The sequence below is a fragment of the Sander lucioperca genome, chromosome 12, assembly GCF_008315115.2.
Source record: "Sander lucioperca isolate FBNREF2018 chromosome 12, SLUC_FBN_1.2, whole genome shotgun sequence".
Lineage (NCBI taxonomy): Eukaryota > Metazoa > Chordata > Actinopteri > Perciformes > Percidae > Sander > Sander lucioperca.
In genome coordinates, this window is record NC_050184.1 from 15,229,873 (window position 1) to 15,373,230 (window position 143,358).

General features: G+C 41.2%; 7 protein-coding genes and 1 long non-coding RNA gene across 20 annotated transcripts; 2 read left to right on the forward strand and 6 right to left on the reverse strand.

Moving 5' to 3' along the window:
• The first annotated feature begins 6,217 nt into the window (after positions 1-6,217).
• tns2a (tensin 2a) lies at positions 6,218-73,344 on the forward strand. Of its 9 annotated transcripts, none has more exons than XM_031286375.2 (28): positions 6,218-6,965; positions 27,043-27,148; positions 28,179-28,216; positions 48,603-48,641; positions 49,072-49,113; positions 50,174-50,223; positions 52,110-52,293; positions 53,041-53,091; positions 53,196-53,318; positions 55,609-55,673; positions 56,157-56,240; positions 56,883-56,995; positions 58,546-58,606; positions 59,033-59,108; positions 59,487-59,616; positions 61,862-61,927; positions 62,084-62,200; positions 62,393-63,970; positions 64,234-64,399; positions 64,729-65,978; positions 66,486-66,617; positions 66,804-66,899; positions 67,042-67,119; positions 67,332-67,409; positions 67,511-67,679; positions 69,610-69,678; positions 69,995-70,024; positions 72,480-73,344. In XM_031286375.2, exons 1-28 carry the CDS (start codon positions 6,837-6,839, stop codon positions 72,616-72,618), a joined length of 5,259 nt encoding a protein of 1,752 aa, XP_031142235.1. In that variant the 5' UTR covers positions 6,218-6,836; the 3' UTR covers positions 72,619-73,344. The 9 variants fall into 9 exon arrangements, with proteins under 9 accessions (XP_031142235.1, XP_031142238.1, XP_031142236.1 ...); XM_031286378.2 differs by having other exon boundaries at positions 62,396-63,970; XM_031286376.2 differs by having other exon boundaries at positions 49,075-49,113.
• Positions 73,345-77,185: 3,841 nt separating this feature from the next.
• Positions 77,186-89,174, reverse strand: tmem106c (transmembrane protein 106C). 2 transcript variants are annotated; one of them, XM_036008195.1, is made up of 8 exons: positions 88,993-89,174; positions 88,398-88,659; positions 87,516-87,579; positions 86,734-86,893; positions 82,139-82,279; positions 81,287-81,336; positions 80,820-80,873; positions 77,186-78,757 (listed from the first exon to the last, which is right to left on the reverse strand). In XM_036008195.1, exons 2-8 carry the CDS (start codon positions 88,609-88,611, stop codon positions 78,622-78,624), a joined length of 819 nt encoding a protein of 272 aa, XP_035864088.1. In that variant the 5' UTR covers positions 88,612-88,659; positions 88,993-89,174; the 3' UTR covers positions 77,186-78,621. The 2 variants fall into 2 exon arrangements, with proteins under 2 accessions (XP_035864088.1, XP_031142249.1); XM_031286389.2 differs by having other exon boundaries at positions 88,398-88,671; positions 88,997-89,170.
• Positions 89,175-91,160: 1,986 nt separating this feature from the next.
• On the reverse strand, positions 91,161-93,112 carry LOC116040763 (PTB domain-containing engulfment adapter protein 1-like). Its single transcript, XM_031286390.2, has 7 exons — positions 93,017-93,112; positions 92,854-92,936; positions 92,529-92,600; positions 92,174-92,272; positions 91,911-92,048; positions 91,669-91,773; positions 91,161-91,441 (listed from the first exon to the last, which is right to left on the reverse strand). The coding sequence occupies exons 2-7, from the start codon at positions 92,899-92,901 to the stop codon at positions 91,379-91,381; spliced, it is 525 nt and encodes a 174-aa protein (XP_031142250.1). The 5' UTR covers positions 92,902-92,936; positions 93,017-93,112; the 3' UTR covers positions 91,161-91,378.
• Positions 93,113-94,663: 1,551 nt separating this feature from the next.
• Positions 94,664-106,102, reverse strand: sars1 (seryl-tRNA synthetase 1). Of its 2 annotated transcripts, XM_036008194.1 has the most exons (12): positions 105,866-106,102; positions 104,743-104,813; positions 104,499-104,579; positions 104,175-104,333; positions 102,632-102,775; positions 101,097-101,252; positions 100,342-100,563; positions 99,263-99,392; positions 97,853-98,010; positions 96,581-96,710; positions 95,319-95,530; positions 94,664-95,207 (listed from the first exon to the last, which is right to left on the reverse strand). In XM_036008194.1, exons 1-11 carry the CDS (start codon positions 105,999-106,001, stop codon positions 95,367-95,369), a joined length of 1,551 nt encoding a protein of 516 aa, XP_035864087.1. In that variant the 5' UTR covers positions 106,002-106,102; the 3' UTR covers positions 94,664-95,207; positions 95,319-95,366. The 2 variants fall into 2 exon arrangements, with proteins under 2 accessions (XP_035864087.1, XP_031142247.1); XM_031286387.2 differs by having other exon boundaries at positions 94,664-95,530.
• Positions 106,103-106,827: 725 nt separating this feature from the next.
• Positions 106,828-116,709, forward strand: LOC116040764. Its single transcript, XR_004102753.2, has 3 exons — positions 106,828-107,018; positions 114,166-114,170; positions 116,677-116,709. It is a non-coding gene; the product is annotated as an uncharacterized LOC116040764 (long non-coding RNA).
• On the reverse strand, positions 109,091-123,760 carry si:ch211-207e14.4 (interleukin-17 receptor D). Of its 3 annotated transcripts, none has more exons than XM_031286384.2 (12): positions 123,333-123,760; positions 119,087-119,171; positions 116,404-116,562; positions 115,855-115,973; positions 113,962-114,085; positions 113,166-113,204; positions 112,894-113,039; positions 112,652-112,726; positions 111,857-111,923; positions 111,079-111,225; positions 110,720-110,913; positions 109,091-109,637 (listed from the first exon to the last, which is right to left on the reverse strand). In XM_031286384.2, exons 1-12 carry the CDS (start codon positions 123,453-123,455, stop codon positions 109,092-109,094), a joined length of 1,824 nt encoding a protein of 607 aa, XP_031142244.1. In that variant the 5' UTR covers positions 123,456-123,760; the 3' UTR covers position 109,091. The 3 variants fall into 3 exon arrangements, with proteins under 3 accessions (XP_031142244.1, XP_031142245.1, XP_035864086.1); XM_031286385.2 differs by having other exon boundaries at positions 110,720-110,892; positions 111,079-111,240; XM_036008193.1 differs by having other exon boundaries at positions 110,720-110,892; positions 123,333-123,759.
• A 130-nt stretch (positions 123,761-123,890) lies between these two features.
• Positions 123,891-138,214, reverse strand: fam50a (family with sequence similarity 50 member A). Its single transcript, XM_031286388.1, has 13 exons — positions 137,935-138,214; positions 137,191-137,275; positions 136,847-136,946; positions 134,090-134,220; positions 133,783-133,856; positions 130,819-130,885; positions 130,531-130,592; positions 130,238-130,314; positions 130,014-130,068; positions 128,444-128,492; positions 128,199-128,269; positions 126,850-126,960; positions 123,891-124,172 (listed from the first exon to the last, which is right to left on the reverse strand). Exons 1-13 carry the CDS (start codon positions 138,043-138,045, stop codon positions 124,164-124,166), a joined length of 1,002 nt encoding a protein of 333 aa, XP_031142248.1. The 5' UTR covers positions 138,046-138,214; the 3' UTR covers positions 123,891-124,163.
• An 812-nt stretch (positions 138,215-139,026) lies between these two features.
• On the reverse strand, positions 139,027-142,804 carry zgc:158296 (uncharacterized protein LOC791212 homolog). The gene is made up of 4 exons (XM_031286120.2): positions 141,882-142,804; positions 141,051-141,286; positions 140,508-140,695; positions 139,027-139,299 (listed from the first exon to the last, which is right to left on the reverse strand). The coding sequence occupies exons 2-4, from the start codon at positions 141,279-141,281 to the stop codon at positions 139,116-139,118; spliced, it is 603 nt and encodes a 200-aa protein (XP_031141980.2). The 5' UTR covers positions 141,282-141,286; positions 141,882-142,804; the 3' UTR covers positions 139,027-139,115.
• Between the last annotated feature and the right edge of the window lie 554 nt (positions 142,805-143,358).

Below are 143,358 nucleotides of genomic sequence, written 5' to 3' on the forward strand. Positions count from 1 at the left end.
ATGATTGGGCCCGATTTCCGATCACGTGATCGGATCTGGACATCCCTACAGCTTACCACACCCTCTGTCCTTAGATCCTCACTTTGCATTAGGAAAAACTTCCAAATTAAACCCCTTCAACAGGGAAAAGTGGAAGAAACCTCAATAAGAGCAAACTAAGGAGGGAAGCTCTCCGTGGATGGACAGACATGCAATAGATACCGTGTGTAAAGAAAAGCCAACATTATGAAATTACAGTAGGCTATAGGCAATCCAACAGACAAAAAAATATACAGAGAATGTAAACCTATATGAAGAAAATAGATCCAGGAGGATGTCAAGCAGGTGTCACCAAACAGCCTGAGCCACGTCACCTCCTCACCACTATGCAAACCTGGAAAAAAAGACTAGGCTACACAAACACACAAGAAGCAAAACCCATTCTATAGTCTCAGTCTTAGTACAAACATCCCTCTTTGTGTTTCCTTGTTGAGCTGCAGTGGAGGGACATTGACACAAAGACGAAACTTTGTAGTAGCTCTTAGTTAAAATAAGAAGTTCAAATATTACAATGATATAATATTGCAGGGAATGTCCCAACAGCATTTAAACCAGACAACACAGTCTTGGTGAAATGGAAAGAGACCAGAGCAGAATGGCTTAGAAACAATAAGTGAGATTTGCTTTATCTGAAGTGTATTTAAAACTGTATTTCTCGGTTTTACAAGAGAAAAGAATTCCAGGGTGACAACTAAGTGGTTGGCTTGACAAATGGACGTCTGGTTAACCGCCCCATCTCCATTTAAGAGCAGTGCACAGCCGCTTACCTGAGCTGTTTTATTGGATATTTGGCTGGAGTGCATTTAGATGTTAATTTTACCCAACAACATATTGTCCAGTATTCCCTGAAAGTCCATAATGCTCAAGAGTAGGAATTTTCATTGCCAGCTATGGGAATTTAAAAATGAAACCCTCTAAATCAGATCATGAGGCTCTTTTACAGTGATCTGGGTTAACCAAAATGGATGTGAGGAATGCATTACTTCCTCATCCACTGTAGGAACTGAAGGAAAGGGTCTACCACATAGTTCAGTCATCTTGTGCTGTAGCTTGTTGAATGTTACCCTTCAAAAATGTAGTAAAACCACAGTTGACTGTGTAGTATAGTAGGCTTTTTAGTTCATACAGGCATGTGGTTCCATTTTAATCATAGCGAGATATTCAGTTGTGAAGTTGCCTCACACCAGTGTGACAGCAGAGTGTCAAATCCTGGACAAATCCTTGTTTGGGTGATTGAAAGCTCTTGTTATTTCACTGTCTAGCTGCCTGCACTCAGATTTTCCCAGCCTCTCCTCTCTGTTTCCCATGTTGTGGCCACAATCCCCCGGGACTTCCTGTCTAATTCACATCAGGATATCACAGAGACAGTCAATCATGATTTGTTACTCAAAAGTTGTGTTTTGATGTAGATTGCTGCATAATCGGCCACATACACACCTTCTCGTCAACATCTCGGAGGAATGGAGATTGCTGTGGATTTTTGCGCTTAGATTATTTTGTGATGAAAAGATAATGTCCATTGTGATGAATTATCTTTACCAAGGGAACCTTGAAGTAAAAGTTGATTCTTATACCATACAGACATGAATGGAAACCAGTGAAAAATAGTGAAATGCAAAAATCTAAAAGACCACACACGCCTTGGAAAATGTTTAAAAGTATGCCTGTAGCAAATGTACTAAAAAATGAACAGATAAGACTCGCACTAGGTCGGATGTCTATTGGTTACTGTACTGACACGAGTGCCATTTGTTCCTCCCTGGGTAACCAGTTTGCGTGAGGCAAAGCAGTGCCAGCAGTGTTTTTCAGATGGTGAAACAGGTGTGCTGTGTGAACACTGGAAGTTAGGTTGATGAAAGGCCATTGGGAAAGTCTTTTGCACTGGTCAAGCAACTTGTTTCAACAGAGAATGAAGCCTTTTGATCTCAACTGGAAGTTTTTTTAACAAGGCAGTAACCTCCTGCCACCTACAGAATACTACCATAGTACTGTTACCTGCTGTAGACGTTACAGTGCACATTTAATATTTACTGTAAAGGCAGTTTTTACTCGGCTTCCTATGTTCTCTGAGACAGGAGAATGTAGTAGTGAACACTATTTTCTGTCTGTAGGATCATCCCAGGGGTTTGGCTATGACACATTCGTAGCCTAGCTTAACTTTTATTTCAGTTTCCTCCCATATTTTCCATGATGACTAAGCTAGAAGCCTTTCAGACGGAGACACTCTGTTTCCGGCTTTTGTATTCACTGTGTGCTCTCTGTGTCAAATCTGACGTCAATCTCAAAGATGAAGAGAAATGTTCCCAGCCTTTCTGCAAATGAGCAAAAAAAAAAAAGTACCATCCTAATGATACACAATATAGGATATACAATCCTAGTCCATATGAAATGCAAAGGTCTACGTACACCACAATCATTTGTTTAGCCCTTATTTTTGCATCAATTTTATTTGTTAATTTGAGTTTTGTAGCCTCATTTCACAGCTGGCATGGTTTATTTTTCTCTAATTATTACGGACCCTGTATTGTTTTGTTCCTGTGCCACAGAGGGCAACGCAGGTGTGACATTTGACTTGATCCCATAGGTTTTTATTGTTTTCAGTCATGGCCTGTGCTGATTCTTTCACATTTAGTCCCACATGCATTCAAATCTTAGGATTTAGCTTCTACTGTTACCATTTTCTTAATGTCATCAAATCCCATGACATGACTAAAACCAGCAATGCTGTATATGCAATATAGTCCTTCTCAACACTTTCTGACCTCCATACCCTGTGACAAATGTATAATGTTATTTACCTTACTCACAGGAGGAAACCGGCATTTGTTGAAAAACTGAATGACACTTAATGACACAAGCGTTATGTCATAAACGTTTATGACTTGTTTATAATGTTTATGACACGTTCATGACAGTGTCATGTCACTCTTATGTAGATACCTTCAAGTAAATTGTTACCCAAACTTGAGATTCCGAACTTTGTCCAGTGGTGCAGCAAACATTTCCTATAGAGATGGTATTCAACCCCAAATTCATCGGAGACCATTCACCAGTGATTATCAATGACCATAACATAGCCCAGGTTGACTCTTACAAGTACCTGGGCATACACATCAACAACAAACTGACATGTGTTCAGGTAGAAAATGTCTGCAGTAGACAGCAACCCACACTCCAGGCTGTCTTTGACAAAACTATTCTCAGACAGGCCTAGAAGATCATTTCAGACCCCACCCATGTCCTCCACCATGAGAACCAACTTCTCTCCTCAGGCAGACGCTTCAGAGTCCCCCAGTGCAGGCTGAACCGCTTTAAGAACTCCTTTGTCCCCCTGTCCATCAAAGTCCTAAATGGCAAGCCAGCCAGAGCCTAACCCTTGAAATGCAGGTTTTATCTGTATTTGTTTATCATGCTTCTATTTTGATGAGGCTGCTTACCCTTACTGCACATATTATGTATACTATTGTACAACGGGCAGTGTGCAATTTGTTGGCTGTTGACAGTCCGTGTACGTACTATGTTATGTTGTATTTCCTAAACAGCAGATACTGAATGTGTATGTGTCCAAGACCAAATTTCTTTCAGGACAATAAAGTAAATCCTATCTTAAAATATATCAGGCTTTGGATACTCAGTTCATTGTTAGTTTTGCTCTTTCGTGGGATTTGTTGGCAATAAGAAGAATATCACCCACCTCCTTTACATGTTAAAGGGTCCATATCATGCTCATTTTCAGGTTCATACTTATATTTGGGGTTTCTACAAGAACATGTTTGCATTCTCTAAAGTTCAAAAAACACATTATTTGTCTCATACTGTCTGTCTGTCTGTCTGAATATAACTGTCGTCACCATCTGTCTGAAACGCTCAGTTTTAGTACCTTTCTGCTCCGATTGGTCAGTGTTTCTGGGTTTTCCACATCTGCGCTCTCTGAGTCTCATTGCAGCTGGGGAATGACTGTAACGGTACGGTAGCTACACTTTCTACCTCTACTTAGCATAGTTGTGACATCACAACCGTACGGAAGGCACAGTTTCTGAAGATGGGCTGTTTGTATTTCTCTGTGGATTAAGCATGTTGGTACTTTCACAGTATTTACTGTATATGGCACCTCAACCTGCTTTATAATTGAAAAAAGACATGGAAATCTCACTCTTTACAATTTGGGACCTTTAAATCTGCATTAAGTTACTGTTGCCCACTGGGGGGCAGAAACACTCAAAAACAAACACAACTCTCATATATTATCAGTATAGCAAGTGTCTGTATGTGACATTGCAAAAGTCATCCTGTCCTTTCGATCCTGTGGGTCTCATGCTTGGTGAGCCGTGAGCTTAACCAGCGCACACACCCTTGGAATGGATGTCGTCGGTCTGTGGCCTAACAACTATGTTATTGCTGTGCACATATAACACAAACCCTGAAGTTATGGTGCAGTTCAAGACTGACCCACAAAAACAAATGCTTGGACACAGCAAAGGGGCCAAAATAGAGGGTGATAGTGGGTTGTTTAGCGTGAGGGGATGTTAATGTGTGCACACGTCTATTTTCCGAGAAAGTGCCACTGAAGATGATGGAAGACTTGAGAATCTGTCAGTCAAAGATGCTCTGATATGGAGGAAGGCTTGGGTAGCGTCATCCCTGACATCATCACAACTGTGTCTATTTCTGTACTCCTTTGTTTCTTCAGATTACAATCTCTTCTCTTTCTCTCTGGTTCTCCATATTTGGACTTTATCTTGTCTCTCCATACTCTTCTCTAAGATGGTATCCTTTCTCTCCCTCCTTCTCTAAATCTCCTAGAAATCTGTCATTAATCTCCACTGATCCAGACTGAAATTGATTTATGCCAAGACTCCTCACATGTGCCAAGTATATGCTGCAACAGAAGGTAGCAGCATCTTTGCTGAAAAAGACTCACTATTAGAGATCATAATTGTGCTTTAACTTTCGATAGACCTTTTAGTTTTAGTACCAGACATGAGAAACATATTTTCTATCTTTCTTTCTTTTGGCTTTGAAATAATCAGCAGGTAATGACTCAGTATGCACACCACCTCCTGTCTTTCTTCATATTTTCCAGATGCAAAAGCAGGATTTTGGCAGGACCTGAGTTGATTAAGAAGGAGTTAATTTCACGGTATGTAAAACCAAGGGGGGGGGGTGCTTGTTGTAAACACTGTCTGCAGCCTGAGCTCATGTCTGGGACCTTGCCTGAAAGATTCATGGAGGGGAGAGGCAAAGGAAAAGGAGGGGCTGGGGTCAACTGCAAGGGGGCTTAAGATAAACAGGACTGGGAGAGAGGGTGAGTGGGAGGAGGGAGGGATGGATGGATCGATGGATGGATCGATGGATGGATCGATGGATGGTAGGGTATAGGAAGGGAGGAAAGGAAGGACACCTGGAAGGCTTGTCATGGGGCAAAATGCCTGCAACAACAAGAGCGCCTCGCCACTGGCTTCTGTCTGAGAGAGAAAATAGAAAAACGAGGCACAGAAAGAAAGAAGAATAAAACAAATGAGAAGAAAGGGGGAATTTAGAGAGTAAATACAAAGAAGGGGGGCCGTTTGGAGGCACATCAAGAATTTGCCTTTTAAGGGGTGCAGTCTCACTCTTCCAAGCCTTGTGAGCTCTCGCGTAGCAGCCAAAACACTCAGGGAGAAGAAATAAACAACACCAAAGAGACCGTAAGGAAAAGAAACGTGAGCAATGCTAATGTTTTTCACACTTTAGCAATATTAAAAATGCACAGGGCCTCTTTGTGCTTGAAATTCCCTTGATTATCCAGGCAGAAATCATCAAAACAATGACAAGCATGCATCTGACATTCCTTCATACAACTTCTCACATCCTTAGTTATATAGGTATGAATTCTGTGGTGAAAGAGACCTTGTTTCACGATTGCAACAAACAGGCTTTTGCATCGTAAACAAGGGAAGGCTCAGTCCAACGGAGGCTCAGTCCACTCTGAATCACTGCTCTGCCCGGCATCCTAACAGCTGCCCTCACTGTTTGGGTTTCTTGGTTGTTTTCTAGACAATACCAACAATGTGTTGCCCGAGCAAGGAGAGACTGCCTGTATCTGGGAGCAGGAAACCGCTGAGGAGGAGAGATGGGGTCAGAACAGAGAGGTAATTGTATATGTAAGAGTGAGGCAACCTTAGTAGAGAGGTAGAAGCAGGAGGGTAGGGAGAGAGAAGGAAGGGAGAGAGAGACATGTTCTTGGGATGGGACGACTGGGGAAGAGGGAGAGAAGCAACGAGAGGAGAGAAAAGGGTGAAGACAGAAAGAAGAAATAAAGGAGAGCTTCAAGGGATCCTCGAGCCTTGGCATTTGAGTCGAGGGTCATGTGTAGTGAGTGTGTTCAACTGACCAAAAAAAACAGAGAGAAAAAGTAAAGCAGGGAACCTAAGTGTGCGTAAGGAAGGTTGGGTGTTTGTAAGTAAAAGTGTGTGTGAAACAAAGAAGAGTAGTGAGAGGGGGTGGAGGCAGAAAAATGGGGGAGTCCACATGCGACTGCAGCAGGCTGAGTTGGAGAGAGAGGTGTTTTTAAAGTGCGTATAGAAAAGGAGGGACGGCAGCAAGAGCATGCAGAGTGTATCCTTCCATCCGTCCCTGTAGCAGGGCTGAACGAGAGCCAGGAAAAAGGGGACGGGCCTCCCGGTCCTTTCCAGCTGACAAAAACAGCTGCCCAGGAGCCCGGGGCTGGAGCCTGTTTAAAGGACAGAGAGGGAGAGAGGACAGAAGGAGAGAGAGGAGGAGAAGAGAGGTCCAAAGTCCAGGACCCGTCCACCTATATGGGTTGCGTCCTGAGTTCGGACTGGTGTGGGGAGGAAGAGGTGCAATCTGTGCCGGTGGTCAGACACTCGTCTCTGAAGAGAAGGAGTCTGGAGAGGAGGGAGAGTGGCAGGATGAGGCTGACAAAGGTCAGTGTGTGCATGCAGTGTTCACGTGAGTGATAGATAAACAAATAATTGGGCATGCATATGTTTATATGCATCCATGACGAGTGCCTGTGTTTGTAGTCAGGGTATTGGGCATGTCAAAGGATGAAATGTCTTGGCTAAGTGAGTTATTTATTGATCAAAGGTACATTATAGGGAAAATATATGTAGGATGTCATCATATCCACAGTAATGTACAATGACATATGTCAGAAGGAAACCAACATTTCTTATATATATATTATAGACATGGTGTATTCTTTTATGGAGCCCATATATTATATATTTATGTTGTATTACTTCTATTGTAATAGCTTCAATAAAGGGGAACTGCACAGATTTTACACATCGTAGTCTGTTTACAGGTGTTCTGCATGTTGCATATGTGGAAAATTGTTGGCTCTCGAGGGAGCTGTGTGAAATAAACTTGCCTCATGTGATGTCACTTGAGTCAGTGTTGGATGGGTCTGAAGACTACAAGTAAGGCATAACACACCCGAATCTCTGACCGAACTGTCGGCAAAAAAGTTAAATTGTGGTTAATGTACAGTAGGAGCCCTACATTATGTGTGGAATAAAAAAAGACGATATCTCTGGTTCTGCTGCATTGATTTTGATACCTTTTTTTAGAAAACTGTCCATTGTGAGTCAAACAATTTTATAGAAGTGAAGTGTGTTTAATCAGTGGAGTGTGTTTGCAAGTTGGTGCATTGGAGTCAATCCAATTATGTATAATAATTGTTTTTGGTTTTTAGTGAGAAAAATATTTTATTTTAATTGCTACTTGGAGATGATCGAGCAGATCTTCAAGAATACATGTTTGAGTGTTGGTGGTGTCTACATTTTGAATTTCCCAGCCATAGATCTTTAATTCTGTTGCCTTCACACAGAAGTAATAATGCTTTAGCAGCGCCATGTTTTGGACAACACACCCATTGTAAACAGATAAGCAGAGCTAGTGTAAGGGCAAGAGTATTTTCAATTGTCTCTTTTTAATTTTGCTTGAAACAAAAGGATGCCTTGCATGTTTATGAGACCAACATTAATTAGGAATCAGTAATAAAGTCAGTGGTCATGTTATACTTTTGATAGCTGATGGGAAATTATCTCCCCTGATGCCTTCAGGTCAAAGGTCAGTGTTGGTTAATATCAGTGCCATGTGTGATAGTAAAGTGCGAGGAAATAACTACACATCCCATGCTTCTTTCATTTGAGTGAATTTCAATGTGATATTAGTGGACATGTGTAAGAGATCTGAAGTTTGAAGAAATGGTTGTTTATATTCTTACAAGGAGCGTGTGTATGTGTTTTGTTTGGCCTTCATTGAAAATGTGATGTAGATGAGGATGGCATCTCCGAGCTGAGGTCACATCTGTGCCGACACAATGGAACTGTTGTGACGGCCTCAGCACTGCTGAGGAATTACCATCATGTCAACAGAGCCAGGCTAGCTGGCTGGAGTGATCTTAAGTTGCTATCAGCTATCAAGAGCACATTTTTACCTCTGTCCACCAGTTTGTATCACATTGGATTGCATACAGACATGAGTCTCTGTTGCTTTGGTATCCAGATGTGTGAATTATCTAAGTTTGTGTGCGTGCATTTTTCTAAATGTGCATGCATTCCATCTTCCATCTGGACTTGTTTCACATGTGTGTTTGTATGCGTGCATGCATGCTTGGTTGCACCACAGTCCCAGTGGCTCCATATTACATGCTTAGCAGCGTGGGAATGTGGAGCCCTCTGGACGACGTCATCCTGCAGTGACCGACGCCACTACAGGGGTGTGGGAACCGGCTGGATCCCACTTATTATCCTAGAGGAGGAGATGTTGTCTCATCTATTCATGGTCATTTTTCATTAACTTGTTTTTCACTTTTTTTGGTTGCTTTCCATGGAGTGAGAGTGAGTGCGAGGTGTGAAAAGATGCAACTATTAGTGAAAATCTGACCAGGATGTGACTTGGCTTTAATGTCTTTGTATCCTGGTATACTCATTGCCAAGTACTTACTGGAAAAACTTGGCAACAGAAAATGATGTTCCACATGCTGCACATTACATAATTTGCTTATGTTATGTCAGGAACATGGGAAAGGGATATTTTTTTAATCATTTGACTATTTGCAGTTTGCAGGGTAGGGTCAAAACACATCCTTCAGTGTCATTAATGTTTTGTGGGCACTGGTGTTATTTTACAAATGATGTATTTTTCATTTTTCACTCCATGAATAATTAAAAATGTTAATTATTTGATTACCCATAGCGTTTTATGATTTCATATACTCATTCTGTGCGCTGACAATAAGCCTGTTGCTTTACTGTCCAATGGTTCTTGGACAGCTGTTAAAGGAGAGTAGCTGAGCATCAACAAACAATGTTCTAAAAATGGATTCTTGAAATAAACAGTTTCTGGTGTACAGACACAATAGTTCATATGGCACTCTTAAAAAAAAAAATAAGCACCAAGCCAACCAAGCCACAGCAATTCACGTGGGACAAATCTAAGTAGGCGAGCATTAGACAGAAGTAGTAAAATTACCACCTCAAGGTTATGGCCTTTTCATAAAATGATTTTTCTGAGATATCTTATTGTGTGTGATGATCACAAACAGATCATTGAAAGTTTCAAGTCTTAATGTATTGGCAGTCATCCTAATAAACATGTATTTAATTCACCTACTGTGCAGGCAGAGCCAAGGGTTCAAATCTGAGATTAATTAATGGAATCACTTGGCAGCTGAAGTTTAATATGAACCGTATTCTCACACAGCCCTTACTGCAGGATCGTTTAGCCACGCTAGCAGTAGATCAACAACTTTGATCCAGAATGAAATATCGACTATTGTATGGATTGCCATGAGATTCAGTGCATATATCCATGGTGCCCATGCGTTGTATGACTTTGGTGATTATCTGACTTTTCCTCTAGTGCAACCATGAAGTTGACATTTTGGGTTTTGACTGAAATGTCTATTAGACGTATTGTCATGACATTTGGTGCAGACATTCATATCCCCCTCAGGTTGAATTGTAATAACTCTGGTGAATTGTCATTTGTCCAATACCTTGGTTTTATGACCAAAAACTAATAGCATCCCCTTCAGCCTCATTTGTACTTTGTGTTTAGGGCTAACTAGCAAATGTCACTTCTAATGCCCTTGTTCTATGCCTGTGTGTAGATGGTCGAGGTTAGGCATTGATCTCGAATCGTTAGGGTCATGAGGATAGCCCATTAGTCAGGGGATAGGTTAAAGGCTGATATTTTTTTTTTTTCGATTTGGCTGTAGACTCTGTTATATGTTGATCTATTTTTCTTTAATGTAACACTGCTTTGTTCCTTACTCTACAAGTGTTATGGCTTCTAAGAATTCCAAGCTTACTGCTAGTTATTTATATTGTTAGCGTTCCAGAAATAAAAGTCCATTCTTTCAACCCACTGTTTGTCACCCCTGAAGTAACATTTGTAATCCTACTAGATCTGCTGTTGTTGACTTTAGAAATACATAGAGGCCTGGCGTTGTGACAGGGGTTTTATATGTTTTTATATGTTTGTCTAGCTTCCCTGTAATTTCTCAAGAGCACCAAAAGTTTAGATTGGCCATGACCAATACTGAGGCCTTGAGCCACAGGCATCCACTACAAACACACCCAACACAGGAAGGAACACTGACCGGTTAGGGTTAAATATAGACCCCCCCCCCCCAACATCCAGAATGAAACAAAGTATAATAGAATAGAAACAGAAGTAATTCTCACACTCCTTGACGTCAGAAAACAAGATGAATTCCAATGTAAACTTAAGACTCGAGGGGTGGCTGACTAGATTCCTAGGCTTAAAAACAATGAGCCGTCCCAAACTCTGAGCAGGATTTGAGCAATGCTTGTTGTTGTGGGCACGCAGATGAAAGCTGATCAAGGGAAAAGGGGAAGACATAAACCATTTCCTCCCTCAGTAAGTTTGCAAAAAAACAACAACAACAAAAACCAGCACCGCCCTTAAAAGAAACACCTCACGGAAAACTATGCACAAAATATTTTCTTTTTTTACACCCAAAAATGTTGAGCTTGACATTTGCCCAAGTTTTGAAAAATGTCTTTGGGTCTGAGAAGCGTTGGCTGACAGAAAGGATTTTTATTGAACTCATTGGCACAATAAATGTGAACATGTGCTCCACAGTGTCATCAGTATCTCTATGTCTCACCCACTGCTTTCTCGCTCTTTAGCTCCTCTAACAGCTGCACCTTATCAGTCGTTGGCGTAGTGCTGTCTTACACAATCCTTCGTCAGGCTACACAGTCCCCTTTTCGAGCCTCCTTCTCCCCTCATTTCCTCTTGGCCTGGGTTCCCACTCTGTCCCCCTCTTTCTCATTTACCTCCAAGCGTGATCCAAGTCCTTCCACTTCCTCAAGACTAAAAATTCTCAGTTCTAGACGGACTAGAAAAAACCCCACCTTGCAATACTTCATGGAGTGTTTACCAAAATCAAGCACCTTGCATTCATGCTGGATTCAGGATTCATTCCATGTGTGTTCAAAAGCGTCCGGACCCTCCCCCACTTTACTCACCGACTTAACCCCTCATTCCAATCCTAAGCACCAGCTTCCTGTCTCTCATGGTCCCTCTGTAGTTTTTTTAGTCTGGCATGTGGCCTCCCCACTCCTCTTGTTACCTTTTTCACGTTTACCACTTTGTTCACTGCTTCTTAATCCATGCTCACCCCCACACACACACACACACACACACACACACACACCCCCGCCACGCCCCCTCTTCAACACCCTCATCTTTTCCCCTCACCCTGGCACAATCCAAAAGATAGGGAGCCAAAAATTCCACAAATAAGACCCCCCAAATCTATCAGCCCTGCTTTTTTTCTGTCATGAGCCGGAAATTCTTGTATTATGAGCGAAAGGAATGGACTGCATTACTGCACTTTTGGGGATTACTGACGAACAGTCTGGTTTCACACTGATTGGCAGGGATATACTGTACCTGCACGTCAATCTAACACACATGGAAGTGACTAAGAGATTGAAGGAGCAGACAGAAATAATGCTCTGTGCATTAGAAGTCTGAGACTGGGGAATATTATGGGCTAACAATTTAAGACAGCATGAACCTCAATGCATTCATGTGCATATATATTGATTATAATCACGACCATAAGCATGTACAGCTAGTTTGGCAAGGAATCTTAAGATTTACATCACCATGTTTGACGCAATAAGTGTTTTCCTTGTTTCTATTATAGTGATCAGCTAAGCCTGGCTTTGCCTTTGAAAATTTTAAACGCAAAGATGCTTTATCCATGTTTTAGTCTAATTTAAAACACTGTATCCACACTGCACCTGTGATGCCTTTCTCTTATTTCACCACTAGGTGCTGCTACTAACACACTAGTCACTACTCAGCAGCTGTGGCAATGCAGATGTTAATCAAGGCACATCTGTGTGTGTGTGTGTGTGTGTGTGTGGGTGGGGCACACTGACCACACGGAGCCCAAGATGACATGGGGACTTTTGAACAGTGATTCCTACCCAAAGTATTTGTACACCCAGATGATACTTCTGCAGTTACCATGGGGTACGGACAGATTGTGGAGTAGGTCAGGTGGGTCAGGTTTATTTGGAGAGAAATAAAGTAAAAGTATTATCATGTCATCAAAAATGTAAAAGCTATATATTTGTGTTAAAGGGTAAAAATAATAATGAATTAAAATTGCTGAGATGCTGATCCAGTAACATTCTGGCTATGATAGTCAGCAAGAGAACCAGAGAAGCTAAAAATAATGGATACAGGTCTGAAACATCCGCCCTTTGCCACTCTGAGTGGTGGCAGGCAGTACAGATACAATAGTTGACTGAACCTTCTGAAAAAAAAGAGACCAAGCCTTAAAATATATATTGTAACAATATCCACTTTTATATACTTAATGATATTCAACTCAATTCAATTTTATTTATAGTGTCAAGTCATAACAGGTGTTATCTCAGGACAGTTCTACGCCACACTTGATAATTTACAAAGACTGTGGTGAGGAAAAACTTCCTTTTAACACCCAGTTTAAAATGAATATGAATATGTTTTGAAAATGAACACATGCAGAACAGCACAGGGGGTGAGGATGAGGAGGTACTTGGGCTGAGGGGTACGCCAGACAAAAAAGAGCTGAGAACCACTAAGCTAGAGAGTCCTGACTAAAATACTTTTTGTTCAGACTACATTAAGTTCCTGAGCTATTTGTTGACATAAACATGTCTGTTACACATGTGATAATGCTTATGTGTACTGTAGGAGGAGGGGAGGAGGCCCAGAGCCACCTCGTGCACATGGGGCCCATAATTAAAACATGTGTGTGTGTGTGTGTGTGTGTGTGTGTGTGTGTGTGTGTGTGTGTGTGTGTGTGTGTGTGAGTGTGTGTGTGCGTGTGTGCGTGTGTGTGTGTGTGTGTGTGTGTTTGTGTGCTACATAGTGACATGTTTGTTTGTTTACATGCTAAGGTTTCAAACGCCTCTTAGATTTTTTTTGACAAAGTCACACCCAGATCCACCTACCATACCATCATTTTGACCCTGTTGTGAAGGATATAGGGCTGATTCTGTGGTTGTTTAATTACAGTTATTTACATTTTTTATTTTAAACTACTTAAGCGACCATACTATTGCACAGCCACATCATCAATATATTTAGGAATACACTGTGAATATGTGTGATATATGTGATAAAACAAATACCACGAGGAGGGATGATAGGGTAAAGTACATTCTGGATTTATCACCTCAATCACAGGGATTTTATAGTGTTTAATTCAGCCAATCCAGATCCAGTTTCCTTACGCTCCCCTCCAGGAACCGGCCTATCAGGGGAGGAAATTCCAGTTATAGTACTCCACACATGAGTGTAACTCCACCCCGCAGCCCCTGTACGGAGGGTGGACCGGAGTAAAGAAAACAAGTTATCTCAGTGGCAGGCCATGTTACTGATGGTCTTCCTGAGAATGAGGGGCAGCTTTTAACCCAGGGAATATGATTAGCGGGAAAATGAACAAGGTAAGATCACAAGTCTCAAGTCTATAAGCCTCGAGAGAAAATGTATAGTTTCTGGTTGTGTTTGTCTAGGATCCAGTGATTGGTCGTCCAGTTAAAGTTACTTAGCAGTCAGTATTTGCAGCCTGTATGAAGGATTTTGGATGGATGCGTTGTGATGCTGAGTTTTCATATGCTGGCTGCGCACTTTGTGAAATTGACTTCTTGTCTTCTGTGGAGACGCCATAACGTTAAAATCATGTTCAGTTTTGCCTGTATTCAGATGTTTGCTCAGGTAGCCTACTAGTTATGTTAAGTAAAGTTATACACAAAAGCCTAACAGATATGTTCTGGAGGTGGCTTAAGAGAAAAATAGGCTCGGTACTGTGCTGTTCAATGGGAGATGTAATGTAACGTATAGCCGTATGTTTAGTTAACGTTACACTACATTTTCTTTGATAACCCCACAATTCGGCCTAGGCTACTTTTAATTATCGTGATTTCACTATAGTAGGTTAGTTATGAGAAACATGGAGACTCAAAGAAACGTGTTCTCTGTCCGTCGCACCTCATTAAACTGACATAAAGTGTTCTGAATAGAGTCATTTGATGCATTAGGCGGCCTACACCTTCCCCACTGTTACTGCGTCAGCACCACTCAGTTATTGTTAATGTCGCAAATTCATGTCGGGGCATGTTTCTCCAGAGCGCGCAGATGATAGGTGACAGGTTGGTTTGGTTTTACGTTAAAATGCATACAATTGCAGTTAGAAAACGTATGTATAAATTAAAGCAGCCAATGCAAAATCAGTAAAATGTGTGGATGAGTTTGATGGTTTCTCCACTATGTATCTCCAGTTACACTCTCAGTGAATTCCCAGCTCTAGACCTAAATGCAAATAGTCAAAAGCCAAGGGTAAGAGCTGGAAAGCTGTCCTTTACCTACTTCTCTTACACATCACTCATAAATTGACCATTTTGTAGAGCTGCAAAGATTAATCAATTAGTTGTCAACTATTTAATCAGTTTGAGTCATGTTTTTTTTTTTTTTTTTTTAAAGAAAAGTAAAAATTCTCTGATTTCAGCTTCTTAAATGTAAATATGTTCTGGTTTATTTACTCCTCTTTGGCAGTAAACTGAATATATGGTATTTGAGTTGTAGACAAAACAAGCTTCTTGGGCTTTGGGAAACATTGATCGACATTTTGCACCATTTTTCTTTAGACCATTTTTTTTTTTAGACCAAACAGATTAATCGACAATGAAAATGATCATTAGTTGCAGCCCTGCGCTGGAGACATAAAGTTCCTGATGCAATATAAAATGTGCCCAAATAGTTGCGTGACAGTGCAATTTGGTCAAAAACTAGTGTCTCAGACTGATCTCATGAAGTGGCGTATGTATGACACGTCAATTTGTATGCCATTATTGGCGTGTTATCAAGACGCATACTCGCTTTTTAGCGTGTTAATCAACGCCGTTTGGCCTCCATTGACTTACATTACCTTGCGATTGCGTGTGAATTGACGCCGTCACACAGGACTTTAACCCAGGAGAGCGGGGATTGCGTCCCGCGTGTCACGTTTCCTTTGTGTCCCGCATGTGACGTTTCCTTTCCACGTTTGTTCTTTTTCTAAACCCAACCCGGGTGTGACGTTTCCTGTAACCAACAGTAGCCTTGCGATAACGCGCCACGTGGCTTTAGAAAGTGCCGTGTATGTTTACGCTGTGACGTTGCAGACTGCCGTCCACTGTATACAACGTAGACATACACGCGGATAGCTCAAAATACGTACAGATAACACGCCACTTGGTTTTAGGAAAGTGGCGTGTATGTTTACGCGAAGTCATGATGTCATGTTGAGTGCCTTGTTAAAGAAAAGTAGGCTTGAGTAACACACAATTTGTTGCTTCCAGCCTCCTCAGATTGGGATGATAGACTGTGTGTGTGTGTGTGTGTGTGTGTGTGTGTGTGTGTGTGTGTGTGTGTGTGTGAGATGTACAATTTTCCTAAGGGCACATCAAGCGCACAAGTTGACTAAAAGGATGCTGTGAACCAAAATCTGTCATGTGTGTGAATGATCACGCTTGGTGTAGTAATCCTACCGTAGGTGTGTGTGTGTGTATGTATGGATGCCTACACTGATTAATGGCTGTTGCGTGGTTCATGCATCCGACAATTAGTGTTGGCTCCGTATCACCATCCCTTGTCAGAGTTCCTATCCTGCTTTGTGGCATGAGGAAAACAGCTACGCATTAACAACAAGATAACATTGTCCAACCTCTCCAACCTTTCCTTTACTGATAACAGTGTGGTCATTAAGCATTTTTTTCTCCTATGTGAACCATATGTAATGTAGATAGGCGGTGGTCAGCCGGCATTTTGATCAGATTGGAAAGGGTGATGTGATTTCAAAACTCAGTTTTTCTGGGAAAACCTGGGCAACAACAAACTATGTTGCCTTTGAGCAAGGCACTAAGGCACTCCACCGGAGATGCTCAGTAACCAGCAGTACAATACTGTTGTTGTACTCTGTGTACAGTAGGTATTCTATATTTGTAATTATTGGGTGTAACTGAGAAGTTTGATGGTCCAGAAAGGGTCCATGATGGCTGTGTTTACTTGGGACGCCCCCTGTTCCCTGCCTCAAGCCAAGAGGCGAATACAGAGCCTGGTTCACATTCCCTTGTGCCAGATGCAGTTACACTGAAATCTACAGTAGCACCCATTCACTCTCACCTGGAAAATCCAGGCAGCAGTAAAACAGAATGGATGCAAATGATTTGCATCTAGTCCAGCAGGAGCAGCGACAGGTTTCCTTGAAACGGACCGTCTGCGAGTCATGTGTCTGAGGCTGCAATGCGATCGGATCTGGTCCTAACTAACATGTCTAACCATCACTTAGTCATCACCCTTGGAAGATGTCATCCACTAACGTACTGAGGCCATGTCACAGTAAACTTTTGAGGCAAAGCAGATGGTGCATTCTGCCAGTAAATATCAACAACTGCAGCAGGGGGTGTTGATGGTGCTGCTGGAGCATTAAGGTCATTCTGTGTGTGTGTGTGTGTGTGTGTGTGTGTGTGTGTGTGTGTGTGTGTGTGTGTGTGTGTGTGTGTGTTAGCAGCAGTCCCACTGAGTCCCAGTGAACGGAAGTGTATCATGGCCGGTACGCTGACCTCACCTCGGGAACAGGCAGTCTCTGTTCCCTCCACTGCCTGTCCCACCCTTCTGACACACACGTGCACACTCACATACGAATGAATTGACACACATTTATTAACACACATGCTGGCCTTGATGCCAACAAATGATGCAGGAACCCAGATAAGCCCAGACCCATGTAAGACACTTTCAAAGGTGGGTGGGATTTAAGTACACAAGAAGTCTCAAACCCAACGATGAATGGCGTGTGTGTGTGTGTGTGTGTGTGTGTGTGTGTGTGTGTGTGTGTGTGTTGTAGTGCATAAAACATTGTGTAATAAGCAGACATTACAAACTGTTGGCTTGTTGTACATTTCTGATGGATACTAAACGTTCCTGTCACAAAAAAAGGAGACTCCGGGTATTTCCATTGAAACTGAGGGTCAAGTCTCTAAAGTCTTTTAAGGACCTATGAGTTAGACTTGTAGAATTGTGTGATTGTCAATGGGAAAACCTGCTTTGCACTTACATCATTTGGACACGAGATGCGATATTACCTGGCAAACAGTTCACATTTATTCATTATAGAGCCGGAACAATTAGCATTGATTTATTGATTAGTCTACTGACATAAAAGGAATCAGCATCTCTTTTGATAATTGATCAAACATCAAACATGTCAAACATTCACTGGCTCCAGCTACTTAATTGTGCTGCTTTTCTTTGTCTTATGTGACAGTAAAGTATATATCTTTAAAGTTACTTTGTACTTTGAGAGCAACAAAAAGCCAGAGTCAAATTCCCTGTATGTGTTTACACTTGGCCATTAAAACTGATTCTGGACTGTTGTACATCTCTTAAATAAACTGCGCAAAATCATTGTCCCATTAGCAAATGAGCTAACAAGAGGAGAGCTCGTTCCCATCCAATAACTTTTGTTGAATGAAATGATCTCCGGTCCTGAGAGCAAATACCAGGGGGGAGTAATCAGCCCAGTATAGCGAAAATAGAAAGAAACCCAGAGAGCCTTTGTGTCTGACTAGCGCTACCATGTTACCGGTAGCCCCTACGTCACCAAGCTTTTAGAACAACATATTTCAAGAAGATGTGCCAATGAACTTTGCTTTGCACTTTCTGGTGTGACCCCATCTTTAGACAGTGAAGGAAAATAAGGATGGGAGTTTTTCCACTATTTCCTGCATTGATTAAAGGGGACCTCCACTGATTTAACACATCAAAGTCTGTTTACAGCTTTGATGTTGAGTACTACAGCATGTTAAAAAAAAGTTGTACAGTGTATATGTACTGTATGCCTTTTGTGACTCAAGAGGGAGCTGCGTAAAGTCTGATAAATGTCCCCAAGTGATGTCACTTGAGTCAGTGTAGGATGGGTCTGAAGACTTCAAGTTTGAAAACGAGAAACATCTGGGTGTGTGGAGTTACAAAGAAGAATCCTTGGATAATACACTCGGATCTCCGACCGAACCGTTGCTAGGCGATTTGAATTGTGGGTAATGTAGGCGCCAGGTTTTGAGAAGAAAGAAGAATACATGGAATAAAAAAAGATGATATCTCTGGTTCTGCTGCATCGCTTTAGTAATTGTCCATCATCACTCCGACAATGTTATAGTACTATAGAGTAGAGCTGTAATCGGGCCGGATTACGGGCTTGCAACCCGGAGTGAAAGCCCCGGTCCAGCCCGAGCCCGTTTAAAATTATAGAAATTAAGACCGAACACTAAAATCCAATTTTGCAGGTTGGTGTATTGGTGTCAACCCAGTTGTGTATAATAATCGTTTTTGTAACTTATTCGTTATCAGTGGGGACGCCAGTCATGTCAGGGATGAAATAAGAAAAAAAAAATTAAAATGTTTTTATTTCATGCAGTTTGGCCAGGTGGTTATCAGAGACAATCAAATTCAAGCAATTGAAAATGTATCAATCAAATGGTCAGACTTTTGGTTGTGCAGAACGGACACTAACCCAAAGCGACTGTGTTCGGCTTGAAAAATGCCCTAAAGATCGGAAGACAATGTTCCATTATGAGTCACAATCACTTCTTATAAGTTCTTATAATGACAAAATCCGTAGGAAGAGTTTCCCCTCCGAGGCTTCTTCCAATGTGTGCCCTCACTGACCATCTGCAGCTGAAGCTGAGGTCACAGTGTCCAGGCCTGCAGTCAGTAATGTAGCACTCCCACACAATGCCCATCATTGTCTAAATATCAAGACTATTTTTGGAGAGAAAGAAGAGGAAAGGAGCAAGAGAGTTTCCAGGGGTGTGTGTGTGTGTGTGTGTGTGTGTGTGTGTGTGTGTGTGTGTGTGTGTGTGTGAGTGTGAGTGTGCGCGCACAAATGGTTTCTGTGTATTTGTTTTGACATTTGTATGCATAAATATCTGCCTGTGTGTGCATCTGTTGTATAAGTGTCCAACCCCTCCCTGGTTGAATCCAGCTACTGTTCTCTGACGGCTGGCAGACGTGCAGCGAGGAATGGGAGGGATTTCTGGTTAGAAAGCATTTCTTTGACTCCAGAAACCTCTGGTTCCTTTTTCTGCCAGATAGCTAAAAATATTAGAAAAAGGACCTTCTTGTGCGTAGCAGATGTTGTAGGTGGGGTCTATCCTGACATAAGTGGGGGACACGGGGACGGGAAGAGGAAAGGGGAAGGCTGTCAGTTTCCACTGACCTGTCTGCAGGGCTACACGTCTGCACGTGAGTGAGTGTTTGTGTGCAGCTTGTGTGTGTGTAGAGTTTTTCTTCCTGAGGTAGCTGTTTACAACTTGTGTCACTTCTGTAGAAATGTGGGCAGGTCCCAGCTGGTGGAGGCTTTGTAAGTCAGAGGGGCACATGTACTGTACATGGGTTTGCCCTGGAGCTCAACGATTAATCACTTTCAAATCGAAATCGCAATTTGAAAGAGTGTGATTAGCTAATCGTAAATACCGCGATTAATCGAATGTGAGTATTCAGTTGAATGTTTGGTGTGACATTTGGTTTAACATTTTTTATTCCTCTTTTCATTATTATATTTACTGTTTTTTTCATAAGAGAAATGCTGGAATAATGTTACATACCACAGATTGTTTACAGAAATGTCCTATTTTCAGTGGATTTTTCATTCATGATGTGATAAATGTTCTGCGTTTGACTGTTCAATGTTCCATGCTTATTAAAAGAAAAACACTTATCGCCGGCAGTTCACATCTATGTTCTCATCCTTGCATAAGAATATAGAGCAGTTTTGATGGTGTCTTATGACATGTTTTTTTGTTACACAGTGAATATTGAACATTAGCTATACTTTTTGTTTACAGTGTTTCCTCTAGAATTTTTTTCAGCAGCGGCAGGGGGTGGGGGGTGTTGAACGTCAAAAAATAACGTTACCTGAAAACAGCGTGTAGTTTCTTTTTAGCATCTCACATCACACTTTCAGTCACTATGACCACTACTAAGGTCAGAAACATAAAATGAACCAAAATATGAACGATAACGTCGCTGTCGACGGGCTTATCTGCTAATGTTAGCTATCGACCGTTAGCTTGTAACCATCCAGCAAATAGACGGTACTGTAGGGTGCCATTACCTGAAACCGGTGATTTAATGTCACCGTACATTTTACACACAGTTTAACAACAAAACAAAACGCTGAGTCAACATTACTAGCTACGTTTTTCATGTTGGTTTTGAGCGGTATGCACCCCCACTAACCTAGAAAACGGTTTTAAAACAGTAACGTTAATACAGTGTGTCGGAGGAATACAGCGTCTCCTGCAGCGGGGAGTCAAAGGCAGAGGGACTGAAGCGTTCGCTAACGTTAGCTTCTTGTCTCATCTGGGGTCTGATAAACAGTAAATTCATCAAAATCAGTGTCCACAACACTATTTCCCAATAAACTGTAGCTGTCATATTTCATGGGACCCGCGTGAGTGCGGATTTCATGTCGTGGCTTTCGTCGCCGTTTGTCACTTTGCCTAAGATTGCCTAAGCCCTGTTGTTTATTTGGTTGCCATGACTTCGCGAGTTATGACGTCCTGTCACTGTTCCAGTTGCTCACCCTAAAGGGGAGAGAGAGCCAAGGGGGTAGGCTTCTCCTCGGACCGCGAACCTCCTATGGCGCCATTTTGATGCTAACAAGCCATCAACTCCCGTTAGCATTCCATTGACTGCCATTAATTTTGGCGCCACTTTGACAGTGAATAACTTTACATCTGAAGCGTTTAAAGACTCTATTTGTCCATTGTTTTTTTCTAAAGAAACACGACAATGTATAAAAGGCTCCATTACCTTGTATCTCACGTTATGGCTCTGTAGCAGGCGTTTTTGTAAAAATAGGCTAACGCTTGTGTCATAACCACGTGATTTACTGTCGCGCAGTAGAGGAATAACCATATAGTACAGGAGAAGCTTGCAGGTAGTTTCGTCTCACATTAGCTGTTTAAGTGTAATTACTAATGTTAACTAGCATTTTAGTTAGCAATAATTAGCCTGTGCCTATGTTATCTCCTTACATAAACCTACGCTGTCCGTCTCTGCAAGATTGGGAATGATTGAGATTTCTCTTGGCACAGCTACCAGAAGACTTACAACTTTCAGACAGGTTGCTCACGTCACATTTATGTTGTCTCTCTCAGTTGGAGGCTGCGCAGTAACGCTCAGCCATCACCGGAAAAGTGCTTCTAACGGCCTTCACTGGTCTCCGTCCAGAGCAACGGGATCTGTTGGTCCATTCTTATATACTGTCTATGGAGAGAGCGGATGACAGTTCGCTTGAGTTCAGTAGAGCAGACGGCTCTGCAGAGTCGTGTAATTACGACTATTTCATAAACAGCTGAAGGAGCGGCGGTGCGCGGTGTACATAGCGGAAACCCTGTTGTGCGTCTGCCCTATTTCTGATACCGTGGCGGCAGAAATTTTACCATGGTGGGCCACCACGGTAAAATCAACATAGAGGAAACACTGGTTTAAAATCGCAATTCGAATTGTAATCTCAATATCTGGCAAAAAAACTTGCAATTCGATTTTTTCCCCCAAATCGTTGTGCCCTAGTTTGCCCATCACTATTTTTCGGTGACGGCAGATGGATCCAGTTTGGTTAACCTGTGTGGTTGTGTGTTTGTGCATCTACAGTATTAGTGAATCAATCGATTTGTGTAGGGCTGTGCATTTAATCAAAGTTTTAATCGTGATTACGATTTTTGCTCCTAATGTTTACAAAAACAGATTTTGCACATTACGTTTTGCAAGTAAACTCTTATTTGGTCTTGTGCTCTGAATGAAAAAAAAAGAAAATTCAAACGGTAAAAGTATTAAGGGAAATTTGACAGTTCAAGGTGTTTTCACTGTTGATTTGTTTAACTGTTTCACTGCTTTTTTTAAGTTCAATAACTGCAACATCTTTCCAAAAGACAATGAGTAATTGTGTTAAATAATTGTGTTTCAAAATTGACCAAAAATAATCGTGATTATGATTTTTTTTTTTTCATAATCGAGCAGCCCAAATTTGTTCATTTCCTGCTAAATAGATTAAAAAAAAGTTCTGTTTTTCAGCTTATTCCTCTCAGGCAGCAGAAATTATCTAACCAGTCTCTTTATTAGCTCACTCAATAGCAAATAACACATGTTTTACCAGGGGATGATGTTTTTTATCCATTACAGTGGTGACGATAATTACTATCCTGGGGACCGGGCTCAGCATTTCAGGTTGTTTTCAGGGCTTATACACTCGGGCTCTTCCAGTTGTTTTCTGCTTCCTCTGTTGTCATCCTCCTCAAAGTTGTAAACCTCCTTCCCTGAGGTTTCCTTTGCTGGACTCCCAAGTTGAGCAGAGTTGTTTTCAATAGATTTGGCCACTTTGCTTTTCTTAATTAAGGTAATCATGCATTAGTACTTGTGGAAGTTACCTCATGATACAGGACCAATGCCCTGTAATTGTTCTGTAGGCCAGTGATTCTCAAAGTGGAGTCCGTGGCAGCTGCAGATTCCCTTCTTCAGAACGCTTCTGAACTAACTTACTAACTATGTACTTTGTGTCGTAGGTATCAAGGCTTGAAACTACAAAAATATTTTGCGCCAGAAAGTTGTTACCTAGTGCAGCAAATAGTGAATCTGCCAGTCTTAACACTCAACCATGTAGATTAAATATATGCTGTTGACTCTCATTCCAAAGTCCATTTGCTTTTGGCCATATCACATCTTTGCCCAGTTGTCATGGAATGGTGTTTAAGGATTTCTCATCCATGTTGGCTTAAAGTGCTCATATTATGCTCATTTTCAGGTTCATAATTGTATTTAGAGGTTATATAGTAAGAGGTTTATATGATTTAATTTTCAAAAAACACCATATTTTTGTTGTACTGCACATTGCTGCATCTCCTCTTTTCACCCTGTGTGTTGAGCTCTCTGTTTTAGCTACAGAGTGAGACATCACACTTCTGTTCCATCTTTGTTGGGAGTCGCACATGTGCAGTAGCTAGGTAAGACTACTAGCCAGTCAGAAGCAGGTATCAGGGCGTGTCACGCTAGCAGCTAGGCGAGCATTATATCGTGTGTTAGAAAGTGACCTACGTTTGTCATGGAAGTAAAGGCTGAACTAAGATAGAGCTGTTTGGAGCAGTTTGTGAACAGTGTTTTCTGTTGGAGATGGTAAGTCCCTTTGGGGTGGACTTTGGGCTTTTTCACTTTGTAAACCTATAACGTGCACAAAAAAGATATATAAAACGATAAAGGAAAGGGAAAAAGCCAAAAAAGCATAATATGAGCACTTTACAAGTTTGTCCTACTAAATGGATACACTGTTTCCAAGGTAAAGAATGAACTTTGAACCTCAACAAGCTAAAAAAAAAATACATTTTCAAAAACTAAAATAATGTTCTGCCTAAACAGTGAATATTTTGCACTTGTGCACTAAGTGCATTTGTACTTAAATTTTAATATTTTACATCCTGTATTTGTTTATACAGCATACTTTCTCTGGATATGGCTGTTGCAGAGATCAAACCTGCAGCCTTTTGGAAAAATCTGTGCTTACACTAACCACTTGGCTAACATATCACGTTGCCTTTGACACAGAAAAGCAGCACTCCAATTGTAATTTTTTTGTAACACAATTATTTCTTTCAGCATGCCTTTGTTGGATAGCCAAATAGAGAAGGGACAGGAAATGAGGGGAGAAAGAGAGATGGGGGCTGTCATGCAACAAAGACCCCCGGCCAGACGTTGCGGTTCATGGTCAGCGCCTTAACCCCCGGGGCCACCAGGGCACCGCAGCACACCAACTGTTGTTGTTGCAGTTACATGAACTATAAAGTGGTTTCAACAGTGAAGCTTTACCATCCAGTCCCCCTCACATGAACCAGAGTATAGCAGCTTATATTGGTGTCAATATGAGACCTTTCACAGTATTCAGTAGCGGAGTGGTGTATCACTATCTGACCATAATGGTCTGTGGTTGGACTATATAGTGGTCTTGATTGTGTCTGAAACAGGAGGAATGCTGCCAACCTCTCATCTATGTGTTTATCTCTCAGCCCACATCACCACTGGGGTTTAGCTGACAGTAACTGGTTGCTTTTTTAAACTCACCGTGGGCCCCGTGTGTATACTCATGCATGCCCATACACACTAGGCATAAATGTCAAGACGGCGCTAATGAGCAAGGCATACGTGAGGTAGTTCTCTCTGAGGACAAAAGACACACGGGCGAGTCCAACAATGTTTGACAACACTCCTAATCAAAAAGCTACGTTACAAAATTTCATTTTAGACATTTATTTACTATTTTATTCATGTATTACGCTACGTTTGTGAACCCAAGACTTTTGTAAACTCATTTCAAGCACCAAAGTAATTGAGTGTAGGTTTGTTTTCACAAGAGATTTGAGAAATTTCAAAAAGCGAACATCAACTTCTCACCTTTAGGGTCAAATTATCTCATTATACATTGCCCTGGAACACAATTGGGCATCACTGTACTGAAGGCTGAGTTTGTTCTGAACATTTTGTTATGAATCACATTGGTATCAGGTTATATGCAAATACCCTTAAAAGGAGAATTTAAGAAGATATGTAAAAGTGCCCTTAGACCTCAGAGGGTTAAATTGGTCATGAGGCCAAGCAGCATTGGTTATGTTTAGGGTTCAGGAAAGGAAGGAGTAGCAAATCAAGGATTCATCAAAACAGGATTAAGATGAGAAAACATGACACTTTAATGTCCGTGTGAAACTTTAAAGTCCGTGTGGAGGTTTGTTGTTTTTACAGCAAGACAAGTATAGACGAGACTAGGCATACTGAGTCAAATAGAAATGAATGAAAACATAAGAAATATACAACTTCCAAAAGTAACGACTACGCAGTTTTAGAGAGGTTCGTCAATCTCCTGACCGCACCATATTACATAACAGCCCACCACCAGCCCCTTAGCCACCCACCCGGTCCGCCTCCACCATCCAGGGCACTGCGGTCGGAGTACACTTGTACTAGAACAGGCCAACAGCCGCTTCACACGGCTGGCAGAGGGTGATGCCAGGCAGGCAGCTGTCCAAACACAGTCCAGTCCCTAGAACAGAATCAGAGCAGCACGATAATGAAAACAAGTGTGTAAACATCACCCTTTCTTTGTTACCAAGGAGGAAAAGCACACACAGACTAGAGGAGAACAAAAAAACCTTTATGTGTGTGTCAGGTTAATTAACCAACGCTATGGAAACATGCACACTGAGAAGCCTTTGCAGCATGATCACTTTCTCACATATCGCTGTGTTCTCATGGTGATGATGTCGATGCTTTGTTTGCTCTCAGATGAGTGAACAGAGAAACACTTTCTGCTACAAATCCTACTCTTTTGACTGGATACCTGCCAGTTTCCAGAATATGTGTGCTGCCGATCAGCATGACATTGCACATACTGTTTGTTCAAATGCCCCCCCCCCTCACCTTACCACACACACGCTTATTTTCCTTCTCCCGTTATGTATCCATGCAAGAAGACATTGTAAGCAGCAATCCCCATACTTAGCCCTGGGTTGTTAGTGTTCTCATGTTCAAAGCCTCCACAGAGTCACGTCAGGCCCAGTCATCTGTGGATGTGATCCCATGTTGGGAAACAAAGAGGCACTGGGCGGGAATGGCTACCACACACACGCACGCACACACACACACACACACACACACACACACACACACACACACACACACACACACATTGGTGAAAGAAAAGTGGTTGATTTCTTTTACTTTCGTTTTTCCTCCTTACTCTCTTTTTAAGAATTAGACCATGGCATTTGCTCTTTTTCCTCCTTCCCATACCTTGACACACACACACACACACACACACACACACACACACACAGGATTATAGTGTGGTATGGGCGGGAACCACTAGGATTATTACTGGAAAAGAGTTACACAACCAGAACAGAAGTTCAAGAGGTAAAGAGAGTAGAGAATGGATGTAGTCATAGTTGTGCACATACATACTATACTAAGCACCCTGATCCGTCACACACACACACACACACACACACACACATACACACACACACACACACACACACACACACACACACACACACACACACATGCACAGGTTAAAACTGACAGTTATAAGCTCCTGTCATTATTACACTCCACTAACTCACAAGCCATCACTTTGTTTTCTTAAAAAGAAATTGTGAAAAGAGTTGGGGAAGTCCAATTTCTTTGGGCGTCTTGTTTATATCCTGTCAGATGGAAGTGCATAGAGGGTTAACCAAATCATACTCTCCCTCAAACAAGGATTCGTGCATTGTTTCTGAGAGTAGGCAGCTCCACAGACTGCGTAAGCCAAGTCTGGTCCTGTATCAAGTTTCTAAGTGTGAATCTCATTTTCCCTTGTTTGTGTGAATGCAGGGGGGGAAGGGAGAGCCCCACGTCTTCAAGGAAAAGACCTTTAAGAAGAAGCGGCAGTGCAGCGTGTGCCGTCAGAACATCGACAACGTTGGCTCCTTCTGCAGAGGTACATGTTGCAAGCACGTGTTGTCGTTGTTGTATTTGCAGTTTGGTCATTCACGACTAAGTGACTCTAAAGAACCGAGCAAACATGGTAACCAATGTCATGATAGGTTAGAATGGCAGCAGGATGTAGGATGTGTCACGTATGAATGAATAAACGGCAGCACACACCAGCTGTGTCACGTAGTGTAGTGTCATTTGATCCCTGAAGCATACGCTGGACGCGCCATTCAGACAAAAGAAGTACGGGTGCCAAATCTGGGGAGCGATTGTGACAAAAATAACTGCTTTTCTCAAATCTTATGGGAGTGTGCCTATGTTCCCACAGCCCTATGTTCCCACATTTCAAAAAAAAATTTTTTTCACTGAAAATTAGGCCCTATGTTCCCACATTTCTAAGATTTTTTTTCAAAATTAGGCCCTTTGTTCCCACAGCAACATAGGGCTGTGGAACCATTGGGCTGTAGGAACATAGCGCTCACCCCAACTTATCACGTGTCGCAAATATGACAGTTGCATATCCTGATGCATCTACATAGAGTGCTGCAGGATTGAGTCCTAAAGCTAGAAAATGCATTCTAGCATTTTTTGCACTTCCGGTTCCCTCGTATCAAAGTCAGTGGGTTTTTTGAATGGGTTTTTGGTTTGATGCTTGAAATAAGGTATGTGGTTAAAATCCCATTGGTTTTTTGTTGAGGGAACCAGGGCAGTGCTAACTTCCAGGTTGGCCTACAAAAATACTTCACCCTGCGACTAACTATTGTAAGCCCAAATGCAAATCTCGGTATGTGCTTCCCTTCAGGATGTAAGCCATACAGTAGGGTGCAGAGATTACGTGTGACATGTGAACATGAATATAGCAGGAGGATATCAATGCAACATGCAATAAAATCAAACAGAGATGAAAGTTCCGTAGACAAATATTACTTTACTACTTTGTTTACCTTATTACTTTATATGTAGACTAAACTTGTACTATATACTCATTTTGACGTCTTTCTTTTCTTTCCTCCCTCCTTTCTCATTCCTCTTAGTATGCAAGACAGCCACCCACAGGAAGTGTGAGGCCAAGGTAAGAATCCACTTTTACAGTTTCCACTTCTGAGCATCAGCCTCAAAACAAAAAAGAAGAATCAGTCGTGACACAGTCATGGGAAGTATAGAAAGTGCTATAATCAGCTGGGACAGAGGATATTATTTCTTCATTATCCACTGAACAGTTGATTACCATCCACCATAAAGGTGTATTTTCTGTTTATGTGCATTTTCAGTTTGCGCATAAAAAACATTGGAAGTGGGAACAGCGCTGGAAATTAAAAAAAAAAGTTTTTATGCCTAGCTGAGGTTAAAAAGTTGATGTATCGATATTAACAATGCAATGAAAAGTGCAATGGAAACAGGAAACATTCATTCGCATAATGCCTTTTTTCTGTAAATTAGTTCAAATTTGCGCTACATTTAAAACCTGACTACTGTCAAGCTCCAGCAAATAAAATGGATTCACATGGATTCGTTAAGTTAGTGACCCGAGGCATGTCTCATTAAACAAGGTCAAAACACCCAAATCATAAATGTGATAAAGGAAACTGTGAACCCCTTGGAGTTATGTGAACATAATGATGCCTAATGTAACATTAAGTAGACTGTGGTAACTATGGGAAGGACGCATTTATGGTTTTGTCTTCAGAAGAACGGCATAAATATGAGAAAACTAAAACATAACTGTGAAAGATAATGCTACGTGTAAGACATAAAAGGCTTACATTATATAAATAAGCATAGGTGGTTTATATATGTCATATTTGTTGATTGAGTTGAATGTTTCCCATTCCAGTAAATCTTGACATAATACATCATTTCATTAAATCAGTTCAAATTGATACTCAGTAAATCAATCAGTATTGATCACTTTAGTAATATGAACTATTTGAAGTTGACAGTGTGAACACAACCTGCTCTGTAGCTTATTAAATGTGCAGTCATCACCAGCCATTACCATGACCATAATTTAAGGTCTTACCCAGTAGCTGACCCACTAATCTTGCTTACTGGGTCAGATCTTTGTTCGTATATTAATGTTACTGCACTGGACTATAGGAATAACATGTAAATCCTTATCGAAGCTGTTTAGAAGATTATGTTATGCCAGTGAGGTGTGAAAAGACGCATGACAGTGGCTCTGTGAGGGCAGAAGTCTCGAGATCTCTGCTAATGTGAATGCCGCTCAGTTGCATTCCTCAGAAAGAGCTGCAAGCCTTGCTTGAACCCCACACTGCTGCCTCTGTGAAAGGATCATTGATGGAGAGGATGGTGTAATGAATAGACAGAGGGATGCAGAGGGGGAGAATGCCAGCCATGGCCAAGGTGAAGAAGAGGGGAGAGGCTGAGGCAGGGAGCCTTGGCAGGCGAAAGAGAGAAAGCCAAGGGCAAAGGCATGTGGCAAAGACGAGCCTCATTCCTCTCTTCCATCCTCTGGTCTTTTATCTGCGGAGAGGAGAGCCCTGAGGATGCGTTCCGAAATGAAAGGATGGCTTTGAAATAGCACATTCAAAGGGAGAATCCGGCACCTTTACTGTGGATGTCAAATCAAAGTACTGATGGTATATGTAGTCCATTGAAGGATTCCCCAGTGTGTCTATATTGACTGAGAAAGCGAGTTCTTCTGCTCGCAGAGCCCTGGCAGCTGTGCCTACATGTACCATAATGCGTTGCGCGAGCAGCGACTTCACTAAGCTCTGTTAGCTTCTTAGTAAACAAAATAAACTCACAAAATGTCAAGAAAGGAAATACTCTTTGTACAGAAAAATACAGCTGTACACCTTCTGAGTTGAAGTTTGTCTCTGAACCAGGATGAGATTAATTACCTTGTTAACTCATCATAAAACACACTTCATTCAAACGACAATGTCGAGATTAATCCTTAATTTACGTAGTAAAATGTGAAAATATGCCATCTCCACACCTCTTATATTCCCCCGGGGTTTCTTGTTGGCGGCTCTAACTTCTTCTTCGTAGGCAGACAAAAGCTGCCCCAAAATCACCCTGCTAGCTTTGGTTGTCTTATCTTTGGGATCCTGACGGTCTCCCGCACACCTCTGTCCAAGTAAACATGCAATAATGCATTCAGCCCTGTGAAAAATGTCATCTGCGACAGTAATCAGCCATAACATAGTAAAAAATGCCCATGCTGACATTCATTACACAGTGCAGCAGAATTATTCCGTTTCTGTCTGTATCAAAAGGCAATTTGAGCAAAGGCGCCACCAGTCGATGTTTGCTCTTGGCAGCTCATGTTCTCCGGCTCTCTGCCCCATCCATATAGTCCCTCCTGCAGCTGCACCCTCTTTTGGCCTCTCTCTGGCTGAATATGGATGGCGCTGAATATCTGAGACAGCCAAAACAATAAAAATAAAATGTACACTGTAACTAATGCCCGTCTATAACAGCTAGTTTGCAATACAAGAGAAGAACACAGGAAAGTTTGTGAATGGCATTGCGCCCCCCAGCTACCAAAGCTGAAGTAGCTCTTTCGTTCTCCAGTAGTGCAGATTTTGCATCTGGGCTGGCTGAGCCCTAGAGACAAGGGGAACATTGGAAAGAACTGCAGGCGTTTTTTCACAACATATCCCTTATTCAAATACAGTTAATAATTGCTATTGATGATAGCTTGGCTATTTGAAAATGGCAGGTTTGTGCAGGATGTCCCGTGTCATGCAAGTGATGATTCTCTCTGACCAATCAGTGGTCTGCTGTGTTTTAAACTCCTTCTAGCGTCGGCCCATGTTGCTTTTTTTATCATCTCCCCGGGGTGATAAAAAAAGTACCAGGTACTATCAAGAACTTTTGCTAATGGAAAACCAAAACAGGTCGAGTTGAGTATAGCCGTGGCATACCATGCAGTGTAAATGTGGCATTAGTAAGCAGTAGAGGTGCTGGTAGGTGCATTTTGTAACCTTTGGACGGAGCCAGGCTATCCGTTTACCGAACGGGTAGTCTATATCCCCGACGTTCCACTTCCGGGACTGCTCCGTTGCAGACAGAAATTCCGGAATTTCTCTCATTTAGGCCGGATATCCGTTGCCTTGGGCTTCCTTTGTGTTGGCATTTTAAACTCTGGTCGATTTATGAGGACTATGTTTAACCTCTTCTCAGATCTCTGCAGGGTAAATCCAGACAGCTAGCTAGACTATCTGTCCAATCTGAGTTTTCTGTTGCACGACTAAAACAACTTTTAAACGTACACGTTCCACCTAAACAAGTTCCTTCCCGAGGCTATTTTGCAGTGACACTGGGCCTGCTGCCAGTGCTTATCGCCGCCCATGACGATTGTGATTGGTTTAAATAAATGTCAATAAACCAGAGCACGTTTTTCACCCATCCCAGAAGGTCTGGCAAAGCGAGACTACCAAACGAGAGACAAAAGGGCTGAAGAGAAAATGTTTCTCTGTCCCTCTGTAGACATTTTTATTATTTATTTCAACAGAACATATCATTTTTCACATTATCTCCTTTTTTGAAAGAAACCTAGTGGGCAGATTGTAAAACAGCGAACACACTTTATTTATAGTTCTACAGAAAAATTCAGGTTAAACTGAATTGAAGATTGATTACAGAAAGAAGCAGGATGTTGTTTAATAGCCTTACTGTGACTGTCTGATGTGTTGTTGTTGACGGGTTGTTAGACAGAGATTTCCATCTGTGCTGCCCAGGAAGGGAGAGGTCGGATAAGGCAAGGCGAGGGGGGATCTGGCGGCTGGGTTCATCTCAGCTGTTATCTAACCTCTAACCTGAGGCAAGATGGAGATAGCATGCCAACAATCTGTAATACTGTGAATTCTAAAATGTATGATAACTTTGTGGCGAAATACCGTAAATTAATAGCAGATCCCAGCTGTTTGCCTTCCTAGCTGATTAGCTTTAGCCTTCCTTTAGTCTCACATTGCCAGATCTATCTTCACAGTGCTGTGGAGTAAAGTCTGGCTACACCATAGATACACCAATGGTATTCGCTCTGGGTTGTTTGCATTTCTTTAAACCAATCACACACTTGGGTGGCGCTAAGCTCCGGATGCAACAACGGTGCTTCTGTAAAATGGTCTCTGGAAGGAACTTGCTTTGGTGGAACATTTGCACTGTTCATACAATACCGTGACGTGAGCTATTTAAATAAGCTGGATACATGGTTAAACATAATTTGCTCTTATCACCGCAGTACTTCATCCACAGCAATTCCCGCCAATCGGTCCTGAAACGGCCCAGTTAGATAGTAAATGCCATAAACATATTCTTCTTAAATCTTTACAATCATTCAAATAAAAAAAACAAGCAGGCCTGCCTTATTGCATGGTTCAAATTCCCGTCAAAACCTGCAATTTTCAGAGTGTAACGTTAGCTTGCTAGCTCGTAGGTTGTTCTTATTGTAAAGGGGCAAAACCAGGCTTATTCTGGCAATGTACTTCCGTTGATCCAGACTAGCCTTCCTTCTATAGAGAGTGACCTGTTGTGTGCTAAACAGAAGTTTTTACCTGTGTTACAAGTCTAATTAGTTCATGGTGTTTCCTCACTTGTACCTCACCTCACATTTGGCAGTTATTACCTGTAACCTTGTGCATGTATCAACCACCTCTGCTCTCCTTCTCCTCCACTGCATATTTACTTGTTCGTGTTTACGTGCACTCACACATCTGGAGATCTGCCCTCTGTCATCTGTAAGCCATCCTGTTCTCCTCAGGCTTCTATTTACATCTGGTGTTGCCGTAAGCTGGGTGACAAATCATCTCATTACAGTATAGTAAGTACAGTATCCCGTCACTAGGTCTGCTCCAGTTCTCTGCAAAAAGCTCCCCTCCTAGAGAGAATGAGTGGTGATTATAGGTAGTCTACGTACAGTTCATGTTTTCTTGTTGTTTTCTTGTTCTCTTCTGTCACTATGTTCCCTACTCTTTGCCCACAAGGTCAACAGCCTCCAGCTGACCCATCTCTATTCTATTAAAAAACACTCAGAGACTCTCTCTCTCTCTTTCTCACACACACTAACACACACACACACACACACACACACACACACACACACACACACACACACAAACAGAAGGCCATAAACAGTTTTATTTCAGCATGTTCTCTCAGAGAACAGTTTCTCCTTATCTTTATTCCAAGTGGAAAATCTAGTCCACAGGGAAATAGATGGGGGGGGGGGGGAGAGAGAGAGAGACTGGGGCCCAGGGGCAAAGAGATGGGAACAGTGGGAGGAGGAAGGATTAAAATTTGTGAAATAAAGCCTGTGACAAGTTCACTGGCCTGTCTGACTAATTAGGCAAGAAGAGGCATTTCCGCTGGTTCACTGAATAACTGAAACCCTTGGATTGGCTGGCTGAGAAGTAGACTGAAAGAGTGATGGATATGGACTGGACTGACTGAATGTATATGGGGATTGGCTGATTGTTACCCCTGAATTAGTCTGGCTCAACGAAAGTACATTTCCCGAATAAAGCCTGACATCCGGCGTGAGATCCAGCTAAGTTAAATAGCTCACATTATTGTATTGTGTGAACAGTTAACTTAATTAAATATTTTGTGTGGCGTTTTCTTTTGGGGGATGCAAATGTCCCACCAAAACAAGTTCCTCCCTGAGAATATTCTGCAGAGGCACCGTCGCTGCTATGATTGTGATTGGTTTAAAGAAATGAAAACAACCCATAGCGTTTGTTTCTCCCATCCTAAAATGTATCTGTGGTGTAGCCAGACTTCACAGCGCCATTGAGATAGGTGTGGCAATGCAAGACTTCCCCCTGAGTAGACCCAGTGTGACCACTTTGCTTTGAGTTTTGTTATGAGATCAAAAGCCATCAATTCAAATCAATCAAATGTAATGGCCTTATTTTGTTCAACATCGTCCAATTTGATTTGTTATTAAAGAGCAGCCAAGGGATGACAGGAAATGGGGGAGAGAGGGGGGGGGATGACACGCAGGTCAATTTGAACCCAGGCCAATGCCAAGGACTTAGTCTATATTGTGCGCACGCTCTACCGGGTGAGTTAGAGGCCACCCCCAAACTGATCCTAGTTCAACATTAATAAATTCAAAGATTCAAAAAAGCTTTAATGTGCCAATTTATTTTTTTGCAGACAGTTAGTCCAACACAAATACTGGAGTTATAGTTTGTTTAAAAAACCAACCAGGTCAACCCGTATCGAGTAGTGTTTACTTTGGGGAGACTAAACCTCCCCCTGATGATAGCATCTGGAACTCAACATTTTTAAAGCCTTTTTACATAAATCAAATACTTATGTTGCTGCAGTGCTAATCACACCCTCTTTGGCTTTCCATTTACTTGACTTTTTATTCAACCCTTGTGTTGTCTTCGGGTCAAATTTGACCCGTTGTCTAAATGTCTATATCAGCAATATGGGTTTCTTTTTAACTAATTTTGATTACCCAAAAATAACATGGATCATTCCATACAACGCGCTTCGCAAGTACAACAAAAATCTATACTTTCATTGAATTTTGTGTTTTGTTCAATTATTTTTGCATTTTAATTTTTTTATTTTTCGAAACAGTATCTCGACTGAACGTTGACATATGCCATTCAATATTAGTCTAAAAAAATCATAATTCTGCTTTTTAACTCAAGAATTAGGTATAATTTCCTATAGATAAGGTTTATTGACAATGAATTCCAAAAATGAGTTGGTGTTAGTGGTGTTTATACATGGTATTGAAAAGAAGCGGTAAACGTCAAAAAAAGTGCCAAAAACTTTGAAAAAAGCGCCAAAAGAGACAAAAACGTTGGAAAAAGTGATTTTCAGTTTTGACCCGGGAGGACGATGCATGGTCGAATGGAAGACAACACAAGGATTAAGGTTTGCGCTGGCAAAGCAAAACTGATAACAACAGCAACAAAACCAAGGATTTAACAAACATTGACCTGAAAAATTAAATACAATCTAATAACAGGATGAAGTGCAGGTGGAGAGATGGGCGTAGAAGCTCAGGTGAGGGAATGAGGTGATTAGGCAGGAGAACATGCAGAGAACTGATTGGCTGGGGAAAAGTCAGGGAGCGGAGAAGATCTAACGAAGCTGATTCAGAGCAGGCGTGTAGATGGGCAAAGGAGGGAAAGGCAGCACAGAAGGCAAAACACAGCAAACATAAGTCCTTTAAGCACTGAAGCTGTGTCAGACAGGAGTAAAAACAAAGGCAGACTAGCTACTATAGGCAACGTAAAGGCAAAGTCTGCGATTCTAATCCAATATACTTTTTGTCAAATTCACCGAATATCTCCTTACAGTCCGCTTACGGCTCTGTGTCCATGCTCGGACACTTTTTGGCTAACATTCTGTCAGAATATCGGTTTCAATATAAATATGAATGATCTTGTAATGTTTTCAGTTGATTCAGTGGTGTAAAACTTAAATGATAATGTATTACCTTTATAAGGTAATATAATTTTAACCATTTACTTTAGCTTTGTCTGCAAAAAGAAGCTAACACTGGTGAATTATCCGTGCGCTGCCCTTTGCTATACTGGGACACCCCTATCTTCCCACTGTAAAAACTCATCGAGCGCTGCTGGTTTTTCGGGGGTATTACCAGAGATGTTCCGATACCGATACCAGTATCGGTATTGGCTCCGATACTGCCTAAAATGCTGGTATCGGTATCAGGAAGTACTGGAGTTTATGCACCGATCCGATACCACGTAATAAAGCCCTAAAGAAAATCTTTTTTTTTTTCCTCCATTAAAGTAGTTTATTCATGTTCTTTTTCCGTTATAACTGACTGTCAAACTGGATAATAAAAGAAAGTTCTGTGGCATTCATTGTTTGTGTTTGTTCATGTTTCACAAAGAGTTTAACCTGAGCCAGACCGACAACAAAGATAGAAATCATATCACATCCATACAGGGACGGTAGTATACTGCTGTTAAAACATAATAAAATATATGACACACTGGTATTGGATCAGTACTCGATCGTCCAGAACTGGAAACTGCTTCAGACCAGATGTGTCCGGATATGGGCAATAATGGAGTCCAAACATGGACACAGTTTTGTTAGCTGTCCGATCTGTGTGTACGCTGAAAAAAAAAATCCGGTGTTCATACACAGCCCTGGGTCTGGGAAAACAAGTGAAAAAAAACAAACAAAGTGACTTGGACCCAGCCACACAACACTATTCTGTTCGTGCTTGTGCACAGGACAGAGGAAAGGCCATGGTTATATAAAGAGAAAGGCAGTGGTAGCGATAGGGACTGTAAATCTTTGCTTGGGTGTTGAGTTAAAATAAGTCTTTCTCCAGAAATCAGACTCTACCTTTAAATGAGTATCATGCCTGCTAGTCTTTTAAACTCAGTCTGCAACTGAGTCCAGTCTTCACAAAAAGCCTGAGGGCATCTGGACTCTGGAAAAATGGTTGCCTGATAAGCCATCCTACAGATGGTGTATGTTGGCAGAGCAAAGCTGTGTATCACAGTAATTACAATCCCTGCTTCCCCTCTGGGTATCAGGATTCCTCCTTGTCTCTCGTCCTTATCCACTGAACATGTCAAAATATATTTTACATGAGACTAAGCAATGAACTGTTTGCAACTCCTGCTCCGCTTTACAAGAGGAGGCTGTACAATCAAGGACAGATAGATAAAGCGTAAGTGGGGGAGGATGCAGGGATGAGAGGGAGAGCAACATAACCCCTTCTGATGTTTCTCTAACATTACAAGCTTTTCATCAGGACAGTTGTGGTTTAGAGACCTGCTTCCCAGCCCCCATCATTTCTAGTAAAGAAAATGCATTCTAGATGTAAGATGGACTGTACAAGAAAACACTCTGCAAAATACTTTTTCTTTCTCTGTTACTTTTAAAGCCCTGTTCTTTATTTATTGGAGTCATTTAATTCAAGTCCATGGTCCCTTATTTTTGTCTGGCTAACAGAAAGAGAAAAAAGGACATGATGAGGAGATGGAATGATGGAGTAATGGCAAAAAAGAAGTGCACCATAGTTTCCCAGCATGCGGCTCAAACATCACAGCTGACCCAACATCCCCCTCACTCTACACACTTCCTGTCAAATGAAAACCTCTTGGTCAAATCTCTTCCTGGTGGTTGCAGTAAAGGAATATGTCACTCATTGCTGTTAAAACATGTCAGCCACAGCTTAGTGTTTAGCGGTTTTCAATGCCAAGGCTGAAAGACTTACAACATGCAACAAACAAAACAGATTTTAGGTATTGAAATATTCATTCAAACAGTTAACTGTAAGCAACCTTCTGAATAATTGTAAGAGGTGGTGGAAATCATCACAGAAATGTAGTTTGGGGGGAGTTACATCAATAAGTGAGTAATCTTTGGTTAGAATGTTGTGGCCTTGAGCCCAGACCTCTGGTTTCCCTCCTGAAGGCTCTGCACTTCACCAAATACTCATGTAGTCAGTATGAGTCATTCAGGATAACAGGATCCAACTGTATCACTTTAACATTACAGAGCCTATACTGTATGACTGTCTGTCCTGACTAAGGGAGTCACTACTTTATCACAGACAGCTCTGGTAATTGCCGAGATAGGCTGTCGTGTTTTGAGTTAAGCTCTGTGTGTGTGTGTGTGTGTGTGTGTGTGTGTGTGTGTGTGTGTGTGTGTGTGCGTGCGTGCGTGCAGCGAGTGCGGCCTGAGCATGGGAATGGACAAGTGAGTGAGCAATGTTGATGAGAGTTAAAACCATAAGCATGACAGCTAAGTTAGCCAAATTGGGACCCCGCCAGCCAGTTGTGTGTGTGTGTGTGTGTGTGTGTGTGTGTGTGTGTGCAATAATTGGCCAGTGGGTTTGGCCTGTCTTGAATCTAACAGGAAGAGACCGTTTGGATATCTTTGTTACCAGGGATCTTAAATATTGACACCCACTCTGGTGCAGGACATGAGTCAAAGATTTTAGTGATATCCACTGTAACAATTTGTACTGGCTTTTAATCCCTGTCTTCATGTCTTCTTGCCTTGTGTCCCATCTGTCTACATCCAAATTCCCCAGACGATAAAGACAAAAAGTAACAACATAAAGATTTTCACCACAGAGTTGTCCTGTTTGTGAGCTGTGGTGCTCTGCAGAGTGTGATGGGCCCTAAGACAACTGATGATAATGCACAATGGCTGTCTGAATGATGCAAATGCAGTTTTGTGCATATAGTAAACACTATTCAGGCTGAAGAGGAGGGTACGTTGTGCTTCTAGGAAATGCAATGTAAAAAAAAAATGTTTATCAACTGAATGATTGCCAGGTACAGAGTTGAGGTAAGCTCAACCGCAGAAGAAGGGGAGGACTGAAGTTCTGTACATGTTGACTGTTTCACATGAGATTTTTCCATTGTTGATCTCTCCCAATCTCATCCCAACCCATGTCTTCCTGCTTTGTTTATTTACCCACATTTATTTTTGTCCAGCTTAGAGCTTTCAGCCCGTGTTTGGCTAGAGAGGAGGGTAAAGAGGAGTGGATGATAATGCCTTTGTGGTGTGTATGTGCTTCAGTCTTCTACGTGTACCTAAAAAAAACTCTCTGTTCAAGCAACATGTGTGCATTCCTGTTTGTGTTTTCCATCTGCATATCTGTGCATGTGTGTGTAGTCCACATAGTCAAACGTGTTGACATAACAGGGAATTGCATCCAGCTCGGTCATTAAAGCTCCACCACAGGGACCCATGTACCCTGTGATATCTTCGGCCTCCCTCTCAGCTGCTTGGAGTGAAAACCAAACAGCTTGAGACAGAGACCCCTTTATTTCCTTTTGGGGTCAAAAGAAAGTGTGGGAACAAGAGACAAAGAGTGAGAGAGGGGAAACGTGCTGAATAGGGAGAAAAATGAAAGAGAAAAAAAACACAGATAAACACTTTGGTAGCAGGCCTCACATACAGAAAAGCACTAATAGTAATAGTAATAGTGATATGGGACTCCTGAGTCCAGGGGATAGGGGTGTTTCACCCATAGGTGTTGTTTTTGCTTAGCCGTGGCCTTGAAGTCTCCTCATGCTAGGCTGGGTGCTTTCTGGTTTTCTCACGAAGTCCACCTTGTCATGATTAAGAGGCATTAGACATGTGGGGTGCATTTGAAGGATAGTCATAAAGCTAAGCCAGGTAGCTCTCAAACCTGCCATAAAAAGAGTCCTGCAGGTTTGTGCCAAAGAGCGAACACCTGCATTTGTGACTGTCAGACGTACATTGCATTTCTGTAGTTCAGCTATTTCATTGGGGCATGGAATTTACAAAATATGTCATATTTTTGAAACGTCAGCTGCCTTGCTAGACTTGTAGAAACTGTACAGTGGTAGCTACTACAGAAGTCTTCTCCAAGTCTGCATATAACCCACATGACAATTAACTTCCCAAGCTATTTGTCTTTGGTTGACATCCCAGTACAACTGCAGTAAGTAAGTGGGATTTCTATCATCTGCTGAGAGCCAAATTGCTCCCCTAACCCCTCTTAGTATTGCAACACAGAATGTTATACAGAGTGGGCAAGTGCAAAGGTAGTATTTTCCACCCACGTTAACCATAAGGGCTTAAGTCAACAGGTGGATACATGTGGAATTGTCCACAAATAGAGCATGTGATTGCCAACCCCCAGTCCCACTTTAATTTGAAATTAGTTTTTTTAAAACATCCCTGTTACTTATTTTCCTCCGGTTTAGAATGATTATAATTGGTTTAGACAGATTTTAACATACATTCCTTTTACCGTTCACCTGTTTGGAATTTGAACTATGATAGAAAACAGGTGTAAGACATAAACTCTTGACATGATTGAGCAATATTGCCTTGGAGGTAGTATAGGACTCTGTTTTGGTATATACAGTAGTTAGATACATTAACCAGAAGGCCTGCTTGAGAGGGGTGGAAGTAACTGTTTTTACAACATGTCTGATCTTGCTTTGTCCTTTTTTTGTAATCGTATGTGCCTGTACTACTTTGCTAAATCAGTTGTCTGTAGGTGCTTCATTGATGCTGACATACCTGTTGCATTAACATTGTTCAGAGAAGAAATTGCTCTCTGGGGTCTTATTGCTGTAAGAATCACTGTACTCTGTTCACTTCAAGGCCCCCTGCATTCTTCTCTAGCTCGCCAATGATGGTGATGATGAAAGCACACAAGGTCATGGCCAGCATTGGCTTTCACTGCTGATTCGTTGCAGCTTTCATCAATGGTCTCTGATTGGCTCTCCCAAGGGAGCTTAAGGAATGGGGAGACTATTAAGCCTAAGGCTAAACATCAAAGGAAATGCTGCAAGCGTGCTGTGTTCATATGTAACTAATGCCGCTTTTCCACTGCATAGTACGCCTAGACTCCACTCTACTCGCTTTTTTATGGGTTTTCATTAACAAAAGTTGTGGATAGTCCCTGGTACTTTTTTTTTGTACCACCTCTGTTAAAGTGCTCATATTATGCTCATTTTCAGGTTCATAATTGTATTTAGAGGTTATATCAGAATAGGTTTACATGGTTTAATTTTCAAAAAACACCATATTTTTGTTGAACTGCACATTGCTGCAGTTCCTCTTTTCACCCTGTGTGTTGAGCTCTCTGTTTTAGCTACAGAGTGAGACATCTCACTTCTGTCCATCTTTGTTGGGAGTCGCACATGCGCAGTACCTAGGTAAGCACGGCTAGCTAGCTAGTCAGTTGCACAGTATGAGGGCGTGCCACGCTAGCAGCTAGGCGAGCATTATAACATGTGTTACAAAGTGACGCACGTTCGTCACGGAAGTAAAGGCTGGACTACAATAGAGCTGTTTGGAGCAGTTTGTGAACAGCGTTTTCTGTTGGAGATGGTAACTCCCTTTGGGGTGGACTTTAGGCGTTTTCACTATGTAAACCTATAACATACACAAAAAGATATATAAAACAATAAAGGAAAGGGGGGAAAGGCCAAAAAGCATAATATGAGCACTTTAAGGTTCCAAGCGAGCTGAGCCGATACTAGAATGTGGATTAAAAACATTGCAGACCACCAGAGAGAACCATCATTAGCATGTCACTGCACAAACCCACCATTTTTAAATATCCAAGCTATCGTCAATAGCGACCCAAATTTTTTATGTTGCGTTGGTTGTGAATTAGGAGTCCAGCAGAGGCGTAGGTTCGAATCCGACCTGCTGCCCTTTGCTGCGTTTCGTCCCCCATCTCTCTCCCCCTTTCATGTCTATCCACTGTCACTTGTAATAAAGGGGAAAAGCCCCAAAAAATAATCTTAAAAAAAAAAAAAATAGAATAGGATTTGAATCAGCTGGTCGCAATAATGAAAAGCTCACTCTACATTATCCCGCTTATTACACGGCTGCTAATACAGAGGTTACCCGCTGATAATGCCTGTGCTCTCCGGCGGAAGCTAGGTCGCCCCGGTGAGTGAACTAACCATGGAGCTAACTCATGCTCTGTTTGCTCTGTTGCCATTTGCACTGTTAGAAATGCCAGTTTCCTCCACCCTCTCTCTCTCTCTGGGATCCACTGATTCGCATTGATTTTAAAAGATCTTATAAATTTAAAAATGGTCTTCCAGAGTCTGATGATCAGAACTCAGTCCATGGCAAAGGTCTGTTGTACTTAGCAACGGTCTGTTGTACAGAAATAACAGGCCGGAGAATGCTATGATTGACCAATCAGAATTGAGTATTAAAAAAGGCTGTGTAATATTATATATAATATATAATAATAATAATTTTAATTATTAATTTATTTATTTTTTCCTTTATAGTGACATTAGGCGTTCATGTTTCATCATATTCTGTCACATTATTTTTCTACCTTTTCCAACTTAATCATGTCTATTGCTTCAGTAATCCATTCTTTCTGAGTTGGTGTATTTGATGCAATCCAGTTTTTCATGATTACCATCTTTACGACCATACATAGTGAAAGAAATATATATTTTTATTCTTTAAAGATACTCTGGTAAAGTTACGCAAATCTCCTTGTTTACATGATTGTGGTGTGAGTGGAATGTCTTTTTTTAGAGTGGATCATTGCTTTCTTTGTTATGCCAAATTTTATTACAGTCCCACAAAAGATGGAGCTCCTTGTTGAGCACATTCTATATATTTACTATCGTTTCTGATTTTATGTAACTGTGACAGTTGACAATTTTAAATTGCCTTAGTTAGATTCTTGTACAGCGGAAGGGCTGCCTTGAATTTTTCCATATGTCATTCCAGGAAATGCGCAGAATATAAAAATTGAATTTCTGTATTCACACACATATGATAGCCTAGAAATCTAGACACACCCTAGCGGCAGCAAATGTAATTTGCAGCCAGGGTCAGTCTAGCAACTCTCTGTTGGCTTGGGAGCTGGAAAAACCAAATTCTGGTCAGGCCAATCTCATCGTGTATAGAGTTGGTGGGCGGGCTTAACATAAGTAGCAGAGTTGCGACGGTTCCGTGTGAATTCCCTGCTACATGAAAACAAAGAAGATGGCTGCTGCTACTGGTGAACAGCGGTCTTTCGAATCGGCTTTGGCCGTGACTCTGGAAGACTTGGAGTTAAGCACTGAAGTCATTCTCAAAAAAGGAAGATGTGTTCGGAGTTTGGCCGACCGGATACGGCAAAAGTTTAATCTATCAACTAGCGTTGCTCTGGTTAGCTATGAGTGCAGAGGGAATTTGAAAGACAACTCTTTATCCCGCCCCTCGGATTGAGCCCTGCCAATGGTGAGTTCCCAGACCTAACATCTTGATGTGGGTCTGGCTTGTCAGGCTAATACAACGAATCACTCTCAAACTCAGTCGCAGGCTCTCACAAACACACCCGTTTCTCACACTAATAACATACCAAGGCTGCTGCCTCACCCTTATCCCTCTCGGAGCCCATAGCTCTTAAGCCATGCGTTGAGAGTAGGAGAGCTGTGCACTATCCATTAGCTATGCTTCTTCTGGCTTTGATGGATCAAAGAGCATGTAAAGAGCTGGAGGAGCCAGGGTCAGTGCAGCAAAACAACGGACAGAGAAGAAAAGGACAGAAGGCTGGCAGACGGAGATGGAGGGAAGAGGTCAGGGAAAGGGATGGAGGAAGGTGGGGGGGGTGTTGGAGAGGGTTATGGGGGTCACAGCTCTCTGAGCGTCGACAGCTGGACCCACCTGAGAGGAGGCAGTTGTACTTGTGAACATGAAGCTGGGGGAAATGTACAGAGAAAAATGATAGTTCCATAACAGTTGTTGTGTAAGTAATTTGCATGATTGTTTTGGTCATATTGGTCATTTTGTCATGCTGTCAAGTCATGCTACTCTTCTTGAGCTTTTACTTTGCTATTTATTAAGAACATTTTAGGCATGTAACCAGCACCTGAATCCGGAGCATGTTAGAACAAGCTAGTCGTGGGTTTTTGTCTTTTTTTCAAGGATATTTGGTTACTGGGGATCAAACCTGTGACCTTCCAGTTTGAAGACAATTCAAGACCGGGGACCACGAAGACATGAGAACAACAGTGGAGGTTCAAAAGGAAGGTGCAGTAAATGAAAGGATTTCAAGAAAGCTTAGGTAGGAAGACGGAAAGGTGGGAGAAAGACAAACAGGAAGGTGTTTGTTAGGATTCGATTAGAAAAGAAAAGGAAGAGAGGAAAGGAAGTATTGAGATCGAGAGAAGAGGAGAAGGGAGAGGATAAACAAAGGAACAGAGGGTGGTTATGGGAAATTGTAGTGAGAGACTAGAACAAGAAAAAGATGAAAAGAAGAGAGAGATTGAAAAAAAGTACAGAGGAAGAGAGTTAGAGTCAAAAACAAGAAAATGAAAAAGAAATATGACTTAAAGAGGAAAAGTAGTAAAACACAAAATAGAAAGAACAAGTAAAGAGGGACTTGAACAGGGATGAAAAATGGAGGGAATGAGATGAGATGGGTGGAGGTCTATTAGCAGGAAGTTTGTGCCTAAGTGTTGGCCTGGGGAGATGGAATCTGGTGTGGTGTGTTTGTTCTGGCTTAGCGACCGCCCTCAGCAGGCCCCTTCACTGGGCACTGGGAGAGAGAGATGTAGAGGAATACATGGAGGAGAAGAAGAAAAGATTAGAGAGAAAAAGGAATGGGTCAATGAGCAGTGTGAAAGCATCAAACCAGGTAAAGCCTAATTCATGCTAAATTCCAAAATAGAAGCAGTTATGGGTACACAGTCAAAATTGGGTAACTGTAGTCATAACAACTGGAAATTTGAAACAACGTGGACTACTTCCAGGATTGGCTCAGTGAGGAGAAACTGGAACCAGTACAGACTCCAGAAGGTTTTCATTTGTCTTGTTAAAGCCTGAATTGCTTGATTTTTCCAACAATACCACCAGATTTCATTATGAGTTTGGTGGCATGGCTTCCATTGAATGTTCGTACACCAAGCCCTACGAAGTCAGAATGAGACGTTTGCTGACCCGGTGACATACAGTACCTGCCCGAAACCTTCCAGTTTTATGTGGACTTTCCCAATTTACATTGTCCTCTCTTGGTATCCTCCTGGGATAGCAGATTCTGTCTAAATATATATTTCATGTATCATCATAGCTTTATAAGGCCCTAAACTACACATGCCCATTCTGATTGATAAAGTGATGTTCTGAGAGATAGAGGATGGATACCCAACCCGAGCCTGTTGGGACCCGTCGGCCAGACCGGGTTCAGACAGATATTTAGAAATTATGTTCGGGTCGGGCTCGGTCACATCAGCGCGATAAGGCATTGAACATTTTAAATTTAAAACAGCTTATGTAGTGTGATAACGTGCGCTTGTTCCCCCGTGTGCGCTGATGCGCTCATCTGTTGACATTTCCGAATGCCTTCCTACAGTTGCTTAAAAAAGCGGGATTTCCACACAAACAAACGTACATGTGTCATTAGTATGAGAAAAAAATTAGATTTTAACTGTGTCGGGCTCGGGTCGGGCTCGAACATAAATATCTTAATGCCTGTCCGGCTCGGGTCAGGTTCGGTTACTGCTCTGTCGGACGCGGGTGGGGTTCGGACAGAAAAATGCGGCCCGATCCGCGCTCTACTGAGAGACAGGTGAATTCCACATTCCACATCTGCATTCTTTAAGGAGGAATTTCCTTTCGTAAAATTCTGGAAAAAATGCTGGTGTGACTGAGTGTGAACAAACAAACAAACCTACTGATGTGTATTCTTTCATATATGTTAGATTATGTTAAATTATTATCAGTAGAATCAGTAGATCAGCGCCACTGCTCTGATTTGTGGTGCATGTCGGATAAAACAACTTGTTGAAGCTTTACCAGATTCTGCACTCCGCTTTCTCCCTTATTTTGCCACTTAGCTATACTGAAAACTAGGACTAGAGTTCAACGGTGTGGTTCTGGGAGGGAAAATCCCATTCATATTCTGAATCAAGATTTTGATTATTAGCCATAATGTCTTAACCATCCAAGGTGGACTTACCAAGAGCTATGAGATTGTGAAACGGTGGTATACAGTATGCTCCTGTAGAAGCCGCAATTCTGCATGAAGTCAACCTTATTTTAAGAAAAACATGTTTTAAGTACTACGCTACCCACAATCCTAAACGTAACAGCGCCGTCTCTGATTGATAGAGCTCACTGTTACCATTGTAATGATAGTTATGTACACCTTCTTGTACCTTTGCCTATTTTTCCTTTTTTTTGTGCTGAATCACATGTTTTATGGTCACGATTCATAAAATTTAAAAATTATCTTGTTAAAATTCATCTTGTATGGTTGGCTTGGTTCCAGGCTAGCCAGTAGTAAATGAATAAAAATCACCGGAACTACTATCTGTCCCAGTTGCATGAAAGCATTGATGAGGTTTGGAGAAGGCACTTGTGTTTCAGTGCATGCAATAATCTTCAGTATGTAAATACAGTCACACACAAACAAACACAAAGCACATACATTGTAAAAATCCCAGGATCCCACAGGTATTTATGCCAGGAAAGGGTCCTTCGGTAAGACACTCAACACCTATCTGCTCACTTTTGCAAATTGCTCTGCCCAGAAGTGTTGGCTAAATGCCTGATATGCAAAATGAAAGTATACAACAATTGAAAGTTAAGAGGAAAGCAGACAGTAGAGGAGAAAAAGAGGGAAAGAGATATTTGACCAGGACAGGAAGAAGGTAATTGCTTGCTTGCCATGGTAGTTGGAAGTTTAGTTTAGAAGAAAGACAGAATTAGGGTACAGCATGCAAAGGGCACAGAAATCAAGCCCAGCCCTGTCATATCTAAAGAGCCACATTTGTTTCATGGCAGATGAGCTTTATTTGAAGCTGCAGAGTCAAACTCACTGTCTTTTTAAACAGGGTCTTTTAGATGTGCAATCCAAACACAATGCATTGTTTTACATGCTCTGATTAAAGAAAGGGGGGAAAAAAACCCTGAAAAATAGAATGAAACTGATCTGCATCAGCCCGAGGGAACTAAGAGAAATTAGAGCCCGACCCAACTCAAACCTATTTGGTCATGAATTGGGTTCAGGCTGGGAATAAAAAAAAGAACCACAACACAGGATAGGATTTGAGATTCATTTCCCTAAGGAGATGGAAAAAAAACATTAATTCTCAGAGTGAGTCATACAGGAACATTATCCAGTTAGTCATTTGATAGCCGAACCCAAACCTGTTTCCTGCGACTTCTGTCAAACAAGGCAAGTCTCGATTTAGCTTATTATCTGTTCCTCTGACTTCCTGTTGATGTCTGTGGTTACATACGAGCAACAGTGAGACACTGAGCTTGATGCTTAAGAAAAAAGGTAGAAAGATTAACACAAACTGTACAACACACACACACACACACACACACACACACACACACACACACACACACTCACACACCCACACACTGTGGTGACACACCCACAGGTTCAGGGCCTGTGCAACTTCCCTTTTGTGCACAATGAGATATACACAAGCCCTTGCCCTTTTCCTGTATCCAAATAAACAGTCCAAAAAGGGCCATGTAGCGGGAACACTGCTGTGTGTGTGTGTGTGTGTGTGTGTGTGTGTGTGTGTGTGTGTGCGTGTGCGTGTGCGTGTGCGTGTGCGTGTGCGTGCATGCACAAGTGTGTGTCCCTGTGTTGCGTGTGTTACGTAAGCATGACTATGGCCCTTGGCCCCCTTCATTAGGGCTGCTGTTCAGCTCCTGCTTCCTTTGGTCCTAGTTTATTGACCTGTAGGCCCATAACAAACATGGGAGTTGTATGTGTCCCAGTGCTCCTCCAGCTGTGTATTTGGCTTCACATTTGCACATACTTTACATTTTCCAAACATGCTCTCAAACATCAGCTGTGTATTTACGTGGCACTTAAGTGCATCTAAGTAGTTTCACAGACAGTGTTTGTGCTTTATTCATCATCGTGTAGCTCTTAAAAATGTCACCCTGTACATTCCTCCCCCAGTCTGGCCTCAACAAGTTGCACTGCTGAGCTGTCTGACAGTGGTGAAACACTATCTTAATCTTAGATGGGCAGTGTTCCCAGCACTAGTTGACAAATTGAGATACAAGGTGAAATGTCATGATTGTGTTGGCAATACACATTCCTGCGCAACAATACAGAGGCAGTTAATGTTGATTGATGGGCCAAAATTCTGGTGGATATTCTTTAAATCTTAAAATGTTAAAGTTTGACATTTTGGGAAATACCCTCATTAACTTCCTTGCCAAATGTTTAATGAGAGGATTGATACCGCTCCCACGTCTAGCGGTTAGGCTAAATATGGAGTCAGGAGACAGTTAGCTTAGCTCAGCATAAAGACGGGAAGCAGGGGGAACAGCTAGCCCGGCTTTGTCTGAAGGTGAAAAAATATACCTACCAACACATTGTGTCTCCTTTGTTCAACCCGTACAAAAACGAAATGTGAAATTTGACAAGTTTTTACGGGGACATATGTTCTGGAATTTTTTCTTGGCCTGCTAGGCTAGCACTCTAATTACAAGCTAACTTTACAGTGGGGCTGTTAAAAGTCAACGAACAGCGTTTTCCTTTATCCACTATTTTTCTATCTTCAGTGCAGCAGATAGAAAAGTGCTTTCCCTCATTATCTCTGAGACGGTTAGGTGATTATCTGTACAGCATGGCATGCTAGCTTTCTCAATTTTTGTTAGCAAAGAGAACAGCAGCCTAGTTTACTGAGGCTAGCTGTTTACTCCTGGCTCCAGCATTGTATTTAACGGAAAGATAAGAGAGTGCTATCAATCCTCCCTAACTCTCAGCAAGAAAGTGATTAAGTATATTTATCACAATGTTGAACTACTCTATCATACTTTAACATGAACTTAATGTCCAATAGTTAGTCAGACTTTGGTCTTTTATTTGTGGATTTTTCCATCTCTATCTTTTTGTGTGAGAAAGTATTTGCTCTTAATCATCTACCAACTCTGATTCCTTCCCTCTGTTCTGAGGCAAAAATAATGCTTGTTTGTTTTTCCTGTGTGTCAGTGTGAACCTTATATTCACATGTAACTGTCTTTGTGTGTTCCAGGTGACCTCGGCATGCATCCCAGCTCCCTCAAATGATCTGGTAAGCATCCTCCATTTCTTTTCCTCAATAGCATTGTGTTTACAAGACTAGTTTTCCCTCTTCGCCTGGCCTAAGTTGCAAGGTATGGCTTCCCAAAACCACTATATGGTTTCCTCCTGCTGAATTCCTATTGGGGAGCCGAGCCCTTAACCCAGTTTGAGCTCGGTTCATTCCTGGAGCACTGCAGGATTCCAGTCTAGAAGAAAAAAATAGTTGATGTTGCTACAGGAAGTCGTCATGTTGATCCATTAGAGAGTCTGTTTGTTTAATTAACTCTTCTTTCCTTCCTCTGTTTCCCTTCTATCCTCTTTCTTCCTCTCTTTCACCTTCTTTCGACCTCCTCCCTTTGCCCTACATCATCTTACCATCCTTATTTTCACACCCTTCTCTCCTCTCCTTTATCCTGTCGCTGCTCCTTCCTTGCATCCAGCAGCGTAGAGGGGCCGGCCCTTCTCGACACATCCAGAACCTGGTGAGCACACTTTATCCTCCTATTTTCTATACTTGTCCTCCTCACCCCCTTACTTTTTCTCTGCCCCACAATGTCCTCGTTTTCATGCTATTTATCTTGAAAATGACCAAACTTGTCAGGGAAAAGCAGTTTGTGGCGTCATTGAATTTGATTTAGCACATACAGAACAAACCAAAGTAAGAGCAATGCCAGATACACTAAGAGTCTCTGAATGTGCTCAGCAAATGTAATGGCAATCTGCCTGCTAGATGATGAGACATCTTAGAGCTGATATTTTAGTCTAATGGAAATGTTGCATCATTTAGAAAGCATGAATGTGTTCAGTAATTTTCAATCAGCCCATCAGATCTAAAATTCTGAGTATCAAAAGGGAATATCTGACCTGGTGGTGGCGCGATAGAAAAGGTCAGGGGTCACCAAATACATTTGAATTCACTCCCTGGGGACATGAATATCGATCAACAGAGAGTCTGGTGTATTGTTTTCATCAATTCTTCCAAGTCTGATAACAATAAAACTACATATCTGATATTGTAAAAATCTATATTAAATATCATATTCTTGTATCAATGATGCTGCAAATTATGTTCCTTTCCTAAAAATGGCATCAGACAGAAAACCTTTAAAATAATATTACATCGTGGCCGGGTTGGTTCAGTGGGTAGAGCAGGCGCACATACAGTATACTGAGAGGTTTATGCTTCGACGCAGAGGTCCAGGGTTCGAATCCGACTTGTTTCCTGCATGTCTTCCCCCTCTCTCTCACCTAACTGTCCTGTCAAATGAAAGGCAGAAAAGCTCAAAAAAAAAATAATAATAATATTACATGTTCAGCAGACCTACGTTTTACCCAATTTAATTGCTTCAATTATCAGTTGTATCACTCCTCTCTGCTTCCTCCTTGCTTTTTATCAGATTGTAACTTTAGAAAAATACTGATCTTACTTATTGGTTCATTATGTGGGAATTAAATAACAGCAATAAGGCATCTGAGCTTGACTGGACTATGTATTTGGTTTGTGGGATGGCCTCATTAACCAAACGTATCTTTTTTTCACAGGGGTCGACCAAGTCCCTGACCTACACCAAACAGAGAAACACCCTGCCAAGGTAGAAGTCATCTCATTTATTGTGTGAATGCTGATTCAGCATTCAACATTCCATACTATGACTTTTTAATGGCTTTTTTCGACATACTATACTATGACTTTGTTATCACTTTTTTCGACATATTATACTATGACTTTGTTACTTACATCACTCTTTTATCACTTTTTTATCACTTTTTCGACATGCTATACTATGACTTTTTTCGACATACCATACTATGACTTTTTAATGGCTTTTTTCAACATACTATACTATGACTTTGTTATCACTTTTTTCGACATATTATACTATGACTTTGTTACTTACATCACTCTTTTATCACTTTTTTATCACTTTTTCGACATGCTATACTATGACTTTTTTCGACATACCATACTATGACTTTTTTAGACATACATACCATGACTTTTTTTATCACTTTTTTCGACATACCATACTATGACTTTTTTAATGGCTTTTTTTCAGGATACTATGCAATTACTGTTTTCAAAATAAATTCTTTGGTGACACAGTGCCTTAGTGGTTAGCACTGCTCCAACTAGCACAAGCAAGATAGCAAGGCAGACTCTGACCCAGGTTCAACCCTGGCCCTTTTCATGACGCTTTTTATCGACATACAATACTATGACTTTTTTTATTAGGTTTTTTCGACATACCATACTATGCCTTTTTAATGGCTTTTTTTCGACATACTATAATATGACTTTGATATCATTTTTTTCGACATGCTATATTATGACTTTTTTTGATATATTATACTATGACTTTTTTTGATATACTACACTCTGACTTTTTATCACTCTTTTCAATATAATATACCATGACTTTTTTTCAACATACCATACTATGGTGGTTTGCACTGCTCCAACAGGCAAGTAGTCACTGCAGACTCTGACCTAGGTTCGACTCCCAGTCCAGGTTGGCCCTTTTCATGACTCATGACAGTTTCAATCACTGCTCATGCACACACATTCATTCTCTCTTGTGGGGGGAGGGGCTTAGGAGACCATTTTGGCCTTTAGCAGAAAGGGGGGGAGGGACTGAGAAGTTGTCGATGTTCAAATTTTTTGGCTAAGTCCTGGATCTTCCCAATCCTACCTACAGCACCTTTAAAGCCATTCCCACTTTTCCAACTATTCTCACTACTTCACATTCTTACACAAGTATGCCAGCAATCCATTTTAGCTTTAGCAATTTAGCTTTTCAGCATTCACAATAATTTTCTGCAGGAAATGCTTTTTCTAGTTTCTCAAAATACATGTTATGGAAGTGCCTGATTTTCAACAGAATGTAATGTCAATGGGTTTCCACTGCTCTGCACTTTGTTCCAATTATTGTCCTTTCAGTCCTTTATTCCTCCCTCCTTCACTTGCTCCTCAGACCAATGGCCACTTCCTTAATTATTTCAGGAAGATTAAGCGTCAATCGGCCACATCCTTAATTATTTCAGGAAGATTAAGCGTCAATCATGTGGTGGAACAAGTTGGCTTTTGAGCTGGCCTACATGTCACACATAGTATCCAGTTTCTCTCTTTTGCTTTCATCCATTATTTTCTTTTGCTCACTATCCATCCAGCCAGAAGTTTATTCAGACTGAGTGTAAAAGGAGCACACTCATGTTGTGCTGCCACAAACAACGTGTAGTAACGCTCACATTTTGACCCGTGTCTACCTTTCTCTCTCTCTGCATGACCACCTGACTAAATGTGTATTTGTGTTATACTGATGTGTGTACATTGGTTTTTTTTTGAGCTGCTGTAGCTAAGGAATTTCCCTAGTGTGGGATTAATAAAGTCTATCTTATCTTATCTTATCTTATCTGACCCCTGCTCCCTCCTCTCCTCTTTCCCTCCACCCCCTTCATTTTTCATTCTCTGTTCCTCCAGGAGCTTCAGTGTGGACCGTGTGATGGAGAGAGTGATGGAGCGCCACTACGACTTTGACCTGACCTACATCACCGAGAGGATCATCTCCGTTTTCTTCCCCCCAAAGCTGGAGGAGCAGAGATACCGTCTAAACCTAAAGGAGGTGGCTGCCATGCTGAAGTCCAAACACCAGGACAAGTTTCTGGTGAGGAAACAGTGATTACAGAAGCTTTTCGCAACATGTCACATAGTTTGTCTGTGATATATTTTGTTACAGCAGGGAATTTGACCTCCCTCCTTAGAGTATAATATTTCATTCAGATGATGATGCTTGAGAGATCATTGTTTTGACACAGCCACAGGAAGCCACAAAATACAGTTAGCAACCCTCAAATTAGCAGTTGGCTGCGGTGGAATGTAACTAAGTACATTTACTCAGGTACTGTACTTAAGTACAAATTTGAGGTCTTTTCTTTTCCTGCCACTTTCTACTTCTACTCCGCTACATTTCAGAAACAAATATTGTACTTTTAATCTGACAGCTTTAGTTACTAGGTACTTTACAAATTAAAATGTTTGCACACAAAACACATGTAGTTTATAAAATGTGATGTTTTATTATAAATACAACTATCCAACAATATATAGGCCTACAAGTATAGCTGAAATGATTAGCCGACTAAACACTTAAACAGTGGATTGACAGAACAGTTTTCATCGTTTCCAGTTTCTAAAATGTGAGGATTTTTCTGCATTGAGTACTTTTACTTTTAATACTTTAAGTACATTTTCCTGATAATATTTACATCATTTTACCCAAGTAACATTTTCAATGCAGGACCTTGAATTTGAATACTTCTTCCGCCACAGGCAGTTTATTACAGTCACACCCATGATGAACCAACTAAAACGATAACTAGGCTAGAGTGATAAAAAATCTCTTCTGTTTCAGCTCCTGAACCTCTCGGAGAAACGCCACGATGTCACCCGACTGAATACAAAGGTAGAATGTCTCTTCTTGTGATTCTCGTAGCTCTGTGTTGAGAATTCAGTTCACAGCCTTAAGTTTAATCTCCTCGAACCACATGTCTCCATCTCAACCACCAGGTTCATGACTTTGGCTGGCCCGACCTCCACGCCCCACCGCTGGATAAGATCTGTGCCATATGTAAGGCCATGGAGACGTGGCTGACCTCTGACCCCCAGCACGTGGTGGTCCTTCACTGCAAGGTCAGAGTTCAGGAGGCCACCAGGTTTTTTTTCCAGAAGGACATCCCACCGTTTCCCAAGCTCTGAAATGGGCAGATGTGTCGAAATTTAGCAATGAGTAAAGTTTTGCAGCAACATGCATTGAATTGTAAAAAAGTGCTAATTTGCTAGTTTTTACTGACAATAATTTTAAGTGAATGGTGTTAAAAAATGATAAACTATATCATGTCAGTACATGCTATGCTTACATGGAGTCCAGAAAAGGATCACAGTAGAAGTGTAGCACACAGAATATATTGAGCATTTTAAAAAAATATGATTCAAGTTATAATAACTCGAACTAACATTATGTTACACTCAATAACATTACCATTAGCCATGTTGACTGTTGACCAGCACTTCTACTGTTTTCTATCCAGATACTCTATTTAAGTAAGCAATGTCGCATTTTAAAAATACTCTGTTTTAAGAAAAAAAGCATTTTTCTTACAAATGATCGGCAAAGTGTAATTACACTATCACATAATTACACTATATATATATATATATATATATATATATATATATATATATAATTGGTATATTGAGATAGTTTTAAATACTGTTTGCAGTTTTAAATACTGTTTGCAGTATGATAACAATGCATCATATTTTATGATGAATGTAACCGAATACAAGTTGAATATTTCCCTGAAATGGAGAGGAAGAAGGATAAAGTAGTAGTAGTACAAGTACATCAAAATGACACCAAAGTACACCAAATATATTGTACTTAGCTGCATTCCACCACTGCCATATAGCTGGAATAGCTGGTGACATAGTACAGCATGGTGGCCCCAATGGTTAGCACTGTGGCCTCACAGCAAGAAGGTTCTGGGTCCGAATCCAGGTCGTTCCGGGCCTTTCTGTGTGGAGTTTGTGTGTTCTCCCCATGATTGCGTGGGTTTCCTCTGGGTGCTCCGGTCAAAAAATCAAAAAACATGGAGCGGCCTCTGGCTCACCCAGTGGGAGCGTTCGCCCCATGTTGGCTGGGTCCTGCAGCGGCCCGGGTTCGGGTCCGGCCTGTGGCCCTTTGCTGCGTGTCGTCTCCCGTCTCTCTCCGCCTTTCACGTCTATCCACTACCACTATAATAAAGGAAAAAGCCCCAAAAAAAAAATCAAAAAAAAAAAAAAAATCAAAAAACATGTACTAGGTTCTCCAGTCAGTGCCCTTGATCAAGGCACTGGCTCAATAAAGTTGAATCTAATCTAATCTAAAGATCTGGAGTTGGTCCCCGGGTGCTGTAAATGGCTGCCCACTGCTCCCTTGAGGGACGGGTTAAATACAGAGAATTTCGCTACATGTATGTGTATGTGACAATAAAGTACCTTACGATGATAATTAACTAACCACCTCAATGCTTATCATGGATAAATATGAACATGTATGTCAGTTACAATTTCTTTCACTTGCTTACGTTAAATCTGCCTTCATCTCTCTTCATCTCTATTCTTTATTTGTGTTATAAATTCAGTTACATATTGCAGGTAAAATATAACTCGACTAAAACCAAAATTGCTGAGTGTACCATATAATTCACTAAGCCAGAAAATGAACCCTACAATGAATTTCAAACTCTGTCAACTCGATGTTAAACTTCTGTGTTGTTACACATCATTTAGTGATTCATTTTTGTCATTCTTTCAGGAAGCTACTGGGAATTTGAACTTTTCCACTGCTACCAAGCAGTGACCAGCTAACACAGCTTGTCTGGGTGTTTTTTTTATTGGTTTTGGTCAGAAGAATTCAAAACCTAAAACCAGACTACTTCTGTGGTCTGCTGACTTTCCAAAACATTCCAGCTACAGGCAATTCTTTCCCAGCGGCAGATCACGCCAGGGACGGGAATAAACAAAGTTGTTGTCAATGAAGACTCTTACATTGACAGACGCACAGGGCAAAACAAGCTAAAATTTGTGCTCAGTGTTGAGGTGCAGCCTTCGTATTGGTATCTGGAGGGGTTACATTAGGAATGTGAGACTGGAATGTCTTTGGAATGTGTCAGGAAGTACGGAACACCCAGTGTGAAAAAAACCCACCACAGGGAGCTTTTTAATTTGAATTCAAACTGCTTGTCCACATCTTTCTATGCCCCTGGCTTGTCCTCATCCCTTCTCTCTGCCTAGCGGTGTCTCTCCATCAAAAATTAACCCTGCAGTAAAAAAGAATTCACATATTATAAGCTGTGAACATCAGCTGTTTTAGTACAAACCACAGTGTCTGGGGATGAAATCATGACTTTGCCCATGTTGTTCCCTCTCCCTCCTACAGGGCAACAAAGGTAAAACAGGCGTGATTATTGCAGCCTACATGCACTACAGCAAGATCTCCGCAGGGTGAGTGTGTGTGTGTGTGTGTGTGTGTGTCTGTGTGTCTGTGTGTCTGTGTGTGTGTTGGAGACCTCCAAAGCCACAATTTGACATTTTCTTGTTCATCAGAATATCCACACAAAAGAGTATTGAAACGACGTGCACATTGGATTTTAAATTCAACTATTAAGATGTGCATGCCAAATATGTTTAAAAACGTATTGCAACAGTATATCTAAAGGGCTGATGTTTTCTAATTCAAGTATATGCAGCACAAGGATTTCTATTCAGACTTTGTTGATAAGTCGTTTGATAAATTATGCCCAGTGGATTTTGCACAGGAACAGTGGAAACTGTTTTATCCAGTGGCCAATGCCAGCTGTATCCTATCCATGTACTTTCTGGCATCTACTGTAGAGGGTCTGGTGGAAGTCCCATGATGGAAATTGTGTGTGTGTGTGTGTGTGTGTGTGTGTGTGTGTGTGTGTGTTTGTGTTCATTTATGTGCAGGGCGGACCAGGCTCTCAGTACTCTCGCCATGAGGAAGTTCTGTGAAGATAAGGTGTCCTCTTCCCTCCAGCCGTCCCAAAACAGGTAGAGGCCACGGGATGAAATGAGGGGAAATTGGCTGGGGTGAAGGGTGGGGGGAGTGGTTGAAGGTATGCCACCATAGCAGAGGTTATTAAATGCATCCTATTTCAGGGAAAGAGAAAACAGCCTTTAGCTTCAAGCTTTTCATGCATACAACTGCTGGATTTGATTTATCTTTAACCTCAGGTTTAGGCCTTTTTCACATCAGACATTTTAACACAGTAGGTGTAAATAATAAGATTAATTGTGGAAATTTCAGACACACATATACATTTACAGTAATCATACAGTATACTCATATTAAAGGCAGAAAACGTGTTAAGAAAATGACAGTTGTTTTAAGAGTATTCCTGAATTAAGTTGTGATGGATTTTTCTCAACTGATGGGCAGATCGTTTAAGGAAAAGTGAAATGTATTAGACTCAGGAAAATATGTTTTCCTGTCTTTATACCTGCCTGGCTTTCTTTTTTGAAGAAACCACTGTTGGCTGGCTATCTGACAACAGCATCGTCTGCTCTGGGGCTGTTTGCATTTTTCTACTCTCTTTTAAAGATACTCCTTTATGATCGCAAGTCTCCATCTGTTATTGTTATTCCCCATTTTTATCTCCCTTATTGTATATCACAACGCTCGGTCTCTTTCAGGTATATCTATTACTTTGGGGGCCTTCTATCCGGGGCCATCAAGATGAACAGCAGCCCTCTCTTCCTCCACCAAGTTCTCATCCCGTCACTCCCCAACTTCCAGGGTGAAGGAGGTGTGTTTGTTTAGTCTTTTTTGCCAAATCACCAAAGCACAGACATCTGCCTGTTTCTAACGCATGTGTCATTATGGGTACGTCATCTCTACTCCCTTATTCGATCATTCCTTACTCCTCTGTATTTTGATTTTAGATATAGTTACATCATGTGCACTTTAGCCTATTTGTATTTCTACAAATTACTGTATGGGACATTTTAAACACAACCTGTATTATTAAATAATCATTTAACAGAAACAAAATCAATACATTCATGCACAAATAATGAATAAATAAAACATTTACAAACTGTGGTTGGACAAATGTTATAAATATAGCAAAGGCAGTATAAGAAATACGTGTATGTGTAAATGGATTTTATTTGGAAATGTGGTACCAGGAACTGGTAGTAGTAGTAGCAGTAGCAGTAGTAGTAGTAGTAGTAGTAGTAGTAGTAAAAATGAGCCCTTGTTATTACCTCAACTTGTAAATGTAAATGTTAAAAAATAATGTTAAAACCAATGATTTTATATATATATATAACATGACTCCAACTTAAAAGTCAGATTAAAAAGACAGGTCTTTAATTTCCTTTTATAAATACAGAGAGAGCTTGCCCTTCTAATATCCAGAGGCAGTTAGTTCGACATCACATTTTCTGCAAATACAAGCTCCAAGGCATTGAAAGTCACTACAGAGCCATTGTAGCTGACCGACAGCTGATTTTTAATTTTTAAATTTTTTTTAATTTAACCAGATAGGCCTCTGAGAACAGGTTCTCATTTGCAATGGCGACCTGGCCAAGAAAAGCATAAGCGTGCAGGACAACATACAGTTTCACATTCAATACAGTACAGGAATACAGAATACAAAAGGCTACATAGTGCAGCTTAAGTAAGCATTACAAAGCCAGTGCAAAGTAAGGTATAAGTAAGACGATGGATATGCGAAAGTGATATGGTAATAACACAATATACGTGAATAGACAGTCTATAACACTGCCTGGATGTAGTGAAGAGTCAAACAAAACAAAACGAAAACAGTTGGTGCAAATTATGATTTAGTTAGTGATGTTGATCAGTTATAACGCAATATATATGAATAGACAGTCTATATGCATGTTGCCATCATTTTTGCTTCAGATGATGCCTGAGAGGAGAGGACATGTCATTTTCACTCCTTGATTTGTTTTCCCTTGCATCTTTTCCTACATCTCTATCTCTCACGTCTTCAGTAGAAAGGACTGAAAACGTGAAAACCATTAGGTGAACTGACATGAACTCTCTGTCTCTGTTCTCCTGTCTGGTCTGACTACGCAGATAAAATGTACATGTGATGTGATGCTTGTGTTGGCGTGGTGCTCTGACAGGCTTTGCCTACTGAATCATAGCAATGTTGCTGACTGCAGAGCTCTCATAAGTGGTCACATTCACCCTCCACCCGCACAAACAAGTCTGTTTATCTTTCATCTGCTGATCAAGTCCAGAAGGAGTGGGTGGCGGACAGCACATTCCTCTATCTTCGTGTTGATCATGCTCGATATGTCTTTATTCTGTTCTCCTCCTTAGGTTACTACCCCTTCTTGAAGATCTACCAGTCCATGCAGTTGGTCTACACTTCAGGCATATAGTGAGTCTCCCTTGCTGTCATATGGCCAACTGATAGCTATTTGTTGGCTCTGGGGTGTTTTCTTTCATGAGCTGAGGTTTCAACACCGTCAGAGTATTTAAAGAGCTAGGAGTGGGAAGAAATACACAAAGGGCATCTTTCTTCTTCAATTCAGCGTTTAACTCATCTTGTAACGCTATTGTTTACCTCGAGGCTTTTCCAAGTTAATAAATGTGAATAATAGCCACTGACAAGTGAAAACATGATCAAAAAGTGCTAAAATCAATCATTTTAATAGTACCCTGTGACATGATACAAACAAACAAATCTTTCACAGTGTTTCAGATGATCCATGTTGGGTCACATACTGTATCTGCTTGCGTTCCTTGTATTTTGTTGTTTTTATTTAACAGGCTTGTTTGTGTTTGCTGTCCCATTGCACTACAGTAACCTTCAGGGCACTGGAGGCAGGCGCCTGTGTGTGACCATCGAACCGGCACTGCTGCTAAAGGGTGACATCATGGTGAGTTCACATGGGAAGGAAATGACAAACATAGGACCCCCTGATATGGGTGGGGTTGTAATCAGGACCTTAGAACTTTCTTTTTATTACTTTCAAACTTTTTATCTTCAACAGACAAAAGAAATACTTTACAAATAAATAGTACATACAGTATACTCACATATTTACTATTGTCGTATTTCATCTCTGAAATAATACACTTTGGTCTGTTCGCCACTTTGTTAACTAGGAATCATAATTTGTCTGTTTTGTGCAGTCAGTCATTTCGTTGTCACTCGGTTTGGAACACAAAGCCCTTAAATTTACTGCTCAAACCCGTCATTATTCCACATGCGTTTTGAGATGCGTCTCTTCTTCCCTCTTTGCCTCCCTCTGCAGGTCAAATGCTACCACAGGCGAGCCCAGACTGCTGACAGAGACACTGTGTTCAGGTTGCAGTTCCACACCTGCACCATCCACGGATCCCAGCTCTGGTTTGGCAAAGGGGAGTTGGATGAAGCGTGTACTGGTATGTTTATTTAGGTTGTATAGAGCTTCTTTTTTTTTTTTTTTATCCAAACCTATTCCACATTGATACGGCAGCATTTCCTCTTATGGGAAGTCCAGGAGTACAGCATGTATCCTGTGTAGTATGGGGCATGTACAGTGGCTACAATTGTATCAGTGGCACCCACTTCAAGCAGATATAATTAACATTTGTTATATTCACATGACTACTTTTGCATGATAGGGGTCACACAAAGTAAACGCACAGAGAATTATCACCCAACTTCATCTCCCCTCCCCTCTACTGAATTTTATCGAATCATTCAACTGATTGGTTTGGTTTTCCAGCCCACAACTTTGTTTCACTCTAACCCGAGAGTAGCATTTTCCTGCAATAGAGGAAGCTGCCGTTTTCATGTTCGCATTTCTAGGACCCTACTTTTTCGGGTAGATGCTAGAATGTAGTTACTGTAACCCTAACCCTGTCTTTTAACCTAATCCTAACCTTCATAGGTAGCTGCTAACTTTAAGAGTTGACACTTGCGCAGTATGCCAGTTTCGTTCGGTTACTAGAGTCATAGAAATGCGGTCTTAATAATGTGGTCTTAATAATGTGGTCGTAGAAATGCGGTCCTGAAACTGCAGCTTCCTCTATTGCAGAACATAGTATAGTGAACCGCGGCTGGAGGCTTTTCAGAGAAAAGCTCTAAAAACCAATTGTACACGACGTGCCCTGCACCAAACAGCAGACACAGTTAGCGGCTAGCCGGTGTACGGAGCATTTAGCAGATAAAAAGACAAATATTTTTCCCAGAAATTTGTGAAGACCAAAAACAGAAGTAAAATAAGAGTTAATATTGGATTGAATTGAGCATGTGCTTTTTGTATTGCTTAGGAGTTCAACTTTTGATTTATAAAATTAAGATTGTGTTATTTCTTCTTTCAAAAGTTATGCAATCTGTATGTAAAAAAAATAAAATAAAGTGGAGAGTGGATTTTTCCTGGTTCTGCTTCCTTGGATACTCTTAAATTGTCATTCAGGCACAATTTGTTAATTGCTGTAGGATAATCATCACATACAACTAAGTGACATAATCTTTGGAAATGAGCATTGTGGGAATGTGTTCACAGTGGTTTGCTACCTAGCATGGCTTCATAATACTGTGGTTGAATAAATCCCTTAATAGTACTAGCTTAATCCCAATCCTGGACATAATAACAGCTCTCTGGAGGGGAGTATGAGAAGAATGAGTTGTACTGTATGCAGGGAGCGAGTGTCTCTAACTATCCCTCAGAGAGCGTAAAAGAGGCCTAGTGAGCTCTGGTCTGGTCTGTTGCTTAAGTCTGTAATGAATATGCTCATTACCTCATTTCCTTCTTGGTTTCACTTTCTCTGAAATGACAGAATATGTGTAGCTGAGAAGCATGTCTGTGTATGTGGTCGTCAATCCATTACACTAAATGAAGCATTACAATTGTACATAAACACACCATTGTGGGTTCATGCAACTCAAGTCACATATGTGGAAGATATTATTATATTTGATATATTGGTGTAGAAACACTGTTTGATTAGCCTGACAAGCCAGACCCACATCAAGATGTTGGGTCTGGGAACTCACCATTGGCAGGGCTCAATCCGAGGGGCGGGATAAACGGTTGTCTTTCAAATTCCCTCTGCACTCATAGCCAACCAGAGCAACGCTAGTTGATAGATTAAACTTTTGCCGTATCCGGTCGGCCAAACTCCAAACACATCTTCCTTTTTTAAGAATGACTTCAGTGCTTAACTCCAAGTCTTCCAGATGCCAAAGCCGATTCCAAAGACCCCAGTTCGCCAAGTTTTCAAGTAGCAGGGAATTCATGCGGAACTGTTGCAACTCTGCCGTCCTTATATTAAACCCGCCCACCGACTCTATACATGATGTGATTGGCCTGACCCGAATTTGGTTTTTCCAGCTCGCAAGCCAACGGAGAGTTGCTAGACTGACCCTGGCTGCAAATAACATTTGCTGCCGCTAGGGTGCGTATAGATTTCTAGGCTACTGTTTGATTCCTTTCAGGGGGTTCCCCACATCAGTGAAGCACTGTCTTGCTTTCATAAATCTCTGTCTCATGAATAGATTACATTTACATTGGAAGAAGAGAGTTTAAAACTTCCAAATAAATATTTTTTTATGTGAGAAAAAGAGCTATTTGCTATGATTTTTGAGCATTTTGACAAATTGTTCCCGCTTTGTTTTGATTTTCCTTTTTCTTCTCCCCAGATGAGCGTTTTCCATCTGATGCCACAGTTGAGTTTGTCTTCTCCTCTGGACCTGAGAAAATGAAAGGTTGGCTCACTTCAAATTCTACTTCAAATCTGTTTGACCTCAAACATTTAGTTTATATTTTTCAAAGGGGTAAAAGACAAATTGATGTAAATGCTCAATTGTAACAAAAAGCTTGTTCAAAAATCAAAAATGTAAATTAGATACGTCTTTCCTCAGGCCGTGAGTACCAGAAGAACGACCCCGCTGTCACTGTCGACTACAACACTGGTGACCCAGTGGTTCGCTGGGATTCCTATGAGAACTTTAACCAGCAATACCAGGACAGCCTGGAGGGTACCACTCTTTAACTGTTTTCTTCATATCCAATCTCAGCTTGATATGAAGTAATTAATGAGGGATATTTACAAGAAGTTGGCAGAAGTTAGTTAAAAAAAACAGAAATGTAGAAAAGTAGAAATGAAAGGACATCTGCTAAGCCAATGAGTACGTCAGATTGAGAGCTGATCTTGTCTTTTTTTCTTACAGTAGATATTGCCCACACCAGAGGTCCTCTAGATGGCAGTCTCTACGCTCAGATAAAGAAGCGCCGAGGTCCCGGCTCTGGTTCTCTCACCTCAGCCAATGGCAGCAGTTCAGCGACAGGCCTTGAAGAAGATAGGCCAGATAATTTCATCCCCAGAGGTTCTGACTCCGCCCTCTCAGCCCATTCCGTCCATTTGAGCCAATCATCTGTCCATCCTGAGCGCCGGGAAGAGCCCATTCGCCCGTCTCCAACCAGACAGGAAAGAGAGGAGCTTGACCGTCTTCTCGGAGGCATAGAGGGAAACCGGGATGGAGAGCGAGAGACCGCCATCTTGGATGATGGAGATTCTCTGCCCTCTGAGAGAACTGGGACGCTAAGGCTCAGTCGGTCCTGTTCCTGCCGGGATGGTTACCGGTCCCAGCGCTGTGCCGAGCCTGGCTGTGACCGCACCCTCCTCATGCCTAATGGTTACTGCCTTGACAGGGCTCCCGGCACCAATGGGCACCACGGGGCGACCCCTTCTGCCAGCCCCAACACAGCTGCTCCTCCGTCACACATGGATCTGTGCCAGCACTACAGCCACCACTCGCACCAGTCCCTTCCACCTCCAGATCTGGTGTGGGACCGCCAGAGTGGCCCGCCGCACTACCTGCACCGCTCCTGCTCGGAGGCTCCCTCATCTCGACATATCTGCCCATATCCATCACCAGACCTTACTCCCCACTCTCACAACCACCCGCATCACCACCCTCTGTCTGCCGCGGGCCGCCTCTGCTGTCGAGAAGACGACTACGGTCCCTATCACCATCCTCCTCCACCTCACAGCCACCACCATCCCCACCCACACCACCCCAAACCCTCCACCAGCCCTACCTACCATGACATAATGCTAATGGATGGTCTACCACCCCCTGGCTGCCCTTGCAGAGACTGCAGCATCAGGAGAGAAGACTCTGCGGCCTATCACAGCCTGAGGCTGGACCAAGGGGACAGCTTCCCCTGGGACAGAGAGGCGGAACTTCAGCAGAGGGAGGTGGGGCTTCGCAGAGCCAGGGAAGCAGAGGTACCCAGAGGGACTGAGCTCCACTGGGAGAGGGATCCTGGGCTGAGACGAGGCAGAGAGTTGTCTCTCCACTGGGAGAGAGACAGGGAGGCTGAACTGCAGTGGGAGAGGGACAGAGAGGCTGAATATTGGCATCGTAGGGCCACCGTAGCCTCCTATGGCCCACAGGGTCACGATCTTCCAGCCTTCACGTTTGACCCCTTGCCGTCGGGTCACCCGGCTTATCCAGAGGCATCGAGGTCCCATGCTCATTCCCACCTGGACCTGAAGTATAGCAGCAGCAGCAGCGGTTACCAAACGCCGCGTCAGGTGTGCCCCTGCTCGCCTTACCAGCCCTCGCCGTCCGAAAGCAGGGGCTACGCCTCGGGCTACCAGTCTGAGTCCACGTCCCCGCTGCCCCCAGCTTCCTCCATGACAGGGCCCTGCAGCCAAAGCAACGGGCCAACAGAGCATCACCATAACCACCACCATCCCCATCCAGACTCACAGCGGTCATATGGCTCTGACTCACACACGGGTGAGACTTTTAGAAATGTTTTTTCCCTCAACAGTGTGTATAAATGATCCATAATCAACAACAGCAAGCACTGAATCATTTATGCTGAACTAGACAGATGCCTTACACATTACTCACAAATTGTCGCCGACTTAACAACCAAAAAGCAAGCATTTAATTTTAAATAAACACTGGCAGCAAAGGAGATATATTACATCCCATTATGCTGAAAATATTGAGCTTACATTTTTGTAAATGTAATCCATTGTTCCCTTCCTTTTCAGATGGCCTTCGGAGCTCTGGTGAAAGTGTGGGCTGGAGGGATCACATTACCCACGGTTCCTTTAAGAGGGTCCACAGAGACGGCCATGCTGCATGCTCCACGCCATCTGACATGTCTGGACCGTCCACTCCTGTCCACACCAGCAGTCCTCTACGCACACAGGAAAGGTATTCCACGCTTGTTCTTTTACTAAGAGGGACAGTAGTGTCGGTTGGAGTGCCCCTCACTGCCAGGGTAGAAAGAAATATCACGCAGACAGACAGACAGACAGACAGACAGACAGACGATCTGATCGCATTCCAATCACATGGCATTCTGCACATGGCAGTTCCTTATCCAGATGAGATATCCAGATACATATCGCATGTTACAGCAAGAAGAAAATGGGGTTAATGATGACAATAAGACTGAAAAGGGGGGCCGGGGTACAACATTTAGAAATATTTCGCTAGATCAGAAGGTATGTGAAAGTAATACTCATGTCTGTCCGTTTAAGCCCCAGTCCAGTAGGGAGAGACTATGAGATCCGGACCACAGACATCATCGGCAGTGACTACGAGGCTCCCCAGCACCAGGACGGACACTACCGTGCTGATATAATCGCCCAGGAATCCCTGGAAAACCAAAGAAGCAGCACAGAGCCGCCATCCGTGCCGCAGGTGGCCAACGACACGCAATCACACACATCCACACCTGTACAAACAGAACCCCACAACCACTGCACTGCACCAACAGACCCGTCCCCTACTACTCCCCAACAGCAGCACTGTAGCCCAAATACACCGTCAGTTTCGGCAACACAGAACACTTCCGCTGTTGATTCTGCTACACCAACCACATCCAACCAGGGAATCTTTCAGGCTCCATCATCCCCTATCCGTGCTTCATCTGCGCCGGATACACGCTCCCAACCTGGCCCTCTCACTCTCCAGACCCCCCATCCTTCAGAGGCTGCTGCTCTGCCTTCCACTGTGGCACAGGCAGTGCCTCAACCTCAGAGCCAAACCCAAACCCATGCCGGCGGATTGACAAGACCAACCCCAACACATGTCATCGGATCGTCTCCTACCAGGGAACCTCACCCAGAAACGGCAAAACCTATGATCACCCCCACCCCCAACGCCACATCTGCCCCTGCATCTCCCACTCCAGCTTCATCATTATCCCCCCAGCCGGCCTCCGGTAGTATGGAGGGCTCCCCAGTCTCTGATGCCCCAGTTCCTGGCTTCGCCACTTTGGGTAGGAGGCTGATGTTGAGTGGGTCGGACCCCCACCATCCGAACCACATCCAGCAGCACGGATCCCCGCACCACCACTACCCAGGCATGGAACACAGCGCTGCCGGACACACTTCTGCTCTGGACAATAACAAGAAGCCCTGCTACTCCGCTCACACTCCTCAGCTCTATCCATCCTACTCCAATTATTCCACCATCTCCATCCCCCTTCCTCACCCCCAGCCGCCTTTGCCAGAGAAGCGCCACCCGCCCGTCCAGTCAGGGTCACCCAGCGATGGGGTGAGAACTCTGAGGACAGCCGCGGGCCATGTGCCTCCCTCCAGCACCAGCATAGCTCAGCATCAGCTCCATGTCACATTCTCTCCCACCGTGGGGGAAATTGCACCACCTGCAGGCAAAAATGATGGTGTGGCATCTGTGGAGATTGAGAATGCGAATAGTGTCAGTGTGAAGTTTGTCCAGGACAGCTCACGGTTCTGGTACAAGCCTGGCATTTCCAGAGAGCAAGGTAGGTCTGAGAGGGTGAAGCTCTTTTTATTCCTTTCATCAACAACAATCAACAATCTTGTTTAGGGCTGGGTACCGAATTCAATACTTTTTAGGCACCGACCGATTTGCCTCTAACGTATCGAGTATCGAAAAATGCCTTGTTCATTCAATACCCAATTTCAATTCCTAAGGGATACATTTCATCAGAGTCAGTGAGCCAACGAACATGCATCATGCTTCTACCAACATCTAATAATGGTTGTGATTGGCTGTTTAACAATACATGTCGTAGAGGCATGCAGGGAAAACTCTATGTTACACAGAGACGGGGCTCAAATAGAAGGAACTGAAAAATAAATAAAAAAGATTTAGTATCAAAAAAAGTATTGTTTAGGAACCGGCATCAAAGTTGGTATCGGTACTGGTATCGAAAACTTTTGAATGATACCCAGCCCTAATCTTGTTTGCTATGATCAAACCCATTTTAGCGTATACAATTTTCTAACATTTTGGTGTTTGGCTTTAGCAATTGCTGCTCTGAAGGAGAGAGAGGCAGGGACCTTCCTGATCAGAGACAGTAACTCTTTCCAGGGGGCCTATGGCCTGGCCCTGAAGGTGGCTACACCTCCTCCCAATGTCAACAACCACAGCAGCAAGGGTAAAAACAATTATAGTTTACGTCATTTAAATATCTCCTTTTCACATTTTTGTTCCGCCTGTTCAGCAACAGCTGCACAATCTAGCCATTCGGGCTATTTTATGTGCCATTGTACTTATTCAGCAGTTGCTTTGTCCTTGGTAGACAATGATACTTGCATCTTACAGTTAGTCTCTGCTGTTACAGTGAGCGACCCTCTGGAACAGCTGGTCAGACACTTCCTTATAGAAACAGGCCCTCGGGGAGTCAAGATTAAAGGGTGTCAGAATGAGCCCTACTTTGGTACGTTTTCCTGCTCCAGATTACTACAAAATATTTGTAGTACCACGAACAGGGCACCTTTAGGAAAGATCATTATTTTTGATATACATCTTGTTACCTTTAGGGAATGTAAGATATGTTTGTTGTTATCTGTGATCCACAGGGAGTCTGTCTGCATTAGTCTACCAACACTCCATCACGCCCATCTCTTTGCCCTGCGCTCTTAAGATCCCAGAAAAAGGTTGGTACTTCTTATTTGGTTTTAGTTTTCTGTTGCTCTACTAATTGTTTGAGAATTTGAACAGATTGAACAAGTCATGGAATATTCCTTTAAAACATTAAACTCATAGGGTTAGTTATAAGCTCCACGTGTTAGGAGATGAACTTTGAATTATTTTTTACAGGAAATGCACTTTTATCTGATATAACGGATTCTGATTGTATTGATCTTAGATCTGGTAGGAGAGGTGCCGGAGGTTCAACCAGTGAACAACATCAGCACGGCTGCTGACCTGCTGAGACAAGGAGCAGGTGACTTCTCCGTCCTGCCATCTCTTCCTAAAACACAGAGAAACCTCCTGAGGCGTGGTCACAATGCTCAAATCTCTCTATCTGTCCCTCTCCCCCATTAGCCTGTAATGTCCTCTACCTGAACTCAGTGGAAACAGAGTCTCTAACCGGCCCCCAGGCCATCGCCAAGGCAACAGATGCTTCCTTGGGTCGTAACCCGCGCCCTGCTGCCACTGTGGTCCAGTTCAAGGTGACGTCGCAGGGCATCACACTGACCGACAGCCAGCGCAGGTGAGATATTCCCCACGGATTAGTACTTTTTTGTTTCCTCACACACAATTTGTTACTAATGGTGCATTCACGTTCTCCTCGGATGGTCCCATTTCCAGAGTTGGGAAGTCGTTCTTCCGACTTCGGTGTGTTCATGAGGTTTAAAGGTGCGCGACTTTTTTTAACGTCCGTTACATTCAAGCCATTGTCAAATGAGTTGATACAAAGCTAATTAAGCCTCTTAATTTCACAAAACTCGCGCGTAGAAGCTTGAGTGGTGCGCTTTACGTCAGCGCTGCGAAAGTACAACAGCAGTGTTCAGCTTTGGAGATGAAGAGGACATTACAAATTACAAGATAATGACCTCTTCTGAAGACTCCATCATGTTCCTTTAAATCCTCCGTGTCCTCCTTGATTTGACGGGTTAAACGCTAATAGCAACTGCGTGGAATGCCTGATCACCGAAGGCTTGCATCACGTGGATGTGCCGACAGTGTTATTGTCTTTTATTTAGAATTCCGCTGCAAAGAAGATGCATTGTATTTTATTGCTGAGAGCTTTTCTTAACCTTTATTTTACCAGGGAAAAAAATAACATTGAGATTAAAATCTCTTTTACAAGTGAGACAGGTTGTCTCGCTTGCGCGGCTGTAGTTCCAATGAGACAACCTGTAGGGGGACCGAAGAGGAAAAAGTTACATAGTATGCCTTTAAACATGTTGTATTTTCAGTATTTATTTTCAGTTTGAAGCTTTATGTCAGTGGTTTTGGCCCAGCCTTGTTGCTGCACTTGTTAAAGCAGTTACACACCGGGCCGATAATCGGCCGTTGGACAATCTGGCGAGGTCAGTGACTCGAGTCTGTTCGGTGTGTTCCGTGCCGTGGTCCGTTGGAGGAGCTGTCGGCCTTTATTTTCGCCGACCTGACATGCTCAGTCGGAGACAGGGCAGTCGGGAATCACCCGGAAATGGCAAGTAGGATGAGCGTGACTAAGCCTCTCAAAATCTGACGAAAATCTTTTAAACTGACTTTTGTCGATCTGAAATGAAGACAGATTCAGCAACTGCATGGTCTATTTCTCGCTTAAAATGTTTTCAGAAACACGTTTCGGTGAACTATTTTAGTACAATATGAGATCGTAATCTCAATGAGTCGCCAGTAATGGCCATTTGAAAAATCCAAAATCCGGAAGCAGCAGCCAGATCCATGTGACGCGTTCGTCCAATCAGCAGCCGGTTTTCATTTTTTGGGCGACAATACAGATTAGCGCCGCCTGCTGTTATGGAGACGTATTACGTCTCGTTGCTTTGGTTTGTTCCGAGGCACTTTTTTGACCAACTCGGGGAGGATGATCAGTCCAACTGCCTTTTCTGCCAACGGTCGGCTGTCTGGTCTAAAGCCCCTTAGAGATTGCTTTACCTGACTTGTTATCTGTTTTTTTTACTTTATGTGGACAGCAACTAACGATTACAACCTAATACCATACTACAAATTACATGTAAGTGATATGCAATATGTGAATTAATAAAAAAGTTTCTTACATTCAACCCACCATTTACTTTTGTCCGCCATGACGTAAACTCGGCAAGTCGTGTACCAAAAATGTAGCCGAATTTTCCCAGTTGGGAACTCATTTTTCCGATTATTCCAACACCACATGAATGCAGCATATGGCCTCATTCTTCAGTGTAATGACAGTTTTCCTGTAGGGGATCACAATAATTTCATCTAATATGAAAACTTAGTGTCCACTTTTTTGGTCATTAATTGTTGTCAGGGGAAATAAGATTGTCATTTTACACCCACTAGTCATTATCACCATCGACAGTGATGGTCAACACAGTAGCTGCAACTCTAGGGCTAACGCGCTGTGCTTTCATTACATTTTAGCAACGGCACTTAAAAGGTCTCTTCTCTCCTGTCTCGCTCTATTTGTATCTTTCTTCTTCTAGGGTTTTCTTCAGAAGACATTACCCAGTGAACAGCGTAACGTTCAGCAGCATCGACCCTAAGGACAGAAGGTAGGCAATTTAGAGACAGTAAGGATGTAGTTTGAACCATGACTAACCTAAAATCAGCAGGAATCATAGACACATGACCACAATCAGTCATTCATTCATTGCACCCATGGTCATTGACTGCGTTTATCGCTGAGAGCCCTCGCATGAATCTGTTTGTTATGTGAGTGCATTTGTTCATGTGCATGAGAGACCAGTGGTTAGGTTTGCGAGCATGCTGGCTCTGGCTGAGGCTGCAGCTCTGCCTCTGTGTGTGTATGTCTGAGTCTGGTTTCTCTCTCTCTCTCTCTCTCTCTCTCTCTCTCTCTCTTGGCTTTAGGTGGACTAACTCAGACAACACCGCTGTTAAGTAAGTGCTCTGTTTGTGTTTAATGATTGAGAGAATGTAAGATTGTATGCATGTGCGTTGTGTGTATTTTAAAAAGGGTGTGTAGATTCACCCGTGGCTGAGAAGTCAGTGATATTGGAGCCTCTGCATGGCATCAGATTGTGTGTGAGCCTTGGCAAAATCATTCCAGCAAACATGATTTAACAATGAAAATCAAATCTCACATAACCCCATATTACATATTACACATTGTTTTATAGTAGTTAACCATACAGAAGCCCTGAGAGGCAAGTGAGGAAAAAAAGAAGAAGAAAAAGAATTCTACTGATCCATTTTCTAAGTCTGATCTAAATTGTTTTCTCTTCTGTGTTTATGACTTAAGAACAGGTGACAAAAAGGTTTTGCCAGGATAATCTTTTAAATTCCTTTTTAAAAATTGCATCAGTGAATCAAGTGGTAATTGTATTTTTTTGCTAGGATCATTTTTCAAAGTCACTTTCTGTGAAAAAGAGTTTTTGCAGGTGAATAAAATGTGTCAATTGCCAACTACGGCATGTTCTAAATAGGACTAAAGCAGCAGATTAAAATCCATTTCTAGCCAAAAGAAAGACATGACAGTAATGTTACATGACTTGCTAACACACAGTATGTTTACCTTGTGTTTAGAGTGCATGGAGAAATTAAAACTCACCTAGAAAAAAGCATGAATAGGCTTTAGCAAAGCCCGTCTACAGAAAGCCGTTCCACTCCCTATTTAGCCTCATTGTACCGAATTTGGTTGCAGTTCCACCAGAGTTCCACTGGGGGTGATTGCAGGCGAGTGCAAAATGAATGGGACTCTATGGAACTAGACAGCTAAATTTGTCTCTTTCGCCTGATTGCCGTTAAGAAATCTCAGATTTGATTGTAGTTTTTGCAAGTTCAACATGGATTATAGGTCGAAAGTTGAATGAACGAGTACTTATGTCCTTTCGATTTCTTACAGGTTGAGTCGTTGTTGCCCACAACGCGCTAGCATTCTGCTAATGAATGCTAATTGGTCAGTGAAGGACTGATTACGATCGGAGATCCCGCTTGACGGCATCCGAAGCGGAATCAGAATGTCAGAGTAAATATTTCGGCGTGGTCTTTAAAACATTAGCAAACCTCTTTCTAGCACGTGTATTGACAGGGAGAGTCTAACCTGTCAGCTGTGTTGCCGATGCCTCGAGAGAAAAAAGGAAGTGACTCTGAGCTTGCCGTAAAGCAGAATCTCTGGCCGTATATGTGTATGACCGCATTGACGTTTTAAAAGGCTTTTTAGAACAAAAAAGACACCCAGCAGTGTGTATTTTCTTAGCCTCCCCTTTCGAATGCAACATTCAAATTACTAGACAAAAAATTATATCCTGAGAAAAGTGCATTTTGAGGGGTATAGCTCTATAGAGTCCCATTCATTCTGCACTCGCCCGTGAGCGCCCCCTATATGGATCAAGAGTGGAACTGCAACCAGTTCAGAAGCCGGAAGTATCGAGAGAGTGGAACTTCTTCCCTTATTAGAAATTCTTCGGCTTTAATCCTATTTAGAACATGGGGTATTGGTGCACTTCAGCCTCTTGTGGCCGAAAATGCGTATTACAACAAACACAAACATTTCACCTATCACAAGTAAATAAAAAAGAAAAATTATCCTGGGAAACTTTCTTTTCACCTGTTCCACAGATAAACTTAATTTTTAAAACCTTTTTTTCCACCTGTTTTTTAAGTGTTCATATTATGCTTCTTTGCTTTTTCCATTTCCTTTATTATTATTTATCTTTTTTCTACGTTATGCACGTTATAGGTTTACAAAGTGAAAAAGCCCAAAGTCCACCCCACAGAAAACACTGTTCACAAACTGCTCCAAACAGCTCTATTGTAGTCCAGCCTTTACTTCAGAGACAAACGTGGTCACTTTGTAACACACGTTATAATGCTCGCCTAGCTGCTAGCGTGGCATGCCCTCATACTCTGCTTCTGACTGACTGGCTAGTAGTCCTTACCTAGCTACTGTGCATGTGAGACTCCCAACAAAGATGGAATAGAAGTGAGATGTCTCACTCTGTAGCTGAAACAGAGAGCTCAACACACAGGGTGAAAAGAGGAGCTGCAGCAGTGTGTAGTACAACTAAAAATATGGTGTTTTTTGAAAATTAAACCATGTAAACCTATTACTATATAACCTCTAAAAAAACTTGAAAATGAGCATAATATGAGCACTTTAAGTCATAAACACAGGAGAGAAAACAATTTAGATCAGACTTAGAAAATGGATCACCAGAATTTAGTTTTTCTCACTTGCCTTCTCAGGGCTTCCGTACTGTACAGGGCTGTTACAAAGAGATTTACATGACAAACTCTAAATATTTGCAGAATGCCTTCCCTTTCACTTCCTCTCCTACTCAGTAACTTGTTTCCTCACATCCTCCCTCTCCTCCTCAACCCTTCCCCTTCTCAGGGTGTTTGGTTTCGTAGCCAAGAAGCCGGGCAGCTTGGCGGAGAACGTTTGCCACCTGTTTGCCGAGTTGGACCCCGAACAACCTGCCTCTGCCATCGTCAACTTCATCAACAAAGTCATGTTGTCACAGCGCCGATAGAGGGAGACACAGAGAGGAAACCAAAACAAAACAGTGGCATGCAGCATATAGAACTGACAAGGGTTAACTGTACAGTGATGGCCCAGTGCCACGTAACCAATGCTATCTTGGTCCATCAGTTGGCGTAAAGACGTTTTGAAGGCAGTTGAAAATCTTGCAGTTGAACATCCTTTTCCTAAAGGGTCAGTTCACAATATAACACTACATTTACATTTTACAGCATAGTAAAGTATTGTTGGATGAAAAGAAACAAAACACAGTGTTCATACGAAGCCATGATGTATAGTGTAACAACTCCTCCCCAGACAGAGAGGCTTCAGAGGGAACTTGCGCAATCCACAGTGACTTTCCAAAGAACAAAACAATCTTCTCCATCTACCCCGGGGCCTGGGTCATGAGCAATGATTAGTGGGTTGTCCACGTTATCTTTAAATCATAACTCAGGTTTTCTGGCATCATGAAGCTGGCTCACTTTTGACCAGGGTAGATCTCCATGGTAACCCTGCTCCAGAGCAGGTTTAGTTGAGAGGATCAGATCAAAACTTGTCAAACATGGAAGCATCGTGACTCCTACAGGATCCTGACATGGACAACAAGTACTCAGTTTACAATTAAGTGACATGTCGTAAACATCAATAGATCAGTACAGTCGCTTTGCCTACCATGATCATTATGTCAGAGATAGAAGAAACATTTTTTGTGTCCACTCTAGGTTAAAAAAAAACAGGACTTTTAGTAGTTTACAACAACAACAGACTGATAAATGTCAACTATAGACGGATATTCATTGTGCACACCGAAGCTCAGTAAATTATGAACTCAACATTCTGGTGAGATAGATCCTATCAAGCATTAGTTTCTCTTCTTTTAGAGCTTTTCTGCACATACTATCTGTACTTTTAAATAGCACTTATTCACAATGCATTACTCATCATGAGACAAAAGAACACCATCATTTGACTATGTCAAATTAAAGAGTTATCGGTTTAATTTCTGTACTCGTGTATCTAACAATTCCCACACTAGTAATAGCCGTAGCTTCACTTTTAATCTTTGGATGATTTTTTTTTTTTGCGTGTGAATATATTTTATCTTATTAGTGGTGGAAAACCAAATTTCGCAATACTCCGCCCAATTACCATTTGGGTATTTCCATTTCATTTTATGTCATATTAAAAGGCCCTGAAAACACATTTTCTCAATCAGCTTCGGACTGAGTAACGGAGATCACACAGGAACATAAAAGTTTAGGGTATTTCTGTTTTTCTCACCAATTTCGAATTGGGCGACAGTTGGTGGATTATATGGTTGCTGGGAATTAAATCTGACCAAACCACACTCACACATGTAGACCAGAGTTTTAAAATGAGTGTTAAACTCTTAATACAGAATACCTAAAGATGTTTGTTTTTTTTTAAAACTATGACTGCTGCTTTTGTCTTGAATATTTATTGGTACAGAGAAATACTGAATTTGAAGCAAAGTTTCCAGGGGCTTCAAGTCGTTTATCGGTGTTTTAAGCCCCCAACGTCTCCTTCCAGGCAGCGCTGCACTAGGATTAGGCAATGGTTATGGTTATGGTTATGTTTTATGGTTAGGTGCCTTGAAGTCAACGGTCGCAGCGCTGCCTGGAAGGAGACGTTGGGGGCTTAAAACACCATCGAGCCTTCAAGTCCTCAACCCATGGTTCTGATTATGTAACAGCTTCATGATGCCAGTTATCTTTGTGAAACAGGCCCCTCGTTAAATCCAACTTTTCATCATCTGTGTCAGACTGGTTGTCAGTGTAGCAATGGTAGAAATGCTAAAAGCAGCTTTAAAGCTTTAGTGCGTAACTTTTTTGATATTAATGACCGTCCGTGACATTCAAGCCATTGCAGAATGAGTTGATACAAAGGCTTGTGTCATGTGGATGCAACAACAGTGGTGTTGTCATTACTTAGAATTCCTCATGGGGGCGACAGAAACTACGCACTATAGCTTTAAGGACACAGTGCAGACTGTGTGGAGCGGTTACAAAGAGGACCTTTCCTTGCACTGTTTAGGGGCAACAAAGCCCTATAATGTTCAACACTTAAGACATAACTGCCTTTAAAAACAGCAGGTGTTAATATTTTGTTACAAAAAACAGTGACCAAAGCCCTGACGATGTAATTTAGTTTCTATATCTAGAGATGTTTTCGGGTATTCATATATGTACAGCATATTTACAGCCACTCTTGCATTCAACCCTACAACACCTTTATAAGTGTAACACATTTAATCATCATCGACAATCCTGGTTGTTGTTTGTCTCACTCACGTACACTTAATAATCGGAGCGAGCGGGAAACATAACTCTCTGATGAAAGTAAATATGAATGTGAGTTGTTTTTTTGTTTTTTTTACTTTTAAAGCATCTGAATACCCACACAGGTGTTTTCAGTTATTCTGGCTGATTAGACTCTTTTCAGGTTGAAGGTGGGCCGGCTTTGATGGGAACTTATTAGGTCACAAATTCTTTCTACCAATAAGGATGACAAAGGTGTCATTTGTCCCACCCTAACAGGTGCAACAACACTAATGCTGCGTTCCAGGCAACCCGTAACCCGTGTTTTCACAACCTTCTACCCGTGAAAGTGCCCTGGAACGGCAGTCAAACCCGTAACTTACTACCCGTGAAGTTACAGTTTTTGACGTCACACACACATAAACAACAATGGCAACCCCCTGTTGATGCTGTACAGACGCCGGTGATTAACGGTGAGAAATAGAAATAAATAGACATAAATAGGCAACGTAAAGTAATTCCGCACGTTGTAATCAAAACAATACACATACGATCGTGTACTACTACAGGTTATGTTTATTAAATGAAGCCCAAAATATGTCGCCGACTAGAAATCGCTAGTATCAGCTAGCGCCAGCTAACGTTAGCGTTAGGTAGCCGCTAGCTAACGCTAACGTTAGGTAGCCTAACCTGAACCCTGGAACGCTACCAAGTCGTGAGTCGTGACTTGAAGTTGTAACTTACGGGCTAAAAATTGTGTCTGGAACGCAGCATAACAGTGGGATCAGGAAGATGTAAATCACTCAGTCTATCCACACCCACACAGTCCTGGAAAAGGTCCAATCAGCCACATTAGCTAGAAACACCTGTGTGGGCGTTCAGGGCCTTTAACAAGTGTGTGTGCGAGGGAGTGGCGGGTGCGTGCGTGCTGGGTATTGAGGTAAACATGTTGGGTAAGGTATCGTTAATGTCCATTTTTAAAGAAATGTATGTGAAATGGGGACAAAGCTAGACGGGGGAAAGGACGCACAGTGTTGAACCACACCATTGCTGTGAAATGTTTGGCGCTCATTCACTGCTTTGCATCTTGTGACCCAACTGATTATAAAACACATTCACACATATATATAAAGTTAAAGAGAAGACCGGTAAACACACGAGCAAGACAGTGGCCTAAAGAAAGACTTAATTAACCAAAGACAAAGCACTCTTGTATTAATAAGCTTTTTATCCAGCTATATTTTTGTACTTATTGCTTCCTGTGTTTTTATTATGCATTTATTGTGTGTGTCGCCTTGTTTGTTAAGAACCTAGAAAAACACTACTTGTATTACAGCGATAATATATTGTGGTCTGTTTTCTTGTTGATCTCTATATTGTGTAGTAATATATTTTCACATGCAGCTATAGGACAGCGTATGAGACATAAAAAAGGAGACATTTGTTTGAAAAGGACATTATGCTATTTTGTATGCAAAAAAAAATGAACAGAATTAAACAGAAGTGATGTGGTACCTAAAATGCTTTTGGGTCAGTGATTATCTGTATAGTTGCTGATTAATTTCGGAAGGGACTCAGGATGCCGTGGTTGAGGATGACCAGAGGTGGAAGAGGAGGAGGAGGGTTGCACGTTTGCCTGAAAAGACAGCTGACGGCAACGGAGAAAAGACATTTAAAGCAGGATGTCATGCTGTGATTGGATCATGAATTTCGTGGCCAATTCTGGTTGGGTTACTGAAAAGTGAACGCCTCTAAACAGCTGAATACTTTTAGGAAGAGTAGCGGTGATTAAAGTTAATAGAAGTCTTCCTGAAGGAATTTGCGCTGAGCTTCATTTGTTGCAGCTCTAAATGGTCGGCAAAAAGACTCTGAAACAATTATTGGAGTTCATTATTAGTTTTATTTATTCACGTCCCTTTAATATTGTTTTAGCATGGCAATATACTGTACTGTATTCCTTTAAAAACACTGGTAAAATGTTTCATTCACAAATTTACAAACAACTGTCCCTTTAAAAAAATAAAAGTCAAATCACAATTGCTTTCGATCATTTTGTTTCCGAGGGAGGGTTCAAAATGAGCGCCATCCGCCAGCCAAATGCTGCTGAAATATGGAAGTGGCTGGTAGATTTGCTTCACTCACCAGCCCAAAAAAAACCCAATGGTAATCTGTGGAGCGGCTGGTAAAAACGTCAGCGTTCACAAGCCATTTGGCTGGTGGACGAAGAAGTTCATTTTGAACCCTGTAACCCGAGGTGACAGGCACATCTATACAGAGCCGATACGGTAGCAGAAGTCATTTTTTACAATATTTTGACAGATCTGTGATGATGTACTTCCTGGTCCTAAATGTTCCGCGCAGATGAGAGATGTCTGATACGACAGAGGCGCTTTCAGCCATGGTGTTCAAATGCTGTTGCACATCTGGATTTTTAAGGCCATGGTGGAGAGGATACTGTATACAGATGTTCAACAGCACATATATATATATATTCCTCTTTCAGTAGCTTAGCCAGGAGTGTAAATGGTAAAAAATGTATGATCTCACTCATCCTATAATTCACTCCATGGTACCCTAGTTAATACCAACACGAGCGTCATTACTACTTCAAAGAAAATGTAGTCTGAGAGCAGTATTCCTCTCTATGACACTGGATGTTTACCCTGAATCTAAAATCAGTGTGCTTAGACTTGCTGTGTTGAGGTACCAAACAATAACTCAATAAATCAGTTCATTTAAAAAACATCTGTGATATGTTAAATGTGTAAATGCTATTTTCAACTTAATTTTAACGCAGCAAAAGCAATAGGTTTAACAAGATGTCCCAGTTATAAGGTGCAAAAACAGTCATTGAATTATCCCTTCTGGGGTCGCATTAAATCCAAAATAGAAACAGCAGGCCAGCTCCTCCTCCACTTCCTTTTTCTTTTTTTAAAAGAAAAAAAAGTCAGCAGTCTTAAGTCCAACACTGTGTTACAAATCCAAAAAAGGTCATTCAAGCTATCCTGAAGAATGCTCTCCTGATGTTACAACAGCAGCAGACACAGACAGAGCTCTGTTAATTAAAGCTATAGCAAAAAAACAAAAACAAAAACAAAGAAATCACTGGCACGTCATTGTCAGCTTGGAATGCCGGCCATTCCCCTGAAAGAAAAAGAGCTGTCTCTGACATTTGTCCTGCTTCCAAAACAGGGCCACAGAGTGCTTGTTGGCAACAGCTCGTTCAATTTGTCGTTCCATTTTCAACCAGTAGAACATGTGACACAATTTGTCAGCAAGTTTGAAATAGCAGAACTGCCTTTTCAAACGTGTTTCTATACACGATGAGTTCAGGCAATTTTTAGCCCCCACGAATGCAAGTTAAAACCACAAGTAGCTGCTAGGTCCAGAGATATCTACACCTGACAGCAACCGGAACAAAACCTATATCTGCAGCCTCCGGGCTGTCCGATGAAAACCAATATTCAGTTAAAAAAAAGGAAAGAAATACCAATTGCCTTTTTACAACACTCCCTTGCCACAGCCCTGTTTTCCAGCTTAATCATTGAATGGCACAAGTTAACGGCTACTTAATGTTACCTATTCTGTGTGAGCTTAGAAGAAAGCACCGTTTGGTATTTTGCTGCTGGTGGTTATGTCTGCAAAATCCATCCTGGAGTGTGCACCGACATCTCCCAACCTCCTCCAGAGAAGTGAGCCGTCTTTTTCCGGGACTGTTCCGCTCGCTCACTCGCTCACAGCAGAGCGAAGTTGAGATGGGCGGAGGAGAGGTGGCTGTGCCGTGTGGTGTTGGAACCACAGTCTATGTACCGATAGGCCTCCAGGCTGTTCTGGGATGTTCGCACCATGTTTGAGGTTTTCACCGCGGTTCTGAAAATACAAGCAAGACGATACAGAAATGAAGACCAATATCGATCTCTATTTATCCCAATAGATTAGCGCAGCGATTCCCAAACTTTTTCTGCAGGGCCCTCCTGTTGTAGATAAAAATGGTTTGCAAGCTTTGCTAGCAGTGCAGCAGAACCATGCATTATAGTGTATGTATTAGCTCCAGACAAACACAGAAGTGACCACAGAGAAGATGAGCTTTCTGACAGCCCTCTCTGCTATTAAACACTTAAATATTTATTGACAAGTAGCAGGAAGAACTGCACCCGGGGAAATGAAAATGTGAAATCATGATTATTTTTGTCTGAACCGTGACTCCTAGGTGGGTCCTCAGAGTCAATGCAGGTGGGCCGCAAAATTATTGTTTAATCATTTTTGAAAGTTTTTTTCCCTCCCAAAATTTAAATATTAACATGAATCCAACACATTATTAGCAAAGATAAATCGGCCTATTCCTCAAAGACAACAACAAACCTCAGACAACATGGATGATACGGTGACTGGCCTGTAAGGTAGCCATCAGTTAAGCTTATGGGTTCACTGTGTGGTTGACATTAAATCATGCTGATATATGAATATGTAAATAATTGTAATAGCTTAGTATTGTAGGGCACCATAAAAAGGGTATGTGTATAGGCTTTAGGCCACCCTACGCATTATTGTAGGACCAGATTATTATTATTATTATGCAACTTCATTTTATTCAATACATGTAGTAAGGGGGTCCCTGCTCGTCTCTCTTTCAGGTTAGGGGTCCTTGGGCTAAAAAATGTTGAAGACCCCTGGTCTAAACTGCAAAGCAACAACTGTGGAGTTTGTGATGGTGCACTATAATTCAAGACAAGCCAACATTTTAAAGAAGTGGCTTATGTTGTGGTAAACATCGTCTCTTCGAGTTACTTAACACGACACACAAAGTGCACAGCTGTCTCGATTGTAGGCTGATAAGCAAAGGTTATGATAGTGCAGTGGAGAGTAACTAACACCGGATTTCCACCGAATGCGGAACGGCTGCGGACCGGCTCCGCTGCATATCGGCTAGAATAGAACCACAAAACCAACAACAGTTTGTTTCCATCCAGAGGAGTAGAGGGGAAACAACTCTGTGCTGTGTTTTCAAGGTGTAGTGCAGGGAAATATGATCCGCCGTGAGCACGGTGTATTTTATTTTGAAAATTAACCTGATGTTTTATTTTGTTTCTGTGCTCGACTTCCTGTCCCGCACTATCTGCCATGTGCTGAATTGCTGTGGAGCTCTCCGGCGTCCGGCAAAAATAGAAGCTCTGCGCATCTGCTCCGGAGGGCTGCAGATCGCCGGAGCTGGGACGCAGTCGGAACGCAGCCGTTCTGCAGTCAGTGGAAATACACACATCGACTTTAATGGAAACCTAACGACTCCGCCACTGTTCAGGAGCGGATCCGCAGACGTTCCGCAACCGGTGGAAATTGGGGGTAAGTACAATTACTCAAGTATAGTATAAACACAGGTTTGATTGTATGCTACTTTATACTTCTACTCTACTACATTTAAGATGGAAATATTGTCGGTTTTAATCCACTACATTTATTGGACAGCTATAGTTAGTTTTCTAAAAATGTGATGGATTCTCCCTTGTACCAAGTTATTGTCATCTGGAATTAAGTCCTTAATTAAATTAGATTGAAAATCAACTTGTTACAAGAATTTAAATCTGGTGCTGCAACCTGCCATATCATATAACATATATCCATGTTTCAAGATAAAAAATACTGCTGTCCAGAACAATTTTAAGTTACTGAATTAAATTACAAATAGGTGTACGTTTTCTTACTGCACAGAGGTTTTTAGGACAGAAATGTCTTTATTTTTATAGGACAGATGGAGCCATGAAAGGGGAGGGGGGGGGGGGATGACATGAAGCAAAGGGCCGCAAGTCAGAGTCGAACCCACGGCTGCTGCGTCGAGGAGTAAGCCTCTATATATGGGCGCGTGCTCTACCAGGTGAGCTACCCAGGCGCCCCAAAACTTTATAAAGTAGTTAACGAGTACTGTACTTTTACTTACTGCATATATACGACAATGTTGTGGACCTTAATGCTGGGCATGGTGCAGAAGGCACTGAAAGAGAAACAGAAAAGGTTTAGGTTGATAAAATGGAATACTGATTATTGGAACATCATTCCACTCATTTTCTCTTGGTGTCATTTACATGCAACTTTACTGCCAACACATTAAAAAAAAAAAAAACTCTTCTATGTGTTGCTTTTAGGTTAAAGGGGCATGCCACACATTTTGTGCATCAGACATATCGCATGTCTCAACTTCTGCTGCTTTGACTTCAACCATTCTATTATGAATCTGTCTCTCTCAAGTCCCCCTACTTTATGCAAGTCTGCATTTAAACATCACTGGAGTAGCCCTTTAAGCCAATGGCAATTCTATGCTCATTTGGAAAATGTTGGTGTTTCTACTGTACGTGACAGTGACGAGCAGTTTGGACAGTTTATGGAAGTTAAGGTAGAGAAACTTACTAGACGTAGGGTGCACTGCCACCAATCGCCACACTGACAGTGTAGTTCACCTGCAGGAGACAAAACAAAAAGATGTTTGCGATTGGGAGAGTGTGTTAGTGTGTCTCTCAATACTTTCTGCTTCCCCAAACTGACTATGGCTCTCAGCGAAGATGTTAATCTTTAAAAAAAAAAAAAAAACACATCAGGTCACAAACATTTCTTCTTTTTTTCTACAAAGGCTAAATAATTCCCTAAAACAGCTGGGTACTGCAATGTTCAGCAAATGGTACTCACACAGAAGTACAGTTAGCACGTGTACTATTTTCAGCCACAGAACTGTCGTACCAGTAAGTATTTAAATCAGCGGGATGGTGTCTGTTGGATTGATTCAAAATGAAACTACAGTGCCCATATTCACGGTAGTCAACAGTGTGGAGGAATGAGATATTTATCAGGGTTTGGCCACGCAGAAAACACTTCACAACAAGTCACTGTTGGTTTTGTTGACAGTAAGGTCAAAGCAGAATAACATCCTTTTTCTTTCTCTTTCTTTCTTTCTTTCTTTCTTTCTGTAAGGAGTGTGTGTGTGTGCGTGTGTGTGTGCGCAACCCTATCAAACAGAGACCACATCCTGTAGCCGGCTCGCCTGCAGCAAGCTTTACAGTGATGACAGTTTGACTGCACACTGAACTTTGGACCGAGAAGCAGTGTCAGGACCAATCAGTGATGTTTTATTAAGTCCATTGGGTTCATATTTACTAATATATGCCTATTCAAAACCGATGTAAAACCCTCTTACATAAATGACATCAACTGAATGTTGTCTTTGTTTGATGAAAGGTATTTCTATAGTCTCCTTTTCTACCCTACCTGTATCTGACTGAGCGGCTGGATGGTGGTGACGTTGTCGAGCTGCTGAGTTCCGATCACCGTCTTCATGTAAAGGACCTGGCAGTTCACACTCTGCACCAGCACCGAGAAGAAGTTTGGGTTGCTGAGGTTCAGAGTGCTCTGAGAAAAAGAAAGTAAATAAGTATTTTTTTTTTTTTTTAAAGATACACAGGGGAATACAAAAAAATAAAAAAAACACAATAACTATTCTGCACCAGGTTTTCTAACAATACACCCCCAGAAGAATTTCATTCTGGTGGTCATTGGCAATACATTTCTCCACACACAGGAAGTGACAAAAACTTGAAACATGCAACATGAAATAGCCGTTTCTAAAGGAGTGCCTCAAGTGTGCCATAAGAGCAAACATGTCTTTCAGCGATACTGTATTGGATTACAGGTTCAAATTAGACCAACGTACATGAACTGAGGATACACTCGCAAAGAACAGCTTAAACCTTTTTTCTACTGTTGGTTATTTTGTATTGTATATTGTGTATTGTTTGTGTATATTATCTTTTTGATTTTGGACCTTGTTAAGCACTTTGGTCAACTATGGTTGTTTTTAAACGTGCTATATAAATAAAATTGAACTGAACTGAATGACTTTTTTTTTTTGGCTGAGATACTTCAGGTCCAGACCTTAAAAAGGAACACGCCGACTTATTGGGACTTTAGCTTATTCACCGTAACCCCCAGAGTTAGATAAGTCCATACATACCCTTCTCATCTCCATGTGTGTTGTAACTCTGTCCGACGGCTCCACCGGTAGCTTAGCCTAGCACAGATCCTGAAGGTAATCGGTTCCAACTAGCCTACTGCTCCGAATAAGTGACAAAATAACGCCAACATGGTCCTATTTACATGTTGTGATTTGTATAGTCACAGCGTGTACAAATAACAAGGTCACATGAGACAGACATCTTCTAACCGTAAACAAACTGGGAACTATATTCTCAGAAAGGCGAAGCAGTGCTACTTCTGCTACTTGGGCGGAGTGATATGCTTTGCAGCACCTGAGAAGCCCCGAGCAGATCAGCAATGCTTTGCCTTTCTGAGAATATAGTTCCCAGTTTATATACGGTTAGAAGATGTCTGTGTCTCATGTGACCTTGTTATTTGTACACACTGACTATACAAATCACAACATGTAAATAGGAACATGTTGGCGTTATTTTGTCACTTATTCGGAGCAGTAGGCTATTTGGAACCGATTACCTTCAGGATCCGTGCTAGGCTAAGCTACCGGTGGAGCCGTCGGACAGAGTTACAACACACACGGAGATGAGAAGGGTAATAATAAGTCGCTGTGTTCCTTTAAGATTGTTCCGTATCTCAGAAACATGCATTTCACAATCTCAAACATTCATTAACCCTTGTATTGTCTTCCATTCGACCATGCACCCGCAGGTCCTCCCCGGTCAAAACTGAACACTTTTTCTGACGTTTAACGCTTCTTTTCACTACCATGTATGAACACCACTAACACACTTATTTCCACTAGTTTTACACTTATTTTTGGAATTCATGGTCAATGAACCTCATAATTCTTGATGTTTTAAAAAGCAGAAATTATTTATAGACTAATATTATAATAGATAAAGGAAGGATCATCACAGACTTGTATATGTCAACGTTCAGTGAGGATAGCGTTTCGAAACATTGAATAAAACACCCAAAATTCAATGAAAGTAGAGATCCTATCTTTTGTTGTACTTGCAAAGCCCGTTGTATGGAATGATCCATGTTATTTTGGGGTAATTAAAATTAGGTAGTTAAAGAGAAACCCATATTTCTGATATAGATATTTTGAAAACGGGCCAAATTTGACCCGAAGACAACACAAGGGTTAAGAAGTAGCTCCAGCTTAAAGACTTGACATCATCGAGACACAGCAAAGTGGTCACAGTGCACAAGTATTTTCATCACTATTATTATTGTCTAGATTAAAATCGATCAATTGTTCTTTCACAAATGTGTGATAATGGCAATTACAATTTTGTCCACACATAAGTCCAAAGCCCAAAGATATTCAGTTTACTGTCATTATGACAAAGGGAGGAAGATATTAAGCATTGAAGAGTGACTGAAATCGCTTATCGACATAGTTTATCATTCAATCAATTCATCGACTAATCACATCAGCTCGAGTTTGGATGCATAAAAACACAAGGGACTGTGCTCCTAGATCAAATAAGATTTACTATACCACACAGATCTAAATTCTAGCGAGTGGGAAATGTTTCAGGATACCGAGTAGCCAGTTTATTAGACACACCTAGGTGACAGGGGTTTCTGATAATATGTCCAACTCATTTATATCAATGAGTGTAGGCTCAAAAAAAACAGAAACACACGAGATAACAACTCTGAACTTTGAACCACTTCTTCAAAAAAATCAAAACAAATCTAGCCTGTGGGGTAAAGTTAATGTTATTAAAATGGTAACAGCCCCGCAATTTAACTACATATCTATGATGGTGCCGCTGAACACATCTGATCACATGAAGCAGGTAATTAAAAAAAAATCCAGGTCCTCTGGCACCACCTACAGCCTGTAGTGCGATTTGCAAAAATCCACCGCTCCCTGTTCAGATGCACCAATCAGGGCCGGGGGGGGCGGGGGGGTGTCTAACTGCGCATCAATCACTGCTCATGCACACGCATTCATTCTCCCTTGTGGGGGGAGGGGCTTAGGAGACCATTTTGGGCTTTAGCAGAAAGGGGGGAGGGACTGAGAAGTTGTTGATGTTCAGATTTTTTGGCTAAGTCCTGGATCTTCACAATCCTACCTACAGCACCTCTAAGCACTCGTGTGAGGTCTGGGCAAAGGTTCATAAAATTCACAAACTCACTTTGCAAACAGCCTTATGCCTCACTTTGGTTCAATCCAGAAGTACAAATAGGAAGCAGGAAATGTTTTGGAAATGGTGGTTAGACAATGGAATAAATACAATTAGTGACCTTTTTAAAGATGGTATATTTATGTCATTCACTGAATTAGTCCATAAGTACAAATTGGAAGATAAAGGAGACTTTTGGAAATACTTACAAATCAGACACTGGGTGATGAAAAAGTTTCAGTCAGGTGAAGTGGGTAACCCTTGTTGACTATCTTGACAACCCGTTTAACCATAAGGCGTCATCATTTTACAAAAACTCAATTTATTTAACTAGTAGCATATGTGACAATTTGAGAATAATTTGGCAGAGACCTTGCTTGCGCAATTGACATGGCTACATGGCTAATAATGGTAAATATATCAAGGAAGCTAGGGGGAAATTTATTCAGTATAAAACGTTGCACCGGTACTACTGGACACCAAATAGGCTTTTCAAAATAGAACTAATAAGTACTAACTACATGTTGGAAATGTAAAACAGAGATGGGTCAAACCATTTTGGCAAAACATACTGGAATTATTAGGGACATAGGCAGGAGTAACCATGCCAATATCTCCAATACTATGCCTTTTGGGAGATAAAACAGAAACGCCAACCCTGACAAAAAGCGCATATTCAGTTCTGATGGTTGGAATAGCCTCTGCTGCCAGAATTATATTGAGACACTGGAAATCACCCATAAACCCAACAATGCAGGAGTGGAAACTCCTCAGGAGTGAGACAGCATCATATGAGGTTATGCTGGCTAGAATAAGGGGCAAAGAGCCTGGGACACTGCGGATTTGGGATTACTTTATAGTCCACCTGACTTCTAACTAGTAGCCTGATTATGATATTGTAACTGGATTTTTTTGCCATATTTATTTAATTTACTGATATTTTTGTTTGATTGTTTTATTCAACTAATACTACTGTACTTTTTGTCTGCTCAGCTTGTACATTTTTAATTTTTCACATTCCTTGTGACCAGGATAACTTATGCTTTGACTGAAATGTTATTTCACTATCTGACCTTCTCGTCTTATTTGTCTTCTGTAAGCTGTACCATATGAGCTGTTGTTTGTCATTCAAATCGCAATATGGACTGGTGCAATATCCAAATCGCAGGAGGGGGGGGGGGCGCAATATTTGTTAATGGCAAAATAGGTGTCAAACAATCCAGAATGAAGTACTGTGGTGCTGCAGAGACGACCCAGCCTACAAATTGCATTCTACAGACAAAAAAAAAAATACATCTTTGCATGGTATAGACCATAGACTCTATGGTATAGACCCTTGCAAAAAAATATCAGACTACAATGATTTTTATTCTTCTTCACTGGAATATTTTTCAATGAAAATGAGAAATATACAACAATGATCATTCCCTTCAATGTTGTGAATCAAATCGCAATCACAATATCAATCAAAAATAATCGCAATTAGATATATTCCTCATATCGTGCAGCCCTACTGTGTAGTAAAACATACCACAAACCACATTCTCCAAAAAGACAATACAGTTGAATCAAAACCTCTCTGACTCTTTCAACATAAAACATTACAACCTTCATAAAAAGGTAGAATTAGGCCTGTTGTATTGTATTAGACTGCATTTAATTTTGGCGTAGCTCATAAACTGGCAACTGAGTATAAGTTATGCTAAGCTGCAAGTATGAGAGAGGACCTACCGTCATGTTCATTAGGACCTTCATGTTGGAGCGGTCGAAGTGCACAGTCACTGAGTGTATGCCATCATCCACCACAACCACGGAGCGAGGGAAGAGGAAGAAGGCCACGAACGACGACGCCAGGAGGCACAACACAACTGACAGGACCACATACAGCTTCCTACAACACAAACACAAATGGAGGTTCTAGGGCTGCACGATATGAGGAAAATAGGAGATAACGTTGTACAATCGCGATAACGATATTGCGATAACTAGACAGATATTAAAGTGTACTCAGTATCTGCTGCTTTCAATATTGTTCTAAAATACAACAAATTGCTTGTTGAATTCAAAACAAATAAAAAGGAAATAATTTACAACATTCCTTTATTGAATAAATTGAACATGTTATGGAATTTAAAAGGCACCACTAAAAAAAAAGAATAACAGTTACATTTTAACGTGCAGTTTTTTACTGATATTTTTCTTTCCACTAACAAAAAATATGTTTTGTGTCTTTCGCGATATGTCACAGCCTTCAGCAATGTGCATAGTGCGCCAGTTGATATTGCGATGACGATTTAAAAAAACAATATAATGTGCAGCCCTAGTAGGTTCTCTCTACTGTAACTTGTGCACCATACACAGAGCAAAGCTTGTACACACCTGGATACATCTTTTTGAATAGCCAATAAATACCATTTGACTTACAACAGAAATAAATGTACAGTGGGCACAGAAATACAATCTGTTCAGCACCAGGAAAACCAGGTACACATTAGGACGTTTTGGTTACTTACGTTCTTTGGGGTCGCAGCCTTTGGTCGCTGTATGGGATCAATGCCACCAGTTCATTCACTTGTTCTATCAGGCAAGAGATAACAGGTCATGCAACATTGATTAGTGTCTCCACCATAGACTGTTAAAACTGGTTTCCCTTAAATATATTTTTGTACACAAGGCAAAGCCTCTGACATGCATGATGACAGCCTCTTCTTTAAATGAAATACAGCACATGCAATGCTATTAGAAAAGTTCTTGTCGGCTGTCAGTTTCATCAGGTTGCATTGCTTGAGGCCATTTAATAGCAATGTGAATGAGCAGTAACATGGTGAGCAACCTACAGACGACTATTAGGGACTAGACTATTAGACTATTTGACTTATTTGAAGCTAATGTACACTCGATTCCTGCTGTTTGGAGTTTGTACCTTCATGGTTGAATGCACGCTTCGGATAAAAGCTTCAGCTGATTGAAATGTAATACGGCATAGTATCGTGATATTTTCCATGGCAATACTGTATCGATACACAGACGCCAATTTTCGATCTAATTATACAAATTGCACATGAGAATTTTACTTTTTGGTACTAGGAATTGCAATATATTGCAGAATATCGCAGTTTAAAATCCCAATCATATCGTAACGTGATAATAGTGGTGGGGCCTCTGGTGATTCCCATATTGATTATAGACCTGTATGCTATTTACTCTATGAGCAGTTTGCATACGATCTGACTGCATAGACTCTCCAAACAAACTGCAAAATCGAAATATTTTCAACACTTCTGAGACTGAAATTGTATATTTAAATGTGCTCTTACTGTGATAACGGTACGTACATACTTCCGTGAAGTAACGTTAACGTTGAAAGTATTCACCCGAACGTTGTTTCTACTCACCTGAGGGTATTCGTCCAGTGCCTTGGCATGTTGGACACGTTATGCTATCCTTGCCGGTGAATTCCACGTAGGGGAACTGAGCTATGTCCTCCCGTCTGACGAACCCATCCAAAGAGTCGTTATCGGAATCTCTGTCCTCTCCTCGCCGCTCAGAGCGCTGCCTCTCCGGGAGGAGCGACAGGCTGCTGTCGCTACGAGACCACAGTGTCCCCATGTCGGCTCAACTCGCCTGGTCAAGCCAGAGTTTCCCCAGAACCGACTACTGCCCGCCGGTCTGCAGGTGGATGAAAACGAGCCATTAAGCCCCAAAGTAAATGCCAGCAAATCGACTCAGGAGCGATAGGTCAGCTGGGATTTAACGTTACAGAGAATACCCCTGTGTCCGCGAGTAATAACAATCTCTATTAAATCAGCTGACAGAGTCGAAATGTAACTTTAGCAGAATTCCATGTCCAGGCGTGGCGTCCCTAAGCTAGCTAACATTTGTTTGCTAGCGGAGGTGTTCTACAAGTTAGCTAGCTAGCTAGCTGTTAACTTCCAGTTACTGTAGCCGTCTGTAACATTAGCTAGTTATCTCAATTACACAAAACTTGACTTACCTTTTAGACCAAACAACTCAACGTTGCCATCCCCAAGTCGGATTTACACCAGCGCACACACTCTACTTTCTGTCACACCGAAGTTTACGTTCATGTTGTGTTGCCTCCAAGTGCGGCTGCGTACCCATAGATATATCGCAAGCGTCTATGGATGTATCATAGCAAAAGTGCGTATCCTTCTTTTTGTTCTTCGTCTTTGGGTTTTCACGGCAGTTATCATCCTTAAAGTTGCATTACTGCCACCCTCTGGATTTACTCTTCCTCAATGTCCGTCTCATAAAACCAAAGTACCTTTTTCTGCCCTCCTCGCTGTAGGCTAGTCCACACTCTGTGATTTTCAAACTGTAGGACTACGCTACTCACCACTTGCCTCTCTTCTGTATTATTTTCTTCATTTATCTAGATGCTCCACTTTTTTCGTTACTGTGTCCAATTCTCAATCTGCTTATTTGCTCTTTCCTGTTAGTTCCCCTGCTTACTGCGGTCCATGTAACGTTATTATTCACTTGGTTTTGTAACTGTTTAATGTTCAGCAGTTCCAGGTCTACACATGTAGGCCTATGCAGTGGCGGTTCTACATTGAATTAGCCTACACCCTGGGCGAGACCCCCTTCGATTCTTGTCATTTGTTGACAACAAATGAATGCACTGTAGGCTCTTATATACTGTCTATGACTGTAGGTAGCAGTACAGTATGACCTGCACTACTAGCTAGTCACTTCCTAACAACATATGCTGCTCATTGATGTGTTTTTAACAAGATGTTTCTCATTGATGTGTTTTTAACAAGGTTGCGCATTGATGTGTTTTTGGAGGAAGAATATTTATCAGGCTGTGGGATTTATTGATTAAAAAATACAGACTATCACCAGCCTTAACCTTTAATCGATTAGTAGTTTTTTAAAGACAGAAAATACAGATTACTTTGTTGCTGCATTATCACAATCACTATATTTGACTACAATATCCCTAAAAGCATGTTTTGGGTGTATTTATATCAATATGGGGATAATACTCAGGTGTCCACTTGTATAAAGTATGTGAAAATGTACCCCAGCACATACAGTAATGCTATGCGACGTCCCAAACTGGACACATCTGAGAGTAACTTTTTTCCATGTAAAATGTGAATATTTCAATGGGTATTCCAAATATATTTAAAACTTAGCCTATAATGAACTATGTGTGGAGCTAATTCTCTGCTTTGGTAGGACAGGCGCTCACACTGACACACACACACACAAACACACACAAACACATATATGTATGTATGTATGAAATGAGCAGATTGGTGAGATAATGCCAGTCTTTTGAAATGATCTGTTTTTTTTTTCTCTCTCTCTCTCTCTCTCTCTCTCTCTCTCTCTCTCTCTCTCTCTCGTTGATTAACACAGCGGCCATTGGGCTAAAAATACCAATAATAGCATGCATATAAATATAATACAAGCAATAAACGCTGCAGCACGAAGAATCGTGCTGTGATCACGAAATACGCTTCCCATTGAAATACATTAGTTTAAAATTAGATAAACGTGTCCTTGTACACGAATCAATAGATTAAAGTACGTGAACATTTCAGGAACTGCCGTGAGACTGGGTTGTGCCATAGGATCCCTGTCTAACCAAAACTATTTTTTGTGTTCTTTCTTTTTGCCAGCATGTCTGAAAGATCCCAATTGTTGGATAACTTGTCTCCATTCCCCCTCAGATAGTTTACAAACAGATGTTTTCGACGAATTTGCCAATCCAATATCCAATAATTCAATGACTCATGTGCATTCAATTGGTTTAGCTTCCAGTGCGTTATATTGTATTGTAATAGACGAGCAATAAAATACAGCCAGGCATGAAAGATTGATATATTATCCAGTTGTTGTGCAGTTGCAAATAGCCTAATATTCTATGAATCAGTACAAGGCCCACAGCAAAAGTCGGCCGTCATATCAAATTTTGTCTTTTTTGGGGTATTCAATACTTTCTTTGGTTCTTCATCTTATTCGAATATTTTAAATGGTTCTTCATGAAGGCACAATTACATTCACTTATCACTTGAACGCACCCGAATAGTTCTTAGTTATTTACGGCTGCCCTCTACTGGTTTAGATGCAGGTACCACACCTACAATTGATTCAACATAAAAAAGAGTAATAATAACACAAACATTTATTATTAGTAGTATTAATATTATTTATTATTAAACGTGTTTTGTTTCAACTCTAGCATTCGTTTACATCCTTCCTTCCTCCCCTCTTATTTCCCTTTTCTGTGTTTCACCATTCTGCTGGAAGGTTTTCCTGAGGCTAAACAGTATATAAGAGGGGCAATATTTTATGTGTCGTGGTATGTAAGTGTGTATAAGTACAACAGCATATAGTAGTAGGGTCAGTTAGTCTGTCCTGCAAGCCTCCTCTTCAGCTCAGCATTCTCTCTTTGCAGCACTTTATTCTGAAAAAAGAAAGAAAAGAATGATGAAAAGATGAGGCAACTGTTAAACAATGCAGCACTGAACATTACAAACATTTAGAGTTCGTAGCAGCTGGTATCAACACCCTTTCAATTCAGCCATGAAGGTAAACTGAGAACCAAAAAAAAAATCAAAATAAATTCTGCATTATGACAGAATAAACTGACCCCAGCTCTGATAGTAATGTCAAATCAAAAGTAGAACTAACCTTATGTCTGAGGGCTTCCACTATCAGGTCTCTTCCTCCCCTGATGCTCTCCTCTTTTTTTGAAGCTCGGAAGACATCCCCAATAACTGAGACCAGCACATGAGACTGAAAAAAAGGGGTTTAGAAAATGTATATTTCCAATATTAATGTTAGGGTTTTCCTGCTCAAATAACAACAATAAACCATCACATTGTTCCTGTAGGGAATGCACAGCTGTTAATGCTGTACTGGGGGATACTCACAAACTTCTTGCTCTGGAACAGATAACAGTGGTTCATGTCTGCTGCAGGGTGTCTAGCCACAAATCCAAAGACTTTGGGTGAAGATGGAAGGACGGCGCAGAAGGAAATAGTGGACAGAGGGCATGAGTACAACAAAAACTGAGGGTATAGGAAAGACAACGAGGAGATTAAAAGTGATCATTCAAGGCCAAAGAAAGCGAGTGATTGAATCCTGTGTATCCTTGGACTGGTATCACGATAACTAGTACACTTTTGTCACGCACCTTGGTTTTGTTTTCCAAAATGTCTATCCCACTCAGCGACAGGAAGAGCTGGACTTTGCTCTTCTTCGCTACCTTTTCTGAGGAGTATTTATCTGGTGTCTAGGGGTACGATGGGAAGGATTACATGTCATGTTTACTGCATCTTAACAAGTTCATAGCTCATATTGTGGATACAAACTTGGTTTCCCATTAGAATACAAGTTTTTGATGTGCAGAAGAATCCCAGCATCCGAGTCAACAATTTGCATGAAGAGTTGCATGGACATCAACAGGAAAATGATATCAAGGGAAAGACTGTTTCCCTGTAAAGAGGAATAATGGCAACTAAAATGGGATGTGAGTCGTAGTTGCTGACCTTTAGGCTCTGAGCTGCTTCAGACAGGGTCTGTAGTCCATCAGGACGGACCACCTCAACTCGGCCAAGAAACTACAGTTTAGAGAAATAAATGCACGAAGCAAAGAGGAAAATGGGGTTTTAAACAAGGCTGAATATCAGATTAAGAAAAGCTGCTGTTCTAATACTGCGAGATACACAATGTTTACAGTATATATCGGAAGTCCAGTCCATGAAACCTAGCGCACACTGTTGTTCAGCTGCCATTATTAATCACAAGTATCTTCTCATGTACTCTAATTTCCACATTCAGAATGAGATTTTCATGTCAAAAATCCAGATTTACCTTCACTTGAAAGGAGATCTCATTATCGTCCTCCGAAGTGTCGCTCATCTTAACTCGTCTGGAGCTAAACTAAACCCTGCAGGCTGACATAAAGATGCATCTTAGACATCTAGGGGTACATACAAGTTTGAATCATTAAAGAAGTACTGTAAATTCATCTTACCTTTGTGTAAATATACTTGAACCAGAGTGAATCGACTTCTTATTGCATTACAAACGGATGGGTGTAAAGTCTATTGGAGTCAATGATTAACTATCATGTCTTCCTTATTGGCCTTTATCAGATATCCAGGGTGCCTGGAAATGTCATTGATAAGCTACCTCTCATAGGTTGTTGTTCAGACAGACCTGCCCCCACTGCTAAAAAAAATTCACTGAAGAGTTCTTAAGATGATTTTTGGACCTCTTGTTTTTTTTTTTATTATAAAGCAGGTCTAGGTGCTATATGAATACTGTGAAAGTACCAAAACGCTCAATCCACGAAGAAATATACACAGCCTGTATTCAGAAACTGTGCCTTCAAACGAACAGTCACAGAGTCTGTATGGTTGTGATGTCACAACTATACTATATATAGGTAGAAATTGCCGCTACGGTGCCGTTACAGTCATTCCCCGGCTGCAATGACGGTGCAGAGACTCTGTCAGCGAAGACGCAGAGGACCCAGATATGCTGACCAATCAGAGCAAACTGGACAGGTGCTAAAACAGAGCGTTTCAGACAGAGGGTGAATACAGTATATTTAGACAGACAGTATAGGAAAAAATAATGTTTTTGAACATAAAGCAGGTAAACATGTTCTAGTAGAAACCCAAATTACAAGTATGAACGTCAAAATGAGCATAATACCGGCTGTTATTTCATGCTAGATCGTCCGAGAAAGACATTTCTACTTTTCTGTTTCAGTATTGCATGAATTTAGAGGATAACAGGGTTTTGGGTGATTTCCCACTAATACTGTGATTGGAGTCAGCATCTGTTCAATTTAAGGTTCTTTCACCAAAGTAAGACTATTTTGACCATCTTAAGCTGTTATTTCTTGCCAGATGCTTTGGGAAGTGAATTCTTAAATTAAAAAGGTTAAGATTTGTATGAATATGAATATGGTTATAGTGAGTTCCCACTGATACCATTACTTTGATTGGAGACAGCATTTGTCAAATGTTCAGTAGTTTGAGTATAAAAAAAAAAAAAAGAACTTTTTGTCATATTTGCTGACAGTAGTAGGAGACAAATAAAGTGGAAAGAATCATGTTACTCTGCCTCCCTCTAGTGCTCCTAGTGGCATTTGCAAGTCTTCACTGCACCGGAAGATCAACAACCAATCAGAGCCAAGGGGTCTCTAACGCAGTGTCAATCACTGCTTGTGAACTGGTCAGCACTGATCAAATATGAATGAAGATGTAAAATGAAGATTCTGTTACTGCATTGCCTAATTCTCGCCTCAAATGTTTTCAGAAACCTATTTTAGTGTAGTTAAGCTGTAAAATGATTTGGGACTGAGTTTAGCCCAAACCAAATCAGCCACTGGCCGGAGCAAACTAATTACTAATGATTTTTTCACAGATGATCTGATTCATGTAGTAGTCAGGATGAAGTGAAGGTTTGAGCAAATATGACAAAAAAAAAAAATATTTTTTTAAGTAACCAACCGTAGCTTTAATTTTGATGTTATTTTGCCAAATAAGACTATTCATATATATTAAGCTGTGATTTCTTGCCAGATGCTTTGAGAAACATGTCTTGTCCAGATGTACTGTAGACTCAATGGGAAAAAAAAAAACACACACACACACACACACAAAAGAACTTCCATACCAACTGTATTTAATGTTTGTTTACAGTGAGTGCCACCGAATCAATGCTCAATCATATATATATCTTTATATTAGAGAGTGCATACAATGTCAATGTCTTAATCATAAGCCAATGAAAAGCATTATGGTCAAAGATGATGATTGTGGTCAGAGGCGACATAAAGGGAAGCCTAAAACAGACAGAGTTCAAATACCTGATCATGTTCACAGGACTGATCAACTTTTAAGCCATTTCAGACGTGAAGTAATCTACTGCGTTTCACAGAGGAGATGCAGGTTTCTGTTAAAGAGAAAACTCAGACATTTAACTGCTGGTTGATGCTCTGTCCCACAAAACAACTCAAGTAGTCTCATCTATTTGTTTTAGGCAACGTGAGAAAGGGGCAGACAGACAGACAGGTGGTCAGCGGACTCTGAAGTGAGCTGTAGATGTAGGTGAGAGAGAGATCCCTTTTTTCCGGTGTGCTTTATGTGAATGAATGAGGGGAGGAACAGCTGAGATGAACACCACCACCCATTCAGATGGACGCAGATGCGATAGAGCTACTCTTCATTATAATGGATAAGATTAATAACACGTTCCACATTTTCCAACAGCAGAACTGGACCCCCCCCGATCAATACACACAAGACTCTATTCCATCAGCATCTATCTGCGTGGTTGGTGCGGCGACACGGTCGTCGTGTACTGCAGTCCTATGAGTCGTTGACGGACATGGTCTCCATGGCGTTGGGCAGGTTCTGGTCTCCTCCTCCCTGCTTCTTCTTCTTCCCCCCTCCATCTTGCTGTTTCTTTGCTTTCTTAGACATCTCCTGGTCGATAGGAGCGGGCTTGACGAACTTAATGATCTCTGTCAAACCTGGGGGGTGAAAAAAAAGAAGAAAAAATAATGTATTTCAGCACTTCAAACAAATAAATGAATAAAATCAACAAAAAGAATAACACACAACGTTGTACATACAGTATAAGAAAATGAATACCACTCCACACCGGTTAGCTTAGCTTAGCACGACGGCTGCTTCTCATTTCAGTTTGTGTGTGGAATAAATATAAAAAAAATACGATTTTCGTTTTATGCTAAGCTAGGCTAACTGGTTGGTAGCTGGCTGTAGCTCCATAGACATCAGAGTGGTATCAATCTTCTCACCTAACTCTTGGCAGGGAAAAAAAAAAAAAAAAAAAAAAGGAAATAAGCGCAGTTCCAAAAATGTCAAACTATTCCTTTAAGGAGGTTGAATACAATTTATTTCCTTTTTTTTGCTCAACAGCGACCACCCACTTTTTGAACGGTTCTGGAAGTGATTTTTTCACTCCATTGATCGTCCACGCAGACGCTGTCACGCTTAGGATTGTGGGTAGTTTTCTTGAAACAAGGTTGATTTCATGCAGACTTGTGACTTCTACAGGAGCATAAACCCCTAGCTCGTGGTAAATCTAGCTCGGATGGCTAAAACATTATGGCCAACAATCCTAATCCTGATTTAGAATATTAATGGGATTTTCACTTCTGGAACCACACTGTTCAGCTCTATTCATACAGACAAGTAAACATTTTTTTTTTAAATGCAATATTAAAGCAATACTATGTAACAGCACCAACACGTACAGCTCGCGCGGGGCGCGCAAGCTGTAGTTCCAATGAGGCAACCTGTAGGGGGACCGAAGCGGGAAAAGTTTAGCTTTAAAGCCTTAGCAGACACTTAAATCTAAAGTGTGTAGTTTCTGTCGCCCCCATGAGGAATTCTAAGTAATGACAACAAAACTGTCGGCGCATCCGCGTAAAACAAGCCTTCCGTGATCACTTGGCCTGTATTTCTTTAATGAACCAAATGCTTCGTAGCATCTATGTGTTATCTTCTTGCGTGGACACAGCACACACGCCGATGTGAAACCATTCAGCACAGCTTACCAGGAGGCATGAACGGCCTGAGCATCTCTGGAATAACGATGCCTTCTTCGGTTTGGTAATTCTCCAGGATGGCACACATCACGCGCGTGGTGGCGCACATGGTTGCGTTCAACATGTGCACAAACTCAGCCTAAAAAATAAAAAATAACATACAGAGAGAGGTAGTGTGTTAATAAAACCCTCAACTAGGGCTGGGCGATATGGAGAAAATCAAATATCACGATATTTTTGACCAAACACCTCGATGTCGATATTGCAACGATATTGTAAGGCTGACAATTGGTGCTTTCACAAAATATCTTCCACATTTAGATTTTAGATAAATAACCATCAGTAATGTGGATATAATGACTAAGTGGTTAAAGGCAAATAATAGAACAGCTACAACAGTCTGGTAAATTCAGAAAATGACATCACTTTACTGTAATGCAGCCTTTAAAACCAGGAAAAGACTAAACTTACCATGTAACGATATTACAATTCTTCAAAATCTAAGACGATATCTAGTCTCATATCACGATATCGATATAATATTTAAATATTGCCCAGCCCTACCCTCAACCATATTCTGGAACTGAAATTAGCTGCCCAACATCAGCCACTAGGATTAGGCAATGGTTAGGGTTAGGTGCCTTGAAGTCAACAGTCGCAGCGCTGCCTTGAAGTCGACGTTGGGGGGCTTAAAACGCCATCGAGCGGAAAAATTCAACGTTACGCACAGATACGGGGCTCACGTCGCACAAGCTTAAAAATAAAAAGATTTGTGTTCTAATGTGTAATGTTGTAATTTATTTTTGTTTTAAAAAGTTGGTATCGAAAAAAAGTATTTAGGAACTGGTAGGGCTGGGTACTAAATTCAATACTTTTTAGGCACCGACCGAATTGCCTCTGAAGTATCGAGTATGGAAAAATGCCTCCTCATTCAATACTTAAGGAGTAACTCTCATCAGCGTCAGAGAGCCATTAAGCATGCAGAGGGCTTCTACCAAGACCTAATAATGTTTGTGATTGGCTGTCTAACATTACACATTGTAGAGACACACAGGAAACTCGACGTTACGCACAGAGACGGGCTCACGTAGTAGGAGCTAAAAAATAAACAAAAAGATTTGTGGTTTAATGTGTAATGTAATTTCTTTTTGTTTTATAAAATTGGTATTGAAAAATAAAGTATTGTTTATTAACAGGTATCGGAGTCACGGTATTTGTATCGGTACAGGTATGGAAGATTTTTTGAACGGCTGCACGGCTGCGTTAGAACAGAGCACTCGCCTTGTCCATCATCTTCTTGGTCTGTCCGTAGCGGATGCGGAGGCGCCTGGCCTGGTAGTCGGTGCAGTTGGAGCAGGAGACCAGCTCTCTGAAGGCCCCAGAGCCAGGGAACCAGGCCTCCAGATCCAGCTTCTTACTGGCCGCGTGATTTAGAGCACCTGTGAGGACAAACGGTAGCAATTAGTTAGCTGACATCACGGTCTGATCATCATGCAAGCAATCGGTCCTCTAACAGCAGCTGGTAATTTAACCCAAAGTTTTCTGTCAAGTTTTTAGAGCAGCCGGCACGTGTAACGTGTTGGTGCCTAAACGGTGCCTGAACAGATACTTTAAAAAAGATTTTGTCTGTGACATTTAAGAACGGCTTGTTTATTGCTAAGGCCATATGATCAAAATAAAATGATTTATTAAAAATGTAATAACAATAACTTATTACTAACTTATTTCACCAGTAAATTGCTGGTTAACGACAAAAACAACCACTAGATGGGAAAAGGATATTTGACAATAACTTTGAATGCACCGCAAGGCTGGCGCGTCGAGTTTCAAGTCTGGGTTGTTTTTTTCGTCAGCCGCAGACTGTTGGACATCCCGCTGTTGAAATCCTCTACAGTGAAATACAGTCACACTTTACACCGTTTAACGTTAGCTGTCAGGCATTGTCATCGTTTTGAATCCAGCTGCTGGCTAACGGTAGGCTAACGTTACCTGCTGCCAAGTGGCAGATATTTCGGTTGCCTCCGTCTCGGAGCATAAGAGAGCAGCGCAGGCATTCAATTGGCTCCGAAATGAGGCACCGAAATCTGCGTTGCTATTCGGTCCGGTAGATACCTGTCGTTAAGGCACCGGCGCCATATTAGCACCGGGTCTCGGTACCCAACCCTACCCCTAGTTGGGCGAAATTGACTGCAAGTTATCGCAAGTAACTCTTTTTTTTTTTTAACATTGGATATATTACTTAATTAACAATTAATTATTTTCATTATCGATTCATTGTTTTCTCCATTAATTGACTAACCGTTCGGGCTCTTAAATGTCGTCTTATATCTTCTCATTTTGTCCAACCAACAGACCGAAAGCCCAAAAGATTCAATTTACTATCACATGAGACAAAGACAAGCAGAAATTTGTCTTTGGAAGCAATCGGTTTTTGGTCTCCGGGGGCATACTTCCTGCCTGTTATGGGTCCCAATCACCATTCAGGAGAAGAACAATTGCATTCAAGACCTTTATTTCTAGAGTACTTCTTCCCTTTGTAGTTCCCGGGGCTTACCACTTGTGGCACCGTTTGATCAGAGAGGATTCAAAGTCAGAGCTTTCCGTTTAGCATTATAGTTTCTTTCCAATAGCTTCAAAAGTGACGCAGCATCAACAGCTTCAGCGCTGTAGAAGCGCGTGTGTCTGACCTACCCGAGACGATGTTGACGATGCGATAGGGAATTCCGAGTGACTGGTAGAACTCTTCTGCCGTCCCGATCATCTCATCAAACATCTCCCAGGATTTGCCGTCATGTGGGGAGGCATAGATGAACTGCTCAATCTACAAAGAAAAACATATGATCACTACATCGTTTATTTATGTTTTTACAAAATACCGAAACAAAAAAGGGTGAATCAATTATGTATCCCAAATTCTGACGTCAAACTTACTTGAATATTAATTATTATTCTCATTCACTACTTTAGTGTGTGCCTGCCAAACAGTTTTGGGATAATTTAAATAGAGCCCGACCGATAAAGGATTTTTAAGGCCGATATCGATACAAATATTATAGATTTAAAAATCTGATATTCCGATACATCGGCCGATATATATTTAAAAAAGAAAATCCAGGAACGCGTAACAAAACATAAACAGATTTCCCTAATATTAGATATTTGTAGTTATTTATGAGTCCTCACTAAAATAATATGATAATGCAGTTTAAAAATAAACTTGTTTTATTGTCACACAGAACAGAGGAACATGCATGTCATTCCCCCTCTCTCACACCTTTCATGTCTTTATCTGTCCTGTGGAAATAAAGGCCTAAAATGCCCCAAAAAAATAACCATATACATATATATATATATATATATATATATAAAAAAGTTCTGATAAATGAAAATGTATAAAAATACAAACTTAAGGTATGAAACTTAAAGGGTTAAACATGATGTTGCCAACAGTGATGTTGTAGAGTGCCCTCTGGTGGACAAACTATGCAACACCATCACTCATAACATGGTTGAAGGGGGTTTCGTCCGTTTTTATTTTATTTTTTAAATATTCATTTATTGGTCATTATAAATGCCGATACCGATAGTTTGGAAAATGCCTAATATCGGCCGATAATATCGGCCCACCGATATATCGGTCGGGCTCTAAATTTAAATGAGTCTAATAATTAAATAAGTTATGACAAAAAATGCCCATGTACTTATTCGAATGCTGGATTTCACCGACAATGAAAAGTAATGTAAAGCACCGCTTTTGTCCCACAGCTGACCTTCTCAAACTGGTGCACCCTGAAGATCCCGCGGGTGTCTCGGCCATGGGAGCCCACTTCCTGTCTGAAGCAGGTGGAGAAGCCGGCGTAGCGGATGGGCAGGTCCTCGGGTTTGAGCCACTCGTCCCTCAGGAAGGCTGCGATGGGCTGCTCCGAGGTGGCGATGAGGTACTTCTCGTCTACGGAGTTGTCGTCCGACTTCTCACTGCTCTTACCGATGACCTGGAGTCAACACATACAGGGTTAGAGAAGGAGTAGTCTCGCTTTGCCAAACCAGGGTCTGGCTAGTCCACACAGCATTCCAGGGGTGGGAATAAAAATGTTCTCTTGTTTATTTCAAAAGTGCGAGAGAAAACTCCGATTGGACGGATAGTCTAGCCAGCTGACTCAATTCAACATACAGAGATCTGAGGAGCAGTCAACCATAGTCCTCATAAATCCACCGGAGATTAAAATTCCAACACAAAGAAAGCGGAAGAGGAGTAGTCTATATCGATGACGTTTCATTTCCCAGATTGTTCAGGTGCCGCCAGAAATTCCGCCGGATGTCCCTCATTTCTATTGGACCGTCTGTCCAATCTGAGATTTCTGTCGCACGACTAAAACAACTTTTGAACGTACGCATGTTCCACCACGACAAGTTCCTTCCCGAGGCTATTTTGCAGAGGCTCCGTTGGTCCGTCCGAAGCTTAGCGCCGCCCAAGACAGATCCATGACAACACCTCGTTAAGTTAAAAAAAATATGTAAACAGTACCTTGTAAAGCTCTTCGTCAAACTGGCTGAGCTGGGCGACTTCCTGCATGACCTCTTTCCTCATGAAGAAGGGTGTGTAGAGCATGGTGTAGTTCTTGCTGTGGAGGATCCTTAAGGCGTAAGTGATCAGAGCCTGCTCCAGGAACACCAGCGGCCCCTGAACACAACGGAGGAAAGGGAAACATCTTAACAGCTGGTTGGTCTGTGTCTGCAGCAAGGTTATTATAGTTTTGCATTTTTCATTAGTTTTTATTTTTATTTCGTTTTGACTTTTTTTTTTTCAAATTCAGTTTTAATTCGTTTTTAAAGCGGGTTTGCTAGTTTAGTTTATTATATTTATTTTTTGAAAATGCTTAGTTTTAGTTGAGTTTTTATTAGTTTGTCTTTTTTTTGTAATATGGGTTATTTGTCGGGGGATTCAAAAAGGTCAGAAAACGTATTGTGTAATAGTAACTCAACAAAAACATCGAAATATGTATTCACAATGTATTCAACAATAACACCAGTACATAAAATGTAGCCTACATATGGTCATAAATATGTAAACAGTCTACACAAGACGCCGCATTAAGTGCAAAATGTGTAAGTGACGTGTTCCAGGAAAAAACCCTAAATAGCCAACAGACTAAAGAAGACATGAACAGGTGTTTTCAACTTTGGTTCGAGTAAAGTGGCGAACTTTTTGAAGTCAATCGACTCACACAGTTGTGTAGACATCCCAGTATCAATCCACATATTAACCCACGCTTCCTCCCACTTTTGGTGTCCCTGCGTATTTACTAACCAGCAGCTATCGGGTCGCTGGTGAAAGCCCTCCTGTAGTGTTCTCTGTCCTGTGGTTGTCTCCGTCATGCTGCCTGGCCCTGTATCCATACATCCATGTCCTGTACCGGGGTTAGCTTCTGTTTCAGGGAAAGGGGCCTTTGCGTTCTTCTTTACCTTGTTAAGGTAAGCTAGGTAAGCCTCCTAGCTTGCGTGCGCTTCTCAAATGTACTTTCAAATTCGTGGGATTTTTCTCTGTAATAAATTGTCCACATATTTTACCACCTTCCACTGCAAGGCACTTGCTTTTATCTGACACAGTCATAATCAAATATGACTCTGCTGCTTTCTTCCGACTTTCAGTACCGCTATGATGCCAGGCGAGAGGCACGGACTACGTTGTGTTCAATTTGATGTGGAATGTCGGGATTTCTGGGTTCCCAGTCGGAAACTATACGTCTACGGGAAATGTCATGGTCGGAAAGATATAACGTTATTTGCTCTATTAAAAGACATCGACAAAGACGAAAACTAAGGACATTTACTCGATAATTTGGTTTTATTTTAGTTAGTTTTGCAAACAGACATTACAGTTTTAGTTTAGTTATCGTTTTTTTGTAATGCCTCGTTTTTATTTTTATTTCAGTTAACGACAATGTTTTTCCCACCTAGTTTTCGTGATTTCGTTCGTTTTTGTTAATGATTATAACCCTGGTCTGCAGTGACTTACTTCCTTTATGTCCTGCATGTGTTGGACACTAGATTTCAACTCACCTTCAGAAAGTAACCTCTGCTCCCAGCCACAACAGCTCCCCTCTCTCCATCAAAGCCATCGATCATGACCACCAAATCCACATGGGAGTACTTCTTCTGGACGCTGCAGTCGCCCCAGGTACGCTCCACCTTGTTGTCTGCATCCTGTCAGGAGGACACGAGAGGACGCCTTGCATTAGGACGACTAATCGACCAATCGACCAACAGAATGTCAATCTGCAACAAACAAGAATGCCGGGCGCCTGGGTGGCTGGCCTGGTGGAGCACGCGCCCCTTGTGTAGGGGTTTGCTCCTCGGCACAGTGGGCACGGGTTCGACTCCGACCTGCGGACCTTCGCTGCATGTCGTCCCCCCTCCCCTCTCTTCTTGAACAGAAAAAAAAAAAGAATGCCAAACACGCTCGGAGTTCTAGCTCCGTGAGGATCGGCTACTGTTCTGTTTTTTTTTATCATTATGAACTGAATATCATTAGGTTTGGACCTGTTAATCAGACAAAATTTCAATTATTTCACTCTAGCTAAGGGAGTACAGTTCAAGGACATTTTGGGAAATTTGGCTTGCTTGCCAAGTTACATGAGAAGATCGATATCACTCTCATATGCCGAATATAAAAGCTAGAGTCAGGAGATAAGTAGCTAAGACTGCAAACAGCGGGGAAGCTGCCAACCTGGCTCTGTCCAAGAAAGCCGGCGTTTACAGTCTTTCTGCTGAGCTTAGCTAACCAGCTGCTGGCTTTCATATGAGGCGTACAGACACGACAGTGCTATCCATATTCTCATCCAACTCTCAGCAAGAAAGTCGATAGGCATATTTCCAAAAGTGTTGAACTATTCATGTCCGTGTGAAACATATTATATCTTTATAATGCACTCGAGCATTCTCGTTGCAAATGAGATCGTTATTAAAAAATCTATGCATCTGTTATTACAAAGTAATACTCCAGTTAAGCCAAATTGATATGACAAGGTATTACATCTTGTTCATGGCAGTCCAGTAGAACTGCAGACAAAGCATAACAGGATGTTTAAGTATCTTTAACACCCCTAAACACAGAACTCCCTGTGAGTGTAATAGTTTGTTCTTTGCACCAACAACTATTTATAATGCAATTTGTAGTAGTTACTAGTTGTAGTTCATAATGCCTTGCAAATATTTGACATTTTACTATATGTTATTAAAAAAAAAGAAAAATTGCTGGACCATGTGTTATCCAATGCACTTTATTAGTGAAGATCATGTCAATCAATGTGACAATATGTGACAATGGATAAGGCTACTTTAAATGCATTATTAAATCAAAGTAATGTAATCGGCTTTTTTTTTGGGGGGGCTTTTTCCGCCTTTATTTGACAGGACAGCCAGGTGAGAAAGGGGAGAGAGAGAGAGGGGGAAGACATGCAGGAAATTGTCACAGGTCGGATTCGAACCCTAGGACCTCTGCATCGAGGCATAAACCTCTCAGTATATGTGCGCCTGCTCTACCCACTGAGCCATCCCGGCCACATCGGCTCCTCCTTTAACCAGCCTGTATCAAACCACTCACCTCGTCATTGCTGATGGGTACGGATGGGTGCAGAAGGTTGCCGATCTCCCTCAGGTACTCGAAGCGCTCCGCCTCCAGCTTCATCCTCTCACTGTCACATTTCTCCACCGCCTCGTCCACTAACAAACGCACCTTCTTGATCTGGGTTACCGTCAGGGGCTGTCATAGGAAAATGAAAACGCGCAAACAATTAAGCAGAAACAAAGAAAGAAAATTAAGCAATTTGCGTGTTATTTCTTTTCAGAGATTTGTATATTAAAAATGTGCAAAATTGCTGCCATGCAGGTGGGGATAAGCGCTTAGAGCGCAGACAGGCAGTCATACCGATAGAGTTTCAGCTGTTAGGGACTCCACGTTCTGTGCTTCCTCAGGTAGAGACTCATCATCCCCAACTGGTTCCTTCCTCTGCATCCACAACAGAGAAAGGTGTTAAAGATGGCAAAAAATACAGCTCAAAACGCCCTCTCAGGTCTGGTTAGTGGACACATATTGACATTGTTATATCTCCTGTCTCACTCTATATTAACAATGACTTGTTCAGTCATGTAGTGTCCTGATGCTTCCGTACCTTCATTCTCTCCCCAATGCTCTTGCTGCAAAGGTTCTTAGCTTTGTTCAGGTTGTCTGCAGTGAAGCGGCCTGTTAGGGGGGTAAATCACAGTCAGTCAGTCCAGGGACTGTGCTTTTGAGTGTGTGTGTGTGTGTGTGCGCTGCACTAGCATTACTAACGTTAGTAGCAGGTGTGGCTGTCAGTAACAATTCACCCTCATGCAATAAAAAACGATGATAAAATGTAAACAAACTTCCTTTGCCACTTAAAGAGTAGAAACAATTGTTCAGTGGCGTCATCATGCTGGAACAGAATGACCGTCTGTAGCTACACTGCTGGGCGAGGTTGACTTGTCATGTTGCAGTCTGGGATTGCATCAGATTGCACCCGGCATCGCTAAGCTAACCCAGCATTAGCCAAACTTGTGTATAATATCAGCCAGTAACACTATGAAAATGCGTGGTTAACGAGTGCTTAGCATTCATCCATTAAAAACATTATATTAAGTAACTGTCGTTCACTACGTTGAGAATAACCATACGGCTCATTTGGATTCGTTAAATGGTGCTAGTAGCGCTATTAGCCCCATTGCGTGCTATTCTCTTCCTCTGTGAATGATCACACCAAACCTCATTCAAATATGGCTATAAATTGTTGCCAAATGTACTGACAAACACTCACGTCTTGTACAAGTTAAGTTATTTCACACCCTGTTAAAATCATGTGCACTGGCCAATACGGCATACATATAATGCACCAATCAACACGTTAACGATTTCAATAGTTAACTTTCTGAAAGAAAATCGCAGTCCACAGCAGTGTGTAGCGAACGTTCACCTAAGTTAACGTTACTGCGGTGGCAAAGCGTGAAGTTACCAAGCGAATTCATTATAAAACAGATATTTTAACAGTTGTATGCATTAAGTTAACCGAATAGAACAATTGGTCCTAAAAGTGAGTAAAGCCTTTAAGTTGTCAAGATGGGATGTAACAGATAGCTATATTCGCATACTAACAATAAAATGACAGATTTTCTAAGGGGCTTGGGCTTGAGCTATCACTGACGCTAAGCTAACATCATTAGCCACTGCGCTAACGTTAGCTACCATGACTGAAACAACAGAAATCAAAGGGCACTTACATTTTCTCCACTCTGTATCTGCGGCGACCAGTTTATCGACGAGTGTTACATCTTTAAATCTCTTCCTTTGGGTCTCACGGATGATTTCTGGATCGCCACCTTTGTCGGTGCGAAACAGGTCCAGGTCGAGCACCATCTTTCCACGCTGTCTCTCAGAGAGAGCTGACTGAGCTCACAACGATGATTCCCCAACCGGGTTGCCAAGTCTTGTTGTTCAAGTCGCTAAACCGTAAGCACGGTTACTCACATATGCCTACATATTAATTACACGTACACGAAAGGTTCACTGTCAACACACAAAGACACTTATAAACGCAATCTAATTGGTTTTATTAGATTAGGTTGACCGCTTTTTAGATACTATTTTAGATTAAAAAAAACAAAAACAAAAAACAGATCGGAGGTTTCCCACCAGCCTGGCAACATAGCATCAGCAATACATGGGAAATATACATAAATCTGAAAACACTTCTTATTTTAGTAGATGATTTTAGATACACAATAGAGAATCCATATTTCACAAAAATACAATACAAAATGTAAAACAGCTTACATTTATCCAAATGGTGTGTATAGCAGCGTGTATTTTATCAGCATAAAATTAAAAATGAAACAATCTATTTATCCATTCCTCTGTATTTAATAGATGCACATGCATAAGTAAACATGCATGTATACAATGTGTACTCACAAATGAGATTAATAGTTAATTTAGGTAGTATGCTTAAAAATACACTTTGTTTTTGCTACGTGACATTGCAAGACAACAAACAGCAAATATCTGCCAAATACATTTTTAAGACTAAGATAGCTTTATTGACCATTACATACATTCCTGGACGTTTTTTTACAAATCCTTTGTGTGCTCACACAGCATATAAGCACATTGGTAGTTGGTCGATTGCTTTAGGGGCACATCAGCAGGGATTGCAGATGTATTAGTCACCCTCTCAGCTTGGTTCAAGTTATTATTATCAGATTCACAACAATTACAGAAGCATTGGTTGTGGTTGAAAATCTTGGGTCTCACGCTCCCTCCGACAATGCTAATTACATTTGTATAAAACAGAAAATCGAAAGTAAAAAAAAAAAGAAAAGAAAATGATGAACGTCATGAACCAGTCATCATAAACGTCTATCTTCAGGCCAAACCGTTCTCTGGGATATGTTTTCATGCTAATCGAATGTGACCAGTTTTAGCGGAAACCGCTAATTAGCTTATAACGCTAGTCGTCGGGGCACGCGAAAGCAAAAAGAAATCGCTATTTCTATACCACTGACAAGGCTCAAAATAGCACCACACTTGAGGAGCATCTCGCTGCAGTCTGCGGGAAGCGGGGCTTGACATCAAGCCCCGCCCACATCCAAGTCAGTCATTTTTTTTCTTTTTTACCTACGTCGTCTCCCCATACGCTCGAACCATACAGTCTATGGCTCGAACGGACCAAGACGGTAGCAAACCTCATATCCTCTTGTTTCACATTAGATGACAGAAACGACATTTCATGCAACAACAGTGAACTGTAATTGGGCCCGTGTACTTTTTCGTTCTTTTGATTTCCGACTTTGAAACGAAAAGAGTGGTTCGGAAATAACGTAAGACTGCTCCGGTGAAAGCCTTGTTTTCATGAGCTTCTGGGGCTAGCTGCTAGCTAACTCGGAAGCTACATCTGATGGAAGGCAGGTTGCTAATTAGCCAATGCTAAAAAGTATGGAAGTAGCCTACTAGTTTCCCCTGCTTTCTATCAATATTCCTCAGTATTTGTCTTTTGGTGTAGTTTGCTAACATGCTCGTAGACATGTAAATGAACTGTTTGCGTGCTAGCTAAGTCAACACCTTTTATATTGTAACGTGAAAGCTCAGGCTGCGTTAGCTTCAGCTAAACCACAGCAGCAACTTGCACTGCTGTTAAAATGCAACTTCAACCCTCGGATATAACGGTAATCACGTAGCGATTTTACTGTATCTAAACATCTGTATGTGTGTTCGACCTTTTGAAATACTTAGATTAGGTGTGTTACTGTGCAGGTAATATCCGAGGAGCATCTCGCATGATTGTGAGTTCTACTAAACCAGACTGAGAGACCATTTAAAGACTCAGGAAACCTTTGCAGGTGTTTGGATCAATTAGCTGATTAGAGTGGGACACTTTGAGCCTAAAATATTGAACCTTTTCACAATATTCAAATTTTCTGAGGGTTTTCATAAACTGTAAGCCATAATCATCAAAATGATAACAAATACAGGCTTGACATATCTCGCTTTGCATGTAATAAGTCTATATAATTAGTTTTACCTTTTAAGTTGAATTACTGAAATAAATGAACTTTTGCACAATATTCTAATTTTTCGAGTTTCACCTGTATGCTTCTGGTTCACCTGTTAATTGTTAAAACAAAATAGCCCCTTTGTACATTTGGTTGTGACTGAATTCTTGCTGTTAATATGAAAGTCCATAACGAAACAACACACCATTCTACTTTTGAGGGCTAAATTAATGAAATATGGCTCGTTTTCCGTTTGAACACATTGTCATCAATATTAACAAGGTTTAAAATGACCCATTTTTCAAATTTGGATATCATTTCAAAATCAGAAATCAGTAGTAACTACATGAAAACTTCACTGTTGCATGAAATATCGTTTGTTTAGCCTACATCATCAGTTTCTATCTAATGTGAATCAAGAGGCTATATCAGCTTCTACCAGGCTGTCTTTTTTTTTTTTTTGTCTTCAAAAAACTTTATTATTCAAGTACAGATCCATAAACACATTGAACACATTAAATGCATACATACATACACGAAAAAGGGGCGCATTAAATTTACATTAAAGAGGTTGTAAGGCATTGTAAATGTTCAGAGTCCGGATGGCTTTCTTATTTGTCAGTCCTTTTTTAAGGTTTTAAAATATAATTTCATGTCATTTTTAAATTGGTGACTAGCCTATTCGGTTTTCTTTCAGATCATTTACATTTATAGATATAAAATTTTCAAATAAAAGATTCAAAATAAAAAACATGTCATTTATCCAAATAATTTTCTTCATAGTAAAAAAATTCTACCAGACTGTCTTGGTCATGGATGTATTAAGAGAACGGTCTTGGTCCGTTAGAGCGTATGGGGAATGACGTAAGCAAAAAAAAAAACCTTCCCGCAGACTGCAGCGAGATGTACTTGCCACACTTCCACGGTAGCATAATGAGGGTCCCTACATGTAAACCATTTAGTCCCCTCCCTCCACAGACTGATGGCATTTTGCCATCATAGCCAGTTGAGCCTCATATATAGCCAACTGCAGAGCTGCTCCGGCTGGTAGCTTAGTAAAGCCTTCCTCTGAGATATGGTTTATCTTCAGATAATGCCCTGGTCTGTGTAGAGCCACCCCATGGAGGTGGGAGAAAAGCAGCTGTAAGTCACTTGTCAGCATGTAATGAGATACCAGCGTCAGTTCAGTGGGGATGTCAGTTTCCTCAGAGTACTCAAAAATGGCCGCCATGTATTTGGATAGGTCCTGGCCTCTGGCTTTGGCTCGGCCCACCTCCTCTCCAATGAGTTGGACGGCGGTGTCAGAGCTGAAGGCGTTGGACCCAAAGTCCAGCCCTCTGTCTGCCCCGTCATCTTGGTCGTCTCCCTCTGGAGGCTTAGGTCTGTGGTTGAGGCCCTGAGAACAGATCACCAAGATGAAGTCGCTCTCACGGATCTGCCGGCAGTGCCAGGCCATACTGCCCTCCTCAGCCACGCTCAAAGACTGCCACAGGTCCAGGCACACCTAGGGAAGAAAAGAAAAAGAACAGTGTCACAGCAAACTGATCTTATAACACATTTAACCCCACAGCTATCTCATATCATTAGCTTTGTAAGATGTTGCAAAAATAATCTCCAGAATTTTTTTTTCTGCCTATAACACAGAACACATGTTCTTTAATGCATTCCCCTTGAAATGCATTAAAGGGGAACTATGCAGTTTTTTTTTTAGCTTAATTTACCTTAACTGAACAGCTTCGGAGTCATTGGAATGGTTACATGACTTTTTTTCCAGGTTGAATGGTGGTCGTCTCGCTCCCCCCTAGCGCCTGTGAGCGGAAAAAGCACCCTTGCAACTTTGGGCCGGCGAGCCGCCAGTCTCTGCATCAGGAAATATCGCGTAATATCAGGTCTCGCGATGTAACAAATTGCTTCGCGGCACTGCACACATATACGCTGCTACAAGCCCCCCCATCCAGGAACCGGCTAGCTATGAGAACAAGGTAGCGATGGAGATTTTCACACTATCGTCATGGCTGAGCCGGCAAAAAAGAAGCAGAAAGCTAGGAAAGCATTCTCGGAGGAACAGAGAAAGAGGAAACGGCAGACGAGTAAACATCGGACCTGCGTTTTCAGAATGCCGAGAACTGAGACAAACAGAAGCCTGCAAATCCGATGCTGACCTGGCGTTCTTGCTGTTGCACTTGTAAGTATCTTTGATCAGAAACTTTATCTGCCACAGAGTTTCCTGTCAGCTTGATGTTGGCAAACGCAAGTTGCTTCTGCTCCGACAGCGTTTCTAAGGCCATTGTAGGAAAAAAGAATAATGTTACGGACCCGGGAGAGAAGGGTAATATTTCGAGAAAAACCTCAGTGGACATGGCTGCATGCGTTCGCCGGCTTCTTTGAAAACAAATGCACATGACCAGAGGGAGAAGATGGGGGGGGGGTAGTCGCCAACGAGTTTTTACGACTGCCAAATATGTATTCCGAAGCTGTAGGTGGAGCTCTATAGAGAAACCTGCGAGCAAATAACGAGAAAACAGCGAAGAAATTGCCAAAACTGCATAGCGCCCCTTTAAAGCCATGAAATGTCATGTTCACTACCTGAGTGGCCATGTGCTGTTGTATGAAGGCTCCTAACTGCATGACGGCTTTGACATGAGCGGGGCCATCACGGCTGCTGTAGCAAATCAGAAGACGAGGAGGGGTCGGCCTGTTTTTAGACAATGGCATCACTTCCTCCTGAGTCCCGCTCTCTAGATGCTCCTTGAATATATCTGAATGGATGGCAAGGAAATCTATTTGCTTGTGTTTCATACAATGACAAAGAGAAAGACCGGAGGTAAAAGAATGGTTCTCAATCAAATGGTGTTAAAAAATTACTGGTTTGAAAAGTATTGGTTAAATTAGACAATGCAGCGCAAACAGTGATTTTACAGGAAGTACTTAGTTTGTCTTTGCACCTGGTTTTATGTCAAATTTCTTCATCTGTAGCTGGGGCCTCCTCAAGGTGAGAGCAACCAGTGAGACTACAAGTATGACTCCAGCAGACAGGCCCAGTGGAAGCATCAGAGCCAATGAGGGAGTGACAGAGAGGGGCTGGGAATGTTCTGAGGATGAGGGAGCTGGGATTATATGACAATTTACACAAAGTGACAGTAACATTTTGGGAAATGCGCTTATTTGCATTACTGCAGAGTTAGGTGAAAAGATTGATACCATTGTCACGTCTGTGAGCTGGGAGTAGATGGACTTATATATTAGCATAAAGATTTAAAAGCAAGGGAAAAAGCTTGCCCAGCTCTCTCTGAAGTTCAAAAATGTGCCTACCAGCAAACTAGACTCAGGAGGATGCCAGCCAATGATTGTCTAAAAATAGTTTTAGCAAAAGAATTCCCGTATAACCACAAACTAAAAGTCATTTTTATGTTTGTGTCGGTGTATGATATAAACACATGAGACACAGCATGTTTATTATTGAGCTTTAATAGTGTTGCATATTTCTACTTCTTTATGCTAAGCTTATCTGGCTCTAGCTCTGTAATTAGCATGGATCATTTTACGTAACTCCTGACAGGAGTAAAATATGTCAAGTATTACTTTAAAGGATGAATGACAGATGGTATTGATCGCACATGCATTAAATATCGTGTTTATTTTATTGTGACAGACAATGTATCTCCACATTAAAAAAGATTGATACATAATGTGGTTTAGGAGCAACAAAACAACCTCCTCTACCTTTTTGAATGTGCAAGACCTGAACATAGAATGTTTTCCTCACTGCATCCACTTGGTTAGCTGCAATCTGTGACACAAGAAATGTTGAGCATGAAAGTTAATTCATTTGTATTTTTGGAAGTTGGTAATTGTAGATTGACAAAATAATCTTAAACCTGCATTGATAATTTTTTGACCACTTGGGGGCAGCACAACAAGCTGTAAACACAACACGCTGACATAGTATCACCTTATAGAGTTGATGTTAGCAAACAGTTGCTTATCCAGTAGACATGAAGCAACATTTTGGGGAGTCGTGTATCTGACCACCTGTCCAAATTATTTATATATATATATATATAACTGCTGAGTGCTCCACTATGTTCACAAGCTAGTTGCTAACTTTAAATGTGTGCTGTTTGTTGCTAGGCACAATTTGTAATGTGTATCGTGCAGTGGCTTTATTTTTGCAGGAAACAGCTGCCTGCTGTTTAAAACAACACTGACGAGAGTGGTGAGAGTACACAGTGAAGTTGCGGGCCAGAAAACCAAAACAATGAGTCAAAAGACGTTAAAAAAACTCTGCAGAGACGAGGGGAGCCGCTGTGTCGGTTCGCAAAATGTATGCTGCTGATTGTCTATTGTACAAGTGGACCTTGAGTTAAGATTATTCTGTCAAACTACAAGAAATGTTTCAAGACAAAGAAAATAAAAGATGTATATATATATAAAAATTAGCATAGCCCACGTAACATTTGTTTTTGAAGACTTTATAGATTAGACTTTATAGATTAGTTAGAACCATTTTTTATTTACCTCACAGGTGTAATTGGTCCCTTCTTGCAGGTCTTTCAGCTGATAGCTGTGGTGAGTTTGGTTATTGCTGGAATTCTGAGGAAATTAAATGAATAGTTAATTATTAATTAAAAAAATATTATTATTAAGGCCACGTGGTTATTACATATTTCTGTGACTATACATCAGTGAAGCAAGGTATTAATGCACTGAATGAAAACAAAACAGCAAAATACAAAACTGCAGAAGTTGAAACCACTGACAGGTGTGATGTCTGTGTATTTCTTCATTCCGTTTGCGTAACACAGGGAGAAGTAGCTTCTGATGCCCAGCTTTAGGGGGGCCAGGTTAAAGGTCACAGTGATGTCACTCCCTTCCTGCTGGACCTTAACATGTTTGGGGTACCAGTCTGGAACCAGACCATGAAATATTGACAGATGTAAAGCTGATCATAAGAAGAAACATTAAATACGAAATTGCATTGCTGTAGCAGACCGGAGTTAATTTGGCAACAATGAGAAACATTTTCTCTCACCTTTTTTGCACTGCTCAAGACTATTCTTCTCTGCACATGCTGCAAAACCATGTACACATTAGTATATGTTCACATTGTTTTTGCAATAGTTATATTGAAAGATGCATGAGGAAAATTGCATGTTTAGAGGGCAGAGCTAATGACAGGGATGTTCTAACTAAATGCAGTGTAAATAAGACTTTGTGAACTCCAATGAAAGTGTGTGTGTGTGTGTGTGTGTGTCTGATAAGATAGCGAGAGATATGAGATGTAGATAGATAGTCTAGAGCAGGGGTGTCAAACTCACTTTCACTAAGGGCCACCCTGGAAAATGAAAATCACATCAAGGGCCAGACATGTAGAGTTTATTGACATGCTTTTATTGAGAACAGTCAAATATCTTTGACTGTATTACTGAATGTCGGTTTTTTTGCCGTTTTCTCCGACACTTTTGCCACATTTTTGTTGACATTAAAGCCCTACAGAAGTCCGCAAAAAAGTTCCTTAGCAAATCAAGCAAAACAAAGATTACATTTTTAAAAGCATGCTACCGCACAGCCGGCTCACAGCAACCTGTTTCATAGCCTAAATATAAAAACTCTCTGCTTCTGGGGGAAATTCTGAGCGTTAAAGTCGGCAAATCTGCTAAATTCTACTTATGAGTTTGGTTCCTGTCTTTTCGGGTTTGGCGCACAACTAGATTAAATTTATTGTGAACCTAAGTTGGTATGTGGGCCGGATAAAAACCTGCGAGGGGCCGGGTTTGGCCCGCGGGCCTTGAGTTTGACACGTGTGGTCTAGAGCTTAGAAATCTTACAGCGTGTGGAGAAGATCTTGCTGTTGTAGAACCGCTCCCACTGCTCAGGCACTGGCAGAGCCATGACGGTAACAGCATACTGGGACCCAAGGGAGAGGCTGGGGAAAGGGTCCGACTTGTACACCTGCAGAATACAGCGGCAAACATGACCTTGGTTTTCTTTAAACACACTTCACACTTTTATCTCATAAGGCGAGATAAGAGTTTCTGTACATAGGCTTTATTATGGGTTGAGGGGAATGCTTTTAATGGGATCACACTTTCTGCCTGTTTAATATTTTTTATATTTTCGTAAAAAGTTTGGTAATTTGATCATTTCTTGTTCTTATATTTTGTTTACTTGATATTCCTTAAAAATCAACAAAAGTGTTTTCAGAAGAATTGCATTGGAATATTGGCCTGCTATGTTGTGTAACAGAAGACTGTTTACTCTTGTTTCTCTCTTTTTTGTAGGATTAGTTTTTCTTTAAGGTTTTAAAGATATTTGCCGAAACTGCCCCCCAGAGTACTAGTACAGAGTGGTTGTTGCAGCCTGGGGCTCTTGTATAACCATGTGGTTGTTTTATATTGTGGAACTAATGCATGACAAAAAGAATGACCGAAATATTGTATAACCAAGTGCTAACGGTGTGCAAGATTTACTCTTTCTTTGTGGTAATTTAACCTTTTCTTTTGCAAAATAATTAAAATTTTCTGACACATCTGTCTGCCAGGTGTGCATTAAACAACACTTTGTTTTTTCGGTTGTAAAATCCCTTGTAAGTTTTTATTAGACAAATATATAGATACAGTAAAGTTGTGTAAAAAAACTAAAAATGTAATTTACCATTACATGAGTATCTAAAAAATTTATCTCTATCTTGAATACACCCTGGTGTTAATCTATTGCAGAACTTAAAAGCCACTTGTTGGTTTAACACTTATTCTTTATTATACTTAGAATACTCGATTCTGAATGGCTGCAGGGTGTCCACCTACTAAGTAGTTGCCATGAAACTGACTGGTCACCATTGTAAATTATTCACTGCATGTCGGCATTTCTGGCTCCCTGTCATCATAATAATTCCTGATAATAAACACCTTGTTGGGCATTAACCCTTACTTCTAAGATGACCCCCTCAAGGACATACATGGGACATAGTTACACATGTAAAAACCTTTAAAAAATGTAAGTGTGATTAAGTAATTAAGTGATCTGTTGCCTAGTAATGGGTAAATACAGTACAATAATATGTTTCTCTTATCGCCAAAGCTGGGACAAACTAATAATGTGTGATAATACTTGTCACTTTGATCTCCTGTCAGACATGAAATACATTGTATTTACACTGCCATCACTATCACTCGTTAGTATGGAGCATGCATGTCTACTTATCCACTAATCTTCTTTTCTCTTCTCTTCATTAGTTGTCAGAATCATCTACCAACCCTTATAGAGATGGCTCAGGTTTGCCTTGGACTAGCTCTTAGTTATGCTGTTATAGTTTTAGACTGCCGGGGGAGTTCCTTTGACACACTGAGCTCCTCTCTCTTTCCATCTGTGTGCATTCATGTCCTTATGTTTTCTCGCCTCGCAGTTTTCCTCGGATTAGGGTGGCACCTAAATCATGGTTGCAGCTGTCGCTGTGGTCCTGCTCGGCGCCCTGCAGTGCCCTGGTATGCCCTGCTACACCCTGCTATGCCCTGTATGCAGTGGAATTTCTTTTGTAAGACATTGGGAAACATTAAGGATCCACTTACTGATAAACTTTATTGTTTTAAACTCAAAATTATAGCTGTGAACATTCCTGTGAGTAAAAACTGTGGGAACTTTTATGTTGGCAACACGAATGTGTGTTGTCAGAAACAACATACTAGACAGAAAAAGGTCAAAGCAAGATCGGCCCTTTCTACCCTTTGTGCATGTGAAGCCTCGAGGGAGAGGTTACGGTGGAAGAGAAAGAGCTGACAGGCAACACTTGACCCTCCCAAAGCCTGGAGGGACACCTGAAAGCCTCGCAGGAAGGCGATCCCTGCAACAAATCCCAAAACAGAGTGAAATCAGTGTCACAGACTCAGCAGCAATCCAACATCCAAGTTGCAGATATGGCAAAAACATGTGTGCTGCATGTGCTTCAGCTGGTTCAGTGCATGGTAAGTTAAACCTGAAAGTCTACTACACTGTCACCTGTCAAAGCTCCAATCATATTTAATGAGCTGTCTCTCATACTTTGAAGCATTCTCATAATGTGAAGCATACTTATTACCTTTCAGCAATAACTCACCTTTATGTCAAACCCTGGTATGAGAAATTACTTTGGGGGAGGCAACTTGTGTCTGACATCATACATGAGTTTCAAAACTGCCAACCACTTTATGACCTCCATCCAATGTAAAGACATGCTGTGTGTCCATAAAACAAATGCATAGAGAAATAGGCTTCGTCAATCTATATCAACATACCATAGTAGCTGGGCTTCCAGGAGACAACAATGGTGTCAGATTTGGGGTTTATCTCATTTACAAACTCAACCTTCACATCATTTGGTGCTTGGACGTAGTGCTGACAGATGCTCGGGTCTTCTTCCCCTAGAAACTTAAAACATGGCCAGGGAATACAACCTGAGGAGAAGTAAGAACACATACATTGATAGAATGTCAAAGTTTCATAAGTAGTATGATTTCTAGTCAGCATTCAATACATTTCTGGATATGTAACGTGAAAGAAAACAGTAGCCTATAGGCCTATTCAAGCACGACTATTATAGGCTACAGTTCTGTAAAGCTGTACTTGCTAAAGTTAGCATGCTAGTAACTTATACTTAATATTGTCAATCCTGGGGCGGCCTCTAGCTCACCCAGCAAGTTTTCCCCATGTTGGCTGAGTCCAGCAGCGGCGCGGGTTCGAATCCGACCTGCTGCCCTTTGCTGCGTGTCATCCCCCATCTCTCTCCCCCTTTCATGCCTATCCACTGTCTCTACACAATAAAGGGGAAAGCCCCAAAAAATAATCTTTAAAAAAAAATCTTGTCAATCCTGCTCCTCCTGAAGTTCAAATAAGGACTGCAGTGACTTTCTCCATTTCTTTGTAAATAAAACTAGTGATGTCAGAAATGGCATTATCCCCTCTACTACTCCATATTTGGTTCACTCAATCCGGCCACCAATCTTGAACTGTTTTGCTCCGATCTCGCTACAAGAACTCACTGATCTGGTTAGCAGTATGAAATCTTCCTCGAGCCCAGTAGATACTATACCAACTTCCTTGTTTAAAAATGTTCTTGTGTCTGTGAGTACTTGTGTTCTCTCTATACTCAACAGCTCTCTGCAATCTGGTTGTGTCCCTTCGTATTTTAAACATCCCTCAGGTCTTCTAACCAGGGATTACTGGTGGTCCCACGCACTCGCTTAAAAACTAAAGGTGACCATTCCTTTGAAGCGGTGGCTCCAAACCTGTGGTATGCCTTTCCTATTGTCTTACGTTCTGCAGTCTCTGTTGAAGCTTTTAAAAAGCAGCTGAAGACGCACTTGTTTAAATTCGCTTTTGAATTTTTAATCCATCCAATTGTTGTTATTTCAGTGTGAATCAAAGTGGTGGACCAGCCAACTAACAGACATTGATTATTTTTAGCATGCCTAAACATAATTGTGGGGTTAGTTAACGTTAATCCAGTTGGGCCACATGTTGTTGAAAAAAATATTAGCACAGGAACACTTTAGGTTGAAGTTTGACAAATATCTGACTGATATGGGATAACCTTATCTATGTAATAGGCTAAGTCACAGGCTCAATACAATTGGCAATTGTTTTTTAAAGGTCACATATGCTTTTCCGTGTTTTCTGTCATATCTACAATGTTATAATGTTGGATTTTCATGTAAAATGTGGCCAAAATTCAAATAATGAGGTAAAGTATTTTAGACAAATCCCTGTGAGCTAAAACGTTCAGATTTCCAACTATTCTGAACACTCCGGTTTCAACTGTTTTTCTACTCTCGGCTAAGTGTTACGCAACTCTAAGCTGGCCTTCTATGATTGGTCATCTGCTAGTAGTTTTTAGTTTTAGCCACTGCAGTTTTAACATTGTCCAACATGCTAACTGCAGTAAACAATGTTACCTTGGCTACCAGTGTTGTTAAATTCTCCCCAATTCCGTGTCACATGACTCCTGAAACATTTTCTGTTAGTAGTATTTGGTTTAAAAACCTTTATTTGCGATTTTGACTGTAGCAATAGCTGTTATATTCTATTAGTGTCATCTGCTATCTAAAGTAGCTACAGTACATGGCTAACGTTCGTAAACAATGTCATTTTGGCTGCCAATGTTGTTAAATTCTCCCTAATTCCGGGTAGCATTACTGCTGAAACATGTCTGATTGGGTAGTGTTTGGTTCAGAAGTGAAAGTGCTGCTTCGCTCCACTACGATCTAACGTTAGCATACTGCTAACTATTAAGTAGCTACATGCTAACACGACATAGCTGTAATCTCAACCAATGCCGGTCATTTCTCCCCAAAATCTGGTCACTTTACTGCTGGGACATGTCCGGTTGTGATTTTTCACGGTACAAAGTCCTGCTATATACTCCGTTGCAGTAGCTCCAGCTTCTACTAGTGAAACACGGAGCGGAGACTCCCGAGTTTCCAGGAAGTGCGCTGGCCAAACAGAGCAAACTGGGCTTTTTTCAGGAGGAGGGATTAAAGAGACTGGCACTCCTAAAGAGCGTCTCATACAGAGGGTGAATACAGGTGCAGCAGCCATGGGCAGTATGAGAAAACATGAACATTAAAGCATGTAAACATGTTCTAGTACAAACACAAAATCCAAGTATAATCCTGAAAATGCTATATAATAGTTGCCCTTTAAGACCTCAGTGATGACAACTGGTCACACCCTGTCTGTTTGCTATTTTGGTAGCCTGTGATGTTTGAATCCTAATACAAAGTGTAAACAATGTGGCATCTGCTCATTACGATGCTGTGAACTGTAGCTTCAGGTTAAGGACATGCAGGACGACTTTGATTGCTGCCAAATTATATTTGCGCAGTTAGGGTGTAAGTGCATTCAATGCTTTAACAAAGTTCCCCCAGATGTATATATTTGTAGGTAGGCTGTGAGTTCCAGTGCAGCCTGAATCAGACTTACTTCCAAACACTTTGATGGAGTTAAAACCCAGAGCCCTCTTGAGATCAGCTCTGGTTATTCTGCAGTATTCACATCCAGGTCCTCCCTGCAGAGGGGAAAGCAATGAATTCAGACTTAGCACTTACAACTGCGTTTTTACTAATGCATATTGAATGTTGTTTGCAAAACTTGCCAATTTCATGTCAGGTGAATAGCCTGAATAAATGAATGTCAGTGGAAACACAGCAAAAAAATAAATATAGCCACAGTTGCACACACCAAAAACAGATTACATATTTTTTTAACCTCAATATAAACATACCATTAGATTAGATTCATGGTCAACTATCAAACTGCCAAATTCCAGTTCTGAGTAGATTGCTGGTTCTGTTGCCAGGAGTAAGGAGGATTGGATAAGAGGCAAGAATGTGAAAGAACACACTCTGCTTAAGTGGGAAATTACGAATTAATAGCAGAAACAAAGAAATGAACAAAACAAAATGCTATGTAAAAAAAGCTAGAAATAAGCTGTTAATAACATCATTAAAAGACATGTAAATGTGAGAGAGAGGTGCAGTTTGTTTTGTTGTTGAATTTTGTTGCCATGCTTGCCTCCCTATATTGGCTCCATGTTAGCTATGGTTGAGTAAGTCCTGTCCCCATAACAGTGAAACAATTCATAAAACAATAAGGGTGTTTCTCTCAATGTTCTGTGCAATGCTAAATATGTAAATGTGGTTCCAATTCACAGTATCAGCTGCTGTTGGTTTTGGTGTTGAAATAAATGTTGCCACAGGTAACCTGAACTAGTTGAAACAATAAACCATTATGATTTAGCAATATCAGGATGTGTAAGTTAAACTGCTTTTAACAAAGTAAATATTATATAGGGGGAACACTTACATATTGCCGACTTGCTCTGCAGGTTTAGAGACCATGACGGTACTAACGTGGGGAAAATGAAAGATGAAGAAATACAGCCACAGGCAAGAGAGACAATGAGGGAAGGTGTGTTTGTGTGTGTTTCAACAAAATTGTAGATAAACTGTCAGGTTAGGTAATGGTGGTCAGAAAGTCTTTGTAGCCTAAATACTTACTTGCACGCATCTGAGAACATAATCAGTGTTCTTAGCATGCACGCCACAAATGGGATGTCTTTGACTGGCACGCTCACAATGTGGGCGGCTTTTCACACACAAGATACATAGTTGTCTGCGCCTGAAGAGTCATTTGCGCTCACCGAAAATGAATCTAGTCGCATACGTACAGTTTAAAGGTAAAAGTGTGATCCTCTTTTTTTTTTAAATCTGATTTTGAAATGCTGAACATGACAAAATGGATCACTGAAGTCAACATCTGCAAAGAGTTTTGAATATAAATTGTTCTGAGGTTATACTTACACTGACAATCTCTATAAACACATATCTGCATATGAATGAATGAATAATGAGTGCAGGATCACAAGAAAATCCATCTTGTCAGGCTTCAAGTAATCCGTTTTGGACCAATCAGCGTCTGGTGAGGAGCTACTGGCAGCTTCAGGCGTGGTTCAGGTGTGTGATGACAGCAACGGTTCAAAACAAAAATCACGTGATAAAGAGATTGTTCATTAAATCACCTGCCAAGTATTTTTTGAAGGTGCCTGCGCTTCCAGTTTCCAATGATGGCTTCTATGGTTCTGTATAACAAATCATATGGGGCGTCAGGTTAGGGAAAGTCTGCGTAGAAAGCAAAAGAGGCGGATGTTACCCGGATATATCCCCTGGCTACACTGGAACACAAGAAATAATGGCCGTTGACCGCAGAGGCTAAATCGTTTTCATGCCGATAGCAGATTTGTTCAGAGATTGCACAAGAGATGAAAGAAATGTGATACAGAATGAGAGAATTTGAAATGACAGTGTGCATCAGTCAATGGGGACTGACACTAATGTAAGAGTTTCAGCTCGTTGACAAGCTAACATTCTTCCTTCATCCATTTACTCTTTATGAAAAACAACTCTTGGCCATATGCTAAAAAAAAAGTGCAAAGAGGTTCAACCCTGTATCATCATATTGCCTGGAGCTACAGTTGTGCTCATAAGTTTATGAACCCATGCTAAAGTTGACTGAAAAGAGGAATAAAAAAAACATTTTTTGGAAATTAATCTTAATGCCTTCATTAACAAAATGAGGAAAAATCGTACCTGTAAGGACACCAATTTTCTTTGTGAATGAATAATGTATCATAAATAAATAAATGTTCTTCCTTAAAATACAGGGAGCATAAGTAAGTACACCCCTATGTTAAATTCCCATAGAGGCAGGCTGATTTTTATTTTTTAAGGCCAGTTATTTCATGGATCCAGGATACTGTGCATCCTGATAAAGTTCCCTTGGCCTTTGGAATTAAAATAGCCCCACATCATCACATACTCTTCACCATACCTAGAGATTGGCATGGGGTACTTTCCATAAGGTCATCTCTCAATGCAAATCAAACCAGCTATTAGGCTAACTGAAATCACCCCATGCCAATCTCTAGGTATGGTGAAGGGTATGTGATGATGTGGGGCTATTTGAATTCCAAAGGAACTTTATCAGGATGCATAGTATCCTGGATCCGTGAAATAACTGGCCTTTAAAAATAAAAATATGCCTGTCTCTATGGGAATTCAACATAGGGGTGTCTATACTTATGCCCCCTGTATTTTAAGGAAGAACAGTTATTTATTTACGATACGTTATTCATTCACAAAGAAAATTGGTTTCCTTAAAGGTTGGATTTTTCCTCATTTTTTTAATAAAGGCATTAAAATCATTTTCCAAAAGATGATTTTTTTATATTCCTCTTTTTAGTCAACTTTAGCACGGGTTCATAAACTTACGAGCACAACTGTACCTATTTGAGTCCTTGTTTACAATATTTCTGAAATTTCAGAGTAGTCGTCTCGCATTGCAAGCCTTATCTCCAGAGAAGTGAAGGAGGCCAGTCCAGGGCAGAACATGTACAAGAAGAGAGACATTTTGTCTGATTTGCTGTTTAGTTCAGTTTTGCTGTTTTGTCCTTGTAGATATAAGAAAATGACAGTTTGATTGGACTGCTGTGAGGCAAATATGCAGCAAGAAGTTGTTTTGAATCCGAGACACTTGGAGATAGATTATTTATAATCACAATTAAGTACAGCAAACTTCTGCAAATAATATTTCCTCTGTGAAAGGACATATCATCCTTAAGAACTTTAGATGTCCAGAAAAGATGGACAGCGTGTGATTAAGAAGTAGATTACATCAGTTTCGAGCAAATACGGCCCTTCATGTTTTTCGCCAAAACATGAGCCTTCCAATAAAGATTTTATTGCTCTTCCTAAACCTACTTTTGCTCGTCTTCTAGGACAGTAGTAACTAACATTTTTCCAATGGGACCCTTTAATTAAAGTATGTCGTGACATGTTAAACCAAAGAGCAATTTGTTCTTCTCAGATTACGGGCTTTAAGAAGTAAAATGATCCTGTAATTAGGCCTACCGAGCAAAATCAGAAAAACAATGTGCAGCTGGAAGATATTTCTTCTGCTCCAACAAAAGTCTGTTCACTCATGACCCTTCAGATTTTTGTTTCGACCCCATGGGGGACCCTGACCCCCCAGGTTGGGATTCACTACTTTTTGTTATGACCGAGTCAGTTATTTTTGTCCCCTTTCTCATTTTATTTCAATCAATAAGCTCAAACGTTCTAGTAATTCACATGAGCAAAGACTTAAACACCTAAAAGTATGCATCTGTTCATTGTCAGACTTAAAGACAGGTTTGCAACTGTCTATATCCTGTATATTTCATGTACAATTCTTTTCCCCCAGTTTCCTAGATACAATTAATATCCCAATTTGCCAAAATTGCTTGGCTAGAGAGAGGAAACAATCGGAGTCAGGCGTTGTTGGAATTACAAGACATGCTTAATGGAAATGAACCATTTCAATATAGCCATGTGTTTTGCACAAGGCTATATAATAACAGCCAGTTATTATTTAAACACGCCAATAAGACCACAAATCAATCGGTCTGTACAGTTTCAGAAACGTTTTGCCCCATCGTGATTAAAACCAGTAGTTTATCTCAGGTCAGCTATAATCCACCTGGATTAGAAATGCCAAAATGAAACAAGGAGATAAATGTAGATACAATGTCTATAGCTGCAACAGAAGACAAGCCTGCTCATATGCCAACACAGTAACACAAAACAAGCACACAAGGAAGAACTTGTATAACTACACAATGTGTTTACTGTACCTGTCGTATACACTCCAGACTGCAGTCCCGAGGAGTTACGGCAGCAGCTGGGGCATCATCCTGAGCCCAGAGGGGCTGACCAAGAGCAAGGAGCTGGTACCAAACAAGAGCTGCCTTCCACATGCTGCTACAGCCACCATGGCATGGTCCAATTGTAAGCACCAGACCTTAAACCTCACCCACTAACAAACACACACACAGACTCACAGTGGACTAACTAGCTTCAAGAAGCCACCATTCGGTGTAAAAAGTAAGAGCTAAACATTTCCTCAGTGGTGTGTGTTGACAAAAACCTGGGAGGAGGGAGAAAGTAGATAAGGGGAGTGGTGTCTTTAGGCTACGGGTGAAGGTGCAGCCTGCTAGCTCACGGTAATATATGTTTTAACAGTTAGCTGCCAGACTAGTTCATTTTGTGCTGTGAGGCACAGAGCACGTTTGGCTCTCCAAGAAAACCACATTCACATACAGCATAAACACACATAGGAATGACGAACATCTTTTCAACAAGAGGCAAGGGCACCCAAGTGTTGGTGCCAAAAGAATGTTAAGACCAGTGAGTCATAGCCAGGTTCACTTTATCACGCATAGATCCTACAACATGTTTATGAGCTATACACATATGGGATATGGGGGTTTGTTTTCACAGGAAACATTGCATTGGCAATTCAAATACATTTGGGGAAACTAGTATTTCAAATACCAAGTAAAATTACAAATCAATAGTTTATGAAGGCATTGATGAAATATATATATATATAATAAGGGTAAAATAAGATGTAAATTAACAAAAAACTTTGCATCGCGGATTTCAGAGACTGGAGAAGACAGGTTTCACCGGATCTGAAAAACAAAAACACAATACGAAGGATGATTCACATCATGTCCAAACTTGATAATAAATCAAACTATTTGATTCACCTTAGATAACTTATACAGTATGGTGTCCTATTGTTCATGCTTCATCCCACGCTTCACCCTCTTCTGGGAAAACGTTTCATCCAATCTGCTGTGTGATACTACATAAATTCTTCATCACTTAGCTATAGAAAATCATCTGTACGTGCCAGGCATCTGGATGGACAAGTTGTACGCTGTAACGAGCCCATGCAAGAAAAAGTTGGCTGCTGGGGAGGTTTCTCTTCACTGAACAATCAAACAGACGGAGTGGTAATGTGCTGCACACACGGAGCTGTTTAACCAGTTTCCCGGAGGGAATCATTGAAGTTCATACTTTGATATCTTTGGAACATTAGCGCAGCTTTTGAGTGTAGATTTATTTCAGCGCAGCAATGAAAGCCACATGCTTTTCCTGAAAATATGTTACAATCCAACATTACAAAACTTTTTTCTTTCCAGTTATCATCCTTTTAACAATTACACAGCCTTGCACAAAACAGATTTGTTCGAATGAGGCATTACCGTGGGAGAATGTGTGGCATTCATTAACTTTCGCTTACTAAGAATTTTCAGTTTAGTAGGAACAAAATGTATGAGTGGTCCAGACACGTACGATCCATGTACAGATAGGTAGCCTCTCCCCACAGGGCAAATAATACACATTGGACCTGAAATCAAAATGCCCTAATCTGACTGCATTTGGAGTTTAAATATTATACCAAAAAATAACTTAAATAAGATATATAATAAGACAAACTTAAAAACAAAATGAATATACTTCTCACCATATCATTATCATCACGGCTTGCCAATTTACATTAACAGTACTAAAATTCTCTCAGTCAGCTGACTCAGGGTCTGTTCAGTAACGTCACCTACTGTAGGCTATAATATCATCCTCATATCTCAGTGACTGTCATGTGACAGCTTGGCTTTGCTAATATGTTATTTAGCATCTAACCTAATGTTAAATCGTTCCCTTTTTATTTCTGATTTCATGTCGTTTCCAGCTGTACTATCATTATGTTCATATTGTTTTGTTAAATGTGTCAGCTGATAGCAGGACTTGCTCCGTGTTGAGAAATTCTTCTATTTGCTCTACTCTACAAACGGAGGGGACCAGACGATTATGCCTATGATCAAATTGTGCGCATCTTTATGAACAGGTGACCTTCATCAGGCTGAAACTTGCGATCTGTGACAACTTCTGTGCGGTGTAGAGACATTGCTAAATCTGACGGTAAACTTAACAAAACATGAAATGCTGTAATAGATTTAATTGATTAGAAATGTTGACCACGTGACTTGATAGGAGAGTATAGTCATGTTACAAATATAGGACGCAAAGCTAGATTATAACAGTGAATTCTTGCCCAGCCCCATGGTAAAGTAAATGACAACATGGCAGTTGTTTCTCCTCTTGGTCTGGCGCTCCAGCTGGACTTCACTGCCATCTTGACAAACAAATAATCTGGGTTGCCTGGAGCTTTCAAAGCTTCTCTGGCAGTTTCACCCCAACAGAGAAGCATGACGGTGAGATTACACTGAGGTCAGAAAATCGCCCAGAGCGATTCAATTCCAGAAAACTCAAAAGAACTGTTGAAACCTGTTGGAGGAGCCGCTACACGGCAAGTCCAGTTGCGGTTGACTTGCTACTTAAATGACAATTCCGGCGCAAAATGAACCTAGGGGTTAATAACATATGTGCACTGAGTCAAACGTTCTCTGGGATCGGTTTTCATGCTAATCGAATGCATCTCTAGTTTTAAACAAGCTACCGCAAACCGGGGGTTAGCTGCTAACGCTAGCTTTCGGGGCAGATGGTAAATCACTATTAGCGTTCATGTTTACATGAGGGCGCCATCTTGGAAAACAGTCATGAGTAGTCGAACAACGAATGCCGTGCAACCAGTAACCAGTAACATAGCTCAAACACAGCGTTTGTGAGTCGACTGCTCATGACTGTTATCCAAGATGGCGGCCGCATGTAAACATTAACGCTACTGTCTTTATTGTTGTTATAGTTGTCAATGCTTCGGTTTGCATGTAGGGACCCTCATTATGCTACCGTTGAAGTGTGGTGCTATTTCAAGCCTTGTTAGTGGTATAAAATAGTGATTTACCATCTGCCCCGAAAGCTAGCGTTAGCAGCTAACCACCGGTTTGTGGAAGCTTGTTTAAAGCTAGAGACACATTCGATTAGAATGAAAACAGATCCCAGAGAACGTTTGACTCAGTACACATACGTTATTAACCCCTAGGTTCATTTTGCGCCCGGAATTGTCCTTTAATAGGGCTGCACGATATGAGGAAAATATGTTATTGCAATTTTTTTGACTGATATTGTGATTGCGATTTGATTCCCCTGCCTTTTGGATATTGCACTTGTACATATTGCGATTTCGATAAAATTGCGATTAATTGTGCAGCTCTACTACTAAATATGCACACAATATTGCCAATCTCTGAAAAACGGGTTATTGATTTACTATGAAAAACAATTTACAATGGAAAACACATCTTTGACTTGTTCGAACAGATTTAAGATTAGACAGAACTTGAATTATCTATGAGGGGGAACTGGGTGAAGCATGCTGACATTTGGCAAAACGACTCTCACCGTATATTTGTCCCATTTCTTCTCAGGATCGTACGGCTCCCAGCGACTAGCGGGGAAGATGTGCTTGTTCTTCTCATACCAGCTCCTCAGCACCACTTTACCTGCATGGGACTTTAGGCAAAATAGCACAACTGGGTTAACTTTAACATGGGTTTTAAATGCTGTTCCCACCCAAAGAAAAGTTACAGGAGAGCTGCACTTGCTTTTCAAGTTGTGCCAAGATAACCTCTAACATGTGGTTGATGTATCAACGGGGAGGCAAAAAAACAATCTCCTGGTTTAAGGTGGGATAGAGATTTTAATGGCTGGGTAGTCCATATTTTCGACGTTCCACTTCCGGGATTGCTCCGTTGCCGATGGAAATTTCGCCGGATTTCAGTCATTTAGGCCGGATATCCGTTGCCTTGGGCTTCCTTTGTGTTAGGATTTTAAACTCCGGTGGATTATTACATTACATGTCATTTAGCTGACGCTTTTATCCAAAGCGACTTACAATTGCTATATATGTCAGAGGTTGCACACCTCTGGAGCAACTGGGGTTAAGTGGTTGATGTATCGCAGTGGGAATTGTACACGGATCTCCCACACCAAAAGCATGTGTCATATCCACTGCGCCATCACCACCCCACACTGGATTTATGAGGACTACGGTTAACTGCTCCTCAGATCTCTGCAGGGTAAATCCAGACAGCTAACTAGACTATCTGTCCAATCTAAGTTTTCTCTCGCACAACTAAAACTACTTTTGAACGTACACATGTTCCACCAAAACAAGTTCCTTCCTGAGGCTATTTTGCAGAGGTGCGCTTGGCGCCGCCCATGACGATTGTGATTGGTTTAAAGAAATGCAGAAAAAAAACGGAGCACAGTTTTCTCCCATCCCGGAATGCTGTGTGGACTCGTCAGACCCTCCTCCGCAGCGCCGCGGTGAAGGTCTGGCGAAGCAAGTCTAATGGCCGGGTAAGTTTGGCTTTGTGATCAATTCTGATCAATGTCACCTGTCAGTTAATCAAAATTAAGTTGGATATACGGTGCAGCACAGTAATGACTTCGGATGGAAAATGCAATTTGATTGTATTCTCTTATAAGCAGGTTTAAAGTCACACGAGTGATAAACGATCACTATATCACTCATCATACGTTTAAGTAATGAAACCCTTTTTAAGCCCAGCCTGTCTTAGTATTTTTTCGGATATCCTTTATAATATTATATTGACTGATTTATTGGCACACTATTAGTCATTTCAGTTTCTTTTGGCATGAAGGTTGACACTGGTTCAGATCAAATCAATAATTCTGTTCATTTCCTCTCACAATCTCTTGATTTTACTGTAAAATAAAGTCGTCACCTCATCTTTCTCAACAGTGGCGTCGTTCACCAGACGAATATCATCGTGGACGTCAAAGCTGAAAAGAGGACCTGTGGAAAAAATGATAAACGGAGTGAAAAGGCAGAAAACACAACATCATATTGGTCCATTCAAAGAAACACATACTTAGTGTTAAATGATTTTTTATCTTCTTCCAAAACGTAATATGTAAAAACAACTCAAGGTATTGTATATGAACGGGCTGACAACTGTTATTCACCTACCAGATTTGCCTCTGGCTTTGGTCACAATGAAGTCGTAAAAACTGTGGTGCTGAATGAGAAAAACACATAAAGAAGTGAAAGAGTAAAAAAGTGCCACAGCTGCTGGACACATTAAAATCACAACATATACAGAACATACTGTATGGTATCCTAAAAATATTTTTTTTAATCTCTAGACTCTTAGACTATAATACCCTTATATATTTGGAATAACAAACAAAAACGTCTACACAGCTTTTCTTGAGCGACACAAACACTATGGGAGTATGTCACCCCCCGATTGGTATGGGATTTACAGTTGAGGTGCTTTTGTGGTGGGTGGCAGGAGAGTGTTGAAATCTGACAGCTTGGGGAAAGAAGCTGTTGCAGAACCTCCCAGAGCTGGTCCTGATGCTGTGAAGTCTTCTGCCTGATGGCAGAGGGGCATCCTCACTATGTGTTGCAGTGTCTTGTGTTCTGAGCTTTGCAGTTTCAATACCATGCAGTGATGCAGCCGGTCAGGCTACTCTCCACAGTGCCTCTGTAGAAGGTGTTTAGGATTAGGCTTGGGTATCATTTGGATTTTTACGATTACGATGCCGAACCGGTACTTTTAAAACAATTCAGATTCCTAAACCTGATTCTTGAAAAACTGAAAAATGACATCAAAGATGTAATGTGTTTACTAGCGATCACGTGCAGTGAATGGTTAATATGCTTTTACGTCCGTTTTGGTGAGCCCAGATGGAAAATATGGCATTTTCAAAGTAGCCTACATTTACGTTAGCTAGCTAACGGTAGACTACAGAGAAAGTGTGATATTTTTACGTCCGTTTCGGAGCGATAGAAGGAAAATATTTCAGTTGACACATTACGTGGAACCAAAATGAGGAACCGAAATTTGCGTTCTAATCCGGTCCGATTCCTACCGGTTGCTTAGGAACCGGTTCCATAGTGGAACCAGGTTTCGGTACCCAACCCTACTTAGGATGGGTTGTGGTAGACTGGCTCTCTTCAGTCTCTGCAGGAAGTGGGGCCGGTTGCACTAACAGGGCTTACGCCTGGCCTTAAGCTAAGTCACTCGTAACTTTGCGTTTTAAAAGTGCATCTACCTCGGAATATGGAAGCCAGAGCTGGGAATAACGTCACACCTGAGTTCTTCTCGCTCAGGGCACGTTTGGACCAGAAAAAGTGATCCGGCGATTCACCGCAGGGTTGCGGCGGGAGTGTTACTTAAATGGTCCTTTTGTGTGACACCCTGTTCCGTTCTTTAAACCCCCAATGTAGCACAAGTAGGCTTTATATTTCACAGTTATTGGTTTCTGTCAGATCGTTTATAGAGCTCGACATTTCCAACTGCTCTTGAAGGCAGCTACATTTTACACAGTCCTTGAGCACACTGGATTAATGGAATACAGAGTCTAACAGTGCAAGTCGAGAGTGATTCTTGGAGTGTGAAGAAAGACTTGTCTTCAGAGGTGTGAAATCTGCGGTAGCACTGGAATGTTAAATCAGTTGAAGCGAACCAAATCAAAACTAAGTGAAGTAACAGCATACCGCCTATGGTTTTCATGATCATGTCAGTACTTACATGTGGGATAATCAGATCCTCTTTGATGTACATCAGCTGCTCTACTCCAGCAGACCTGCACAGACAAGAAATTCAGCCCAAAAAAAAAAAACACGGAAGAAGAATTTTTACATGCAAGGAAAATGGAAGAGGGAAAACTAATTTAACAACTGGTGCAGAAGGCTAAGGGGTTAATAGTGATAGTGTATGTTTGGTTGAGACTCCTTTCGTCTTCAACGTCTCACCTGAGCTCACTGAAGTCCTTTCTGAGGACCTCCAGGGCCCTCTGCAGAAAGTTCTGGATGGTATTTCCCTTCTTCATCTGCACACACACACACACACACACACACACACACACACACACAATGAAAACATGAAGAGAGTGAGCACTGTGTTGAGAACATTGTTTAACCATGGGAACAATGGAAATGTGTACTGTTATTTCCACATAAATACCCCATGTTATCAATAATGGGTTTGCATCAAGTTCCGTGGTTTTGAACACAGTAAACCCCTAATACAGCCTATCTTGCTTTACCTTGACAGTCTTACGATGTCCAGAGCCATCCCAGTAGCTGAACGTAATCTCAATCTCCTCACCTGAAGACAAAGACACACATCGTTATTTTGGATTGAGAGTAAGTGCGGGTGTACATGCATGTTTGTACGTATAGTAAGGAAAAGAGTGTGGAATTCATTGGTCTTTAAAATGGGACATTGCGGACCGAATGTCTGCTTGTGATTAGAGTTAAAGATGCGTGGATAGACCACTGAATTTAAGTAATAACAAAGGAGGTTTGTGTGTGCAAGTAATTCTGACACTCACTCTTAATCTTCTCCTGTTTGAGCTCCCATTCCTGCCTGAGTTCCTCTCGGAGACGATTCTCCTCCTCCTGAACACAGAAAGCAGGGGAAAAAAAAAAAAATCAATGTAGTGTAAATGTAAAGGTTTTTAGTAGAGGGCTATGTTGCATTATGTCCAAGTATAAAAACTAGAATTTACGCCTTGCTTTTGTATGCCTTCCCCTAACCAGTCAAGTTGCAGTTTACATCCATGTCTGTCCAGACTATAACATATGTAGTGATGACTTTGAAGCAATTCAATAAAAGCTATTAAGTGTATTTTTCGGCAAAACGTGGATGATTCACACACATCTTCAACCCGGCTGCACCATAGACAGTTAAATAAATGGACAAAGCGACCCAGAGACTTCCACTGAGACCCGTGAAGTATATTAGAAGCACTTTTCCGGTGATGGCTGAGCGTTGCTACGCAGCCTCCAACTAAGCTTGACGACTTAGATGTGACGTGAGCAACCTGTCTGAAAGTTGTAGTCTTCTGGTAGCTGTGCCAAGAGAAATCTCAATCATTCCGAATCTTGCAGAGATGGAGAGCGTAGGTATATGTAATGGCCCGGACACACAGAGCCCATAATCGGCCGTTGGACAGTCTGGCGAGGTCGGTGACTCGAGTCTGTTCGGTGTGTTCCGTGCCGTCGTCCGTCCGAGGGGCCGTCGTCCTTCATTTTCAGACTCAAATGACCCATCTGATTGTTGGAGTGCTAACCCGGAAACGGGGAGCGGAATGAGCGTGACTAGAGTCTCTCAAAATCTGACGAAAATCTTTTAAACTCACCTTTGTTGATCTGAAATGAAGACAGATTCAGCAACTGCATGGCCTATTTCTCGCTTAAAATGTTTTCAGAAACACGTTTCGGTGAACTATTTTAGTACAATATGAGATTGTATTCTGAACAAGCCGCTATGCATGACAGTCTGTCTTTGAATTTCCGGAGAAACCAGACCCACGTGACGCGTTCATCCAATCAGCTGCCGGTTTTCAGTTTTGGGCGACAATACAGATTAGCGCCACCTGCTGTTATGGAGACGTATTACGTCTCGTCGCTTTGGTGTGTTCCGAGGCATTTTTTTGACCAATTTGGGGAGACTGATCAGTCCGACTGTCTTTTCTGCCGACGTTTGGCCGTCAGCTCTGTGTGTCTGGGGCTTAAGGAAATAACATAGGCACAGGCTAATTATTGCTAACTAAAATGCTAGTTAACATTAGTAATTAAACTTAAACAGCTAATGTAAGTCAAAACTGCCTGCGAGCTTCTCCTGACTATACGGTAATTCCTCTACTATGCGACAGAAAGTCCCGTGGTTACGACACAATTGTTAGCCTATTTTTACAAAAACGTCTGCTACGGAGCCATAATGTGAGGTACAAGGTAATGGAGCCTTTATACAATGTTGTGTTTCTTTAGAAATAAATGGACAAATAGAGTCTTTAAACGTTTCCGATGTAAAGTTATTCGCTGTCAAAGTGACGCCAAAATGAATGGCAGTCAATGGAATGCTAATGGCAGGTGATGACTTGTTAGCCTCGGAAACTTCCCATTGGAGGTATGCTTTCCAGATGCTCGCTTACCCCCTTGGGCTGCACAGGTGATACATAAAACCACCGCAGATTCAAGGTGGGCACCCAATATAATTGTCACAAGTTTAGTATCCCAACAAATGTGAAATATGGCCACAATCTCCCCTCCTGTTCCTGAGTTATGGCATTGTATAACGGCCAAAACAGTGTTTTGAAGAACATGTTGTTGTCACAGTGAAGTCGAACTTTGAATTTACAGCACCAGTCAAAAGTTTGGACAGTTTTGACTGGTACTCACTTCCTCATTTTATCCCATTAGACATTTGTGTGAAAGGTTGTCATAATTAGTGTATGAATTCTTGAGTTGGGATAGCTGCAATTATTCAGAAGCCTGTTTTGTAAAGAATTGTGAAAGTATATCTGGTCAGCCTGGAATTATTGCCCGAATAGTTGCTTGGTTTGTGTGGTTTAAAAAAGGTAAAACTGGGCTTTATATCCTACCAGCCTTTACAGTACAGTGATGACTCACAGCTTAACACATCTGTAATTGTCGCAATTACATTATAATAATGTATAATTTCTTTTCAACCAATGTCATAATTCAGAATGATATAAATTGCATTTAGTATTATTTAGTGATTTTATTTGGTAAGAGTAAAGTGCTTTTATTTTGAAGTCTCCGTGCGAGGCCTTTTGGGACGCTCGTAAGTGAGAGCGTCGGCAAGCTAACAGCAAGCGACGCCCGGACAAGTTAATGCTCCGATAAAAGTTTTAAGGTTGTTATAGCGGACGTCAGCGATCTAAGGAAACCTCTATTCCCTTGTGTACAGCATGCAGCCAACGAGGTATGTCGTTTTGTGTCTGTATTTTACTTTGGTGAACGTTATTTTACACGCTGCACATGTCATTGTATGTTCATATTAAGCCAATGTGGTCTTTATTTTCTCGTTACACTGTGTGTTTAGTTTTCACGGTGGATTTGGAGAAGAAGCTTAAAATAAACCTGTAGCAAAAAAGCCACTTGTGTCTACCAGTGCTTCGAGGGAATTAGAACATCTATGGAGCTACCCTGTTAGATACCAATAGAATATTCCGACGACTTGCAACAATCCTACATCATCACACCACCAACCGGCACCGTCAGACACCGCCTACCAAGAGCCTGGGTCTGTCCGAGGTTTGTCCCTAAAAGGGAGTTTTTCCTCGCCACTAACTGCTTGCTCTTGGGGGAATTACTAGAATTGTTGGGTCTTTGTAAATTATAGAGTGTGGTCTAGACCTACTCTATCTGTGAAGTGTCTCGAGATAACTCTTGTTATGATTTGATACTATAAATAAAATTGAATTGAATAGTAAAGGAATGACAAACAATTAGGATTTCTTTTTCCTGAAGAAAAAGACTGACCTCACCTCTCTGTCTCGATCAGGAAGGAAGCTTGTGTCCACGTCTGGATTCTTCCCCAGTTTCTTCTTCTTAGCACAGTCTATGAGAAAAAAAAGTCAAACAAACAAACTTCCTAATTAACATGTTATATCTTTTAGCCAGAGTATACTCCAGCGCTGACACCGGGCTGAGATACAGTAGGTCTGGCAAAGTGAGACTATTAATGAACCTACGGCTAGGATCAAATCAGAGGGTGCAGTACAGTATACAGCTGATTCTTTCTTTTTTTTTTTTATTTACTTTGTGCTTTAACATTCTTTCATCATTACTCACAATCCTGTTCTTCCTCTTCAGTTTCCTCCTCCTCTTCTTCTTCTCCCTCGTCTTCCGGATTAAACGATAAACTGGCTATTTTCCTCTTCTGTTCCTCCTTTCTCTTCTTCTCTTTCTGCTTCTCAAGCTTTCTGCAAACAGAAAAGCATCACGTAAGGCTTGTATCATGTGGACGCGCCGACAGTTTTGTTGTCATTACTTAGAATTCCTCATGGGGGAGACAGAAACTACGCACTATAGCTTAGCACTAGAGCAAATTACGTTTAACCATGTATCCAGTTAATTTATATAGCTCACGTTACTGTATTGTGTGAACATCTAACGTCATTTAACATTGTATGTGCCCTTTTCTTTTGCGGTGTGCAAAATGTTCCACCAAAACATGTTCCTTCCCGAGAATATTTTACAGAGCCACGCTCGCTGCGTCCGGGGCTTAGCACCACCCAAGACGATTGTGATTGGTTAAAGCAAAACAACCCCTGATCGATTCTTCTCCTATCCAGGAGTGTATGCTCCTGTTGCCAGACCTTCCTCCGCAGCGCTGTGGAGATAGGTCTGGCAATGCGAGACTAGCTGAGTGATATGGCCTGGCTTACAGTCGGTGCCTCAGTTCATCCCAAAAGTTAGATTAGATGCGGCTGAGGTCAGGGCTCTGTGCAGGCCAGTAAAGTTCCTCCGTCCAAAACTGTTAAACGAATACTTGTGACCATTCATCACAGGTTTTGTTCCTAGTGGGAGTATGATTGTGAGCACAAATGATCAGAGAAATATACTTTTCTTCTTGGAATGTTACATTTGAATGATTAGAGGCCTGAAGAGGTGGTATTTCACTTAAAAAAAAAAAAAAAAAAAAGCAAAAAATTACAGAAAATAAATGAATAATCTTGAGACACCATGGTGTGTGTCAACCCCTGGTTTGGAACCACTGGTCATAAATATCATTGTATGTTGACTTCTCTTAAAAGGGCCTAGTTCAAACCATTCAAAAAAGCCCCAGACTAAAAAAGTACACAACAGGACAGTCCTGTTCACGTTTATGAGATAATCTGCAAGATTTGTGTTGTATTTTTTAGTTTTAGTAGCTTTTGTTTTTTTGCCTAAGACATTCGAATTGTGGGGAGCAGCAATCAATAATAGTTTGCCTCTGCTACAATACGTCCATTAACAGCTGAGCAACTGACCAATGCAGAGCAGGGATGTGCATCTCCAGTCTAAGGTCGATGCGATACAATAAAGATATATAGGGATGCACCGAAATGAAAATTCTTGGCCGAAACCGAAAACCGAAAAAGAGGAAACCAAGACCGAAAACCGAAACACCGAAAGAAATTATGTCAATTATTAGTACCATTGCATTTATGGCTATGACTGTGTACTAACTTTACTAAAATCAAGGAATTGCAATTGTATAAATTAATATTAAAGTTTCAAAGACTAAATCAATTACAAATTATGCAAATATTTATTTAGCACATTGCAACAATGCACAGTATAAAATAAAATCAGTCAGGAAAGCGGCTGTGATTACTTCTCCAGTAAGCAAGAGGGTTATCACTTCTGGGGACTTCTGACAGATAACCATCTAGCTGTTGAGCGGTTGAGCTTGTCATCTGCCTGACATTTGAGAAAGATTTGAGAGAGTGTATTTAAATAGGGCCAGTACATAAATAAACATTTTTATCAAATTAAAAAAATATCTAGCAGAAATATGGCTACAATCTGATAGTCACATACAGTATATAATAGTCTAAGAACAGAATAGCTTACCTATTATTATTATTATTATTATTATTTGAGGCACTTTCTTGCAGGATTTCACTGAACATATCAGACAACGAGGGTGCATGCCCCTCATCTGGTGCAGAGAGACGAGTCTTTTTTTCTGCGCTCTGATCTCCTTCTCCTGCTCCGTGCGCTGTTCCGTGCGCTGTTCCGTGCGCTGTTCCGTGCGCTGCTTTATTTCCGCATCCAAGTAATGGTCTTTATAACGCGGATCAAGTACAGTCGCGATGAAGTGCAGAGGATCCGCATAGATCTCACAGGTCGCGGTTTCTGTTTGCGTCATCACAACATTTCGGCCGTATTGTTTCGGTGATAAAAGTATTTCGGCCCGAAAACCGAAAATGCCCTTTTGGGCCATTTTTGGCCGAAAATTTTCGGTGGCCGAATATTCGGTGCATCCCTAAAGATATATATATGCAGCAACTAGCGATGTGATATGATGCGATTCACCCCCTATTGTGATGCGTGTGTGTGATTCGACACGATTTGATTCAATACTATGGGATTAAATGTGATACAATTCAATTTGACGCAATGCTAAAGAATATGAAGCTCTTCTATGGTACAGAGTTTGATTTGATTTTTTGGGTTTTTCTAGAGCAAACAACAAATGGTGTTGGTGAGCAGCCTGTGTGTGTGTGTGTGTGTGTGTGTGTGTGTGTGTGTGTGTGTGTGTGGCGTTCTGAGAGTTGATGCTGAGCGACATAAGTTACAGCGGGAAGAGTAGAGAAAAGAAATGGCGTACAGGTAAAGGGAAGCTTTCGATGACTTGTAGGAATTTGGTGGAACGTGTAGCTCTTCCTCCTCCATGTTAATTTCTAATGTGAAAGGCCGCCGGACACACACTTTCATGTCGGCGCACCGATGCAAATCGCAATCTTTCCATCCCTAGTGCAAAGCCACGTGCTCTGTATGATCAACCAAAGCTACTGCTACTGCGCGTAAGTGAGCAAGAGGGGCAGTGATGACACTCACAGCTGGAGTTCCTTGGACTGCTCCTTCTTGGCCAGCTGTTTCTCTCTCTCCTTCACCAGCGCCTCCTGCTTGGCCTTCATATCATTCAGTGTTACCAGACCTGATCAAGACATACACACAAACAGGTCAAACAACAAATCACATGGATAATTTCTCTCAACAATGTTGAAATTAAGCCCCTATGCAGTAATGCAAAATTATGTTGTTTAAGATTTTCATAATAAACCTGCATGTCAGGTCAGCTGTAATCTTTTGGGTCATATTTGTAAGCCGGTCCAGGCAGGTGACAGGTTAGTGTTACAGGAGGGTGTATGTGCTGCAACAACAACAACGACGATTCTTACCAACTGTGCTGGACTTCAGCTCTGCCTCCACAGCATCATAGTGAGCTGAGAATTTCTTATCAATGTTGGACTTGACCATGTTGTCCTGCGAGAGAAAATAGACACACAGAGCAAAGACCAGACGTACAGGTGGGTTAGGTTATCCTGCCATTTCTTTAAAGCATTCAAAGTGACAGAATGCTAGGCTTTGAAAAAGTGAAAGAAAAGAGTTGCATTTGTCCACTGTGAAGGTTGGAAAGCTGTTTATTGTAGAAAACCTGTGGAGAACGCAAATGCAAAAATCAAAACGTAATGGTAGGAGGCAAACATCAGTAAATATTGAGAAGCGTGAGCTGCAAGTTCCCTGGTACATTCCCATTGCAAATATCCCATTAACATTGATTGAGTAAAAGGGCCAAAACTCGTCTACGTTGATTATAGCGCCCCCTAATGGCAGAGCTTCGCCAAATTTGGTACAGAGCCTCAGAGCGACATGCCGAACGAGCATCACAAGTTTCGTGTTGATTGCATTTACCGTGGCAGAGATATTGCAATTGCAAAGTTGGCTAAAATATTACGTAGATAAGATGTTTAAAACACTGTAAGGACAACAGTAAAGGCGCCTTCACTGACCCCGCAGCAGGTCGCTCGCACTCAAGGCTCTACGTACTATATAATGACTAATTATTTTGGACGACAGACTAATTTAGGTCGCAGTAATACCTGATAAACACGTTATAATTTACTGTAAAAAAAGTTACAAACCTCTGCAATCTTCAGCTTTAGCTGTTCAAGATGTTCTCTTTCTTTTTCTCGTTTTTTCATCAGCTGCATGGCTCTCCCAGCCTCACTGGCAGCTCCTTTGTACTGCGCCATGTTGCTTTCTTTGTTTATGACGCTCGCTTATGAGAAGTTTTAATACACAAATAACAAAACGAGGAGTTAAATTGTGAAATAAAACACAGATTTTTCCAGAACTGTGAAGGTAGACCCGTATAGAACTCCTCGCACACCACAACAAGAAAAATGGCGACGACGCAGTGCATGCTGGGTAGACGGGAAGTGATGACTTCAAGTACCTCAGGAAATTTAGGGATTATACCTCCAGACAGCAACGAAAGAACATAAATACTGACACATATTACAGTGTATCGATGTAAAAAGAAGAAAATATATTTTATTTATTTAAATCACCAATGCAATATGTCACGGAAAGAAATCCATATAATGTATTAGTGTTGCAGCCATAAAAAATGGTTGCAACTAACTATTATTTCCGTCAATGATTATTAATTAATCAATTAATTCATCTTTTTTTTTTTTTTTTTTACAATTAAAAGATTTATGGTGGTGTATAAAATGTTAGAAAATGATAAAAAAAAAAAAAAAAAAAAACCACAGCTTTCTCAGATATCATTTTTTAAAGAAACGTAGCAAACCCTCAAACCTGAGAAGCTGGAAACTGCAAAAATATGAAATGTTTTGCTTGATTAATGAATACATGAGTAAAGATGAACCAGAATTGTGCATTATTGATTCATTTTCTACTGATTAAGTAAACATATTCTCAGTATTGATTCATTGATTAGGTCAACTTTATTTCTGACTGATCTGTTTGTGTGAATAACTTTAAAATCCATTTACTTAGTCTATTTGTAAAACAAAACAAATATGCTCAAGGTTTTTTTGACATTTCTTTTATTGATAGCTTGATACAATTTAATCAGAATACATTTTTAAATAAGTATAATAATAATATGTTGTGTATGAATTGGCTTTACATGTAGAAAACATATCAAATAGCATTAACATACAATGTTGCAGAACCATGCCAATTAAAAAAAAAAAAAGTTATCTAACTCTCCCTCCCTCCCTCACTCCCTCCCTCCCTCCCTCACTCACTCACTCACTTACTCACTCACTCACTCACTTGTTATGGCTCACATTCATACAGTCTCTTTGTCTTTCATTTGGTGCCAGTCCTTGTTCGACAGTGAAATGGCAATTTGACTGCAGCAGAGAGCAAGAGACGTACAGAAGGGAGAGATAAAAGAATTCAAAGTACACATACACAAGGAGCGCAGGCATGGAAGGAAGGTGTTGCTCAGCTGTACGCAAGGCACCACAAACCTATAGGAAGGGGGGGAAATAATTTCAATGATTGTGTCTAAAAACTCTCTCTCTGACAGGACGAACGAGGAGAAACGATAAAAGATTTATTATGTGAGTGAAATGTGTCATTTTAGGAGTGTAAATCATAGTGAAGCCCTTGTTAACCGAGGTTAGTTAGAGAGTAGGGAAGTTGTGTAGCATGCTGTTTCTGAAGTTTCAGTTGAGTGTGTGTGAGCACTAATACAGCAGGTTTATAGCTTTTACACTTTTCTAGTGCAGTGTGAGTTCGAAACATGTCTGTTTGGAACAGGCCGATTGCTTGGCCTCCTGTATTGCTGCTTGTGGGTTTTTTTTCCAGAACCATTGTACCCCGAAATTACTTCCAGCTTCTGCAAGAAGCAGATATGCAACCCAGTTGTATACCACTGACATAATTTGTACGTCTATTACAGAGAAAAACATTGTACTACTACATTTACCTGACAGCAAAATGGTACTGGTTACTTTGCAGATTCAAATTTTACTCACAAAAACATCCCAATTAAAATATGATGCATTATTATTCATTCAATTGTCCAGCATTATATTCAAGTTAAAATGTTCACCCTAAATACCCTAAGTACATTGTGCTGATGATGTATGAGGGGTGGAAGTAACAAAAATGAATTGATAAAAATGGAGGTGATGAAATGTTTTTGAATTGAAAAATAGAGTGAAAAATGATCAAGTGATTTGATTAATTTAAAGCATTTTTCATTAATAGGATAGGGTGGTTATTTTAAGTCAATATTCAGTACATTGTTCTGGATGGTGTATGGGGTTGAAGTAACAAAAAATAATTGAAAAAAACTGAAGTGAAAAAATTACATGTGAATTGAAAAATAGAGTGATAAATGCCATCATGTCATTGTAATTGAAATAGCTTTGGGTTTAAACATGTTGGCATATAAAGAGGTCACATGCGATGCTAGGATTTTCTGACATTTTATTGTTTAAACGATAACAAAGTTTTGGACATATTAATTGGTAATGAATTGATTGCAGCCCTTCTCATAATCTGTAACTGTAAAATTAAGATTCACAAGCCAAAAAACGGGGGGAACAACTTGTTTAGAGCACATATGATATTATAGTAAATCTTCTGCATTTACTGTGCTTGATGAATGAGTGAGCATGTGACTGTGTCAGACACTAATACACATACATATATATGTATATATACATACCAGACATGTAGACAGGCAAGAATGGCCAGGGAAATACCACACAGAAGAGCCAAGGGCACAGCAAGCAGCAAGGAGAGGCAGCGGTACGTCCAGATACGTGTCCTCTCAAAACCAACAACACTGTAAAGCCACACTTGGTCAATGCTACGAGGTGTGGCGGGCTCTGCCAGAACGTCACTGACCTCCACCTACAGACACGGAACAAGAGAGTGGGTGGTAGAAGTCAAATCAGTTTATTCTTAAAGCAAATAAAATAAAATAAAACTGTCCTCTCCCAAAAAAACGACCCCATTGTTTGCATAAGTAAATCATGTGCTCGGTTTTAAGGGGAAACATAGCAATGATAAGGTATGTTATATTTTCTAAAGTGACTCAAGTGGAAGCATAGATAATCAAAATAAACTAGGTCCTAAAATGGAACCTTGGGGTACTCCACATGGGATAGCAGCAGAAGAGGATGACTAATTATTATATTATATATTAAACCAACACTGCTATGGCAGACAATGTAGAATAATATAGAGGGGAAAAGGGAACGTGAACCTTGAGGTGCTGGTTGATGCCATAAGGGTCCCTGTTGACAGGACAGGTGGGCGTAGGCGTAGCAGGGGCTGTGGGAGGGGTCGGAGGTTTGGGCACTGGAGTCGCGGCTTTGGATGCAAACTCTGGAGGAGGAGGAGGCGTGTTTATTTGTTCTTCTCCTCCATTGTCCGCATCACTGTCATCATCATCAATCTTACACTCCACCAAACAGTCGTCGCTGACCATCATCATCCTCACTGAAGAAAGAGGCACATGCTTGTTTTCACATGCATAAAGAAAGATGGCCACACAAAAAATTAAACATATGCGGATACCTGAAGTATACCCTGTTCTAATCTTGTCTGACATTAATATACATATACATACATATACACTGTAAAACAGTGCGCACACACAAACGCACACACATGCACACACAAATACACTCCTGCAGCAAATAGCAGGCATGTAGTGTGTAACAGCGAGCTGAGCGCTGGCACTACCACCTGTTCTTTAGCCCCCAAAAAAGAAGCCACACCAAAATCTGTAAATAGCAGCTGGTAATTTTAAAATTACATTTTTTTAAATTAATCATGCAGTAAAGCAAAATTGTCAATTGTATCTTCAGATTTGATTCAAAGTATTAACAGTTCATTAAAAGACTTTTAATCTTTGAGACTTTAAAGACTTTTAATCAACTTGCATGAATCAGATATGATACACAGTATACATGAAACAGGTGCTTTGAGGTGAAGAGCTGTAGTTGTAACTCATATCCTTGTTGAGAAATCATTGCAGCAGATCCACAACAGGGACAGCTACAGTAGAAACGATCAATCGTGTCTGACTTACCTTAACGTGCTATCTTAATCCTATATCAGTGACAGAGACCCTTGCAGGGAGACAAGGCAGGGGAGCCCTGTAGAGAGTGCTAATCTGAAATGTCAATGAGATCACTTCAACCGCTTAATCACAATTGTCGTCAGAGCTGAGTTGGCTTATGAGAACTCATAGAGAGGCACACACACACACAGACCCAGTGTTTGACACTGACTTAGAGCAGCAGGAGTGCTAAAGTGGTACAGTGCCTTTTATTTTGTATTCCTTGTGTGTGTGTGTGTGTGTGTGTGTGTGTGTGTTAAATATGGCTGTGGGAAGAAGTTATTTTAGGAGGGGGAGCGGATGGGTCTAAAAGATCGCGTTACAGCACTTGGGTGCCGTTGTAACAAGATATTAAAACAATCAAAGACACACCAACAATACAGCCAACCAGTGTTAATTCAGAGTCTGAATGGATACATTTTACAAAGCGATGAATCAGAATACAGAAGTTGCAGACATGTTTATATTGGGTGGCAGAAGGTTTTGGCAGGGTGGCATGAGAGGGTGGTGGGTGGGGATCCCCGAATAAAAATACATACTGCAGCTAAATGACAACAGAAAATAACCAATAAGTAAAAACATGTTGTTTTTTTTTACTGAGAGCGATATGGTAAGTCATTGTACTGGACTTTATATGATCAGAGAGATAAACTTACAATTAGGTCCTGCTGGATTTGTGGCAGTCTTTGTCTCTCCATAGTTTCTGTTCCTCTCCGAGTCTGTCTCATCTTTCTCACTCAGCTCTTCATCCCTCACTCTAGTTTTTCTCCATCTCCCTCTTTTCTTTCTCTCATTTCATAAACCTCTTGCCTCTGTCTGTTTGTTTTATATGTTTTATATGTCTTTTTATGTTATCTACCTGTCACTTGCTCTCTTTTTTTTTACCATTTCTCTTATCAATTCAATTCAGTTCAATTTTATTTATTGTATCAAATCATAACAAGAGTTATCTCGAAACACTTTACAGATAGTGTAGGTTTAGACCACACTCTATAATTTACAAAGCCCCAACAATTCTAGTAATTTCCCCAAGAGTAAGCATTTAGTGCGACAGTGGCGAGGAAAAACTCCCTTTTAGGTAGGCGGTGTGTGACAGTGCTGATTGGGGATGTGATGAACAGTGGCAATAATAGGCACAATAAAGATAATGGAACAGTGACTACAAATGGTAGTCGTAGTAGTTCATGTCATAGCAGGGCACTGCAGGGCGTTACAGGATGTAGCGTGGCACAGCAGAGCATAGCTGGACATAGCAGGACACAGCAGGGTTCAGCAGGACGCAGCAGGACACTGCAGGGCACCGCAGAGCGTAGCAGGGTGTAGCAGGGAGTGCAGCAGGACCACTACGACAACTGCAACCAAGATCTTGGTGCCATCCTAATCCTTATCATATCTTCATCCTGCATGTCTTCAACATTTGAAGCTTGAAATATCTGCATTGTTTCCC

Coding starts and splice junctions, on each gene's coding strand:
- tns2a (XM_031286375.2), top strand. CDS start 6,837: ATGGGTTGCGTCCTGAGTTCGGACTGGTGTGGGGAGGAAGAGGTGCAA. Junction 6,966..27,042: donor GCAGGATGAGGCTGACAAAG/GTCAGTGTGTGC, acceptor GTGTGAATGCAG/GGGGGGAAGGGAGAGCCCCA. Junction 64,400..64,728: donor CCTCTACGCACACAGGAAAG/GTATTCCACGCT, acceptor TGTCCGTTTAAG/CCCCAGTCCAGTAGGGAGAG.
- fam50a (XM_031286388.1), bottom strand. CDS start 138,045: ATGGCGCAGTACAAAGGAGCTGCCAGTGAGGCTGGGAGAGCCATGCAG. Junction 130,593..130,818: donor CAAACAGGAGAAGATTAAGA/GTGAGTGTCAGA, acceptor CTTTGTCTTCAG/GTGAGGAGATTGAGATTACG. Junction 128,493..130,013: donor AGGATCTGATTATCCCACAT/GTAAGTACTGAC, acceptor TTTCTCATTCAG/CACCACAGTTTTTACGACTT.
- tmem106c (XM_036008195.1), bottom strand. CDS start 88,611: ATGGGGACACTGTGGTCTCGTAGCGACAGCAGCCTGTCGCTCCTCCCG. Junction 82,280..86,733: donor AGGTCCTAATGAACATGACG/GTAGGTCCTCTC, acceptor TCTTTTTCTCAG/AGCACTCTGAACCTCAGCAA. Junction 78,758..80,819: donor AACATTGTCGTATATATGCA/GTAAGTAAAAGT, acceptor TTGTATTTTCAG/AACCGCGGTGAAAACCTCAA.
- si:ch211-207e14.4 (XM_031286384.2), bottom strand. CDS start 123,455: ATGTGGAAGGCAGCTCTTGTTTGGTACCAGCTCCTTGCTCTTGGTCAG. Junction 112,727..112,893: donor AATACACAGACATCACACCT/GTCAGTGGTTTC, acceptor TAATTTCCTCAG/AATTCCAGCAATAACCAAAC. Junction 111,924..112,651: donor GGACCAATTACACCTGTGAG/GTAAATAAAAAA, acceptor CTTGTGTCACAG/ATTGCAGCTAACCAAGTGGA.
- sars1 (XM_036008194.1), bottom strand. CDS start 106,001: ATGGTGCTCGACCTGGACCTGTTTCGCACCGACAAAGGTGGCGATCCA. Junction 101,253..102,631: donor GCAGAGGTTACTTTCTGAAG/GTGAGTTGAAAT, acceptor CGTTGTGTTCAG/GGGCCGCTGGTGTTCCTGGA. Junction 95,531..96,580: donor CAGGCCGTTCATGCCTCCTG/GTAAGCTGTGCT, acceptor TTCACCCCCCAG/GTTTGACAGAGATCATTAAG.
- zgc:158296 (XM_031286120.2), bottom strand. CDS start 141,281: ATGATGATGGTCAGCGACGACTGTTTGGTGGAGTGTAAGATTGATGAT. Junction 140,696..141,050: donor GCATCAACCAGCACCTCAAG/GTTCACGTTCCC, acceptor CCGTGTCTGTAG/GTGGAGGTCAGTGACGTTCT. Junction 139,300..140,507: donor CTTGCCTGTCTACATGTCTG/GTATGTATATAT, acceptor CCCTTCCTATAG/GTTTGTGGTGCCTTGCGTAC.
- LOC116040763 (XM_031286390.2), bottom strand. CDS start 92,901: ATGAGCGACACTTCGGAGGACGATAATGAGATCTCCTTTCAAGTGAAG. Junction 92,601..92,853: donor AGATCTCCTTTCAAGTGAAG/GTAAATCTGGAT, acceptor TCTAAACTGTAG/TTTCTTGGCCGAGTTGAGGT. Junction 91,442..91,668: donor TGGAAGCCCTCAGACATAAG/GTTAGTTCTACT, acceptor TTCTTTTTTCAG/AATAAAGTGCTGCAAAGAGA.